This window comes from Photinus pyralis, unplaced genomic scaffold (genome assembly GCF_008802855.1).
Source record: "Photinus pyralis isolate 1611_PpyrPB1 unplaced genomic scaffold, Ppyr1.3 Ppyr1.4_LG9, whole genome shotgun sequence".
NCBI lineage: Eukaryota > Metazoa > Arthropoda > Insecta > Coleoptera > Lampyridae > Photinus > Photinus pyralis.
This window is the reverse complement of record NW_022170878.1, coordinates 2,205,289-2,341,221: the sequence shown is the minus strand read 5'-3', so window position 1 is coordinate 2,341,221 and position 135,933 is coordinate 2,205,289. Positions and strand designations below refer to the sequence as shown.

The following is a 135,933-nucleotide window of genomic DNA, read 5'->3' as shown; positions in this document are numbered from 1 at the left end:
TTAAATAATCTGTAACCAACCCTTAAACAACCCTTTATTAATAAATTTTCGTGTACTTTAGGTTTGCCACATTTTTTAAATCATTCATCCCTGCATGTAAAGCACTCTTGTATTGCGGGGGTTGTTCCTTTACGTAGTACACCGAACATTTTTGTTTTTTTGATAGATTATGTTTAAATAACCTGTAACCAACCCTTAAACAACCCTTAATTAATAAATTTCCGTCTACTTTAGGTTTTCCAAATTTTTTAAGTCATTCATCCCTGCATGTAAAGTACTCTTGTATTGGGGGGGTTGTTCCTTTACGTAGTACACCGACAATTTTTATTTTTTTGATAGATTATGTTTAAATAATCTGTAACCAACCCTTAAACAACCCTTTATTAATAAATTTTCGTGTACTTTAGGTTTGCCAAATTTTTTAAGTCATTCATACCTGCATGCAAAGCACTCTTGTATTGTGGGGGTTGTTCCTTTACGTAGTATACCGAACATTTTTGGTTTTTTGATAGATTATGTTTAAATAATCTGTAACCAACCCTTAAGCAACCCTTCATTATTAAATTTTCGTGTACTTTAGGTTTGCCAAATTTTTTAAGTCATTCATATCTGCATGTAAAGTACTCTTGTATTGCGGGGGTTGTTCCTTAACGTAGTACACCGAACATTTTTGTTTTTTTGATAGATTATGTTTCAATAATCTGTAACCAACCCTTAAACAACCCTTTAATAGTAAATTTCCGTCTGCTTCAAGTTTGCGAAATTTTTTAAGTCATTCATACCTGCAGGCAAAGCACTCTTGTATTGCGGGGGTTGTTCCTTAACGTAGTACACCGAACATTTTTGTTTTTGTGATAGATTATGTTTAAATAATCTGTAACCAACCCTTAAACAACCCTTTAATAGTAAATTTCCGTCTGCTTCAAGTTTGCGAAATTTTTTAAGTCATTCATATCTGCATGTAAAGTATTCTTGTACTGCGGGGGTTGTTCCTTAACGTAGTACACCGAACATTTTTGTTTTTTTGATAGATTATGTTTAAATAATCTGTAACCAACCCTTAAACAACCCTTTAATAGTAAATTTCCGTCTGATTAAAGTTTGCGAAATTTTTTAAGTCATTCATATCTGCATGTAAAGTATTCTTGTACTGCGGGGGTTGTTCCTTAACGTAGTACACCGAACATTTTTGTTTTTTTGATAGATTATGTTTAAATAATCTGTAACCAACCCTTAAACAACCCTTTAATAGTAAATTTCCGTCTGATTAAAGTTTGCGAAATTTTTTAAGTCATTCATATCTGCATGTAAAGTATTCTTGTACTGCGGGGGTTGTTCCTTAACGTAGTACACCGAACATTTTTGGTTTTTTGATAGATTATGTTTAAATAATCTGTAACCAACCCTTAAGCAACCCTTCATTATTAAATTTTCGTGTACTTTAGGTTTGCCAAATTTTTTAAGTCATTCATATCTGCATGTAAAGTACTCTTGTATTGCGGGGGTTGTTCCTTTACGTAGTACACCGAACATTTTTGTTTTTTTGATAGATTATGTTTAAATAATCTGTAACCAACCCTTAAACAACCCTTTAATAATAAATTTCCGTCTACTTCAAGTTTGCGAAATTTTTTAAGTCATTCATACCTGCATGCAAAGCACTCTTGTATTGCGGGGGTTGTTCCTTTACGTAGTACACCGAACATTTTTGTTTCTTTGATAGATTATGTTTAAATAATCTGTAACCAACCCTTAAACAACCCTTTATTAATAAATTTCCGTCTACTTTAGGTTTGCGAAATTTTTTAAGTCATTCATACCTGCATGTAAAGCACTCTTATATTGCGGGGGTTGTTACTTTACGTAGTACACCGAACATTTTTGTTTTTTTGATAGATTATGTTTAAATAATCTGTAACCAACCCTTAAACAACCCTTTATTAATAAATTTCGGTCTACTTTAAGTTTGCGAAATTTTTTAAGTCATTCATACCTGCATGTAAAGCACTCTTATATTGCGGGGGTTGTTCCTTTACGTAGTACACCGAACATTTTTGTTTTTTTGATAGATTATGTTTAAATAATCTGTAACCAACCCTTAAACAACCCTTTAATAGTAAATTTCCGTCTGCTTCAAGTTTGCGAAATTTTTTAAGTCATTCATACCTGCATGCAAAGCACTCTTGTATTGCGGGGGTTGTTCGGTGATTGACAGTATACAGCTAGGAATTAAGAAAACTGGTCCCGGAAGAATTTCACTTTGGAATAATGCGCCCCGTCCCCTATTTCAATAGGCGATCGTGGAGTATTCGCTTCTGGAAAACGCCCTTTCGGTACCTCGTTGCCACTAAAAAATCTCTTTCCCTAGCGCTTTTCAAAAATTGCTTCCTGAACTTGCAATAAAACTGATGGCTTCCTGGTGTTCTTAATACCTAATCGTAATCGCGTAAAACAGGAGAATGTAAAGCATAATAACAGGCAGATAGGCAACTTATATTGCATACTTATACACGAAGTAACATGGAACCCTGCACTTACTGGAACCTGACCAACGTAACGCAGCACCAGTTCAGTTAAAGGCTCGAAGGGCCAAATGTAGCGCTTACTGGAACCCACCAGTCCGAAAGCTCGAAGGACGAAAGGACCGCTACATCCCAATTCGTCCCGCCTATGCAGGTGCAGTTAAACCCCAATAAATCATCCCCTGAAACGAATATCTTTTTTAGGCAAAATGCTTGCTTCAAAAGGATCGCATATAATTCGCTATTTGTTATCGTTCTGTTCCGAATGCCATGTTACACTCGAAATTTACCCTTATTACTATATTATTGTGTCACGGCGTCAAAAACTCATACTAAAAAAGTTTGTGCCAAAAAGACTGAAGCTTCTTCTGAAGATTGAATGTTTCAAACTTTCATAATAATGATTAATATTCGCGATTACTTTTACGATGCCGACAACCGGATCAAGGCCTGCGAAAATTACGCATCATTACCCAACGTACCGTGGATATTTCGATTTTTTCCCTCCGCACATCCCAACCTTCGTATAGGCTTATATAATGACGTTAGAGGATTCTCATCGCTAATTGTAACAGATACTTACGACACTTATCCATTATTGCGCTATTGAGAAGTGCGGAGGATTACTACACAATTAACGGTCGTGCGTGTCAAATGAGCCGGATTCTTTTTTCTTCAAATGAATGTTAATTATATCGTTAATTCGAGATTACGGTTGTAGGGCTTGAAAGGTACTGCCCGAATGGAGTTTATTGTCTCGTTCGTTACGTAAATTCAGTATGTTACACAGGCCGTTTTGAAATATATATATATATAAGTTCAAAGGGCTGTAACTTTTGATCAAGTGGTCCAATCTTGGAACTGTTTGAAATTATGGATTCTACGGACCAAACTCTATAAGAAAATGTTTCCCGGTCGATCACAGACAATTTTTTTCTACGGTCTCAAAAAAAGGCAGTCAAATACTTACGAGTTTTGAAATTCCTTTGTTTGCTTGGAATTCCCGGGTCTATTCGATTTTTTTTTATTTGTTGCACTCTCCAGCAGGTTATTGATTACTCTGTTTCTTTATTTCTTTCCATTTTTACCGTCCTTTAATTATATCAGTTGTGTTTTCCATCCTTCCCCCCTCTTTCGCTAAAAAAAAATTTGATACTCTTCCTTCCGTACAATCTTCACCATGAAAGTGTTCGTTTATTCATATACACAAAGTCTTCGCGTGCTGAGGGGTGTTCCATACCCCCCCTGACCTCCGTTCTGTTTTTAACCAATCAAAGTGTCATTTTTTTAAATTATCCTAGGCGTTTTGAGGGATAACCTAGCCCCAAGGGGTTACTGGGAGAAAGGAATACCTCCAGCATATGAAGAGTATACAAATGCTATAATGCTAATAATGGTAGGGAAAAGGAAACAAACAACCCCCCCCCCTCCACTTTAGCTTTTCACCCCAAAACAGGGACCTAGCGCTCTTCAGTATTCGCCCTATATACTTCGAGAAGGGGCCTTTGACAATTATCTCCATATTTTTTCTTTCCTCTCTTTATCTCCTCGTGAGTCCTTTTCTAAGTTACATCTTCCATCCTTTCCCCTATTTCGTTCCTCTCTTCGACCTCAGCACATTTCTTTCATAATAATTTTTTCCTTGCTATCCCAAAAGAAATTTCCCTCAAGTAATGGTCCGCCCGTCTCCCCGTCCGTCCCTCGGTCTGCCCGTTCATCCTTCTGTTCGTCTTTCCGTCTGTTCCTCGTCTAGCTCGAGAACGAAAAGGGCAGCGAGTATTCTCTTACTTCTTCTCTACATTTTCTTATCCCTCCCTCTTCTATTCAACGGCCCTTTTCCTTTGCAAATTTAATTCTATTTTTTTCCTGTGATAAACACACAATTTTGATTAACAATGACAACGAAATTTATTCCGAAACAAATGAAAGAAATAGAACAAATTCCCAGAGAGAAACGAAAAACGTATGAAGCTTGTTTAGACATAATACCCCGCACTCAGTCGGTCGACAAATAAAGTAAAAAAATCTTAAATTACTTATAGATTCGCCGAAACGATTCTCGTTTTTAAAAAACGCGAAATTTTACAAACTATCGACTTTATTGAAAAGCGTACAGACAAGGAATGAAATTTAAGTCATTTTACATTAATATGAAATTACAATCTGTTGATCTTGCTTTCTCGTTTCCTGGGAAAGGTGGTGCTGATTCCGCGGTTCTTATGGGAAACGGCTACTTAACTCCTCCCTCCTTAAGCTTCGAAAATAAGGGAATGAATTTTCGAAGAGGGTTGTCTCTGGGGATGCATTTCCTCTTCTGGACCCTGGGTTTGATTTTCATGGTTGTTGATGACTTTTCTCGAACAGTTTGATTTCCAAACCGCGGAAAGTCTCGAAAGTTGTCTACGTTGCTTTATTGCGATAACTCCGGTACACAGGATACCAAGACCCACGATAGTCCAAAATAAAGAATTTTGGTGGTGTTCCGGATATTCGAGCGGCACAGGTGATAAATTGGTGGCAAGGTTCTTTAATTTATAGATTTCGGCCATATCGATTTTACTGATGTTTGGTGTTACCAAAAGTTTAAATTTATTATTTGGAGTTAACTTCAGTTCTGGTAGGATTAGGGGTTTTGCTTTTTTAATCTTCATATCGTTGAAAAACTTCTTTTCTCTGATTTGAATTTCGCATCCATCGGGAATTTTTATAAGGACTGGATCTTTGATGACTAAATTGTGGTCGGACTCGCATTTTGCTGTTAATTCTTCCGGTTTTGGTGTGAAGATTAGGACCATATCCCGGGTTATCTGTTCGGTGATAGGCTCTTGAAAGTGGACCTCTAGGGTTGGACAGTTTTGGAGTTGGACCCCATCTAGTATTTTGTTTAGGCAATCGTCCTGGTGATAGAATTCTTCAATGCAGTAATAATGGTCTTCAATTGCGGAACAAGTTTCGGTTGGGAACAGTTTCCTTGATTGCGCTTGTGCCATGTAAGGGTATTTTGGGACGAATATGGTTTGGTTCTGGATGATTGGGTAATTGTGATAAAAGGAATAGGTTTCTGATCTTAGTATCGGTACATGAATGGCAAATATTATTTTTGTATCTGAAAAGCTAACCTGTGTGCCCAAAAATTGATAATATGATAAACTATTTTTGAATTTCGGTATTTCCGATTGATCGTAAAGTGTACTCAAGTAAGTTAACATTTCTTTTAATTCAAGACCTGATAAAATGCTATTATGTAGCGCGTTAACTTTTGAAAATGTGATGGCGTCTTCCAAATTATCTAGAAACATTATTAAATTTTGACAATCGAAATTAAGGTGCAGTAAAATGCTTTGGACTCTAAGATATTCTTGTAGATTATTTATGGTTTTTTCCACCGTAGATTGGAGCTGTTTCAAGCCAAGCTGAAATATTTGTTGGTTTTTATTGAAGGAGGTGATAATCTTATTATAGTTATCGATTACGCCTTTTGAAAGTGAGATTTGCAATTTCATTTCATCTGCTAATTTATTTTGGTTTTGCGTTAAAGTAGCGATTGCATGGTCATAGCGTTCGCCATCGTCGCTATCCAAAGTGCCGAAAAGCCATCTACTTACCTTCCCGCCTGCGTTTATTAAACCTCTTCTAGTTCGAAGACGTGGATGTAAATTTTGAAATTTATTCGAGGTTATTTTTATGAGATATTCGGTTCTAGAAAGCAAATTTTCTGATAGTCCGCGATAACTTATATAACTAGTTGCATTAGACTTACTTAGATTTTCCTTAACTATACTGAAGTAACTTCCTATATTTTCTATTTGTGTAACTAAGTGTTCTAAATCTACATAATGTAAAAATGTATGTTTACTATAAACTAGCCTAGCTTTACCTAATTGAAGGGGTAGAATAGGGTTGGTTAGATAGGTAATTTGAATGTCGTTTTGGTCAGTCAGATTGGTTTGAAGTACCAGGAATAGCAGTATCGGCGCTATCTGCTCCATTCGCATCCTGTAAAAGTTGTTTACTATCAGATATGGGTTTCCTAGCGCTACTTTTATGATATGTTGTCTTATTGGTTATTAACTTATTTCCAGTTTCTCCTATTAACTGGACCCTTTTGAATTTTGGTAAATGTTTTGCCCTTGCTTTGGTTTTAATAAAAGCAATTTTCTGGTTATTAAAATTGGGTGGATCTGATCGAACTTCGTTTCTTTTGGAAATGATGCCGTGTTTAGTTTGTAAATTGATTTCTTTAATTTTTTCATATAATTTATTAGAAGTTTCTTTGTGAGATTGTACATAGCTAGAGATGATTGCATTGTCGTTAAGATCAAAGGGGTTTATTGACTTTACGTGACCGGTTATGACTTCGAAGGGTGTAAATTTTGTAACGCTGTGTATAGAATTATTATATCCCAAAACTGCTCGTTTAATTAATTGATCTGTAGACATTTCTTTATGTTCTTCTTTTAAACAACGATAAGCTTCAACTATTGATGAATGAAATCTTTCTACGGGGGAATTTGAGTTACTATTCTTTGGGGTGGTAAAATGCAATTCAATTTTGTATAACTTACAGAAATCTTCTAGGTCTTTATTCTTAAACTCTGTGCCCTGATCTGTCGTAATTTTGAGGGGTAGACCGTGATGCGTTATAAAGTTAAATAGGTTCTCCACTACTTCGGTTCCTGTAACACTTTTGAGGGGGTATGCTTGTCCATATCTCGAAAATGAATCGATAATTGTGACATATGCGTTGTAATCCATCCGAAATGTATCTAAGTGTACATGTTCAAAAGGTTTGGAAGCAGTTGGTGTTAAATTAAATTTTATTACCGGTGGTTTACGATCGTATTTATTTTTCTGACAAATTTCGCAATTATTGATATAGGATTCGATGTCCGCTGATATTTTCGGCCAGTAAAAGCGTTGCCCGAGTGATTGCTTCATTTCGTTCATGCCTCGGTGACATGTTTTGGTGGTATGATATAATCCCAATTTTTCTTGTTGGTCATTGATATTCTGTATATCTTCCAAAATGTTTACCGTGTGAATTAATTTGTATGAAGAGTTTTTGAAATATTTTTGAAGTGTAGTCGTGAAAGTATGAGCTATTTGTTCGTTTCTGAAAAATATTGCATACTGCTGTTTTGGTTTAATATATTCTTTGAAAAACTGTACAATGTGTGAGACGGGATCTGTGTACGATATTACCACTTGTAACCTATTATTATCGAATACCTTCTCTACTTTAACTTGAATCTTATCCAAATCTCCACCTGTAACTATTATTTGATTTTTATACATATTTAAGGGCCGTTCGGATATCGGCATGCCTTGGATTGGGTTTTCGGCTGACGAATGTACGGTATCAATTTCCGAATTTCCTTCTTGCTGATTATTGGGGGGTTTTATTTGAATATCTGAAATTATTTTAATTTTAGGCGAAACGTAACCAGGCGTAAGTGGTTGCAAAACTTCCATAACTTCGCTCTCATCTAAATTTGGTAGTATCTGATCCGTATTTTGCAGAAAATCTTCTATGATTTCAGCGGAGTCTCCTAGGTTGTTGAAGATGGACTCAGTTTCTAGAGCATTTAGGTCGACGGGATTTCTGGAAAGGGCATCCGCTGCCAAATTACCTTTTCCAGCTTTGTATTTAATCTCATAGTCAAATTCCTCGAGCTTGAGTCTCCAACGTACCAGGCGTGAGTTTGGCTCTTTCATTGACATTAACCACTGCAAAGGTTTGTGGTCCGTATATATGATGAATCTTCTTCCAAAAAGATAAGGTCGGTAATATTTGCAACTCCAAACGATCGCTAATAACTCCTTCTCTATGGTAGAATAGTTTACTTCGGCAGGGTTTAGGGTTCTCGATGCGTATGAAATGGGATGATTTCCTTGTGATAAAACTCCAGATATGGCATAGTTAGAGGCGTCTGTAGTTAACTCGAACGTCTTAGAAAAATCTGGATATGCTAGGACAGGTTCAGATGTTAAGATATTCTTGCATGTGTTAAAACTATCCAAGAACTCCCGGGTGTGTTCGACCTTATTATTCTTCTTCAAGCACTGCGTCATGGGTTTTGTAATTTTGGCGAAGTTTTCAATGAATTTTCTATAGTAACCTAACAATCCTAGAAAAGATTTAATTTCTCGTTGAGTTTTTGGGATTGGGTACTTTTGAATGGCTGCTATTTTCTTTTTATTGGGTCTTATTCCCTGTGGAGTAACTACGTGACCTAAAAATTCCACTTCCCTGCATAAAAATTCGCATTTATCGATTTGTATTTTTAAGTTTGCTTCTCGAAGTTTTTGGAAAACCAATTTTAGATTTTGTATATGTTCCTTTAGACTGGTACTTACCACTATAACGTCGTCCATGAATACCATGCAAATTTTATTCTGTACATCCTTTAGAACTTCATCCATCACCCTTTGAAAGGTGGACGGGGCATTTTTGAGTCCAAATGGCATTCTGTTATATTCGTAATGACCGTTTTCCACTGTGAATGCCGTTTTTTCCACCGAATCTTTGTGCATTTCTATTTGGTGAAAACCACTTGCAAGATCGAGGGTTGTGAAATACTGCGCTCTCCCAAGTTTGTCTAGTATGTCGTTGATATTTGGAATTGGGTATCTATCTGAAATTGTCTTCTCATTGACCTTCCGATAATCTACGACTATTCTCCATTTTTGCACTCCGGTTGCGTCCAATTTTTTCGGAACAATCCAAATCGGCGAAGACCACGGGCTGGAGGACGGTCTTATTATTCCCTTTTCTAACATTTCGTCGATCTGCCTGCGTACTTCTTCTTTGTGGACATACGGATAACGATATGATTTCGTGTAGACCGGTAGTTCGTCCGTTGTCTTTATTTCATGTTTAATTTTCGACGTAAACGATAATGGGTCTCCGGGCTGGTAGAAAATATCTGAATATTGTTGGCATAGTTTAATTATGTTTGACTTTTCCTCGGAGTTCATATGCTGCGTACGTATCAAATGCTGGATATTATTATTTCTAAAGTTTCCTGAGTTCATTTTATTTCTCGTAGCTGATGAGATTTCTTCGAAATTGTAGATTTCGTATAAGTTTAGGTCAAGGAGTTCCGCGGCTAACGGCTCTGTTAAGGTCGCCGACACGCTTTTATCAGTGGGGTTTTGAATTTCCACTAGCGCGAATCCGTATTCCGCATTAGATAGTGCTCGCGGTATATTTAAATCATTTAATTTTTGAGGTAGAACTATAATTTCGCCTTGCCAAATATCAACTGGCACCTTTCTCAAAATTTTTTCATTGGGGTTTAACGCAACAGAAAACTTTATTTCAAGGGGACGTCGGTATTTAAAGGGTATTTCCAAATTTTGTCCTACTAATTTTCGGTTGACTAGGTCGATATTCAACCCCATGTTTATTAGATCGGTTAAGCCTATTATACCATCAAAATACTCATGGAAATCAAAAAGGATAAAACTAATTTCGTAATTTGTGCCAAATTCAGGAAACGCCTTTATATTTGCCTGAAATCGTGTATTTTCGCTGCCTGTGGCGGTTTTAAGTATATTATTATGTTGGTAAATGCAATGAGGGTAATAAGTTTCAACAATTGACGGTCTTAGCATAGAACGAGAGCTACCTGTATCTATGAGTAATTTTACGTTAGGCTGTTTAATTTCGATATATGGTAGCATGCTGGCCGATGCAATATTAATTTCTACTAGGTCTGGTCTTCCAATAGGCCGGGACCGCGAAAATTTGCACCCTTCTTTTTGTTTTGGATGCCGGCATCGTATTCAGTTGCATCTTGATTTGTTTCGAAATTCTCTCCAGATGTGAAATTATTTTGGATGTCTGTTTCTGCGTGAAACGACCCTTCGGAATGAAATAGTTATTAAGAAAATGCGGTTGCGATTGCATTTGATCGCACTCGTTATTATGAAGCTCCTCAAAAACGAAATTGGGGTTCTGATTATTATATTGCAATGGTCGCTGTTTAGAAAACGAATTAGAATTCCTAGAAAGTCCAGACATTGCCGTAGCTTTGGGAAGTTGATGCGTGGGGGTTTGATTTGCCCTGAAGACATTTACGGGCGGACCAAATACTTCTTTATTAGTCGGAAATCTCCTAGTAGGTAATTGTCTTGGACGAATATCAATAGGTTGAGAGGGCCACGATGGTCTGACATAAGATGTCGAAAAGTTAGGTCGATTAAAATTATTATAACCGAAATTTGGATCTCTTCGGGGTGGAAACCTTTCGAAATTTGGCCTGGTTTGTAAGGGGGGATTTTGCGTTTGTCTTTGAAATGGAAAGTGCGCTGGGCTATTAGCATTTCCTACGTTACCGTACAGTCTTTCAAAATTTTCAAATTCCGAAACATAAGCCATTGCATCCTCAAGGGTATCCGGTTTTTTTAAATACATATTATTTTTAAGAGTGCCAGAACAACCTGCTATGAATGTATTCAACGCAGTTTTATCGTGGTAGTTTATATGACACAACTTTTCGGCAGTTGTTAAGGACCCATCGTTACTTATTCTTTGCACTACGCTACTTCTAAGTAATTGTAACCTGGTACCGAAATCGAGCAGGTGTTCGCCTCTGTTAGGGCGAACTCTAGTTAATTCTTGGATCAAACAGTCGAGATCTCTTCGATCTGCAAAGCATCGCATAAGGGCATTTTTTAAATCATACCAAGTACAGAGTTCTGATCGATTTCCCACCAGAATTTCAGCTTTTCCTTCTAGTTTTCCCCGTATACATTGAAAAATGTGCTTATCTAATTCATTATCGTTAAGTGAACTATACGCACTAATAAGACTTTCGCATCCGTCAATAAATTTGGTTAACGTATTGGCATCGCCATTATAAGATTTAATACTTTCTAACTTAGACTTGAAAAAACTCCAATTAATTTTATCGTTACTTGCGGTCTGCATTTTACTACTTGTACCTGCGGTATCGTTTGTACTAGTTTCGCTTAATGTGAGTACCGTATTTAATTTTTCTACTAACTCGTCAATCTTACTCATAAAGGAAATATGCAATTCCTATACTTATATTTTTAAATTATCTTGAAAAAATGTATTGGTAAATGAAATTGATTTAATTTTGTCTTCAATAGACTGATAAAGCTCTAAATATTCCTTGCGTAATCATTAACGTCTACCTATCCTAACTAAGTACCTTAAGCAGAGGGTTAGTAAGGGCGAAAGGAAATGGCACTTACGTTTTCGTGGTCTCCGTTTCCTTCCCGATTGCTTGTCTTCGATGCTTGTAGTCGATGAAAGATGAATGGATCGATTCCCTTAGGTTCGTTGGTTCTTTTAAGATTGTGTTTATGGGCTTGAAATCCCTGGTAGCGAAATTTGGTCACTCGATGGACAGTTCAAAAATCACTTCCACACAATCCTACCGACTGCGCCACTTATAGATTCGCCGAAACGATTCTCGTTTTTAAAAAACGCGAAATTTTACAAACTATCGACTTTATTGAAAAGCGTACAGACAAGGAATGAAATTTAAGTCATTTTACATTAATATGAAATTACAATCTGTTGATCTTGCTTTCTCGTTTCCTGGGAAAGGTGGTGCTGATTCCGCGGTTCTTATGGGAAACGGCTACTTAACTACCGTATTAGTTTTTAATTCTTTACATAATAAAGATGGAAAATTGGAAAAATAAAACTCGCATCTTTTTCAATAATCTGTGATGCCATGGAATTGTATAATACGTACGCCAATATCCGCCATGCCAGGGAATGTCTGCTATAAAACAAATCAAATTCTATCAAAAACTATTATATGTATTTAGAACAGCGAATTTAACATAAAGAAAGAGCAAATTACTAAAAACGGTTTCCTAATATAACAATTTACAATAAATGTTCGAATAAGTCACCATTAACTGCAAGACAGTAACCTAGTCGATCATAAAATCCATTTCGAACTGCTGCTAATTGATAACTGAATATCTTTTTGTTTTAGAAAATTCCATGGCATCGCAGATTATTGAAAAAGATGCGGGTTTTATTTTTCCAATTTTCCGTCTTTATTATGTAAAAAATTGAAAACTAATACGGTTTATAGGCGTAAAAAATTTTATTCTACAAAAAACCGTAATACGTTTTTGCTCTAAAATAATTTGGGGAGCCAATAATCGCATGTTATGAATTTTACTTTGAAATCCCTATGATGCGTGACGCAAGTCACCACCCTGTATAAACTATCTCAAATGCGTGCGAAAAAAGGCCTTTAAAACACACGTGATTTAAAGTTGCTAGGTAATGACACTTCGAGTATGACTTTTGCAACTGTCATCTGGGACTGAAATAAAAAATCCTCTTAGGTCGCTTTCTGTAAATGCAGAACCTCTTAGGTCGCTTTCTGTAAATGCAGAACATTTCTTTGGCTTGTATCTATCCTATAGTTGAAGCTTAATTTAGGATATGTTTCCAAATCTGTTCCACTTTTTAATCGCAGCGTTGTTTGAAGTTTTGAATGAATGCACCAAAAGATAGAAGATTTAAATACCTTTGACATTTCCTTCATATACGAGGTCCGGCTATTATATAACGAGACTGCGCGCGCAGAACGCGTACCAGAAGTGTAGAGGGGGAAACGGACACATCGTAGGAAACCTTGAAGTGTCACCTATTCCAGTCCAAAAAGACGTTTTTGTGCGTTGAGTAGTATTTATGCTATTTGGTTTTGAAGCCAGCGTGTTTTTTTCTCGCGTCGTACCGCAAAACTTGAACCCCGAACAAAAACTGGTGCGTCACCAGATCTGTTCAGATGTTCTTGAAAGGTTAGTGGAAGAGCCTGGATTGTTGTAAAGGTCATCACATGCGAGGAAACTTGGATTTTCCAGTATGATGTTGAAGCTCCGAGAATGAAAAACGCAAGGATGTCGAAATCCAAATTCAAAGCAATGCTCATTGTTTTCTTCAACATTAACGGCGTCGTGATGACTCAATGGGTTCCAGAGGGTCAAACTGTGAACCGAGCTTATTATTTGCAAGTCCTGGTAACACTGCGAGAGCGAGTTCGTAGGAGACGGCCGCAGCTATGGAAAGACAAGTCGTGGATTTTGCATCAAGACAACGCACCTGTTCATAACGCGCTGTCTGTAAAACGTTTTTTAACCGATAAAAGCATCGCAGTGGTTGAACATGCGCTGTATTCGCCAGATTGTGCGCCCTGCGACTTCTGCCTATTTCCCAAGATCAAGTCTGCCCTAAAAGGAACGCGTTTTGGGTCAATGGAGAAGGTGAAGCAAAAAACGACGGAGCTACTCAAAGTGCTTACAAAAGAAGACTTTCAGCACTGCTTCCAACAGTGGAAAAAACGAATTATTCGGTGTGTGCAGAGGGAAGGGGAGTATATTGAAGGGGAGCATTCGTTAGATCTGTAATGTTTATAATAAAGACCTTTTTCGTAACCAGTCTCGTTATTTAATAGCCGCACCTCGTATGCCAGCATTATCGATGCATTTAAGACTTTATTCGACTTCCTATTCATCCATGGAAACAACTTTTAATATTCTTTACAATACGCTTTACTGGATTTGGATTTTACACCTACCTACGTTTGTTTAGATTTTACAACAAGCGATTTAATGGACGGTGTATTATCTTTTTCAACAGAAATCGTTTTATTCACAAAGATGATGATTGTTATAAGCAAACGTCAAGTGACATTTTCATGGCAATCGTGAAATTACGAACACCCAGCCTACTTAATTAGACATGTATTCGAGTATAACGCTTAGACCATATAGTACATGGACTGCTATTATCCCTATGCTTTCAATACAAAATGGGTGGTCACGGATAGAGGGCACTGTAGTCGCGGGTATGTGAATCTCAGGGTAAACTAAAGCCATATGAACACCACTCGGATCGCGTAAAGAGTAGCTTTTATGGGAACCGCGTAGTACGGGAAGCTTTAAATACTCTTGATTATCTTCTATACGTCCACAAATACGGATAGGTTTGCTTTTTTGGCATATCTAGGCGATTAATTAATTGACGTTTGTTAATTTATAGGTTGACAGTCTGAAATCGTATCTAATCGGACAACTTCGGACAGACTCGTTTACCCTGAAACTCACATACCCAGGCGATGTCCTTGGCCATATTTTCGTTACAATTAGCAGTACATGTACTATATGGTCTAAGGTATAACGTCAATATGATTTTATTGTGTTTCCTATTTTTAAATTATACTGCAGGTATAATAAAAAATACTATAAGATACACGTGTATAATTGGTCTTTAAAGCGCTTGCAACGTTAAAGCCACTCCGCTTCGCGTCGTGCCATTAAACTCGTTGCGCGTGCTTTAAAGACTTAATTATACACTTGTATCTTAATATACTATTTTATTCCATGTTATGGTCTAGGTTAGGTGGGTACATCAAAATACTCACTTTTTCACAAATTTCGCTAGAAAAAAGTTGATTTTGTAGGTCGGGAACGCCATCTCTCTTTGGAAGAGGAAAATTTTCATTTATTTACACATTTCTTTGGAAATACGGGACACTTTGACTTCGTAAAAAGAAATAAAATTTTACGCCTTTTTGTGGTCGGGGTCGAGGTTTCGATCGAGGTTAAATGGGCAGAGCAAAATCGTTGTTTATTCACAAACTTCATGGGAAAAATTACAAAACACCTTTATTTCGTGGGAGAAACTAAAATGTTGAAAATCGTGCAACAAACAATGTTATTTGTACCACTTGTCATCTCACTTACCCGTCAATTGGTATTTACACCGGTACCGGTAAGTTCACCAAACTCTTTTTGTCGAAATATGCATTTGTCCATAGAAGCTTCAATTGATCGTTCGGTAAATTCAACCGAAACTTAAAATCAAGACTTCCTGATAGTTTCGTTAGCAACTTTGTAAAGTATATACTAAATATTTAACTAAAAGGAGTAACGGTAAATATGGAATTAGGTATTCTCTATTTTGTAAAGGACTCCCTAATGTCTTTGTTAATTCCAATGCCAATACCTCCATTATGTACACAAATGTCATCAATTAATTCATATAATGAATAATTATTCCTAAGGTCAATTGAAATTGTTTAATTGGTCCCACCGCTCCACAAAATCTATATATTCTTCAAGAAAATTGAACTTCATGCAAATCAGCTGGGAATATGGCACCGCAGCTGGCTGACAGTGGAAAATTGCCACTTTAAAGAAAAGGAAGTGGACTACAAGATTTATTGGAAGTGCGAATATTATCGAAAACTCAATGTCAAACACGGGGATGATATGATATTGACTGTCACGTTGGAAGCCTCCAAAATAGTGGAGAAGTTTCGCAGACTCGCAGCCAAAGTACTCAAGGTGCACCCCGTGCTATTATATCGAACGAGTTTCGTGGAAAACATGAAGGTGTAACAGGTGATTTATTAAAAACCACCAACATAAAAAGGATTTTTCATTCCTGGAGAACAGCAAATTTGATGGCCGTCTGGCGCACCGTTAAGGTATAGGTTACCATTCCCCAGTCCATTCCCCTAAAAGTAGTTCAACACGGCAGAAATGGGTCCGGACGGACGGACCAAAGAACAGACAAAACGCAAACATTAACACTTTTTTGAATTACTAACACAGGATGTCTCATTAATAATGGTCACACGCTATCTCTATGGAACTGATCATTGCACAGCTTCGGGAAAACAATGTTGTTAACAAAAGGGGCCAAGAGAAATCGCTGGAAATTATTTTCAAGTTTCTAGTTTCGCCGCTAGAGGGCGTACTTTTCATGGTAAAGTAGAAAAATGACTTTTTCTAAAATATACCCAACAAACATGCATAGCAATGTTGTATCAATTTTGCACCATATTGATGCAGCACATATTGCTCTAGCTCATAAAATATGAGGGTCGCGGGAAGGGGAACATTTCTTTAAGAAAATGAATGTAACTTCGGCTTAGGTTAACAGATTTTCACATAATAGGTTTTGTTGGAAAGAGCTCTCTTCGTGGATTTTACACGAATAGAATCTTTTTAGTAAATGTGATGAGTGGTAGAGGGCGCGATGTGACTTTAACATAAACTTTTTTTGAAAATTTCAAATGGGACGATATAATTATTACATGATATTATCAAATAAGATAAAAAGTGAGAATATCAGTGAAAACCGCATTTTGATATCTGTTTTCTAAGCAGAGATATGGCGAAAATACAAAAATTCACAAATTTTATTTGTAAGTGTGCGTTTACAATGAACGTATACGTAAATATTTCATAAAACGTAACTCGTACATATCCGTATCGTTTCAGTAAATTTACTTCGCTGTTTACAATAAACCAAAGATCATACTACAAGTAGTATGATACAATGCGATCAAAAATGAGTTGCTTTCGAGTCACCTTTGGAATTTTTGTTTCCATGTGAAATCGTACTTAACTTTAACTTCCAAAGGCGACTCGACAGCAACTCATTTTTGATCGCCCGTTATTTGACCAAAGATCATACTACAAGTAGTATGATATTTGACCGTACGTAACTTTGAAACATTTTCAACCTTTGCGACTATGCGCAAGACTTACATATCGCTTACATATACGTACATAAAAATTACGTTCATTGTAAACACCTTCGTATGTTTCTATACAGTTCAACTTTGCGAAATTTTTACGTTTTATGTATTTCTTACGTATACGTTCATTGTAAACGAACACTAATATTGATGCTCATTCAAGTTGGATTTGAAACAAATGAACACATAGCAACGGATAATTATGTCAAAGTGAATGAGGCGATGGCAGGTCAAAATTAACACTCAATCTAAGTTTTTAAATTATGAGCAACGAAAAAATTATTCAAACTTTAATTTAATTTAATAAAAGTCGTTTCTCTACTTACCCATGAGTCGTACGCCCTCTAGCGGCGAAGTTAGAAACTTTAAAATAATTTCCAGCGATATCCCTTGACCCCTTTTGTTAACAAATTTTTTTCCCGAAGCTATACAATTAACGGTTCCATAGATATGGCGCGTGACCATTATGAATGGGACACCCTGTACAGTCAGATTTTTATTTTGAATAAGGGGGACATACACCACCGATTTCTGCCCAGTACTCTGAATGTCAACGTGAAGAGATTAAAAAAAGCATCGATCGCCATCCCCCTACCACCGGTTCGGAGAGCAGTAACTACGACTCACTTAATTTGTCTGATCTTAGACTTGAAAGGTTCCACCCTGTATATACAACTTGCGACGATACATACATTTTTGAGAGTTGGCAACAATGCACATTCTATGTGGGGAAAAAGCTGCCTGCGCCATCTAAGAAGCACAAACGGGGGTTACGATGACCATTTTGTCTTGAATGGCGGCCGTGAACGCGTTGCTGCATAAATGTTTGTTGTTATTTTGTGTTATTTAATGCAGGGAGTAATTTTTACATTTCTTTATATCGTATTTGTGTTTTGTATGCCGCATTTTATATTTTTTGTGTTTGAATCTTTGTTTTTGAAATTTACTTGGTTTAACCGCAATGCAGAATGACATGTTTTATACCGTTATCCTTTTGTTTGTAATTGTTTACGTTTTTGGTGTAACGCTTGCTTAATTTATGTTTATTGATGTTGATTACTTGGTCTTGTCCCTGAAGTAACATTCATGTAAGTTTTGATCATTTTATTTTAATATGTGGAAATTACCGATTCGTTTGATGTATGTACTGACTTGTTGTTTGTTACTAACAATTTTCTCCGTGAATGAAGCAGTCACGGAGGTGGTAAAAACTGTAACCATTTGAAGTACGACACCTAATTCCGAGATTGTCTTCGACATTCAACTGTAGGCTCGAAACCCCGAAACCAGGGGCGGGTTACCCATCTTGCCGGAGCGGGATTACGCTAATCAAAGCTTTTCAGTTTAAAATCTATGTGCGATAAATGAGTGGCGGTTCAATAATTTCCACATATCTTGCTTTTAGTTAAATTTGCTTACAAGGCCATGTAATTTTCCAATTTCCTTTAAACAAAAAGGACTTTATTGCACCATAGATGAGTCATATCCTGTGTATTTCACCCTCTTTTAGAATCTTGTTACTACCTGCTTACTTGACCCATAATTCCCAAAACTTGTTTTTAACCTTTATGTTACCTCTTGAAGTTTACCTACTACTTTTTGTGATGTTATAATTTTATGTTACGCATTCACATCATTACAAACAATAAATTTTACAACCCAATTTGATATGAATTTGACGGCTGGTTTTTTTTATTGGTAAGTTCTTTTTTTTCCAAGCTTATTTCTTTTTTTATTCGGTGAACTACCATTTTCAAAGTTTATTTTTGCAATGTAATTTATTTCGACTTAAATTTCCGAGCTTTCACAATCTTAATAATTGCGATCATTATTAAACAAACTTTTCACAATTTGAGTGTTTTATTTTACGTTCCTTCCCTACTGTGCTTCAGGTCAAAGCGTTGTCTACATCTAACGTAAGGGGACCCTGCTTTAGATGTCTTATCACGTGCCACTTTTCAAATTTAAGCGGGATCTTGTTTAGTTTTGGCGGGAATAGTCATTCGGGTGGCCATTTTTAAACGTTGCCGGGTTGACTTTATTTCCGTGTTCTTGTAGTGTGAAGTTAGTGTACAGCCTGGGGGTTAAGTACACTATAGACTTATAAACAGATTAACAGGTACACAAGGACCAATAAAAGAGGAAAGAACTCCAAAGATGGACAGCCCTTGGTTCTCAAGGTACGTCGGTCGCCTAGCTGGCAGACTCCATGCTGTTGAAGCCGTGTAATCAAATTACAGCCATCAAAATGACAGTCAACTCATGCGCTGACAGGGTGGCCATGAGTCGAGGTCGTGCCTAAAATGGCGATGCTTCCTGCAGTTTCCTCAGGATAGATAATAATAATAATATATAATTTATTCCCCATAAAACAAAATCAAAACTCTACAAATAACACAAATAAAAACAGGGAAAGGGAGACTGCATTCAGTGCCGAGATGACATTGCGACATGGCGACAACGCAATCCTCAAGAGGATAGAAATAGCTCTCCAGAACATATATGTCTATATATATCGCTATATACACGATTTTTATTAACGAGAGAGTGCGAGTCGTAAGGCGTGCCTTTCTTAGGGTACTGCCACGGCGGCAAATCGGCCTGAAAACAGACATCGGGTTCCATGGTCGCGGGAGAGGGGGGGGGGCAGCTTTTACGTAGCCCTTTCCCTTTGGAGGTACCTGTTCAGAGCCAAGTCCGCAGAAGCTCCTGCGAGTTTGCCTCCTCCAAGAAGATCCGAGGTGCTCGTAGTAGGAATGAGCGAGTGTGGGGGTGGGGGGGGGGGCGCATGAGCGGAATAACGAGATTTTCAGTTGTCCCTACCTACCATTCCTATATACTATACCATACAACATATACTTCTTCTAACGCTAGAGGCTATGGAAATCTCTTATAAATCGTATCAGTATAATTACGGGGGAGGTAAGGGTGGCAATGAAAGAAATGAAGAGTGGACAGGCAGCTGGGGTGGAGTTGTTTGAATGAGATCACTATGCAACGCGGTATATGAGAGCGGGGAGTGATCTTCCTGGAATCTGAAATGATTCCACCGGCAAAGGGAGGGGGGGCATAGAAGTATGGACTAGTATGCGCTCAAACATAAGCTCTTTTTGTGTCTCCTACCTTTTTTAACGTTTGCCTACTTGGATGATATCTTACTGGAATTTTTGGGATACTGGGGCAAAGGTAGGAGGCAGAAAAATAAATTGTGTCAGATTTGCGGACAATATGGTCATTTTGGTAGAAAGTGTCCATAAGCTCAATGGAATGCCGAAGGCAGAAGGAGGCTCTATAATTAATAAAAAAGCAATCAAAGGTAATGAAGATGTGCTAAACGGAGGGAGAAAAAAGAATAAGAGGTCTTGGATTTCGGTTATGGAGGAGGGTTATCAAAATCCAAGAATGATACTGGAAATAAGGGAGAAAAGAAAGTTGTTGAACACTACACCAAAAAGAAGAAGTAATTGGATTGGGCATGTATTAAGGAAGATGTTAGAAGGAAGTTTGGAGGAAGAAAAAGAATGGCAATTATCAGCAGGTTGAAGGAAAGAGAAGCGTATGGGAAGATGAAGAAATGAGCTGCTGACAGAAAGAAGTGGAGAAGCCAAAGAGCATTGATGATTATCATCTGAAAACTTTTTTTAGTGTCTTTAAACAGATGTTTCTCCTAGAAATATTGAAGCCGTTTTAGAATCTTGGATCTCCAAGAAAGGTATTGCTGCTGTATATTCTACACTTTTTACTGGAGTGGAAAAATTCAGTGGCATCTTCATCGAGTTTTAATGACTTGAAAAGGATTTGAATTTACTTGCATATTGTGCATAAATTGGCAAAGGTGGTTATGCAATGCAATTATACCTACTTTCAATTTTTAAACGACTCACCTACATACAATAAGACTCCGATCCGTTCCACTTGTTCACAAAATTGTCTAAATACAACTGGACACTATGCTTCAATACCACGACCTCAAAACCTACTAATTACGATTATTACTACTCGAACAATATCTTAAAATCCAGTTTTTAAAAATAATCTGACGTATTTCAGTTGCAGTAATTACATGCAAAACAAGCATGCAACTCGCCTTGACCAGGCTCCGCTTAATTGCAATATTCAACTTGCACTTTCCTTGGACTGTGAGCGGTATCGATATAGGTATATGCAAATAATTAGAAAGTTACGTTTTTAAGCGACTTCGAAACGTTTACTTAATCGCTAATGTATTTCAAACATTTATCACAATATGGCGTTACAATAATTATGTTATTTACAGTTCACACAATTAAAATTTCTACGGCGTTAATTTAAGGCAGAGGATTGTGGAAGGACGGTAATCGACGATCTTGTGCCTCAAACTTCGAGTTTCTTCTTTAAAAACACTTAAAGTAGGTACCTAATTGGAATGTAACAGCGAGTCGTGATGAAGAGCGTTGTGGTGCATTTCGAACGAGAGGTCGGGATCCTTCTGGAAAAGAAGAGTAAATTAGTGCACATGAAATTGAGCGATGTCACCCACTGAAAAATTGATGAATACAAACCTCGTCTGTTAGTTCCGTAGCTGAAGCTAAGTAAAACCCTGTTATTCCAAAAAATTTCGAATCTAAGCCTGAAGGTTTAGTACTCCTGACCTTGGACCGGCTCAGTTTTGGATACCAGGAGGTAGAAGTGAACCAACGTTCGTAACTACCCGAAACCAGACTGGGATTGATCTCAGTCTGACATCGTCGAGTGCCTCTGACCACATAACGAACTGGCAAGTCACTCCAAAAGCGACCATGTCAGATCATAGTATGATTTCATTTGAAATTAACTGCAAGGGAGCCCTCCAAAAGGGTTATAAGCAACTCCAAGGTAACGGCTATTCCCCTTTAGGTACAAACATCTCCTTGGGTCCCTGAAATTGGAGTGTTGACTTGAAAGGTATTTCATAATTTTGTGCTCATTTTGTGCTGTTAATTAAAAATTTTGTGCTCATCAGCTTAATGAGCAATTCAACTTTTTCCAACTTCACGCTGGGGTGTCAATATTCTTTTATTACAATTTTATGGGGTCCGTGAAGTTGGAGTGTCGACTTGAAAGGAATTAAGTCCCATGTATCTCATAATTTTGTGCTCATTTTGTGCTAATTTGTGCTGCTAATTTAAAATTTTGTGCTCATCAGCTTAATGAGTAATTCAACTTTTTCTGATGACACTCCAACTTCACGCTGGAGTGTCAACATTGATATTTTCAAAATTTTCTTTTACTATAATTTTGTGCTCATTTTGTGCTAATTTGTGCTGCTAATTTAAAATTTTGTGCTCATCAGCTTAATGAGTAATTCAACTTTTTCTGATGACACTCCAACTTCACGCTGGAGTGTCAACATTGATATTTTCAAAATTTTCTTTTACTATAATTTTGTGCTCATTTTGTGCTAATTTGTGCTTCTAATTTAAAATTTTGTGCTCATCAGGTTAATGAGTAATTCAACTTTCTCTGACGACACTCCAACTTCACGCTTGAGTGTCAACATCGATATTTTCAAAATTTTTTTACTATAATTTTGTGCTCATTTTGTGCTAATTTGTACTGCTAATTAGCAGTCCATGTACTGTATTGTCTAAGTTGGAAACCCATAATATTCTAGACACCGAAAGAATTGTAAAGATATTCATAGAAAAAGAATATGATGGTGTAAAGATAGAAAGCTAATATTCTCCAAAAGGTTTCGCAAATACTTGCAGTTAGTAATGAACAATTAGGTACATCTCCAGGTGTAAATTTTCGAAGTAGGTTATGCAATGTCGTCTCACGTGACGTTGTCAATGTCAATTTCGCTAAGATGGCGGGTCCAGGTAAATTGTTGTTCTATGGGTAAAATTGCGATGTCATCCACGTTCTGCGTAAGAAATATCCAGGTAGAGAATAACGTAAAAGTAATCCAGAAGAGAAAATGATAAGAAGTTAAGAGAGAAGTTTGAGCGAACCTTGAGGGAAGATAAAACCCTAAAAAACGTATTAAGAAAAATGCTGAAGTATATACCTCACACTAATTACTTGCAAAGCGTATTCAATGGAGCACAGCCACAGCACATCAGAAATAGAGAAAAAACACTCAATAGAAATATGTTCACAGCCAAAACAGATTGACACAAAGTCAAGTAAAAAGTAATGGCGTATCGAGAAAAATTTGCACGCAATTAACCCAGATCCAGATCGTCTCTGAAAGGAAGAAGTATAGGACATGCGTATGTAGAAAAAAAAGAAGATCACGACCTCTAGTGGCGAACCAAAGAACTATGGTAATAACAAATATACTATAGAAATGACTGGCATCTAAACTAAACGGGTTTACAGAGGGAATACCTAGATGGGGTGAGAAATATAGAGAGGTGCAACTCGATTAATTTAGATGAGGCTTATTGCAAGATGCTTCAGTACATCGGCAATTTGGTAAAGAATAATCGATTTCCGCAGATGTAGCAGCGTTTATTTATTTATTTACTATTCCTCTCTTGTTCTGGGCCCTCAACAGGCTTACGCCCAATTACAGAGTGACCCGCATAGTGCTTTTTAGAGGTGCCTCTGCAGAGAAGGTATTAAGTTGTTTTATACTACTCCGGTATTTACCTTACGAATTAGGAAAACTGCAGAAAAACGTCATTCAGAGTAGCGGGCAGAATGCTCGCAACTGGTCTAAGGTATCTGCCACAGATGAAAAATTCACCTCAATCCAGGTTCGAACACCCGACCTCCGGAATTATAGTCCAACGCTCTTTCATTGGTTTTCAATCGGTTTGTGTTGTTGGGTGGCCTTTAAGCATCAGAGTCGCACGTCTAACACACTCACACCCCTCCCACTGTGGACTGTGGGCACGGGAAGCTTCGGGAATATGTATCGCAATTTTACATTATAGTTGCGCCTCTTTGCTATTTCTCACTCAACAATCAACGAGTAAAATTCGAAGTATATAAGGAATATAAATTTGGAATATCAATTGGTAAGAAAAGAACGCTACATACTCCTTTCCTTGTTTTATTCCTGGTTGCCGTATTTACCGCTCATCAACAAACAATCAGATATTTAAATTTGTGGTCTCTACGCTTCATGCTTCTTGCTAAACAAAACCAAAACTGGTGAATACTCAAAATGTTTCCTCCAAAATTTACCACCCCTAGAATTTGCCGCTCTAGGCGCGCAACTAGTCCGCCTTGTGGGAAATACACCCCTGGATGTAGCTCAAGGGAGAGTAATAAAAAAAAGAGAGCGAAGCCGCAAAAGGCACCTTACTGTGGACATAAAAGTTAAAAGTAAAGAGGTTTGGGCCTAAGGCGAGTAAATTGCGAGCATTTTTCATGCATTATTCGGGACTTCCATAGTCCATTGTTATGTGACCTATGTTTTTCGTTATTAGAAGCATCTATAATTAAAAATAAGGAAGTTAGTATTGGGCGGTTTGCGCATGCGCATATCTAATATGGGACGTTTGCCTTTACTAGAATGTGGTTAAATTTTCCAAAAATATCTATAAAAAAAGGATGCGGGCATTGTGCAGTCTGCGCATGCGCACACCTGATTTTTACCATATGCGATATGTTTGCCTTTACTATAAAGGTGGTGAAAATTTCAGCAAAATATATTAATAAATAAGAAAATTGATATTGCGCATGCGCACATTTATCGTCATGAGGTAACAGAGCTACCGAATTCAAGAAGAACGAACTAAATATATTGAAAACTGTAGGAGCAGTGGCGCCCTCGCATGGACGGACGGAGAAAGTGGTCATAATTGCGCCTTCCAACATAAGTTTAAAAATGCGCTAAAATCTAGGTTCTACCATTAAAAAAATAGAAAACATTTAAGAATAGTAAATCTATTAAAATAAAACAGATTGCAAGCTGTGCAAACAGATACCGCATTCACAGGCTTCATTCCGTTCTTCAGCCTGATAATTGTCATTACGACTAATTATACACGAAAATTGGGTAACCATTTTATCACAAAATTCCATTATAATTCGGATTAATGTTATAAGTTCATAAACACAAATTCAGCCCTATTTCTTTTGTACGATTTGTTTGTTTCTAATTCTTTTAGTAACTGCGTTGTAACTCAAAGTTGATTTTTTTTAATTGAAGTTACAATTTACCATGGTTTAAAAAAATTTATTGCTTTACGAGCTTTCCTAAAATGTATAATACATCATACTTATTTTCAAGAATAAGCTTTTTACAATAAATTTTGCTTATTAATACATCTTGCCTGAAAGATAATAACAAAAGTTTTTTTGTGGAAAGAGTAGCTAATTAGCTAACACTCCGCCCACTATAAAATAAAGACAATAATAAATAAATAAAAAGTTGGTTATTAAAAGGTCTAGAAACAAACGACTGACGACATTGGTTATCTACATTAAAAACTGATTGAATAATGCTAAAGCCATTTTGTTCTAGCTTCAACATTTTTCACTTTTTCTCTCTAGTGAAAAAACAAAAGACGGCAGCTTATTTCCGGCAAAGGTAATGGAATAAGCATAAAAAATAAGGACACGAGTACTAAAACCGTTTTCGTTTATCTGCGCCAATAAGAAAATTACCCATTTAATCCCATCGAAATTGGACCACACTGTACATAGTAGTACCCACAGGCAGAAAAATTTTATTATTTAGAAGTTGCTTAAAATGATCTAAAATGTCGACATTTGATGAAATTTTTGCCAAAAAAACGGCGATGGCAATATCCAACTAACTGACACTACAGTGAGTATCTTCAGAAAAATTTGAATTACTCATTAACCTGATGAGCACAAAATTTTAAATTAGCAGCACAAATTAGCACAAAATGAGCACAAAATTATAGTAAAAGAAAATTTTGAAAATATCGATGTTGACACTCAAGCGTGAAGTTGGAGTGTCATCAGAGAAAGTTGAATTACTCATTAACCTGATTAGCACAAAATTTTAAATTAGCAGCACAATTAGCACAAAATGAGCACAAAATTATAGTAAAAGAAAATTTTGAAAATATCGATGTTGACACTCAAGCGTGAAGTTGTAGTGTCATCAGAAAAAGTTGAATTACTCATTAACCTGATGAGCACAAAATTTTAAATTGGCAGCACAAATTAGCACAAAATGAGTACAAAATTATGAGATACTTGGAACTTAATTCCTTTCAAGTCGACACTCCAACTTCACGGACCTAATTTTATGCTCATTTTGTACTAATTTACAATTTTGTGCGAGTCATGGTAGAATTTCAAATTTTTTGGATGTGCCGCCAGCTTCTCACCGTAGTGTCAACATATATATTTTAAACATTTCATTTTATTCACGTGTTGTGCGAATTTTTCCTGCTAATTTAAAGTCTGGTACTCATCCCGTCAACGGATACCATCGCATTTACACCTGGACCCGCCATCTTAGCGAGATTGACACTGGCGACGTCACGTGAGACATTACATTACCTACTTCGAAAATTTACACCTGGAGATGTACCTAATTGTCCCTGTCTAACTGCAAGTATTTATGAAACCTTTTGGAGAATATTAGCTTTGTGAATCGCTTTGATATTTCTGATCCTACGTAATTTTCTTTTGTCGTTACCGATTACGATTCTTAATTAAGTTATTTGTATCACTCCGAAGAATTTGTTCATACTATCTTATTTACATTTTGAATTAAGTAAATTACATCATTGCTGTTGTATATATAAATTTAGTTATTTGTGCAGAGCAAAGTAGTTTTTCTTGAGTTAACGTTATGTTCACGCTTTTATACACTGATTTGTACGGACGATCCGTGGTTGAGTCAAAATTTTGCTTTTGCTAGTTTACCTGATTAGTATCGGAGTTAAACATTCATTATCCCTCTAGTTTGTTTGTTTGTGTTTGTATCTGTTACAGATAAGGCAGAAAAGCGCCGTGACTTTAGGAGGCAGTTTGAAGACAATATTATTATATTACGGATTATGGATAATCCGCGCGGCTCCAATATTTATTTTTTTTACTCCGGATCCGTTTAATATAGAGCCACGAAATTTCATTGAGAGCTTGTCAATAGTACATGTAATTAAATTATGGTGTTTGTAATTTTTTAATAACACTGGAAATAATGAATTTTAAGGTTTAAAGTCTTTGAAGATAAAAACAACGATAGTAAATCCGTGTTCTATCTTTACACCATCATATTTCTTTTTCTAAGAACGATATCGTTACAATTATTCCAGTGTCTTAAACTAGAATGATATGGGTTTCCAATAAGTATATAATAATTAATCTAACATTACTGACATAACTAATCTGGTATTAGTGCAGACCCTTCAAAATCGCGCATTAATTATCCGCGCAGAGTAAAATTCATGACGCGAGAAACTTTTTTGTTTTTTTTCTAGAATTGTGTCACATATTTCGAATGAATTGTGACCAAAGGACACAAAAATGTTTTTCAGACGGAATTCTTAAGAAATGGGTTATTTCCTTTTGTCAGCAGTTTTCAGGAACACTAAAACGCGCAAAAGAAATTATTATTTTTTAAATAATTATTATTAATCGATTTTCGAATGGTGTCTCTAAGATTTAAATAACCATTAAACTTACAAAACTCAATATATTATATACAGGGTTAGTCAAAAGTATGGAATATATCTGATGAATTGTACAGTAAAATATTTTACCAGGTATTTTACCTATTAATATGAAATTTGTCCGTATAAATAACGCAATAAGACATTATTTTGAAAGCAAAATAATTGAATAAATCCTGTTTGGTATCGTCGGAAAGGCGGTTTTTTTCCTCTTTACGACTACATAAAAATATTCATTTCATTAATAATTAAACAATTTAAAGTAATATAAGCAACTTCCAGAATACTAGAGCTTGAAGTTTGAGTGTCATCAGAAAAAATTAAATTACTCATTAACCTGACGAGCACAAAATTTTAAATTAGCAGCACAAATTAGCACAAAATAGGCACAAAATTATGAGATACTTGGAACTTAATTCCTTTCAAGTCGACACTCTAACTTTACGGACCCCATCTCCTTGGCGAAAAACCTAAAGAGCACCCTTTCAGCGGACACCTCTCGGGTATTTCAGACTTACAGCGCAAAGTAGATCTTCAACTCCATTGTGGAGTCATTTGAACAGGAATGTCCCCTGACTCCTGAGCACTTCCAAGACGCGCTATAACCATCACTATGGTGGTTCAGAAAACTCAATTGGGCAAAGGCAAAGAAGAGCAAAGCAACAGCTGACTGGAAAATCTATAGGGTAAACCTATCACCTAAGGCAAAGAAGGACTTAAATACCCAACCCATTTTATGTAAAATAATAATAAATAATCGATAAAGACAGGAAAGTTTACCAAGATCACCAGATACAAAATGGTGGACGAGTATATACCTGTATAAATACAATGAAAGTGGATAAGGTGCAATTGTGTGTTGTCTAATGTTTTCGGTTATTAAAGTCATTACAATGATCTGTGGTTATTAACCTATAATGAGACATTAAGCTGATTAAGTCCGCGTGACGTTGAAGTTAAGTATTTTAGCGTACGTTGAAGAAAATCCAATTGCATCACTGTTTGTAATTTAGCTAGAGAAAATGAAATTTTCCACATGTTCGTATTGAATTCGACAATTCACAGCGAATGAGTAACTGAAAAAAACACTTTCCCGCACGTCATTGCAATATTCTGCGACAAAAGTTGTGTAACCCAAAAATGCCATTAGGTTTACCAAGAAAAAGTAAGCAAGTTATTTCTAATCTTATTCCTTATTTTGAACGAGGAAGAGATAATGGTGGTCCACTTTTACCAGTCGCAAGAGGAAGAGAGGCGCGAAAACTTAGGAAAATTCAGGGGAAAATACTACTATATTAATATTAAGAATTGAACATAGGAAATTTGTATGTTCAGACTTAAAATTTAACCACTGTATGTACTAAGCCCACTGGATTAATAAGAGTGGGAAAAAATTACGGAAAAGTAACAGCGTTTTTATGAACTTAAAGGCAGCGTTTGACAGCAGGATGGGAAAATAGATAATGAGGAGAAATACAGAATCAAGGAGAGCCGGGAAGAGAGTTTAATGCCTTCCTATTTGTATAATATTTTCCAGAGTTATTCCGAAACGGTCTGGCACATTACCAAAGCTGAATCCTTTCTAGAGGATTTCTTCTAACTTTATAAAGCGTTCCAAAACGCCAAGTCCTTTCCTAAACCGTCGAAGTCTTTTCTAGAGCTTTGTAGAATTAGCTACGCAGTCATGGAGTATGGCCTAAAAAGTACTAGGAAGGATCTAAGGAGTACCTGGAAAACACAGCGGTATAAATCTCCGAGAAACACCTTCTACCACTTTTGAAAATCGTAAATGAGAGCATATTCAGACGACTCTCATATTCTTAGGATTTTCAGAGCCGTCCAAAGCGCTCCTTCCCGCTTAAAAGCTCTTCCAAAACCTTTAAGAGCTTCCGACAATGTGGCTCAGTGGTAGAGCGTGGGATACATAGCCGAAGGTCGAGTGTTCGAACTTGGGCTGAGGTGAGAATTTTTAACCTGTGTCAGAGTCTTTAAGAACAGAGGTCGATTAGTTGTCGAGAGAATCTTGAAGTCTCCAAAGATTTTAGTATTTCTTCAAGAGGTATTAAACGTCGTAAGAAAGTAAGTAAGCTCGAGCCTCCAAGAACTTACAGTCCCCACGGTGTCAAGAAATCCTCCAGAGCATTATAAATGCTGTCACAACAGTATCCGTGTTTAAGTCCTTAGCAGTTCTAATAAGCTATTCCCTTAAAATGTTCGGATCGGTATTAATCTAAAATATGGTTTCCATGAAACTCTTAAAGCTCTTTTACATCGTCGTAGAGATTTTAAGGCGTGTATTACTCTTTGAGAATGCAACCATTCTTCAGCTTCATTAGCTTCTTCAGCTTCCTCTCAGACTCCTGGATTCTTCCCAGTTTCCTTTCAGATTCTTCTCCGCTTCCTCTCAATCTTCACTCAGCTTCCCCTCAGCTTCCTCACAGCTTCATCGGCTTCATCGCCCTCTTACGTTTCATTGGCTTCTTCTGATTCTTTAGCTTCCTCTCAGCCTCCTACCAGACTTCTTTTAGCTTCAATTCAGCTTCCTCTCAGCCTACTCTCAACTTCCTCTCAGCCCCCCTCAACCTCTTTTCAGCCTCCTCTCAGCTTCCTTTTTCAGATTCTTCAGCTTCTACAGCTTCTTAAGCTTTTTCGGATTCTTCGGCTTCTTCGGCTTTTTCACCTTCGGGCTTGGATTCTCCGGATTCTTCGGATTATTCGGCTTCTTCGGTCTCTTACGTTTCATCGGTTTCTTTGGTTTCTTCGCCTTTTTCGGCTTCTTCAAATTCTTTATCTTCCTCTCAGCCTCCTACCAGCTTTCTTTCAGCTTCCACTCAGCTTCCTCTCAGCCTCCTTTCGGCCTACTCTCAACTTCGTCTCAGCCCCTTCTCAGCCTCCTCTCAGCTTCTTTTTTCAGATTCTTCAGTATCTACAGCATCTTAAACTCCTTCAACTTCTTTGGCTTCTTCGGCTTCTTCAGATTTTTCAGCTTCGGGCTTGGATTCTCCGGATACTTCGGATTCTTTGGCTTTTTCGGATTCTTCGGCTTCTTCGACTTCTTCGGCTTCTTCGGCTTCTTCGGCTTCTTCGGATTCTTCAGCTTCTTCAGTTTCGAGCTTGGATTCTCCGGATACTTCGGATTCTTCGGCTTCTCCGGCCTCTTCGGGACTTATTCGGCTTCTTTGGCTTCATCAGCTTTTTCAGCTTGGGCTCGGATTCTCCGGATTCTTTGGATCCTCCGGTTTCTTCGGCTTTTTCCGCTTCTTCAGATTGTTTAGCTTCCTCTCAGTCTCCTATCAGCCTTCTTTCAGCTTCCATTCAGCTTGCTCTCAGCCTACTTTCAGCCTACTCTCAACTTCCTCTCAGCTTCTTTTTTCAGAATCTTCAGCTTCTTAAGCTTCTTCAACTTCTTCGGATTCTTCGGCTTCTTCGGCTTCTTTAGCTTCGGGCTTGGATTCTTCGGATTCTTCGGATACTGCAGGAGTTATTACTAAAGGAAACCTTTTACCAAAACGTTACCCCGTCCTTATGTTTTCGTCCTCGTTAAAATTCTCGTGCCATAGGCCACTCCCGTTCTGCGGTCTTCCTCAGGTAGTTCCGGTCCCTGTTCTCGTTCCGATTACCGGTAATGTTAGTGAGCCCTGTTTACCTGTTCTAGGGAAGTTATCGTGCTCATACCGGTTCCTTTTCTCTTTCACATGTCCACTTTACCGTCGACGCTAGTTGTTGTTTCCGTTTTGGTTGGTTGTCCGGTTTCTGTTTCTTATATATTTCGGTTCCATATTTTTGTTCCCGCTTTCTGTGGTTTCTTGGATAGGAGCTGATCCCAATTTGTGTTTCGCTTTCCGTTCATGAATCTTCAGAAGCCATGTCCAATTTCTCTTAATCTGTTAAAAGTGTCACTTAACTTGTATATAAATTATATACATTAAAAAATGTGTCCCTGAAACGGTTTCTCAAAATCCAGTTTTATTGCAAAGCGATTCAACAATTAATATTTGTCATTGATCCGTGCGTATGTGTAGCTCGTGTTTCTGTTTCTATTGCTTTACAGCTCCGAAATTTCTAGAAAAAGTGAGTTTTATTGGCGGAGAAGGTTTAAGGTCACGAAATGGGTGTGAATTGAAAAAAAGTAGCGGAAATTAAGTTGTTGGCAAAGATCCGTGGGCGAAAGCGCGTTAAGTCTCGATAGCGTTCGCGTCGAGTGATTAATTTAAGAATGCAATTTGTATTTTCTACATTACGTCAGTTCGGTTGTATTACTTTAGATAAAAATATACACTCAACGTCTAGGTTGATACAACAAAGTACTTTGCGGCCTTTTCGGAAAAACCCGGAAGATAGCTGAAGTAGAAGAGCATTCCCCACCTGAAAATATTTGGGAGTAGGATCGCAGCAAGCCTTATACGAAACTGTCTCTGGTGACACCATCACTCCACTTGGAAAATCATTAACAAGTCATGACGCCTCCTTTATTGAAGGTCTGAAGGCACGTGATTGATTCAGATTCCGTAGAATGGAAACGTGTGGTGCATATCTTGACCTATTCCAACTAATCGGTGCGAGAAGACGATCGCCGTCTAAGATGATGTTTTAATACCGCCTTCCCAGCTGTACGAGGTCAATGTAACTTAAACGCCTATTAAAGGTCATAAATGAAAAGAAGAAATTGCAAATGGGCTTCTATAATTAGAAAATTAAATACGTACATTTCGTAATTCGCTAATAGGTGGCGCTCGAGTGGGCGGATGTGGTGGATACGGCGGAATATCCAAAACGGCCGAGACGTACGTAGCACCCGTCATACACTTGGAGCACTGCCTTCTCAACGCCGGCCGTTGACGCGATCCCCTACATCTCAAAGCGAAGCAGAGCTCGCCGCCCATCTCGGCGCACAGCGACTGCTGCGGCGCGCCCATCGAGCGCTTTTCCGTCAAAGCCGACTTCTTCGAATTGTAACAAAACTCGCAGATCGCCACAATAACGGCGAACGCCAGCCCGCACAGCAAAACCACAAAAACACCGCCGATATTATCCACCCCCAACGAATTCGCTTTCGACTCTTTACCCTTATCGTTCCGCGAGCACGTGTCGCCCGTATTCTTCCACCACTTATCGTAAAGCATTTGGATTTCGCCCTTCTCCTGCAACTCCAATATTGCGAGCGATATCTTATCTCTCCAGGGGCTTCCCATTGGCGTCGCGATTCCGTAACCCTTCGAGTCGAGTAATCCGCCGATTTGCGTTAAGTTACAGTCGCGCTGAACCGCGTAATCTAGCATCGTCGATTCCATAAGAAACGCGTAATTTCCGTCGAGGACCTTCTGTATCCCCTCCTCGTAAGTGCCTACGAATACGGACGGCTTGCGATTCTCCATGAAACGCCACATTTTCTTGTAGGTTTCTATCATCGAGTCCTGAAATGAAAGTCATTATTTAGCATTTGATTCATTTAATGAAGACATGGCAGAATAAGTTTTGGAAACAAATTAATACGAGAAACACGTTTGTGTGCCTTCCAAGTTAAAGAAAATGTTTCGTTTAGGGAAGTTCGCCCCCTAACGTATCAAACTTTGTGTTAAGTACTTCCACAATGTTTTTTGCAGCACGCGTAAAGGAATTCTTTGCTATATTTAAATTTCAATATTCCTGTCGCAAGATGCCCGCTAATCCTCCCTAATTTGTGATTTAAATACATAGGCATGTTTTATAAAAAAGATTAAAAAAATAAAAGAATTATTGCTGTCGATAACAATATGACAAGGGAAAGTCACGGTATGTATATTTTTTAAATGCAATTTAAAAATGCTGCAACGAATCCAACGTTTGCAACCGTTCCCGTCAAGATACTTTGTTGCGTCCGAAAGCTGTTGTCATTTAGGAGACGAGGGCGAATTAATATTTCAGAATTTCCGCTCCGTAAAATCATGATTGGATGATTTTGGTTTTCTATGTTCAACGAGCATTATAACTGCAAGGCCATGCAGTTTTACGCCGGTATCAGGTTAATAAGAAGCCTTTAAGCCTACCTGGGCAATTCCAATTAACAATGAGCCGAATTGGACTAACAACTTTAGAAATTTCAGTCCGGGAAATTAAGTAAGCGGAAATGCGTTGCAGAAACAACCTCCGTTTAGGTCGTGAGTGGTCGCAAAAGCAGCGTTCTTCCGTCCTGCCGTTCTACTCCTATCGCCTTTCTCTCTCTTTTCCTTTTTCCATCTCGTTCTCCATACTTACCTCACTCTGTTGATTTACTCTTCCCTCTTTATGTCCCTTTCTTGTTTATATATAATATGTCTCCTTCTATTTTTCTCGTTCCTTCTATCTTTGTATATTCCCATACCAGATGATCAATATTCTTCTCTCTCTTGTCAGCTCTAACTCATTCTTCTTATCTCGCTCGCTCTCTTGGCCTCATACGCCCATTCCTCTCTTTTGTCGTTGTGTCCATTTCGACTCGGTTTCTTTATATGTGCTCCGCCCGCTTTCTCTTCCTCTTTCTTTATTTTTCCTATAATCTTTTTCATTCCCTCTAACATTTCTCTCCTCGTTCTAGTAACATAAATCGAATTTTCTTCCGGTCCCTCATTTTATTCAATTTAGCCTTCTCTCTCTCCTTTCATCTCCCTCTAATATTTATTTCTCCTTTTTCCCAATCTTTCTTTAGAATATGGATGATCTTGTCTTTCTTGTAACACAAACTACATTTTAATTTATCCTTTTTTCTACCCCTTTCGCCCTTCTCTCTCTTCCCATTTTCCTTGCCTTGTCCATTCTAATCCGTTCTCTTTCTTCACTCGCAGTATTGACTTCCAGTTCTTTCTTCATATATATTTCATTTATAAACTTTTTCATTCAGATCTCCTTCCATCCTCATTTCCTGTGTTTTCTCATTGTATCTATCTTTGTATATTCATATACCATATGATACGCTTCCCCTTCAACTTTGTTTATTTATTTACTGTTCTGCTATTTCATCCCGATCTTGTTTTTTCCATCTTCCTCTGACATTTTTTTCCTGTATTTTTTTTTATCTCTCTATGTTTTGTATATTCCAATACCAGATAATCCAAATTCTCCTCTTTCTTGTTACATAAACTGGATCCTTTCCTATAGTCATTCTACTCTCTTTCCTCGTTGACTCCGTTGACTTCCTCTTTTTCTTTCTTTTCTTATGTACCTTCCTTCTATAATCTTCTTCATCCAGATTCCTTTTCTCTTCCATCTTCCTTTACTATGTGTATTCTCTTTTCTCGTTCTTTCTACCTTTGTATCCCAGTTCGATATTGTCCTCTCTTCTGTCACGTCTTCTACTTTCTATTTTTATTTCCCATTCTTCTATAGTTTTCTTCAACTTTTCTTTTATCTTCCTCTAATGTTTCTGCCTTGTTTTATCTCGTTCTTTCTACCCCTGTATATTTTTAAACCAGGTAATTCATATTCTCCTCTTTTTTGTCACATAAACCGCATTTCCTTTTGTTCCCTTATTCCACTTCTTTCACCTTTCCTTTTCCTCCTTTCCTGCCTCGTCTTGTCTATTCTAACTCGTTCTCTATTTTTTCCTCGATCTGTTCACCTCTTATTTCTTTGTTTATATCCCTTTTTTATGTTCTTCTATTTACCTGTAATATCTTGTTAAGGTTTTTTCGCATTCTTTCTCCTATCTTTTGTTGCTTAATCTTTGCTTCCATTCGTCTTCTCATTCTACTCTTCTCTTTTGTCCTTCTCCTCTTTCTAGTCACATAAACCGTATTTTCTTTCGTTCCTTCTTTATACTCATTTCAACCTTCTCTCACCTTCCATCTTCCTCTAATGATTCTTAATTGCTTCTTTCGTTGTGTTTATTGTGTCTATTGTATATTGTGTCTATTCTGTGTTTGTTGTTTGTTGTGTTTGTTGTGTTTATGGTGTTTGTTGTGTTTGTTGTGTTGGTTGTGTTGGTTGTGTTGGTTGTGTTGGTTGTGTTGGTTGTGTTTGTTGTGTTTGCTGTGTTTATTCTGTCTATTGTGTCTATTGTGTCTATTGTGTCTATTGTGTCTATTGTGTCTATTGTGTCTATTGTGTCTATTGTGTCTATTGTGTCTATTGTGTCTATTGTGTCTATTGTGTCTAATTGTGTCTATTGAGTCTACTGCGTCTACTGCGTCCACTGCGCCTACTGCGTCTATTGCGTCTATTGCCTCTATTGCGTCTATTGCATCTATTGCGTCTACTGCGTCTACTGCGTCTACTGAGTCTACTGTGTCTATTGCGTCTATTGCGTCTATTGCGTCTATTGCGTCTATTGCGTCTACTGCGTCTACTGCATCTACTGCGTCCACTGCGCCTACTGCGTCTATTGCGTCTATTGCCTCTATTGCGTCTATTGCGTCTATTGTGTCGATTGCGTCTACTGCGTCTATTGTGTCTATTGTGTTTAGTGTTGTCATTTTGTTTATTGGGTTTATTCTAACTCGTCCTTTTCATCTCTCTCGCTCTGACTATTCTTTGTTCGTAGCCTTTCGTTCATTTTTTTTATCGAGATCCCCAGTGTCTTCTACCGTTGTGTATACCCATACCATATGGTCCATATTCACTTCTGTGCATAAACTGCATTTCTTTTGGTCCTTTCACTCTTCTCCTTCCTCTCTCATTCTGTTGACTTCCTCTCCTTCTTTCCTTTATGTACCTTTCTTCTGTAATCTTCTTCGTCTGGATTGCTCTTACTTCCCATCTTCCTCTAATAACTCTTTTCTGTATTTTCTCGTTCTTTTTGCCTCTATATATTTGCATACCGGCTGATTCATATTCTTCTCTTTCCAGTCACATAAACCGCATGTTCTTTCGTACCCTCTTTGTACTCGTTTCAGCCTCTCTTTTCCCCTTCCATCTTCCTCTTTGCTTTCTCGTATTTTCATCGATCTTTCTGCATATCCATAGGAGATATCCATCTTCTCGGCTTGTCACATAAACTACATTTCCTTTCACCTCTCTTTCCTCTTGTCCATCCTAACTGGTTCTCCATAATATGTCCATCACCCTGTTGACTTTCTCTTCTTCCTTCTTTCCTTATTTTCCATCATTGTTTAATTTTCTTTATCTATCTTTCACTATATTTCGTTCTTGTTCTCTCTCGTTCTTGCTACCTCTGTGTATTCGAATAACAGATGATCCATTTTCTCCTCTTTCATATCACATAAACATTTCCTTTTGTTTCCTCTCTTCTCTCATTGCGTTCACCAGCTCTCCTAATTTCTCTCTCGCTGTTCGCTCCCTTTTCTTCTTTTTATTTATTTTCTGTTCTTGTATAAACTTCGTCATCCATCATCCAGATCTCTCTCCTTCCGTCTTTCTCCAGCATTTATCCCGTGTTTTGTTCTCGTTCCCTCGACATTTGTATAATCGCTTACCAGATCATCCATATTCTCGTAGTTCTTGTCAGATAAACTTTATCTCCTTTCGTCCTTCCAAGTTTGCCCTTTTTGCTCTTCTTTTTCATCCTCCCTTTTCCCTTTTTCTCCATCACCCCGTTCTGCTGGATTCGTCTTCTTTTTTTATTAGTTCATTTTTCTATAATCTTCTTCATACTTGACCGTAAGTGTTTCAGGTCAATCTTCATTGTCAGCTTCTCTCTTTTGAGTTTGTGTAATTGGCGGTCAAACTTTTCCCTTGACATTTCCTCTTCTTCCTCCTTAAACTCCCAATCTTCCTCTGTGACTGTACCTCTCAATTTTCTTTTTTTATACGTATCTTCTGCTCGTTTCGTCTCTTTTGTTCGCTCAAGCTCTTCCTCCTGTAATTTTTTTTCCATTTTTTCCATCACTGTTTTGTTCATCCATACATTCCCTATTCCACAATTCTCTTCTTTTCTACCATGTCCTTGTCTCTCGCCTGAATTTTTGCACTATTTTCATTCTTGTTTCATATACTTATTATCGTCATCCTTCGTCCCCCATTTCGATCTACTGTTACCATCAAAAGATCCCTCAGGCTTTTGTTATTGTATAACTTGTTCTTTAGGTCCTTTAAATTCGCCAAATTCTTAATTTTCCTAAACTCCTTGAAGCTCTTGAGATTTAATTTCATTTTCTTTGGAGATTTGAGTGGCTTAGAGCCTTCACACTGCCCAAATTCTTTAAATTCTTCAGAACCAACTTAAGATTCCTTTGGACTGTCCTTTTTTTTAATTCTTCATGTTCCTAAGATCTTGTAGACCCTTGAGAGTAGTTAATTTCCTTGGATTGTGGATGCCTTCCTGTGGTTTATATTCTTCAAGCTCTACAACTACTCGGGATTCTCCATATTTTTCAAATCCATAGATTTATGTTAACATTCTTTTGGGTTTTCCTATTTTTAGAATTCTCAAGATACCTGCCTGTTAATTTTCTTGAATTATTGGGACTCTTGAGTGTTTTAGATCCAAATTCAAAGCCAAAAAAAAATGGAATCGTATCAAAACATATCAATATAGCGGATCATGATCGCGCAACCGGAATTTGTTGTGGTACAGCTCATTAATTATGTAATAAAGGTATAGTTCATAGGGTAACCTAACCGTACAGTCAAAACTTACCCGAAAGAATGTCATAGTGGATCCGCTTTCCAACGTGCCGTAAGGAATGTCCGTCTGTCCGGCCAAATCTTCGGCGTTCTCAATCGGTGTAATCATTCGTTCCACGGTTAGAAACGCGGCCAAATTCGCCGTGTACGATGATATAATGATTAGCGTGAAGAACCACCAAATTCCGCCGACTATCCTCGTCGATGTGGCCTGTTGAGTACACAATTAGAATGTTCGCCTCACTTCGAGGCGACGGAAACAAAACCCAAATCTGTCAACAGTTTAAGGCTCCGACAAGTTTTAAAATAAGCACCCATTTTTGTGTAGGCTTTGTGTTGTGAGTATGTTACAAAAGGAAGAGACAGATGAGAAGACAAAAACGGGTGCTCACAAAAACATGCAGGAGTTGACAGAAACGGTTTGAGGAAAGAATGAGTGCTTATTTTACTTGAGTACCTTCGGATTGAGATCCGATCCCTGTTGCATTAACGTGCCAATCGTGAACCAAAACGAATTGGCGAACGAGAATTGGTTTTCGATAATTTCGTTTTCGTAATCGCAAGGGTGCGGGTTATGCCATTCGTATGGGGAGAATCTGGCCACCACAAACATGGTTAGTGAGACCAGCATGTAGGCGGACAGCACGTAAATCCATATGTCCATAGCCAGCGGGTTCATAAAGGAGAATAGACGCGCCTGTTGACTTGTGGGAACCTTAAATGGGGACAGAACGTTAGTGCAAGTCGAGACGTTTGGGTTTTGTTCCTGTTGCTGGCGCGCTACCTGCGGGTTTACTCCCGACGGCTGTCTTAGTAACGTTCCGGTTATAAACCAGAAGCTGTTGGATATGTCGAAGGAGTTTTTTAGGTAGGCCTCTGGACGTCTCTGGACCGTCCATTCGTAGGGTGTAAACCTCGCCAGTGTGAATAGCGTAAAGCATGCCATGAAAAACGCCCCGCCTACGAAAAGCCAGATATCGAAACCTAAAGGGCTCAGAAAGCTGAAAAATGTCGACGCCTTGCTGGTTGGCACCTACAATTACAGAAATTAATGTTAATCTTTGGGTCGAAGGTTACCGTTGAAAATCCTCAGTACGTTTTGACGCAGTAAAGAAAATATACTCTCCTCGAGAAAGTTAAAAAATAAATTCGGAGCTGCCTTTGTGATTGTGCGAGGACCCTTGAGAAATTACGTAAAAAAGTATCAGCGAAAGTTAAAGATTTATTAACAGGAAACACTTTTATAACTCGCAAGCAATTAATGTATCGCGTAGGAAAGAATTCGTCCATCTTCACTAACTCCGCTATAAATATCTGTTGAGAATCCAATGAACTGCTAAATCCACCCATTCGTGTAACGTAATATTAATGAATTCGTATCAGTTCAGTCTTTATTAAGGGCGATTTCAATTAAACGTACTAATAAATTATACAAGCGGCCTTAATAAATTTGGGGTTCGGGTAACTTAAAACGGAAAGGATTAAGACTCACCTTAAAAAGTATGCTTATTCCGAGATTCATAAACGGCTTTGTGAAATCAATTACGCTCTCCCTCGCGTAATTTATCGTCATCGATCCGACCGCCAAATCCGCTTTCTGAAATTTGTTCAAAAGTTATAAATTTCGCAACCTTAGCCTCGGTGCACATTGAGAGCGGCGCCGACTTGGCCCGTGTCGAAAAGAACGTGCACGGAGCCTTAAAGTACATAGTTTGATGGTAATAATCTGTACGAGATGAAACGTAGCTTGACGTTACGAATATGTATGAGTCGGCTATGTTTTTTGGTTATTAATGACGCGACTGCTGGCGTTTTACAAACAAAACTTTCAACTGCGAGCCAAGGACTTAAGCAGGATTATGAATAATGACGTTTCCACAAAGTTAGTTTTATGGCCACTGCGAATGCTGAGCGCCTTAGGAATAAGGTCATATTAAAAGGAAGAAAAAGACGACTTTTTAGTAAAATAAATAAAAATGAAACGGTACTCTGTTAAAAATCAGTCTTGCACGTAATATTTGAGTAATTGAGTAGTGCTGTTTTCTGGGTTGAGGTGTGCTCGATGTTGTATATTCGCGCATAAGGCAGTGTTTCGTGGTGAAACAAGAAAAACGCATTAGAGACTTTCTGGCTCTATTAAATGCACTTATTGTACGAGGAGCTTGCCTCCATTATGTATGCAGATAATAGGTTAGTGATTGGCTATTCACACAGTGCTCATCATGCGAATTCACTGAGTAAGTGAGTTAATGACAAACGTCAGTTGAATATTGAATTTTTTGCATAGTAATTAGAAATAATTTCAGAGCCAACAGGCAACTATTGCTCTTACGGAAACTTTATCAAACTCTCCGACGCTTTGTATAAAACTCAAAAGCTCAAAAAGTGAGAGGTGAACTAAGGAAGTGGCAGCTCAATGTAGAATAATGGAAAATAATTTCACCTTCAGTACTCTCCCACCTCCTTAACTAAATACACCTTCAATCCAGCAACCTTGCTTCGTATCTGTATCAACAACGGCTTAAATGTAATTTTACAAAGTACACAATCGGAGGGTTTCTACAACGTAAGCGAGTGGGCCAATAAAATAGGAAAACGCAGATCGCACAATATTTGCATTGATTTATTTCCAATTGTCACAAGGTTGAATTAAATATCCGGACATTTTTAATTGGTATCACTCCTTGTGATTAGCGTAATTAAAACTTTCCGTTCTTTCGAACGCTAGAAACTTATTAAACTTGAAGCGATAATTAAGACGTTTCGAAATAAAATTGTCGAACAGCTCCCGCAAACTAAGTTTCGAAAGGTATTATCAATTAGCGGGCGATTCGATTTCGATGGCAGTTTCGGTTACTATAATCGGCGGTGATCGGTTATCATGACATTGAGTTCTAACCAGTCTTGACGAAGAAGAATATATTACGAGTAATGTGGACTTCTGATTTTTGTTTTTTTTTGTATCTGTGGGATCAGTCGGATTTTTTAGATCTTTTAGATCCTTCGGATATTTCTAATCTTTCGGATATTTCGCAGCTTTCAAATCTTTCGCATCTTTCTGATTTTTGGATATTTTGGATCTTTTAGATCTTTTGGATATTTTGGATCTTTTGGACCTTTCGGATCTTTCGGATTTTTCGGATCTTTAGGATCTTTTGTCTTTTATCTGATTTCTGATTTTTTTTCATTTGTATCTGTGGGATCATCCGGATTTGTTAGATCTTTCTGATCTTTCAGATGTTTCTAATCTTTCGGACCTTTCGCAGCTTTCAATTCTTTCGAATCTTTCTGATTTTTGGATCTTTTGAATCTTTTGGATATTTTGGATCTTTTGGGTCAGTTGGATTTTTTTTTATGTTTTGTATGTTTAGGATCTTTAGGATCTTTTGGATCTTTTGGGTCATTTGGATTTTTTTGGATCTTTTGATCTTTAGGATTTTAGGATCTTTTAGATCTTTTGGATCTTTCGAATCTCTGATTTTTATCTTTTGGATCTTCTGGATCTTTTGGATCCTTTGGATCTTTTGGATTTTTATATGTTTTAGATCTTTTGCACCTTTTAAACATTTTGAATCTTTTGGATCTTTTGGATGATTTGGATCTTTAGGATCTATTAGATCTTTTGGATTTTTGGATCTTTTGGAACTTTTTCCTTGGATCCCTTGGATCTCTTGGATCTCTTGGATCTTTTGGATCTTTTCGTTCTTTTGGAACGTTTGGATCTTTTGGATTTTTAGGTTTTTTTTAAATCTGTTGGATTTTTTTTAATATGTTGTATCTATTTGATCTATTGAATCTTTTAAAATTTTTGAAACATGAATGTTCTGATTCTTTTAAATTTTTATAGAACGTTTAGGAATTTTTGGATTTGTGTATTTTTTGGATCGCTTGGACTTTTGAATCTCTGGATTGGATCTTTCGAATGTTTGGGATCTTTTGGATCGTTTGGACCCTTGGAACTTTACAGTTCGATTCGGAACATTTGGATTTTTGTTTCTTTTGTGTCTGTTGGATCATTTGGGTATTTGATATTTTGAAACCTTTAAAACTCTGAAATCTTATAAAACTTTTGATTGTTTTAAACTTTTTGGTGCCTTCCGAAACTTTTGATCTTTTGAATCTTTTGATCTTTTGAATCTTTGAATCTTTTGAATCTTTTGAATCTTTTGAATCTTTTGAATCTTTTGAATCTTTTGAATCTTTTGAATCTTTTGATTCTTTTGAATCTTTTGATTCTTTTGAATCTTTTGAATCTTTTGATTCTTTTGAATCTTTTGAATCTTTTGAATCTGTTGAATCTTTTGAATCTTTTGAATCTCTTGAATCTCTTGAATCTCATGAATCTCTTGAATCTCTTGAATCCCTTGAATCTCTTGAACCTCTTGAATCTCTTGGATCTCTTGAATCTCTTGAATCCCTTGAATCTCTGGAATCTGTTGAATCTTTTGAATCTTTTGAATCTTTTGAATCTTTTGAATCTTTTGAATCTTTTGAATCTTTTGAATCTTTTGAATCTTTTGAATCTTTTGAATCTTTTGAATCTTTTCAATTTTTGAATCTTTTGAATCTTTTCCATCTTATCAATCTTTTCAATCTTTTCAATCTTTTCAATCTTTTCAATCTTCAATCTTTTCAATCTTTTCAATCTTCAATCTTTTCAATCTTTCTTTTGATCTTTCGAATCTTTCGAGCCTTTCGAATGTTTCGAATCTTTCGAATCATTCGAATCATTCGAATCATTTGAATTTGAGTCTTTTAATCTCTTAATCTCTGGAATCTATTGAATCTCTGGAATCTCTGGAATCCCTTGAATCTCTTGAATCTCTGAATCTCTTGAATTTCTTGATCTCTTGAAACATTTGAATCTCTTGAATCTTTTGGATCTTTGAATCTATGGATGTTCTTGATTTTGGGTTTTGCATTTTAAGATTCTTTGGATTTTTACGATCTGGAGAATATTTTTGGGAACGTTTGGATCTTTTGGATTTTTATGTTTCTCTTGAATCTGTTGGTTTTTTAAAAATATTTTGTATCTATTTGATCTATTGAATTTTTTTAAATTTTTGAAACTTGAATGTTCTGATTCTTTTAAATTTTTATAGAACGTTTAGGAATTTTTGGATTGTTTATTTTTTGTATCGCTTGGACTTTTGAATCTCTGGATTGGATCTTTCGAATGTTTGGGATCTTTTGGATCGTTTGGACCCTTGGAACTTTTCAGTTCGATTCGGAACATTTGGATTTTTGTTTCTTTTGTGTCTGTTGGATCATTTGGGTATTTGATATTTTGAAACCTTTAAAACTCTGAAATCTTTTAAAACTTTTGATTGTTTTAAACTTTTTGGTGCCTTCCGAAACTTTTGATCTTTTGAATCTTTTAAATCTTTTGAATCTTTTGAATCTTTTGAATCTTTTGAATCTTTCAAATCTTTCGAATCTTTCGAATCTTTCGAATCTTTCGAATCTTTCTAATCTTTCGAATCTTTCTAATCTTTCGAATCTTTCGAATCTTTCGAATCTTTTGAGTCTTTTCAATTTTTGAATCTTTTGAATCTTTTGAATCTTTTCCATCTTTTCAATCTTTTCAATCTTTTCAATCTTTTCAATCTTCAATCTTTTCAATCTTTTCAATCTTTCTTTTGATCTTTCGACTCTTTCGAGCCTTTTATTCTCTTAATCTCTTGAATCTATTGAATCTCTGGAATCTCTTCAATCTCTTGAATCTCTGAATCTCTTGAATTTCTTGATCTCTTGAAACATTTGAATCTCTTGAATCTTTTGGATCTTTGAATCTATGGATGTTCTTGATTTTGGGTTTTGCATTTTAAGATTCTTTGGATTTTTACGATCTGGAGAATATTTTTGGGAACGTTTGGATCTTTTGGATTTTTATGTTTCTCTTGAATCTGTTGGTTTTTTAAAAATATTTTGTATCTATTTGATCTATTGAATTTTTTTAAATTTTTGAAACTTGAATGTTCTGATTCTTTTAAATTTTTATAGAACGTTTAGGAATTTTTGGACTTGTTTATTTTTTGTATCGCTTGGACTTTTGAATCTCTGGATTGGATCTTTCGAATGTTTGAGGTCTTTTGAATCGTTTGGACCTTTGGAACTTTACGGTTCGATTCGGAACTTTTGGATTTTTGTTTCTTTTGGGTCTGTTGGATCATTTGGGTATTTGATATTTTGAGACTTTTAAAACTCTGAAATCTTTTGAAGCTCTTAATTCTTTTAAACTTTTTGGAGCCTCTTGAATCTTTTGGATCTATTGCATTTTTTGAATCTATTTAATCCTTTGAATTTCTTGATCTGCTGGATCTTTTGAATCTTTTGGGTCTTTGGTTTTTTTGGGATCTTTTGGTTCTCTTTGGATGTTTTGGAACTTTTTGATCCTTTGGATCTTTGTTTCATTTAGATCTTTGGTTTTTTTGGATCTATTGCACCTTTTGGATATGTAGTATTTTGTATTGGTCTTCATTTTAGAATTTTTTGGATTTTTGCGATCTGGAGAATATTTTTAAAAACTTGTTGGGATCAATAGGACCACAATAAAATATGTTTAGGGTTTGTAGCCCGTAAGAGTCATCAAGGTCTTTAGGTTTTCTAGGATCTTTACGTCTTTAGCATTTTTAGGTTTTTTTTATAACCTGCTAGATTTTAGGATTGCTAAGATTTTCTACGACGAATCTGCAGATCATTGAAAATTTAAAAAAAGTACATTTTTAGGATCTTTGAGACTGCAGAATCCTCAGCGCCCGAAGTACTTTGACGATCTCTACAACCTTTAGGATCTCTTAGTTTATTAGGATTTTTAAGGTCTTAGGCTGTGTATGGTCTTTCAGATCTCTGAAACTTTTAGGATCTAGATCTTTCAAAAACGAGACGCGGTTTTTTCCGATACAGGGGCCCCCAAATTCTCAATTTTCGAACTAACGAATAATACGAAAAGCTCAATATTCTTCAAACCCACAGAATGAATGACATTGAGGAATATGAAGATCTTGAGAGGACATTTATGACTTTTCAGTCATATTTAGGATTACGACCTGTATGACCCGAGTTAAGACATTTAGGAAATTTATACTGGAATTTTTAAAATATTTAGGATATTTGGAATATTTGGAATATTTGAAATATTTAGAATATTTGAAATATTTGGAATATTTGGCATATTTGGAGTATTTGGAATATTTGGAATATTTGGAATATTTGGAATATTTGGAATATTTGGAACATTTGGAATATTTGGAATATTTGGAATATTTGGAATATTTAGAATATGCGGAATATTGGTAATATTCGGAATATATGGATTATTTGCTATATTTGGGTAATTTGTGATATTTGGGATCTTTGAGATATTTAAGATCAGTAGGATATTTCGGATATTGAAGCATCTGGCACCTTATGGATAGAATCTAATTATTTTTAGCATACCATGTCGCTTAAAATTATTATTGACTTTGAAATTGTAAAGATTTCTACTATCTTTAAGATGTTTAAATTACTATTATACTAAAAGCTTTAAAATTTATGTTATTTATAATTCTGAATAGATATTGAGGAACTTCTGCAGTACGTTTAATCTTAAGATGTATTCAAAATTCTCTACTCAAGAATCTAAAAACTACTAATGCCCCGATCACATCGCTTTGCTAAATCTCTCAATTCAAAGTTGTCAAAGACTTCATTCTCGAGGATATTCAAGATTTAAAAAAATCTCGAGATCCCGAAGTGAAGTATCGATAGTTCGATTTAAACCTCTCCTTTGCAAAATCCTGTCATGTAGTCTGCAAAGGATGAAGGCAAAGATCATTCATATACCCACCATTTCTACATACTCATGTATTTAGATGCAACCAACCCATGCGAAACGAGCCGGTTCTTGTACATTGCATACTTAGATGGTACGAATCCGTAAGATAAAACAGGTATTGCAGCTTATTGCACGAGTGCCGCCTAATTATTCCGGAAGGGGTGTTTATTTTATGAATATTCAAATAAACAGCAATCGACAGTTAATCTCTCGACGACATTAAAAAAATATTCAGCAAAATCCGTTTACAAAATACCTAACAATATTTCATAAGCGGCTAGTTGATAGACCAAAATTTCACGAATTTCCACCGATATCGGATTACACCAATTGAATGGCACGGCGAGTGCAAATATTTAATTGTTGGGAAACTGATCCTGTATGAATTAAATCGGCTTATCCACACGAACGTAATGTGTAGAGACCCGGTGGTGCGGCGCGATCAGCAACAAAGAAAAAACCGCAAAAATCGTGACGATGACGCGCGATTCATCATCAAATATGCCTTTCGTAGTGCGTTCACCACCCATAAAGCTAGACGGTACTAATCTGTGCGGACACGGTAATCGGCTTAATCCGCAATGTATTTCGACGTAAATAATTTATGCGGTGCGCCAACTAGTTTAATCAACTAAAACAAATCTCGCGCGAAATGTAAGTTTCTTTATGCAGTTAAATAAAGTATAGCACTCGAGTTTCGAGCCAAATCGCCCTCGTTTTTACGTGTGCGAGCTTCTAAGGTTTCTCTCGCAAGTCATCAGCTCTAAATTCAATATTAGCAGAAGGTCAATTGAGGTTAAATCGAGATCGATTGTCACAACATAATTAGAGCGAACGCCTAGTCTTTCACCTTAAATTGTATTTATGCAAAAGGCCCCTAACGGCGGCGTCGAGTGGAAATTAATGATAATTGTCGAATTTATCGCAGACAATGAACTGGAAAATATTCTTTGGTGAAGGCTATATAATTCGAATGATATAAAAGCTCTTCATCGTTGCGACTTATAAAGACTACGTAATTAAATTAAATTAAATTAACTCATTTTGACGCCATTTGCGAGCCGAAACTTGTGTGGATGCAAAAACTGATATCATCATCTTGGTGGAAAGCAACTCGCTTCGATTGCCCCCAATTAATTTACCTCATTTCTCTTATTCAATGGCAATAATCAAGTTGAAGAGGAGCTTTCATCTTAAGAGCATTCCGTATTAATCAACTGACACAGATTTTGCGCTAAGGTGAACTTACTAGATGTGCTTTCCGGTACATTAATAATAGGCACCATAATTAAACAGTTTCGAGTGCCGTTTCAAAGTGTTAAGGAAAGTGATTTCAGAGTGGGCTATCGAAATGAAATTTTTTGTCACGTATGTAACCATAAGGTTGCCGACTCGTTCTTTGTGTGCACTCCTGCTAGAATTTTATCTTGCAGTTTTTACTGCAGGTCAAAGTTTCAAAAATTCTCAATCGGATTTGAAGGGAATAAATCATACGGATTGACAATCTACAAATCACCGACCTTGTCCATTATACGGTTGGAACCTTCGAATCTGTACATTTTATTCAAAGGTGCATGCGGTATATTCGAAACTTTAATGGACCTAAACTCTGAGGAGGTTTAGAAGATGCAAACGATTGTTGTAAAAATTAAGAGGCCAGAAAGATAAAGGTACTGAAGGTATAGAAGGCCCGGTAGAAGCAGAAGATACTTAGTTATTAACAGCCCTTTCAAATGAGGCACGACATGACCCTGCCCGAATTAAAAATGGACAAAATGACGCAGAACCGCCATTTTGCGTGTTGGAACTGTTAATTTAAATGTCATTAAGTACTATGTTGTATTTTACTAACCCCCCACCCCCAAACATAAGGAATTCTTTTCTGCTGACCGACTGTGAGAGAGGTTAAAAACTTGTTTCACCTTTCAAGGTATTCTAATGAGATACGGAGGATGCAGGAGACAAAGGAAGATGAGGGAATACGGAAGGTAGCGAAGATATAGAACATAAGAAACAGCCTAATACGAAAAGTAAAAAAAAGTACCCAAGGTAAGTATGGCAAATAATATGGAAGATACTGAAGGGAACAACAACAAGGAAGATACGAAAGACATGAAGATATGGAATGTTAGAAGACACGGAAGATAGGAAGATACGGAAGATAAGGAAAATACGGAAGATACGGAAGATACAGAAGATAAAGAAGATACAAAAGACATAGAAGACACAGAAGATACAGAAGATGCAAAAGATATGGAAGATACGGAAGATGCGGAAGATACGAAAGACACAGAAGACACAGAAGATACAGAAGATACGGAAGATACGGAAGATACGGAATATACGGGAGGTACGCAAGATACGGAAAGATACGGAAGATAAAAAATAAAAAAGATTTAGAAGATACAAAAGATACGGAAGATACGGAAGATACGTAAGATACGGAAGATACGGGAGATACGGAAGATACAGAAGATACGGAAGATACAGAAGATTCAGAAGACATAGAAAACATAGAAGACACGGAAGATAGGAAGATACGGAAGATAAGGAAAATACGGAAGATACGGAAGATACAGAAGATAAAGAAGATACAAAAGACATAGAAGACACAGAAGATACAGAAGATGCAAAAGATATGGAAGATACGGAAGATGCGGAAGATACGAAAGACACAGAAGACACAGAAGATACAGAAGATACGGAAGATACAAAAAGAGATACAGAAGACACAGAAGGCACAAAAGACACAGAAGATACCAAAGATACGGAAAATAAAAAAGAGAAAAGAGATTTAGAAGATACAGAAGGTACGGAAGATACGGGAGATACGGAAGATACAAAAAATACGGAAGATACAGAAGATACAGAAAATAAAGAAGATAAAGAAGATAAAGAAGATAAAGAAGATAAAGAAGATAAAGAAGATAAAGAAGATAAAGAAGATAAAGAAGATAAAGAAGATAAAGAAGATAAAGAAGATAAAGAAGATACAGAAGATACAAAAGAGACAGAAGACAGAAGATACAGAAAATACAGAAGATACGGAAAATAAAAAAGGTCAAAAAGATTTAAAAGATACAGAATATACGGAAGATACGGGAGATACGAAAGATACAAAAACCAAGAAGACACAGAACAGAAAATAGTGGAGACAGGGGAGATACTGAAGATCCAGATAATATAGAAGAATATAGAAGAAGATATGAAAGTAGATAGGAAGACGAAAGACACAAAAGATACAGAAGATACCAAAGATACGGAAAATAAAGAAGATAAAAAAGATTTGGAAGATAGAGAAGATACGGAAGATACAGAAGACACAAAAGATAAAAAAGATACAAAAGAGACAGAAGACATAGAAGAGACAGAAAATACAGAAGATACGGAAAATAAAAAAGGTCAAAAAGATTTAAAAGATACAGAATATACGGAAGATACGGGAGATACGAAAGATACAAAAACCAAGAAGACACAGAACAGAAAATAGTGGAGACAGGGGAGATACTGAAGATCCAGATAATATAGAAGAATATAGAAGAAGATATGAAAGTAGATAGGAAGACGAAAGACACAAAAGATACAGAAGATACCAAAGATACGGAAAATAAAGAAGATAAAAAAGATTTGGAAGATAGAGAAGATACGGAAGATACAGAAGACACAAAAGATAAAAAAGATACAAAAGAGACAGAAGACATAGAAGAGACAGAAAATACAGAAGATACGGAAAATAAAAAAGGTAAAAAAGATTGAAAAGATACAGAATATACGGAAGATACGGAAGATACAAAAACCAAGAAGACACAGAACAGAAAATAGTGGAGATAGGGGAGATACTGAAGATCCAGATAATATAGAAGAATATAGAAGAAGATATGACAGTAGATACGGAAGACGAAAGACACAATAGATACAGAAGATACCAAAGATACGGAAAATAAAGAAGATAAAAAAGATTTGGAAGATACAGAAGATACGGAAGATACGGGAGATACGGAAGATACGGAAGATACGGAAGATACGGAAGATACAGAAGATACAGATGACACAGAAGATAAAGAAGATACAAAAGAGACAGATGACACAGAAGATACAGGAAATACAGAAGATACGGAAAATAAAAAAGGTAAAAAATATTGAAAAGATACAGAATATACGGAAGATACGGAAGATACGGGAGATACGGAAGATACGGGAGATAGGGGAGATACTGAAGTGAATATCCAGATAATATAGAAGAATATAGAAGAAGATATGAAAGTAGATACGGCGGACGAAACACACAAAAGATACAGAAGATGCCAAAGATACGGAAAATGAAAAAGATAAAAAAGATTTGGAAGATACAGAAGATACGGAAGATACGGGAGATACGGAAGATACAAAAGATACTGAATATACGGAAAATACGGAAAGATACGGAAGATAAAAAAATAAAAAAGATTTAGAAGATACAGAAGATACGGAAGATACGGAAGATACGGAAGATACGGAAGATACGGAAGATACGGAAGATACGGAAGATACGGAAGATACGGAAGATACAGAAGATTCAGAAGACATAGAAGACATAGAAGACACGGAAGATACGGAAAATACGGAAGATACGGAAGATACAGAAGATACGGAAAATAAAAAAAATTTAAATGATACAGAATATACGGAAGATACAGAAGATACAGAATATACGTAAGAAACGGAAGATACGGAAAGATACGGAAGATACGGAAGATAAAAAAATAAAAAAGATTTAGGAGGTACAGAAGATACGGAAGATACGGAAGATACAGAAGATACGGAAGATACGGAAGATACAGACGATTCAGAAGACATAGAAGACACGGAAGATACGGAAGATACGGAAAATAAAAAATATAAAAAAGATTTAGAAGATACAGAAGGTACGGAAGATACAAAAAATACGGAAGATACAGAAGATTCAGAAGACACAGAAGACACAGAAGGTACAGAAGATACGGAAGATATGGAAGATACGGGAGATACGGAAGGTACGGAAGATACAGAAGATACAGAAGATAAAGAAAATACAAAAGAGGCAGAAGACACAGAAGATACAGAAAATACAGAAGATAGGAAGATACGGGAGATACAGGAGATACAGAAGATACAGAATATATAGAAGATACAGATGATACAGAACATACAGAAGATACAGAGGATACAGAGGATACAGAGGATACAGAGGATACAGAGGATACAGAGGATACAGAGGATACAGAGGATACAGAGGATACAGAGGATACAGAGGATACAAAGGACACAGAAGACACAGAAGTCACAAGACAACGAAGACGCAGAAGACACAGGAGACACAGTAGATACAGGAGATACAGCAGATATAGGATATGCAGAGGATACCGCAGATACAGAATTGTAAAAAAGATACAGAGCACACAGAAAATGGGGAAGGTATGGAACATACGGACTACGGAGTCTAAGGGAGATTCTTGAGATAGGAAGATGGAGAAGTAAATACCGAAGATCGTGAAACACGAATTATAATATAGGACGTAAGGAAGATGGGAGGGTATGAGAAGTACAAAAAACTTGAAAAATTGGGTAGGAAGATACAGAAGAAACAAAGTGTACAAAGATAGGACAGATAGCGAGGTACAAAGGATCGGAAAGGTCCTCAAGAAACGTAATATACAAAGATTGAAAAGGTAAAGGAAGTTTAGGAAGATACAGGAGGGGCGGATGATGCCAAATATGGTGAAGAAATAGAATATAAGTATAAATAAAAAGAGGATGCGCAAGGTACAGAAAATATGGAGGATAGGGATAGGTAAAGAAGAAGAAGGATATACAAAAGATACCGAAAATACGGAAAATGCGAAAGATCCGGAAGATATGAAGGATGCTGAAGACACAGAAAACGAAGGTCATGGAGAACTTTCTGAGGATCTACCTGAAGTTTAAAGACCCGGGGTACAAAGTAGAAACACTGAGGCTTCCATGCGGCAAATATACGTTTCCAGGCTCTGGGGCCACCAGGAGCTCCCCGATCGACTGAAAAGTAGCTGCCCGGGTGGTTACTGAGGGCTCTCTGAGATATGCGGTCAACATGTTCTGCACATTTAAGAGTGCTTGACCGGACAGGATATTCCTGGCTCTTCTTCAGAAGGGCCTGGAGCCGCTGCTACATTTGTCGCGTCTCTTTAGAATCTCCCTGGCCTTACGGTGGTGTTCTTATGTTCAACCATCACCTGCGCGACATTGGGATTGTAGGAGAGCCCACGTGCAGGTTCTGTGGCGAGGCAGATGAAACTACCGAGCACGTGGTCTGGACATCACCTCCTTGGCGACAGGTATCTGGAACCGGGGAGGGTGTACAAATTTAGGTTAAAACGGGTTCTTTCCTTTATTGAAATGAACGCATTAGACCTAGTTGGGCCTTTGGTGCGCCTAAGTGCTGTCTGGGAATAAAAGGCAGATACAAAAGGTATGAAAGTTACCGAAGATACAGAAGATAGGGCGATATGGAGAAGATACGGAAGATAGAGAAAGTACAGAAAGTTGTTGCATATGCAGGAGGAGCGCAATTTATGAAGATAGGACGATACAGAACACAGAAAATACGAGGTGCGGAAATTAGGAAAGGGAGAAGAATAAATAAAATAGAATAAAATAACACAGAACAGAAACAGAAAAAATGTATATAAAAAATAAGGGAGGCATAGAAAACAATGTATTTTTATTCCGGATCTAGGTTGTGCACCTGGTAGGGTGTACACGACCTCGAAAATCTACGCAAAATAGCAGACAAAATTAGAGATTCAGAAGAAAGTCTAAAAATTGATTCGAAGGCTTAAAATGTCTCAACGGTTCTAAATGATCTAGCGAAACAGCTCTCACAGAATCTAGATCATCTTCATTACTTAGAAGAACTTGATGATCTGTTGGATCAAGAAGACCTTAAGGGCGTAGAGGACCCACAGCATTTAGACAATGTTCAAGGAAGTACTAGAGGTATTTAATTTGGACTAAAGCGCATTTAGTTTTAGAGAACTCAAAGAACACAAAACCCTCTAGAGGGCGAGCATCGTGTAGAGTTTAATGTTCTGTACAGAAACGTTAGGAACACTAGGATTGAGAAAATTGATAACGTTCATAATGGGAAAGTAATTTTTGATAACTTCGACCTTTGAGATAAATAGGGATATTGGTGATTTTATAGACTTTGAACTTTGCACGTTTAAAATTTGAATTTGAGAACACTACGAAAGCTAGACAAAGGGAATTAGGGAATTATAGATAAAGTTGTTCGTTGACATTTTTTAAACAGGAACCTAAAAGCGCAAGGTGCTAGAGAACCTACAAACGCTAAAGAACAGAGTAGAGAATGAAGAGCCATTATGCCACTGATCGGTTATGCGATCGCAAATTTCAAACAATTAGGGGGAATTAACATGCTCTATGGGGTTAGGTTGAGAGAGCATCCTGACAGTAAATCGATATTTACCACCAGGTGGAGACAACGTCGCGCGGCCGCAAGCATTAAACGAACTATCCGAAACGTGCAGATGAAGTTATCTGTATTTGAGCTTGTGCTAAAAAGTTTCAGGAGCGTGCCATGCGTACGTACACTACGGAAGTTCGGAAGAAGAAACTCGCGATATTAGCATCAGAATCCCTCGCGCATTTGTAATAGTACCAACTTTGAAAAGTCGGTTTCGCTTAATTAATATTGATTAGTATTAAGATGTCAGCCCGTTTCCGACTTCATTAGCGCCCTTGAATAAGAGACGAGAGGCACATTAACGAAGACATTCAAAGAGAATAAATTGAGAGTATCGGTTCTCCTTTGTACTTCGTTAGTACTTGGTCCCGGCTTCAAAGGAGGAAAATACTAACGCCGCGCAGCTATTAACGGCTGTGTTAAAGGCTTCAATATAACGCAGCACCTAATCTTTTTCAGCAGCACTTTGAAACTCAAACTAATTGCTCGATACGTAGACAAATGATGACTCCGCAATTGGGTTTGGACGTCTGTCAGTTTAAGCAGATTTCGTGTTGATATTCAATCTGAGATTGGAGGCATAAGGGAAGAGACAAAAGTGGAGCAATAAAACGGAACGATACTGTAGAAATTTGAACCCGTATTGATTATTTACGTCTAAATATTTTGCATTCATTGCTGCACCGTATGGGTTAGTGACGTCTAACATCGTATTGCTTTTCGTTCCAGCCGATACTCACGTCGCAGTTTCTAAACGTAGTTTTATATAGTGCCCTGAAGCATCGTAGATACGCATGTTCTCGATAAAAAGATAGCGGGAGTGTGAGTGTGAATTCCGTTTAGGGAATCAAGTAAATGTACTGTCGCCTATTACTAGAGCGGTAAAATGAATTTATCCTAGTAGCAAAATGAAGCGAACTAAATCTAAAGTTAGCACCTTATCCATAAGCTGTCGCACAATTCCATTCCATTCTCCCGTCTCCAAATCGATGACGCCGTATTTGCTATCGGGAACCAATTCAATTCGATAGTCGAATCCGACCATCGAGGCGATTTCCCTCAACAGGTCTATGCAGAATCCCTCGTATCGAGCGTTGCCCGTGAGGTTTGATTGCGGTCTAAGCATTACGTAGGGTTGCTCCTAGCGGTACAATTCGACGATTTTACACGTTTGTAAACATAAAATACGTGCAAAACTAGCAGTGAAACGTGCACGTGGGGAAGGACTGGGGGAGAAAACAAACCGTACATGCTGCATTAACTGAGCAACCATGCCGTTCCACTCGCCCGTCGTCGGATTTTTAACGCCGTACTTTCTATCGGGCACTAATTCCACGAGGTACACAAATCCGACCTCTCGTGCGACGATCTCCAAAACATCAATGCAAAAGCCGTAAAAACGATTATTGCCGCTATAATTCTTTTGCGGATGCATCATTACGTACGGCATCTCCTAAGGCAGAGTCATGCACATGCCAACTTGTTCAACTACCACTCACGAGTATCGTCGTTACAATTAGCGTTACGTTCATGGAACCGGGATCAAAGAAGGCGGCATGGTCGGAAATGTTCACCCCTGCCCCAGGGCTCCATTCGCCGACCTTAACTAAAGCGTGCTGCTTCAGTTTTAGTAAATCAAGTCGAAAGTCGATCCGTCGGCCTTCCTTAAATTCGATCGGTCCACTTAAGCCTTTGAACTCCACCTGCAACAAAAATAAAGCTTCAGTCAAGGTCACGATATCCAATTAACACTCAGCATGTTGACCGGATGTTCAATCGTAACTTTACCCCTGATTGCCAAGGAAATAAACGTTTCAATTAATAGCTTCCTGCCGAAATAGTTTAGTTCGAGTTCGACTAATGAGCGTTCAACGGATCGATCGCGGCCAAATCTCGCGTAGGCCCGAAAATAAAACCTTCCCATCGACATGGTTAATTTTATTATTATTACCCCGAGGGGTAAACTTCCAATGCGAACTCGGTAATGGAACGTAACCTGAATAATGACGTTAATTATTGTGTATTAAGCATGTCTATAACTTTATAGCGAAATTAAACTACAAAGTTATTTATTCTAGAATGTGAAATGCTCCGCCTGCTATTAATGAGATACTTTATAAACATGAGCCAGTTTTCAACAACGACTTTTCATATGTGGATCTCAGGACCTCAGGAGGTATTTTTGTGGAACTGAATAAGACGGGATAACACTCCGGAAAATGAATCATTAGGAATATTCACCTTAACTGTTCAGAAAAGTTTAAAAAATTGACTGTGTCTAGCACAGATAACAGCCGACTTTTTTTTTGCCTTTTGGTCTATTCAATCTCTTTGGGTTTTTTCCCACTTCTTCAGTTTCTTTTACCTTTTCGGTTTCGTCTGCTTTTTGGGCTTCTTTCGATTCTTCGTCTTCTTTGTCTCCTCCCACTATTAGCGCGTTTTCTTCCCCTTTGAACCCTTCAACTCCTTAAGGCTATTCGACGTTTTTGAATTCTTCAGCTTATTCCGCGTGTTCGATCCTCAGGCCTGTATTAATCATCCTTTGTTTCTCCAGCTTACTTGGCTTTCTCCCTTCGGCAATTTTGGACTCATTCTTCTGTTTCTTAGGATTCTTTCATATTGCTTCAAACTCCTTCAAATATTTTCAGGTTCCTTCTTACCCATCCCTCACATTCCTTCACGTTCCCTCACATAACATATTGTGACATTCCTTCAAACCAATTCAGATTCTTCGGATTCTTCTTAATATTATTTAGAACATTCTTCGGATTCATCTGATTTTCTACTGTTTACATCATTCTTCAGCGTTTTCACTCTTCTTTAGCTTCTTTTGCTGCTTCGTCCATTTCAGACTATTTGACTTACTCGGCATCATTGACTTCTTAGATGCCTTGGAATGTTTCAACTTTCTCAACTTCTTCTTCCTCTTTATTCTTTTTCGGCTTCTTCACTCTCTTTTACCTCTTCCTCTCTTTTTCAACCTCCTTCACCTTCTCCGCACCTCTTCAGATTCTTTACTTTACATTTTTCGCTTCTTCACTATCTTTTAGTTCTTTCACTCTCTTTTACTTCTTTCGTGTTTCATCGGCTTATTCGTTCTTCGTCAATTTATATTCGTCACTTTGGCATCCTCAGTTTTAGATCCTAGCGAGCCTTGAAAGTTTTTCAGGTTCTTCAGGTTCTGCAGGTTCTCCGGATTTTTCGAGTTCTTCGGATTCTTCGGATTTTTCACATTCTTCGTATTCTACGCATTCATCCCATTCGTCGCATTCTTAGCAGTCTTCGCGCTCTTCACGTTCTTCGCGTTCTTTGCGTTCGTCACGTTCGTCAGGTTCTTCACGTTCTTCGCGTTCTTCGCGTACTTCACGTTCTTTACATTCTTCACATTCTTCGCGTCTTTCACGTTCTTCGCATTCTTCGCATTCGTCGCATTCTTAGCATTCTTCACATTCTTCACATTCTTCACATTCTTCACATTCTTCACATTCTTCACATTCTTCACATTCTTCACATTCTTCACATTCTTCACATTCTTCACATTCTTCACATTCTTCAGATTCTTCAGATTCTTCAGATTCTTCAGATTCTTCAGATTCTTCAGATTCTTCAGATTCTTCAGATTCTTCACATTCTTCACATTCTTCACATTCTTCACATTCTTCACATTCTTCACATTCTTCACATTCTTCACATTCTTCACATTCTTCAGATTCTTCAGATTCTTCAGATTCTTCACATTCTTCACATGCTTCACATTCTTCGCATTCTTCGCATTCGTTGCATTCTTAGTATTCTTCGCATTCGTCACATTCTTCACATTCTTCACATTCTTCACATTCTTCACACTCTTCACACTCTCCACCCGCTTCACAGTCTTGACATTCTTCACATTCTTCGCGTTTTTCACGTAATTCGTATTTTTCGCATTCTTCGCGTTCTTCGCATTTTTCCCATCTTTCGCGTTCTTCGCGCTGTTCGCGCTGTTCGCGCTGTTCGCGTTCTTTGCGTTCGTTACGTTTTTCACGTTGAGCACGTTGTTCACGCTCTTCACGTTCTTCAAGCTTTCCACGCTCTTCACGCTCTTCCCATTCTTCACATTTTTCACATTCTTTACATTATTCACGTTCTCCACATTCTTCACACTCACCACGTTCTTCACGTGCTTCACATTCAACTGTCTCGCCCTTCTTCAGCTTTGCCAGATCTTTTTGCTTTTTTGTCCGTTTAAGCTCTTTATACTACTTTGGCTTCGTCGGCTTTTTCGATGCCTCCAGCCTCTTTAGTTTAAGCGACCTCTACAAGGGGTTTTCCGGGATTTTAACCTTGTTCGCTGTCAGCTTTTTGAATTTAATTTATTCAGCTTCTTTAGCTTCTAAAACTCTATCAATCCCTTCCTTCCTCTTCGGCTTCTCCGGCTTCGTCGGTTTTTGGGACTTCCTTCGCTTTTGGATTCTTCCGGTTTCCTCCGCGTGTTCCTTCTATATAACGTCTTCGACCTCTAAGGCGTACTCGTCATCCTTTGTTTCTTCGACAGTTCGTCTGGTTTTTTGACTTCTTCAGCTTTCGTGGATCCTTTCGCAACTATCACGAATTTGAACCCTTCGGCATCTTCCGCTCTTCGGATTAGTTGGATCCTTTCGCTTCACCCACCTCTTCGGCGTGATCGACTTATTAGATTTCTTGAACTTTTCAACTCTCTCAACTTCCTCACCCTCCTTTTTCTTTGTCGGCTTTTCCGCTCTCTTTCACCCCCTCCGGTCTTCAGCTTCAGCACTTAACCTTTTTCGCTTTTTCATTGTCTTTTAGCTCTCTTTTATTTCCTTCATTCTTCTTCAGTTTATTCGCTCTTCATCGACTGCTGTAAATTTTTTTTTACTACAGTTTTAGATCCTTTCGATCCTTGAGATAGCTCACGTTCTGTAGGTACTTCAGGTTCTTCAGATTCTTTTATGTTTTTCAAGATCTTCATGTTCTTCCGGTTCTTCAGATTCTTCAACTCTTATTCGGCATCTTTGGCTTCTTCAGCTCCAACTGTTCGACCTATATGACCTTCCATCACTTCGGACCTTTTTGTTTTTTTGTCCTTTTGGGCTGATTTGGTATTTTTCGGCTTCTTGGTTTTTTGGATTCTTCTGATTTTTAGCTTCATCCGCTCCTTCGAGTGCGTTCGCTTCATGCTTTGTGGCATCTTTGGAATCAACGGCTTCTTCTTCGATTTCTTCATCTGCCCAGCTTCGGATTCTTCGGTTCTTTCTGCTTTTTTTAACGGTCGACTTCTTCAACTTCTTCGAAATTTTCGTTTTCCTAAACTTCTCCGGCTTATGTGTTCTATTCGGCGTTTTCCACGTCTTCGATCTCTTCCAAAACTTTGGAACATTATGCCTATTTGGTTTCATCGGCTTCTTAAGTTTCTTCAGTTTTAGTTTCCTCACCTTGTCGCCTTTCTTAGCTTACTGGATTTTTCGGTTTCCTAGGCTTCCTCGCTCTCCTTGACTCCTTCGGCTTCTTGACCTTTTTTGCCTTCTTCGGTTTCTACATCTCCTTGGTTTCTACGGAGTCTTCGGCTTCTTCGACTTCTTATTTAGCCTTTTCTTCTCCTTATTCTTCTGCTTTTTCTTCGATTTCTTCTATTGACTTCATTGTCTTCATCGGCTTTATCGGCTGCTTCACCTTCTTCGGCTGCTTTTTCGGCGTGTTTCTACATCGGAATCTTTACTACACTTTCGCATTTTTATTTTTCTTCGTCAGTCTTACTAATTTTCTTTTACTGTTTAACTCTTCAGTTTCTTAATTCTCCTTCAGTTTTTCACTCTTTTTGATCTTAGGCTTCTCCAACTTCTTCGATTTCAGATTCATCGGCTTCTTCCTGGCTTCTTCGACCTTGCTGGGCTTTCTCTTCTTCTTTGACTTCCTCAGGTTCATGGGCTTCCTCGGTCTCTTCGGCATCCTCGGTGTCAGATCTTTTTCAGCGTCTTCTTAAGCTTCTTCTGCGGCTCCTTTGGTTTCTTGGGCTTTTTTTTGGTCCTTCGGATTTTTGAGTTCACCTTTTTTTGCTTCTTGATTACTTCGGCTTCTTGAATTTTTTCGGATGCTTCGACTTTTTCGGGTTTTTAAAATTGACTTTTTCAGTTTTTTCGGCTTTCTTTTGCTACCGGTTCTGCTGCGGTTTTGTCTCAAAACAATTGATAAGAGAAGGCTTTGTGTTAGGAAGCATAACAGGAAAGAGTTATCTTGCGTAGCCAGTGGGGCGGCCATGTATTACACGGCTATTATTTTCTCTACAACAATCATTCAATCAACTTACTGGATACTTCTGAAAGCGAGCTGTCCAACTAATTATTAGACGTGACCTAAAATTTCCACAGTCTTCCTTTTATCAAAATTTAGTTGGCTCATACCTTGTTAAATAAATATAAGTTTAATAGCCAAACAGACATTTCCCATTTTCCAATCGTTTCCAAAATTCTTCTCGGCTCTCAGGGCCATCAGAGAGAACATCCAAATCGGTCTCCTTTATACATGAAACGTATTTCAATAAATATGAATTTTATTCCCAAAGAGGTGTTTCCCATTTTCGAATGGCTTCCATTTCGAGACAATTTAAGAGAAGAACTGTTTTAAATGTCAACCAAAGGGGTCAGCCACACGTACACACATATCCACATACACACATACGTACACACTAACATTTCTTGGACTCCTGAGACTTTGAAACGCAAAGATTAGGTGAAATTTTAAAATCGATTTGGGAATGGTTGCAATAACCTCCCAATTTTTTATTGGTGAGGTTAAAATTATGCAAAGACACAATTTATCTATGAACTTAACGTGAACTTAATTAAGCCAAGTTTTGCAAACTTTTTAAATTATAAATACGTTCTTCAAACTTTTCGAACATTCATTAGTTATTAAAAGTAAGGCAAAATTTAAAAAGATCATTAAAGGTTAAAGTTTAGTTTCTTAGTTAGTATAATCTAAATGTAAATCCTTCAAGATTAACCTCGCCGCCACTTGCTCCAAGTCGGTGTTCCCCTTTTTTTAAAGTTAACACCGATTTCAATAGCAAGTTACAAACTTTCTAACGAACATCACTCAATTTGCTTTCGCGGTAATTTAATTCTAATTTTTTATCGCGTCACGTAATGTCGAAATTGGAGATTGGAAAACTTAGACGTTACCAACCCGTACGGTCTCATTATGCGTGTGAATTTTAAATTCGGATCGACGTTTTTCTTTGATTGATTAATGGCGTTGATTTTCGATCTGGCGGAGATTGTAATTTTGAGGACGTCGACGGGCGTGTTACGAATAAGAAACGGGTTTTACGGCGCGCAATTTTTACAACTCTCGGAACGGCGCTTGAATGTTGATCGAGTGCGGGGCGACGAATGCGATAGCAGACTGATATATGACTGCTCGTCTAGGCGTAACGCCGACGGCGAATGTCACTTTAATTAGTTGAGAGAGTTCAGATGAAGAATGACGCGATGGAATTTTCATGGAAATTCGTCAGTGTGAACAACAAGACAAAGGTAAATTTAGCAAGCAGTTAATCAAATTCCCTCAAATGAATGGTCGAGACGACGTCGTGACATCAAAAATCAGTTCGTCCCAAGGGATCTGAAAACTGGCGAGAATTTCACGGGAGTAGTTGTAAACACTTATTAGCTTCGCTGCCCCTTAGATCTGCATGCGGTAAATTTGTCGTGTTCCGGAATCTTGTATCCAAAGAATATCTGATCACGGAGTTAGACCACACCAGAGCTACGCTATTTAATCGTCTTGGAAAAGCTCTCCCCCAACACACACTTGCTTCCAAAGTGCTCATTACACTCCAATTTCGTCATCGGAATATTTGTACCCGGGACACTTCCCGTTGGAAAGTATACGCTCGGAAAATTCGCCACTAAAAAGCTTTCTCACAAAATATTCGCCATCGGAATATTTTCAACCGGAATATTCGCTCCTTGAAAATTTGCACTTGGTATATTACGACCAATTTACCATATAGTAGATGAGAGGCCGCTCCTGAACCAGATAGGAAAGTAGGTCAGGGAAATGCGCAAAGGGTATCCATTAGTTATCGTGCTTCATTTTTGGGGGATCAAATGACATATTCAAGGTCACAATTTTTGCCGTGTCAGATTACATTTTCAAGGTCAGGAGGTCCATGGTCCCATTTTTGTGTTGTCAAATTGCATGTTCGAGGCCATCCAAGTTCAATGGCCTCGATTGGTGTGGTATAAAATTACAATTTCAAGATCGTTGAAGGTTAATGGTCCCAATTGTGTGGTGTCAAATTACAATTGCAGGTCATCCAAGGTCAATAACCCAATTTTCAAAGTCAATGGAGCCAATATTTTGTTGTCAAATTAAATGTGCGAGGTCATTCAAATGTCAATGGTCTCGATTGGAGTGGTAATCAAATTACGTTTTCAAGGTCGTCCAATTGTGTGATGTCAAATTTCAATTTTAAATCATCCAAGGTCAATAACTCAATTCTCGAGGTCAACGGGGCCAATATTTTGTGTTGTCAAATTACTTTTTTTAGGTTATAAGAAGTCATGCCGTCCAATTACATTCTCAAAGTCATCCACGGTCAATGGTTTCATTTCTTGCAGTCTCAAATGTTCAGTTTTAGGTTTATTGGTTTTAGAAGACCTTGAGAATGTAATTACACAACAAAAAATGAGGCCACTGACTTATGATCATTGAAATATAGTTTGACACTGCAACAAGTAGGTACATTGAGCTTGAATGATCTTCTTGTAGTTAGACACTACATAGAAATCTATGAAATCTAATTTGAAATGACAAAAATATGAGTTCTTGACCTTGACCTTGAAAAATGTAATTTGAGACTGCAATACATTGGCATTATTAATCTAGGACAACCTTGAAAATGCAATTTGACGCAACAGAAAATTGGGTCATTGGCCTTGAAAATGTATTTGATGTATTTGATACCTCCAAAAACTAAATACGGTTACCTTGCCTTTATGTCCATTAACCTAGCAGAGCAAGGTCAGCATCAAACATATTGCATAATTAGGTGCTAATTAAGTGCCCTATCCCCGAATTAGATGCTTCCTATTTTTTAAATTATTACATGTTCTGCCAGGTTCATATGAACTCAGCAGAACTACCTCAAAAAACCAAGAAAATGTAAAGTGAACTAATTATGATTAGGTGCTAATTAGGTGCTAATTAAGTGCCCTCTATCCCCGAATTAGATGTTCCTTTTTTTTAAATTATTACATGTTCTGCTAGTTTCATGTGAACTCAGCTGAGCACTACCTTAAAAACCCAAAAAAATGAAAAGTGAACTAACTGTAATTAGGTGCTAATTATGTGCTAATTAGGTGCTACTTAAGTGTCTTATTCCCGAATTAAATGCTCTTTTTTTTTAAATTATGAATCTGGCAGAACGTGTAATAATTAAAAAAAAAGAGCATTTAATTTGCGGATAGGGCAGTTAATTAGCACCTAATTATAATTAGTTCACTTTTCGTTTTCTTGGTTTTTTGAGGTAGTGCTCTGATGAGTTCACATGTACCTGGCAGAACATGTAATAATTAAAAAAAAAGAGCATCTAATTCGGGAATAGGACACTTAATTAGCACCTAAGTATCACCTAATTATAGTTCACTTTTCATTTTCTTGGGTTTTAAAGGTAGTGTTCTGCCGAGTTCATATGAACCTAGCAGAACATGTAATAATTTAAAAAAAAAGGAGCATCTAATTCGGGGCACGTAATTAGCACCTAATTAGCACCTAAACATAATTAGTTCACTTTTCATTTTCTTGATTTTTTGAGGTAGTGTTCTGCTGAGTTTATATGAACCTGGCAAAACATGTAATAATTTAAAAAAAGGAGCATTTAATTCGGGAATAGGGCACTTAATTAGCACCTAATTAGCACCTAATTATGCAATATGTTTGATTGTGTTCTGCTGACCTTGCTTTCCTAGGTTCATGGACATCTTGCCTTTTGAACTTTACCTTGACATACTTTCTAAGGTCACCGCCACGTGGCCTATTTTCGAAAGTAACCGTCACGGGGCATGCCCCCCTTGATCTTCTTTTTAAACTCATACAAAGTACAAAGTCAATGGTCTCATTTTTTGTGGAGTCAAATTACATGTTCGAGGTCATCCAAGCACAACTGTTGAGGTGTTAAATTACATTTTCAAGGTCACTCGTCATTCTCTTGGTGACAAATTACAAATTCAAGGGCATCCAACGTAAATGATTAGGTTTTTGTGGTTGCAGATTACGTTTTTGTGGTCATTTAAGATCAATGAACCCATTTTTTGTGGTGTCAACTTACAATTCCAAGTTCAACCAAGGTCACTGGCCCTAATTTTTTGAAGTGTTAAATTACATTTTTAATGTTATAGGTCAACGACCTCTTTTTTAATTGCATTCTCAAAGTATCCAAGAGCAATAGACCCATTTTTTCGGTGGAAAATGTTTAAATTCAGTTTTATTGACTCGGGATGACCTTGGAAATGTAATTTGATACCACAAAAAATTGGTACATTGGCCTTGAATGGCCTCGAAAGTGGAATTTGACGCCGCAAAAAGGTGGTCACTGATCTTGTATGACCTTGAAAATGTAATTTTATACCCCAAAAAATGAAATATATGAAATAACTAAAGTTTACACTTTGAGCTTTACCTAGATCTACTTCCCAAGGTCACCGTCACGTGACAGGTAACCATGACCTAATTTCCAAGGTCAACATCAGGTGGCCAGAGACTTTGACCTGGTGTTCGACCTTGTATACGTAATGATAATTCGTACCAGAAATATTTGCCGTTGCAAAATCTTCCTCTGAACCTTGGAATATTTTCTCCAATTCGCCATCGGAATATTCGTACCAGAAGCAATTGGTGTTGGAATATTGGAAATTAAGGATTTTCTTGCGAAATAATCGCTGTTGAAAATTCGGCCGTCTAATATTCCCTATAAAAAACAGTCCATGAAATCTAATGGGACTCAAAATTTGTTATCGGAATATTCGTACTCGAAATATTCGCCCCTTGAAAACTCACACTAGAAATATTTTCACAATTACTCTATCGGGAAACTAGGACGAGGAACATTTAGCACTTACTTTAAAGCAGGCTCTTTATCAAATTCCTTTACAACTCAAATAGCCGTGTCCTGTAACTTTTCCTGGAATATTTTCAGTAGTCGATATCGAAATCCTCCCCTGAAGGACACTCTTTTCAATAAAATTCAGTGAAGGTTAACTTGGTCATCAATCGGAAAATTCGGATCGGAAAAACGTTGTTTCTACAAAAAATACCGTCAGAATATCCCCACCCGGAATATTCGCAACCGAAGGATATTCCATTCCAATTCAATAGAGGAATATTCACATTTTTCGTAAGAAAAAAAGGGCCATTGTAACTTTTAGAAGCGGAATATTCCTGGAAAGTTTCACTCTGGAATATCAGTCGAAGGATTCGTCTGGGTGGTAGTAAAATTCGCTCTTAAAATACACAGCATATTATAGTCAGGGAATATTTGCGCTCACAAAATGTTATATTTGCCCCGAGGTATATTTTCTTCTCACAACACTGGACAGCACTGGACGGTATATTCGCTCCTGAAAAGTTTCGGAATATTCAAAAACGGAATTTTTTGTCCAAAATATGCATCTCTGAGTACTGGTCAAGTTAATTTCCAGTTATTCGACCCTGAAATTTCTGCCACTTGGGTCTACATACATCCGTGCTCAAGGATATTCCGCAAAGGACAATTGATCTCTGTAAATTACGTCACGCGAATTTGGTTCTGGGAAGTAACTCTCCCCCAAAAACATTCATTTGCAATATATTAACCACGCAATAAATTTTCATCAGAATATCCACTTCGAGAAACTTCACTTCGGAGAATTTGCCTCAAGTATGACTTTCCGCGGGATATTCTCGACAATGTTTGCATTTCTCCTCAGGCTATTCGCGCCTGGAAAATGAACTCCGGGAATATTCTCATTGGGGGAATGTAAGTGCAATTTCGCTCCGCCAAACCCAAGTTGCCATTTGGGATCCTCCCTGAAGTATTCGTTGTCAGTAACATTTAATCCCTTTATGATACTAGAAAAAGGAAGCACTCAAGTATTTTGCGCCCTAAAATTGTTCCTTGGAACATTCGTTCTCCTCGGAATATTCTCTCCTTTAAAAAATCAGTGACGGTTAATCCGCCCCTCAAAATTCGCAGTCGGCATGTTCACCTCACAAGAAGTGTTCTTAAAAAAATTGCGTCAGGATATTCCCATCCAGAATATTCGCATTCGCTTTATTGGTCCTTGAATACAGGTACACTTGAATTTTTCCTAAACCTAACTCACTGTCAGAGTATTAGTCCTGGCAAAATACTGGCAAAAAAATGCGCCTTCGACTCTGGAAAAGGCTTCGGTCTAGGAATAATCGTGCTGACTAGAATGTATATTTTTCCCTAAGATTATTCGCCAATAGACAAATTCACTTCCCCTCCCCCCTGAAATTCGCTATGTATTATATCTTCTACAGTATATTCTCCTCGCTTTGAAAGGGAATGTGTGAAGAATATTCCAAGGGTTTGATTTTTCTTTCATAGGTAATAATTCTCTTGCTCAGAATGGGAATATTTTGTGTTCTTCTTCAGGAGGGGATATGTTGACGCCACTAACTTGTACGAGTTTGTGATGATTTTTTACGTTTAGACTGTAAGCATATAATTTCCGATGGCACATATTCTCAATTAAGTAAAAAAGTATTTGGGAAAGTTTTACCGAGCCTGAAAATTCCATTAGCACGTTCCCACACAATCGCCTTAATTAACCTTGAGGCAGTTTCAGACTGACTCGAGGAAATCAAACGTTAAATCACGCTGAGAGCAAGGGCTCCCATCAATAAGACTGATAGTGTTTATTGAAACCGCTATACGTGCGTCTGTAACACGGAGAGTTGGTTCGGTTTGGGATGTGTTAAATATCTAGATGTCACTAACTCGTACGGTTCCGTCCGCACGCTACATTTTAGCCGGCTGTAAATGTCGAGTAACTAACTAACTGTAAAGCAAAGCGGCGAAGTAATTATAACTGGCACACGAGCCATAATTCGTGGCATTTACGAGTTCAAATAATTCTACATCTAAATGAATTGGATGATAAAATTCGTTTCAAGAACGCTTTTATGCGCCTTTCTAGCGTCTTTGCGTAAATAAACGTTGCAAAGCGAGCTCTCTATATGAGATCATAAACCCCGAGAATGTTACTAGCTTCGCAATAAAAGCTCACACGTATTGTACGAGTAATACAATTGTTCGCATTAAATTTCCGCACATGTTGCTTTATCTAACTGGAAGATACCATGACAGCTTTCCATAACGCCACTAAAATTAATTATATGCAAATGAAAGTTGGCAAACGGAATTATGGCCAGTAATCGAGTTTTTGTCGAATTTCCCTTGAAAAGGAGGCCGTAAAGCGTAACTACGCGTAACTTAATTGTCGTACAAATGTATGAGACCGAGGCAATGGCAAATTTTTCTGTTACATAAAATCCCGCAACGCGAGTTTTCCTCTAATATGTTTTCTCCTCGAGCATTCAAAGTCTTAATGAGCTACGCAATACAATTAAGATGATGACAGCGTCTTATTTGTAATGTCTGGTATTCTCTGTTTAATGAATGTTTTTGTAGGTTAAATCGCTTTTCTTGGTTGCTTGAAGCCTTTCTCTTCGACATCCTGCGTCAACACCCAGCGCTTAATCTCCAGTTGAAGGTCTAGTGATTAATTGTGACAGCACGATCACACTCATAATTAATTTGCCACCGGAATGTGTTTCTTCTAGGAAAGAGGTTTCGAAATCTAATCGAGCGGCCCTTACCCAGCCCTTCATACGAGTCCACTTCAGCCTGCCTCTCCATCCGACCTTCTTATGTTGACCTTCTTTGCCGGAGCACTTCTGGTATTTTTAAAATAAGCACATTTATGGGAGTACGTTCGATGCAAATCAACTATTTAAATGCAAAAGGGGCCGTTGACGTTTGCGAATATAACACGAACTACTTGGGGATGTTTATGTATTCTTTATATGCAAATAGGCCTCTGATTTTGTATGATGTCGTATTGCGGTCGAGAAGGTCCGTCAGTTCTGGAAATGAGGCCAGAGGAGAAAACACGGACTAGAATGCACGGCACGACTGAAAGTCGACAGCTCGGACATTTACTTCAACCCTTAAAGGCGGTCTATCATCATCCATTCGGGGCGGAACTACCAAGCCCTAGATGAGATAGATGGTTTCGAAGTACTGTCTCCTTTAGGTGACTAATGACGTAATTCTATTTTCAGACTTATTTCAATAATGGGTAGAGCAAGTAATGGAATATTATCCTTTCTTGATCAGTATTCCCTACCAGGTCTCTTCTCGAAATGTGTAATGACTAAATTGCACTTGGTTCATAATTTAAAATCGGGGGGTCTGGGGGGTGCTAAAGCGTATTGGTTGAAAATGAAAATAACTATTGTAGACAGGGAGGACCACCAAATTTCCTTTTACTGGCGAGTACTTGTGACTGTGGGGGGAGGGGGGAGTAAAACTTTCAGTCATAAGGACTGTGTTTACACTAGAAACAAGATTTTCAAACAACTAGGAAAACGTTATATCTTTTTCTTGCACGCTTTGCTTTTCCTTTCTTTGTAAAATTTGAAACGCATAGCTTGTCATTTTTTAATAGTAGGTTAGGTTTGCAACACATCACTCCTCCCCTTTAGGCTTTCACTTTTCACTCGGATTATTTAATTTATATCGAAGTCAAGGTTTCACGAACGAAAATTGCCCACAAACAAGGTTATATCACAGGCACCATAAAACAAGGTCACTCCTTAGTTGCATTAGTTTCCTGTGAAGAAATCCCAGGGCGCGAACTTGCACCATAAAACAAGGTCACCTCTTTGTTACGAAAGCCTGAAACCAGATCGCGACATCGGTCCAAAATTCGAAACTAGATGAGAATCAAGATGAGTTTGCACTGTTATCTGACTGAGAAGAGACGATTGTAAATCGCGCTCTAACAATGCCGGAGTGGCGGGTTTAACACCGCTCTGATCCTCTCCAGTTACCTGTCCCTCCAGTAAAGCAGATGTGCCGGTTGCATTACCGCGCTCTTCCCCAGTTACCGTCCGTGAATTAAAAGCGCACGGCCGTATAGCCGTGCCGTTAATTGAGGTTACAGCTCTAGCATCCAGTTGGAACCCAACGGAAAATGCGAAAGGCGGACTCAACCTGGGGATTGGCGCACAAATACCTATGCACAAAATAGGCACAAATAGGGTATTAGGGTCATATTGGTACAAGAATGATAGTGTGCTAGCCTTAAGTTGGAACCAGGGTTGGAACCTAACGGAAAATTTTGACTTCTGAAACGAAAGGCGGACACAACTTGGGAATTGGGGCACAAAAGCACAAAATGGGCACAAAACTATAGCACTTGTGTAATATCAGTACGAGGATGCTCGTGCTCTAACATTGGGTTGATTCCTCTGAGACGAAAGGCACACACAAGTTGGGGATTAGCGCACAAATAAGCACAAAATAGGCAGAAAACTATAGTATTAATGTCATATGGATACGAGGATGATGGTGTTCTAGCATAAAGTTGGAACCTAACGGAAAGTTTTGGGTTTCTCTAAAACGAAAGGCGCGGAACTACACTATTAATGCCATATGGATACGAGGATAAAGGTGTTCTAGCATTAGGGTGGATCCTAACGGAACATGCGAATGGCGGACCGCACAAATAGGCACAAAATAGAGCACAAAACTATAGTTTTCGTGTGATATCGGTACATTGGATGATGGTGTTCTAGCATTAACTTGAAACCTAACGGAACATTTTGACTTCCTCTGAAACGAAAACCGCACACAAGTTGGAGATTGGCGCACAAATAAGCACAAAATCACCAGAAAACTATAGTATTAGTGTCATATCGGTACCAGGATAATGGTGTTCTAAGAATTAAGTTGGAACCTAGTGGAAAATGCGAATAGCGAACAAAACTTGGGGATTGACGCACAAATAAGCACACAATAGGCACAAAACTATAGTATTGGAGTGATATAGGTACGAGGATGATGGTGTTCTAGCATCAGGTTGGAACCTTACGGAAAATTTTGACTTCCTCTGAAACGAAAGGCGCACACAACTTGGGGATTAGCGCACAAAATAGGCACAAAATTATAGAGTATTAGTGTCATATAGGTACGAGGATGATGGTGTTCTAGCACCACGTTGAAACCTAACGAAAAATTTTGACTTCCTCTGAAACAAAAGGCGCATATAACCTGGGGATTGGCGCACAAATAAGCACAAAATAGGCACAAATAGGGTACTAAGGTCATGTCGTTACGAGAATGATGGTGTTCTAGCACCAAGTTGGAACCTAACGGAAAATTTTGACTTCCTCTGAAACAAAAGGCGCATATAACCTGGGGATTGGCGCACAAATAAGCACAAAATAGGCACAAATAGGGTACTAAGGTCATATCGGTACGAGAATGATGGTGTTCTAGCACCAAGTTGGAACCTAACGGAAAATTTTGACTTCCTCTGAAACGAAGGCGCACATAACCTGGGGATTGGCGCACAAATAAGCACAAAATAGGCACAAAATAGGGTACTAAGGTCATATCGTTACGAGAATGATGGTGTTCTAGCACCAAGTTGGAACCTAACGGAAAATTTTGACTTCCTCTGAAACGAAAGGCGCACACACCTTGAGGGTTGGCGCACAAATAGGTACAAAATAGGCACACAACTATTATAGTTCAGTGTCATACAGATACTAGGATCATAGTGTTGCAGCATTAAGTTGGAACCTAACGAAAAATGTTTACCTCTTCTGAAACGAAAGGTGGACACAACTGGGGAATTGGGGCACAAATAAGCACAAAATGGGCACAAAATTATAGTATTTGTGTAATATCAGTGCAAGGATGCTCGTGTTCTAGCATTAGGTTGATTTTGTCATCCTCTGAGACGGAAGGCCCACACAACTTGGGGATTAGCGCACAAATAAGCACAAAATAGGCACAAATAAGGTATTAGGGTCATATCGGTCCGAGAATGATGGTGTTCTAGCATTAATTTGGAACCAAACGGAAAATTTTGACTTCCTCTGAATCAAAAGGCGAACACACCTTGGGGGTTGGCGCACAAATAAGCACAGAATAGGCACAAAACTATAATTTTATTGTCATATCGGTACGAGAATGATGGTGTTCTAGCATTAAGTTTACACCTACGAAAAATGTTAACTTTTCTGAAACGAAAAGTGCATATAACTTGGGGATTGGTTCACAAAAACCACAAAATAGACACAAAACCATAGTATTAGTGTCACATATGTACGAGGACGATGGTGTTCTAGAACCAAGCTGGAACCTAACGGAAAATGCGAAAGGCGAGCAGAACTTGGGGATTAGCGCACAAATAAGCACCAAATACGAACAAAACTACCTGTGGATACCATCCCGGCGATGTACATCCCGGCGGCGTACAGCACCCCGGCACCGTTTTCCCGGCGACAACCCATCCCGGCGACTATTACTTTCCCGGCATCAATTATCCCGGCAATGCACATTTTCCTAACCACGTCTGTTCAGGCCCATTTTTCTTTTTTTTTGGACATAAACAATGATATACTTTAGAAGTTGTTGTCAAATTAGGTACCGAAAGTGTTTGTTATAGTCGAAATATGCAAGGAAGCTCAAATAAGCCTTCTTGTTTACACAATTGCCAGCGGCGCAAATGACGCATTTTTTAAAATTGCGTTTTACCGTTTACCTACGCAGGTATATACCATAAAACTATAAATGGCATAATTTCAACTTGATACTATAGTTCCTATTCAGATTGTATTATAGCTAGAAAGTATAAATCACACTCTATCCAGTAACAAATGAGAGAACTTAATTCCGGTGAATTGTTTCAATATAATAAACATAAATTGATTTCATATGTTTACCGCGTCTTAAATGCCGTTTGATAAAGGAACATACCAAACCGAACTTGGGACAGTTGCACTCCGGTAACTTTAGTCTAACGCCTGGCACGAGGGACACCCTACGCTTATTGGTTTGAAGTCCTCGCGCCCGGATCCTTGGCGAGTAGTAATATATAGCCGCTCCGAAATCTCACTAGATGAAAATCCTTAGAAAAGTCACTAGAATTGAGTGGTTCTGAACTGTGGTAGCGAGGTTTGCGCCTGTGCTAACGTCAAGGGGGTCGAGGTTTGCGCTCGAGATAAAGTATCGGAGGTTTGCGTCCGAGCTAAAGTAAGTCGGTTTGTGCCTGAGGGTTCTTGTCGATGGTAGTGTACGGCCGATTCTAAATCTCACTAGATGAAAATCCCCCTAGAACAGTCACTAGAATTGAGTGGTTCTGAACTGCGAGGGTTGCGCCTAAGCTAACGTCAAGGTTCTTGTCTAAAACGAATATATGACTGTTTCTAAATCACACTAGCGTTAAGAGGTTTGAGCCTGGGCTAAAGTAATTTGATCATGTTGGAGGTTTGCGCTCAGGGATAAAGTATCAGAGGTTTGCATCCAGGCTAAAGTAAGGTTTTCGCTCGAGATGAAGTGGTTTGTTTATGAACTGAAGGTGGTATATAAAGGATAGGAATGAGTGCTGTAATATTCATCTTGGTATAGAAAGAGCATCCGTTACAATGACAAAAACAGCATCAACCACAACAACAACAACATTTGTAAATGTGAGCCGAAACCGCAACAGAATTGAGGATTTACTTACGAAAATAAAGAGATTAAAATGGGACCTGGAGGTATTCGAGGTGCAACGAAAATTGAGTAAAGTGCGCTTGCACACAAGAAGTTGAAAGAGCCAACGTCTATCAAAATTAGCGCCTGAGTCGATGGTTCTTGAGGTTTGCGTCCGAGCTATTTGGGTCGGAGGTTTGTTGTCAGGTTACGGTGAAGTTTCAAGGTCGTTTAAAGCAATTTGATCGTGGTAGTTTACTTCCGGGGTAGGATAATTTGATTGGGGCCTTCAAGTAACTAGGTTTGTATCTGTGCTGCGTGAGTTCGAATGTTTTGCTTGTACGGTTCTGGACTGGGGTTTGTAAAACTAGTAAAGCTACTCTCGATAATGTAGCACCGAAATCACACTAAGTTGCTTTCGGGGTTTGCGTCCGGGCTAACAATTCTATATCCTGTATTAGATGTCAATCACCGTGCAGAAATCTATTACTGAAGATTTCAAGGTCACACTTTGGAAATATAAGGTGAGCTGCAGGGCGTTTTTTCATTCAGTCCGATAGTGCTTTCCAAACAGTTAAAAAATGGATCTTAATGCGCTCAACAATGGAACATTCTGTAAAGCATTTAAGACCGTCAAGGATATGGCAGTGGAGGAAAAGTTTAAAATTCTGAATATCGATATCATAAACACAAAGTATGGTGACCGAATAGTACTGGAAACAGAAAATTATAAATGCGTACTGCTGAGCGAGTTCCAAGAATTAATGAAGACAAACGAGGTGTTCATTACAAGTGCAGGACCGTCAGGAAAGACCACAAACTTAAAATTCATGTAAACATTAGCTATTTTTGAAAAAAGATTATGTAAATAGTGTTGTAAATAAAACCATTAGACTACAAATAATCGTGTTTCATTAAGAAAAAAAAAGCCATCTCTGGTCATCCTTTGAATTCCATCCCGCCTCTTGTGTTGAAACATTTAGTTCGCGCTGCAATCCCCCCGAAGGTGTGGGTTGCAAATATCCCTTGGATCGTTAAATGGGCTCCAACCACAACGTATCTTTGGTGCGGAAAAACGACGAAGGGCATCGAGGGAGATTCAAGTTGTTTTGCGTCCCTGTAATCAATAATTCGCCCGTTACGATAAAGTTTCAACCATGGGCTCCACCGGAGCGGTTGGTGGTGGAGGCCGTGTAGGTTCTGTAGTTCTGTCTCATTCCCTAAAAATCCAATGTGGCGCCCATAGATATACGAAAGTAGTAGTCTGTATCTAGCTTCTACATCTAGCGTGTTATGGAATTTCCGATAGCAGATTCAGACACTGGGTACGTTTACGCAGATCCCAATGGTGCACGCATTTGAACCACCCTGTAGTATCGCAACAATTTAATTTTGTGCTGTAGTTTATTGATAGCATCGAACAACACTGATCTGGCGAAATTTTCACCTTGCCACCCTAAGTTTTTCACGTTAGAAGACCGGTACTCGGTTAAATCCATCCACTCAAAACACACCGCACAAAATTTCGGGTCAGTAACTCAAAAACTTTCTGTTCGTGTGTCTTCGTGAGTTTGAGCTCGACAACTTCCCACGGAACACCCGAAATTTTGGACCACGCACTTTAGTCTCTCGTGATCACCAACCGAATGCTCTACTGCTATCTCTCCGGGACCCGTCCCGACTCTTGCAATTTTACTAAGACCGCTGACAAAATGGTGCTAATAAGTTCAAGCGCCAATTTTTTTTTCGATTCGTTTAATCCAACGAATTACGCGCGCGTTAAGGCTATCAAATTGCGTGTTTACGAACCCAGTAAATTTGGAGTTTCACGTTACTTTAGGCAAGCCGATTGGCAGTAGCAGTACAAAAGAGTGATTGTTAAACTAAACTAAGTAAATTCACAGTAGTAGTCATTTTCGAATAACTAGGTCTGAAGTTTTGGCGAGATTATGTTTACGTGAACCCTAAAAGGAAAACAATAAGGCCATGCATGCAGCCACTCCATCTTTTCTTAAGCTAAAACGGTAATGGTACACGAAAGAGGCGATTTGTGGAGTACTCGCTAATGTTGACGTGTAATACGCACCTGAACCGCACCATCTACTAAGTGCCATCAGACCAGGCCCGTTAATTAACGCCATGCTTTTAGGCAACCGCTTTAGCATAGGTGTGTATACTTAAGGAAAGCCGCAAACCACACGACGTTAACACAATAATGACTTTAAGTTCCTAAAAGGGGATTAAAGTAAACTTGCTAATGAATTGCGGAGCTGTAAGTTTTCAAGTCCATTCCGAGGACAGAAAAACAGAGATGGATTGTGCAATTTGTCTGACACCACGAGACCGCTCCCCATTACATCTCGTCGAAGTTTTCTTTCAATTTGTCAGTGGAACAAACAAGCAGCGTTCTTTTTCCGTTGATCGATCGACAAAAAATGATTGATTCATACTTATTAATTACGCTTACCGCGTTAATGTAATTGATGAGGCTCAGTCCGCCGTCCCAGGGCTGTTCGCGTTCGCACGACACGTTCGAAATTTTCAGGGAGTGCGATTGCTCGAGGGTCTGCAGTCCGACGGCGAAGACGAACACGGAGTCGTAGATCAGCGCGGCTTCCGCCTGAAACAAAATTGAAAGTCGGCAATCGCTTAATTCAGTACGCCTTCGTGGATTTATGCTTTCAACTCAACGCACAAACGTTGCGTTTAGCTTTAATTTACGACCGTAGGGTGGCGGATTACTTAGAGTAAATCGAGCTGCACTTCATCTGAAGGGCAGCGCTGACCTAGAAACAACTCGAGTCAACTGCTGGATGGCGTGTTACCAATGAGATTGGTGGAGATTCGCTGCGTGTCTAAGGAACACTAAACATACTGACCGCATTTCTCCATTCGATGCTTCCCCGGACATTAGGACTTCAGGATGACCGCCAGGGAATGTTTCGTATTTACAACTAGAGAACAATTAACAATCAAACTCGTGGCTTCTCTCAATGTAAAAGTTACTTTCAAATTTGAAAGGCACATCGCAAGTTTCGGCGTTTTAAAAAAAGGAGCAATAAAATTCTTAGGAAAACTCATGTTTCAAAAATGAATATTGGAGCTACTGGCTGTAATCGAGAATGTCTTTCGGAACGGTTTTTTTCTAGTGTGTTTAATTAGAAAAAAACTTCAATTCTAAGATTTAATAGCAATTTTTCATTAAAACTGCCCACAATTGAGTATTTTTGTATTTTGAGTGTTTGGAATGTGTTTAGTAATTTGGATATTTTGAGTATCTAGAGTATTTTGAGTATCTTGAATATCTTGAGTATCTTGAGTATCTTGAGTATCTTGAGTACCTTGAGTATTTTGACTATCTTGAGTATGTTGAGTATTTTAAGTATCTTGAGTATCTTGAGTATTTTGAGTATTTTGAGTATTTTGAGTATTTTGAGTATTTTGAGTATTTTGAGTATTTTGAGTATTTTGAGTATTTTGAGTATTTTGAGTATTTTGAGTATTTTGACTATTTTTATTTTGAGTATTTTTATTTTGAGTATTTTGTGTTGGTATTTTGACTATTTTGATATTTTTTCTAATGTGATTAATTAAAGAAAACCTCAATTCTAAGATTTTTAATTTCATTGTTTCATTAAAACTGCCCGGAATTGGGCCTTATGGGTATGTTTGAGTTTTTGTATTTAGAGTGTTTTCAGAATGTTGAGTATTTCGAGTATTTTTTGTACTTTGAGTGTTTTGAGTAATTTGAGTATTTTTAGTATGTGCGCAGTGAATGTGTTAGACACCTTAGTATCTTACACTTATTGAACGATTTATTCCTTTATCTCTTTAGACCCTTGAGTGTCTTGAGTTGTTTGAGTGTCATGAGCTGCTTCAGTATTTTTAACTCATTGAACATCTAGACTGAAAAAGTATCTCTAGTAGTTTGTGTCTATGAGTGCTTTACATCAGTTGAAGGAATGTGCCTGAAGTACCTTGACATAGTGGAGCGACCTTGACATTATTCAGCGTTTTGATTGCTTTACTGTCTTAAGTGCCTTGAACCTCTTGAGCGTCTTGAGTATTTCACTACGTTAGGTACACGCAAAACGTCTTCAGTATTTTAGACTTCTTGAGCATTTTTATCGTAAAGGGTATCTTAAGTTGTGCCTATATTGCGTATACCTTGCGTAACTTGAGTATTTTGATTGCTTTCAATGTAGTGTGTGTCTTGAGTGCCTTAAGTATGTTGCACCCCAAGTGTTATTGGTGCCTTGAGTGCCTCGAGCTTCTTGACCATCGTGACTGTTTTGACTGACTTCGATGTTCTGGGCGTTTTGAGTGTCTTGAGCAATTTAAGTTCCTTGAATGTTTTAGTTATCTCGTGTACCTTGAGCATCCTTAACGGTGCCTTAAGTGCGCTTACTACATTAAGTATCTTGATTACCTTGAGCTCATTAAACGTTTAATGTTAAGGGCTTGTTGAATGCCTCGATCGTATTGAATGTCTTGAAATCCTTCTGTTTTTTGCGCTTCATCAATGTTTTGAACGTCCGCACTATTTTGAACATAGTGACATAGACCCATTGAATGCCTGGATTTATTTGAGTACATTGAGCGCCTTAGGTGTTTTTAACGCCAGTGTCTTAAGCATATTAAGTGTTTTGAGTGTCTTGAGTATACGTCTATGTGTCTCAGTGGTAGAGCGTTGGGCTACATAGCCGAGAGGTCGGGTGTTCTAAGGTAAGAATCTTTCATCTGTGGCAGAGATGGGAATTTTCTTAGATCAGTTTCGAGCAATCTGTCGGCTCCCCCGAATTAGGTTTTCTTCATTCGTATGGTAAATACCGGAGTGTATTCAACAAACTTAAGACCTTCTGTAGGGGCACTCGGTAATTGGGCGTTAGCATGTTGAGAGCCCAGAACAAGAGAGGGCAATAACAAAGACACATGCTTTGCTAGATCATATGCCTCTCCTCTGTTACTGAGATTTATCTGAAGTTCTGAATAGCTTTGGGCATTTCTTCCGTAGGTAAATGAATGAATGAATAATTAACCCAAGTTCTGTTCATCATTCAAACAAGTCAGCGAAACGAACTAAATATTTGCAAAATCGATGACAAAGGGAAAAAATCGCACCCGGTGGGATTTGAAACAACGTTTTTTCCATAAGCAATTAACCACTCACCGATTTACGACGTATCAAACTGTGAAATTAAAGTCCTCTTTTCGTTTATTAAATTATTTTCTTACATTAATAAGAGAAGAAAATCAATCAAGCACTTAAGAAAATCAAAAAATAATCAGAATCATACATTGTAAGAAACAAAATTGTTTTGTTCATTCAGTTAAAAGGTCCTCAAGGTCCTGCTTTTATTGATTATGCTCAAACTTTTGGGTTAATCGAAAAATAATTTTACCTTGATTGTCAAATTGACTCAGTTTCTATCGTACTCTACCCAATTGCTGTCACGTTTAAGAATGCTACGTCTAATTCTCAAATTCTGTCTCTTCAATTTGAGCTATTGTGTTTTAACGACGGCTAATAGGAGCGATGTTGCAATTCAATCGTGCGTTTCGCGCGTTATCTCTGCAATCTTTGGAAGTGAATCAACTTTGTATTATGTTTTCCAAGGAGAACGTCTAGACGCCCTACCGTTCGATGTGGTTAATCCCATTGTAACCTTCAACGTTAGCAACCCTATAATACCTACTCACCGATACGAGGAGAGAGAAACAGTTCGTAATTCAATGGGACGACTTCGAAGATTATGTCTTTGACAAGATAAAGAACAGCGAGTTATGGGTTCAAACAATGGGCAGCTCTATAGTTTTAATTATTACGAAGCAGAGTAATAGGTTAATTGACAACACCACGTTCGATTCGATTAGTGAGACTGCTGAGAGCTTTGGTATTGATGGGTCGATCGTAAGATGGATCCGAGCCATGCTCGAAGGCAGAGTCATTATATCCTCAATTGGGATGACGGAGATGAGCTCATCGGTTACTAGAGGATGTCCGCAGGGTGGGGTGTTGTCTCCACTTCTGTGGTGCCTGGTACTAGACGGGCTCCTCCGCATCTTGAACGAGGGGGGAGCGTATACACAGGGATACGCGGACGATCTCGCGATCGTCATAACTGGGAAGTTTCCAAACACCGTGAAAGAGCTCATGCAGGGGGCTCTCGAACAGGTGGATAGGTGGTGCAGTAGCCATGGCCTTTCCGTTAACCCGGAAAAGACCGAGGTTGTTTCATTCACGAATAGAAGGAGAGCGGATCTTGCTGGACTCGCTCTTCGAGGACGTCAACTGGGTCTGACCAGGTCAGTGAAATACCTGGGAGTCATCATTGACTCCCTCCTGACCTGGAAAGGACACATTGAGCAAGAAGGCCACTGCATGCTTTTGGTTGTACATGGGGCTTGAACCCTCGACTGGTATACTGGTTTTACACTGCAGTGATAAGGCCAATAATACTGTATGGTGCACTTGTATGGTGGCCTGCCATGCCCAGGGTAACCTACAGGAAGCAGCTAGGAAAGGTCCAGCGACTCGCCTGTCTGGGAGTCACCGGAGCCCTAAAAACCACGCCAACCTTGGCCATGGAGGCACTTCTGGCCTAGAGCCTTTACACTTAGCTGTGGAGGCAGAGGCTCGGAAGGCTTCCATACGGCTAAACGATTGTGATGAATGGAAGGATCGAAGCAGTCTTGGGCACGGGCGGATCTGGGAGGAAACCCTCAGGACCGATCCCCTCCTCGCAAGGAGGGACGTGATCCGGGCTATCTTGCGAAGACCAAAGCGTTATAAAGTCATTCTCCCGGATAGGGAGCAGTGGCTGAACTCGGATTGCCCGTTCCTCAAACCTGAGGGGCTCGTGTGGTTTACAGACGGGTCCCAAACAGAAAGGGGAACGGGCATGGGTATATATGGTGATCGACCGAGAGCCAGCGTCAGCGTCTCCCTTGGTCAGCATAGCACCGTGTTTCAGGCAGAGATGTTAGCCATCATGACCTGTGCACAGGAAAACCTCCGTAGAGGTTACCGTAACAAGCATATATACATATGCAGCGATATTCAGGCGGCGTTGAGGGCCCTGTCGGTAGACAGGTTCCGATCAGCTACGGCGCTTGATTGCAGACGAACCCTAGATAGATTAGGTGAGTCTAATAGGGTAAGCTTGATTTGGGTGCCAGCGCACTGCGGAACAGGGGGCAACGAAAGGGCGGACAAGTTGGCTCGCGAAGGCAGTGGTGGAGTCTTTGTCGGGCCCGAGCCTACCCTAGGGATTGCTCCCTCCGTTGTTAGGGCCAGGATTAAAGATTGGTTGACCAGTCAATTCCAGGCTCAGTGGCAACAAGTAACCGGACTCCGGCAGTCCAAGGCCTTTCTAACAGGGCCCCTTGGCAAATCGGGGTCTTCTAAGCTTCTAAAACTGAATAGAAGCCAGATTAGGAAGATCACCGGTGTCCTTACGGGACACTGGATGGTCAACTATCACCTGCATAACATTGGGCTCGCGGAGGAGTCCACGTGCAGGTTCTGTGGCGAGGCAGATGAAACTACCGAGCATGTGGTCTGTCACTGTGACGCTTTGATCAGGGACAGATATCAACTCCTTGGAGACAGATACCTGGAACCGAGGAGGGTGAAGCAACTTCGGATAAACAGGGTCCTATCCTTCATTGAGAGGAACGGGCTCTGAACTCAGTTGCGAAGAAAGGGGGTAGGCACAATGGGCCTCTGATGTGCCTAAGTACTGCCGGTCGGGCTCCCCTGAGAATAGAATAGAATAGAACGGATACCTTTTCGGTTCTGGTAAATTGTAGGTGTTTTCTGGGGTAGTTTACTTCCGCCCCAGAGAGCTGCCAGAAGTGGACTTAATATTAAGTAGGGTCCGTTAACTTGCCCCCCCCCCCCCACTGAGAGATTTGATAGTCGTATTATTTTGAAATGAATGCGCTCGTTATGCGCTCATATGCGCCACCGATAATAACTCTTGCGCCATTATCGTTTTTTAGAAATCCGAAAAAACATTTGGGGGGGCCAAGTAAACGTAGCCCCCCCCCCCCAAGTACGTATTTTGTCGCTTGTAACTAGGTCACCTGATACATTAATTGATCAATTGCGCCACTTGAATTAAAGCTAGTGCCATTACGGTTAAGCCGTGACAAATTTTCAAAAAGTGGGGGGGGGCACCTTAACGTTTTTAAAAGTTACTTTTTTTAACATCTTTTCATACGAAATTGTACTCTCAGGTATGCGCTAAAGTGCTCCGTAAAAAGATATTTTTGCGCCATTCTTGTTTTTTGATTATCCTTAAATATATTTGGGAGGGGCTAAGTGAACGGAACCCCCCATAACGCATTTTGCTACCGGTATTTGTGCCACTTGATACATCTGGTTATGCGCTCAATTGCGCCATTTGAATTAAAGCTAGCGACATTACGGTTAAGCCATTAAAAATTTTTAAAAAGTGGAGGTTAACTTAGCGTTTTCAAAAGTTACGTTTTTAACATGTTTTTTTGCCCTACCTTGTACCTTTCACCATGCGCTCAAATGCGCCGTAAGCAGACATGTTTGCGGACCCCTTTGCAGTATACACTGTGTCCAAGATATACACATCCGAAACTATATTAAAGGGCTATTATGATGCTTTCAAGATAACCAGATTCTCTTTACTTCCGAAACTTGCGAAAATACCTATCGGACACATTTTTCATTTTGCAGGAACTTTGTTTGTAAAGTTGATGATGATTTCTCTGAAACGAGACGTTGTATTGAAAATCTCTCAACGGTGTCTTGTAGAGCTCAAAAAGTGGCCACGAGAAAGTGTTTTTTACTTTTTATTTCTGTTCAAATAACATAAAAAAATTTAAAACGATATCGGCGCAAATTTCGGTTTTTCTCGTATATCTTCGAAAGTAATCGGCTTTTTCTGGTGTACTTTAAAGTGTGATAATAACTCTTTCATTGCACAACTTTTCGCTAATTTGACGTCGTCGTATCTTTTTTGGTTTCCAAAATTCCCATGATAGACATCTTTATCTTGGACACTGTGTCTCTTGGGGAGCTTTAGTTAAAATGGCAGATATCGACATGTGGGCATCAAAAGAACTGAAATTTCACGTAGAATCCGAAAATGCAATAAAAAATAGGGGTTGCCATTTAAAATGTTACTGAAATGTCTAGCCACTTCCGGCATTTCCGGAAGTGCGGCCATTTTGTAAATATTTTACATCGATTCGGCCTTCAGAGTAACTCCTAAGTACACATTTTTAAAAACCTACCTATTTTACTTTCCCAGAAACGTTCAACTAAAGCTCCCCAAAAAACACCCTGTATAGTGTTTCTGAAACACTATAATGGCGCAAAGATTTTTGTTTACGACGCATTTTCGCACTCCACGATGTAGTAGAAAAACATGTTAAAAAACGTAACTTTTGAAAACGTTGTTAGCCTCTCCACTTTTTAAAAAAATTTTATGGCTTAACCGTAATGGCGCTAGCTTTAATTCAAGTGGCGCAATTGAGCGCATAACCAAATGTATCAGGTGACCTAGTTACAAGGGACAAAATACGTACTGGGGGGGGGGGCTACGTTCACTTGCCCCCCCCCCCTCAAATGTTTTTTCGGATTTCTAAAAATCGATAATGGCGCAAGAGTTATTATCGGTGGCGCATATGAGCGCATAACGAGCGCATTCATTTTAAAATAATACGACTATCAAATCTAACAGTGGGGTGGGCCAAGTTAACGGACCCTATTAAGTAGGAATAGAGGATTTCCTGTGTGATATTTACATGACTTTTGACATGACAACATAAAATTGGTCACTGGGGCTTGGTCTATTTGGTCCATCTGCATGTATTAAACGGACCCACGCAGCACAGATACAAACCTAGTTACTTGAAGGTCCCGATCAAATTATCCTACCCCGGAGGTAAACCACCACGATCAAATTGCCTTAAACGACCTTGAAACTTCACCGTAACTTGACAACAAACCTCCGACCCAAATAGTTCGGACGCAAACCTCAAGAACCCTCGACTCAGGCGCAAACCAAATTAGTTTAGCTCGGACGCAAACCTCCGATACTTTATCTCGAGCACAAACCTCGACTCCTTGACCTTGACGTTAGCACACGCTCAAACCTCGCTAGCGCAGTTCAGAACCACTCAATCCTAGTGACTTTTCTAGGAGGATTTTAGTGTGATTTAGAATCACCCGTACACTACCATCGACAAGGACCCTCAGGCGCAAACCGAATTACTTTAGCTCGGACGCAAACCACCGATACTTTATCTCGGGCACAAACCTCGACCCCTTGACCTTGACGTTAGGACAGGCGCATGCCTCGCTACCGCAGTTCAGAACCACTCAATTCTAGTGACTTTTCTAGGGGGATTTTTCATCTAGTGAGATTTAGAATCGGCCGTACACTACCATCGACAAGAACCCTCAGGCACAAACCGACTTAATTTAGCTCGGACGCAAACCTCCGATACTTTATCTCGAGCGCAAACTACGACCCCCTTGACCTTGACGTTAGCACAGGCGCAAACCTCGCTACCACAGTTCAGAACCACTCAATTCTAGTGATTTTTCTAGGGATTTTCATCTAGTGAGATTTAGAATCTGCCATATATTACTAAAGACGTGCATTAAAAATAATTGGCAATTTGAGATACAGAAGCTGTTGTAGAGACAAATTTGTCGAATATGATATTTTAACTCTTACTCGTGTGTAACTAGGTAACTTTAAATCTAAGAAGATTGCCTATGAATAAATAAAAAATGCTGTTGTTAGTTATCTAAAGATTAAACCTTTTTATCCTTTTAAGGAATTTTTACTTGCCAATATTTTGCTTAAGGGTTGTACTGTATTTTAACTTGAATTGTTATTAATATATCTAAAATTCACTTTTAGTAAATTAATTATGCACGAGTTTAGTAAACGCATTATGTTAAAGACATTGATCCAGTTTTTACCATGAGGGCTTGATAAACAAACAAACAAATAAATAAATAAATAAATAAATAAATAAATAAATAAATAAATAAATAAATAAATAAATAAATAAATAAATAAATAAATAAATAAATAAATAAATAAATAATTAAGTTAACTAATTAATTAATTTAATAAATCAGTAAATAAAGCAACCCGCAATATCCGAATGTCTTAAATATAACATTGGTCACCGTGCACATCCTAAGTATCTTGAGCACTTTGAACATTTTGAGCACCATAAGTATCTTGGGCACCTTCAGCTTTTTAACACCTTGAGCACTTTGATCAAATCGTGCTATCATGAGCACCTGTCTCATTGAGCTCTGGAGTATCGTGAGTAGCTTAAGCATCTCGAGCAGCTTCAGAAGCCTAAGCACTTTCCGTTTCGTTTTTCTTTCGTGTCCGTTCCGTTTTCATTCTGTTTCTGATCCGTTTCCGGTCAATTTCCGTTCCCATTTCGATTCCGCTCCGTTCCGCTTCATTTCCGTTTTCGTTTCGGTTCCGTTCCGTTTCCGTTCCATTTCCGTTCCGTTCCGTTTATGCTCAGTTCCCGTCACCGTTCCGTGTATGTTCAGTTCCCGTCACGTTATCGTCTCCGTTCCGTTCCAGTTCCATATTCTGATCCTCACAATCGCTCTCTTTTCCACTCTCGCTGACAACTGCCAATAAAACGTTTTCCAGTGATAGCCAATTTCTGTTTTAAAATACATCCGGACTGTACAGAATTAGAGATCTTAAAAAATCGGTTCTGGGGAGAATTGGGTCGGCTTTACTTGACTGTTCCGTTTAAAATCACCGCGCTATCATAATAAAAAATGAACGCCTCGTAAAATTTTGAGCTGCCACAGATTTTTCATAAAAAAGAAAGCGAGCAGCTAATACACGATCGCTTTATCGTCATAAACTACGGTTTTGGACGCGTCGACTTTTGAAGAATTTTGGTTTCGGCCGTAATAAAAACATCCGGCCTTATCTCACTTCGGTGCAGATGGCAAGAGGAAATCATGCAATTTTCTCGACGATCATTGAACGCTCCGTAAAATAAGACACGTAAAAGCGTAATGAAGTTGAAACTACCGTCTGTATTTTCTGATATTGCCGTTCGACATATATCGTGTTACAGGGGTTCCAGTTCACTTCCTTAGGGCTGATGAGAGGAAAGGTAAATTACCACGTTCTCGCTGCGTCGTCGAGCAGTTTCTGACTGAAGGTATACTGATTTCGCTCGGAAAAGAAACTACTGAAAAGAAAACAACTGCCTCACAAACTTAATTAAGCGTAGGCCTGGAGGAATTCCAACAACTCCAATCCTTTACTGTCAACGTAAAGTTGTCAGAGTTCTGAGAGATTTGTTTATGCGTTCATGTTTTTTTCTAAATCCTACGAGAAATTATTAACAAAGAGGGCTACGAACTTCTGGGAGAATCTGTTTTAAAATTCTATTTTAAGTTGAATGAAGCTGAAACCTCCCGGGAAGTTATCTACAGGTTTACAAAAAAAAATGCGAAAAGCTTGGAGTGGCGATAATAAAAGATACACGCTGCCCACACGGTTATATAAATACGTGACTCGGAATTGAAATTTACCGGGCCATTCTTAATTAATCCCATTAAATTTAACGTACAGTCTACAGTTCAAACCTTCCGGATTTTATTTTTGTATCACTTCAGAGGGAAGTATATAAAGTTTGTTGGAAGAGATAAAGTAAATGGAGAGAAGCAAAGCAAGTTAGCTAACAATAATATGAAAGCTTTAAATTTTGAAACTTGGACCAGTGGCAAACGTTCGAATAGCTTCAAACTGCATAAGACATCGCTGCTCCGTATCGATTCATTACGTCGCGGTTTTGTGACATCAACCCTTCACCGCGATCACACATTGCGCTTTCTGTTAAAACTTTTTTTTTGTATGTGTGTTTATACAGCTTAATTTTACTTGTGCGATAATAGCACTGTAAATAATTTAAGGACTGTCGCTCTACTGAATACTGCGTTACCTCGGCAAGGCCATAGAAGCATGGGTTGCTAAGAAAGAATTAAGAAACGCAAATTGTAAAGCGTAGTCATTTTGCACTCACGGTTTGTGTACCCTGGTATTTATTATCCACGTTCTAAAAATTTGAAAAGCTTCTAAAAAAATGTAAGCAGGCGTTCAAATATGAAATCCTGACATATTTAAAATTCTTTGATTCTGAAAGTATTTAAGATGCTTAATACTTTTCGCCGAAAACGTTAGAATGAAATTTTCTGCTAAGAAATTCTGAAATAAGTTGTTTATTTTAATTTAAACTTGTTTATCACCAAAATTGTAAGGTAGTTTCAAAATTCTACTGTAATGCACCAGAATCTGTTTTGTTTAATTTACTGGTCTTGAAACGAATTGATTTATAATAGTTAAATATTATTAGTCACTCACCTATACACAACTTATAACAGCGGGAACTATTTATTACTTTGGTATCAAAATTGGAACTGTCCTAAAACGCAGATATATTAAACTCGAGCGGACCCGAGTGGTCGCGAGTCTCGAATGTTCTAGAACAAAACACATAATATTTCCCGGAAAGCTTGCGTCACATCCGTCTGTGTTATGAATACGTGCAGAGAGCGGTCGTCGGATTTCAGTTTCCGTAAAATGACAGAAGAACTTGAGCAGTGATTTTGCATCAAATGTTGCTTGGCGATGCCCAACGCAAGATTCAGCAAGCTCGCCCAGAAACGGCCGTTAAGGAGTAAACTCCCGTCATCCCTGAGGTCAAAAAAGCACAAAGGAGTACTACCAGGAAGTTCTTCGCCGCCGCTTTCGTGATGGTGTGCCACACAAACGACCGGATTTGTGGGCAGCTCCATCACGATAACGTACCCGCCGATTCTCCGCATTTAGTTCAGGATTTTTCTGAATACATTTCTGTGGTTCGTCATGTCCTCGACATGGCTCTGTGTGACCTTTGGCCAATTCCCAAGCTGAAAATGCTGCTAAAAAGAACTCAATTCGAGTCACGAGGGCGCACCATGCAGAATACGACGGCATGGCTGAGTGGAATTCCAAAAACTGAGTTCTAAAAATGGCGTAAGGGCTGAGAGAAGTATGGGGCTTTTTTTCTCACAATCCAAATATACTGTCATTTAAAAATATACTTACGCCATCTATATATTTCCTTTGCAAACCCGTTTCGGTAAGACGTAAGTTATTTCTATGGTCGATTTGTTCTTGCCTTAGTTTTTATTTTCGCCGCTAGAGGCCATCCGAGTGTTACAGGTTTCATTTACGATAGTTCTTTGTTTCGCCGCCAGAGGCCGTGCGGATGTTTTCCGTCAAACTTCTAATTTTATCCTTTCTTTAATTTGGTGTTACGTACAGTTGCATTTTTTTCGCACATAGAAAATCTGGCATCCACGGTGGTTACGTGCAAATTATTTTTCACGATACGCCATTACTTGACTTATTGACTACCTGGATAAGGCCTTTCGATATTCGACATCACCATATTTCTTTGAAGTGTTTATATCTATTTCTGATGTGGCTGCTTAGTGACGTGTGCGTCGTAAAATAGTTTTCTCAAAGTTAACCTCGCGTTTATGCCTTCATGCACCGATTTGTACATGTGATTCGTTCGAGACAAAATTTTACTCGTGCTAGTGTAGTCATTCAAATTATTGATTCGTATTGAGTATCAATTACGGTTTTAGTATACGGTTTACCTTAGTGTCAGACGTTAGACATTGTTATTACAATATTCATGTGCCGCGCTATTCACTATCTCTTTTGTTTTTTGTTTGTATTTCTGACTGTTACAGATAAGGCAGAAAAGTACACATCTGAGCTCAAAAGTTATAACCAGAGTCCAATGGTAATATTTTTCGGCGTTTGATTGCATATTGGTACGTGAACGAAACGGGCACGGAACGGGAACGGAACGGGAAGGGGAACGCAACGGGAACGGAACGGGAACGGAACTGGAACTGAACAGGTACGGCACGGGGACGGATTGTAAACGGACACAAAACTTGAACGGAAAGCAAAAGTTTTGACTAATCCATTATTTTCTTAGCATTTGCAAACTTCTGAATTATGAAAAATATACATAAACGAAAAACAGCTCAAGATTTTAAATTTACTCAAAGTACTTAAGGTGGTTAAGATGCTCAAGCTACTCCAGATGCTCAAGGTGTTTCAGATGCTTAATGAACTGGAACAGAACGGGAACGGTACTAGAACGAAATGGGAAAAGAATGGGAACGGGAACGGAACGGGAACGGAACGGGAACGGAACGGGAACGGGAACGGAAGGGAACAGAACGGGAACGGAACGGGAACGGAACGATAACGGAACGGGAACGGTACGGGAACAGAACGGGAACTGAATTTTCTCAAAGTTAACGTCACGTTTATGCTTTCATGCACCCATTTGTACAGGTGATTCGTTGTCGAGTCAAAATTTTGCTCTTCTAGTGTAATCATTCAAATTATTGATTCGTATTGAGTATTAATTACGGTTTTAGTATACGGTTTACCCTAGTGTCAGACGTTGCTATCACAATATCTCTTTGCCGCGTTATTCACTATCACTTTTGTGTTTTTTGTTTGTATTTCAGTCTGTTACAGATCAGACAGAAAAGTACCTTTTTGACCTCAAAAGGTCGTTATTAAACTGGAACGGAAAGCAAAAGTTTTGATTAATCCATTATTTTCTTAGCATTTGCAAACTTCTGAATTATGAATAATAAACGTGTTGAAGCCTGTTTGAAACGGAACTGGAAAGGGAACGGAACGGGAACAGAACGGAAACGGAACTGGAACGGAATGGAAACGGGAACGGAACGGAAACGGAACGGAAACGGAACGGAAACGGAACGGAAACGGAACGGAAACGGAACGGAAATGGAACGGAAACGGAACGGAACGGAAACGGAAACGGAACGGGAACGGAACGGAAACGGAACGGAAACGGAACGGAAACGAAACGGAACGAGAACGGAACGGGAACGGAACGATAACGGAACGGGAACGATACGGGAACTGAACGGGAACGGAACGAGAACGGAACGGGAACGGAACGAGAACGGAACGGGGACGGAACGGGAATGGAACGGGAATGGAACGGGAGCGGAAAAAAAATTGTTCATACTGATGTATATACAGTTTTAATTAATTTCTATATGATATACTTTGTTGTATAGAAAGTTAGTGACGTGTGTATCGTAAAAGGGTTTTCTTAAAGTTAACGTTGCATTTATGCTTTCATGCACCGATTTGTACAGGAGATTCGTTGTCGAGGTAAAATTTTGCTCTTGCTAGTGTAGTCATTCAAATTATTGATTCGTATTAAGTATTACTAGTGTCAGACGTTAGACATTGCTATCACAATATTTATGTGCCGCGCTATTCACTATCCTTTTTTTTTGTATTTCTGTCTGTTACAGATAAGGCAGGAAAGTACTTTTCTGAGCTCAAAAGGCCGTTATAACCAGAGTTCAAGGGTAATATTTTTTGGCGTTTGATTACATATCGGGAACAGAACGGAAGAGTACGGAACGGACACGGGAACGAAAGGGAACAGAACGGGCACGGAACGGGAACGGAACGATAACGGAACGATAACGAAACAAGAACGGAACCATAACGGAATGAGAGCGAAAAGTGAACGCAATCGAAACGGCACAGAAACGGAAATGAAACGGAAACGGAACGGAAACATAACGGAAACGGCATGAAAACGCAAACGGGAACGGAAGGGAACAAACGGCCACGGAACGGAAACTGAACACGAATGGAACGGGAACGGAACGTGAACGGAACACGAATGAACCGGGAATGGAATGGGAATGGAACGGAACGGAACGGGAGTGAAACGGGAACGGAACGTGAATGGAACGGGAACGCTAACGGAACGGGAACGGAAAGAATTTGTTCATAATTTACAGAATTCATTTGATCAATGTTGTAAAGAAATTTAGTTATGTGTGCATTTTTGTCTGTTACAGCTAAGGCAGAAATGTGACTTTTTGAGCTCAAAAGGTCGTTATAACCAGAGTTTAAGGGTAATATTTTTATTTTCGGCAACTCCCTTATATAACGTTTGGTTACATATTGGTTTCAGATACATTTTACTTAGGTATTTATTTGATATTTGATAGTCATTTAAAAATTATAACCACGTTATTTTCTCCGGAAGCCTGTTTAGAACGGAACGGTAATGGAACGAGAATGTAACGGGAACGGGAACGGAAAGCAAAAGTTTTGATTAATCAATTATTTTCTTAGCAAGATTTGTAATTTATTTAAAGCACTTAAAGTGGTTAATATGCTCAAGATCTTCAAGGTGCCCCAGGCGCCTAAGAGGCTCAAAATGCTTCAGAACTGTCGTCTGTAGACTGGTAGCTGTAGAGTGTAGTTTATAGATTGTTGTCTGTGGACTGTTGTCTGCAATTTGTGGACTGTCAAATTTCAATAAAGGGACTGGATCAAATGCGCCCTGTAAATATTTAACTGTAAGTTGGGCAAAAGTGTATTGACGTGAAACAAGGAATTCTTGACGTTGCTTGACAGCACCCTGCATACTTTTGAAAAGCAATCAACGAGCACAAAGCGAATTTCCGTAGAACCAAAACAATGTTGAACAAAAAAAAGTCCAGTTACTGACGTTACCTCGTACATCTCCATTACAAACTTACTTGATCAACCGACGCCGACCGTTTTCTGGGTTTCTTGCCCTTAGGGAACCGACCTTTTGTCGAAGACAAAACGTTAGAAATTCGGACGAACTTTATGGTTAGGTAAATAACCGACAGCTATTCTACTGCCACGAAATGTAAATTTCGCAAGTAAGCAAGCGTGATATAAATAAAAATTTGCCGTTTTCGCTCCGACATATTTATTACGCTGCGGCAGCTAGCGAAACTGGGACGGTGCCCCGATCCCACAAAATATATTCGAATCACCGGACGCCCGATGCTTCCCCGACCGGGAGAAACCTGGCGATTTCGTCTCGACTCGATGAGCACATAAGGTTTGAATATGGAATGGGTTGGCGAAGGGAGAAATCAAAGAAATATAATATCGAAACGCGTTTTATGTTTAACAAGGGCGAAGGGCGCCACAAAAGGGAAGCGGTAAAACTGAGCACCCTAACGGCTTAGAAATGCTACGCAAACTTTTCTTTAAACTCTTGATATAGGATTGTGCTCGCTGTCAAAGTGGGACATGGGATTGTTTGGAATAAAAAGGCGATTACGCATACGCTTTGATTCACTCTCACAATCGTGATCCTTAAGAAACCTCTGAAGATTTTCATTTGCACAAACTAACCAAATTTACCAGTGTGAAATTGACATCTCAAACGCTTAACAAGACTGAGCGGCTAGCGGCAGCGGAGAATTTAATTAAATATAAAATAAATAAACCACTTCATGGCGACGTCATTCTAACGTAACCTTTCAATTTACTTATTTCTTTATAGGGTTATAACCTTCATAAATAAAATAACTCTGAAGACCTGGTATTCTCGGGAAAATTGCCTGCAGAACTCAAAAGATAAGTAATTAACCCATCTACTCACAACAAAATCGCTATTAACTGTCCGATGGGATGAATCAACCCTAGTACAGAAAAATTAATTTCATACTCAACTTTCTCATAGTAATTTACTTACAACATGAAACAAATTCGCTAAATTTAAACATATGATCTGAGGAATCTGAGGAATCTGAAGGATCTGAGGAATCTAAATCTGAAGAATCTGAAGAATCTGAAGGATCTAAAGAATCTGAAGGATCTAAAGGATCTGAAGAATGTGAAGAATCTGAAGAATCTGAAGAATCTGAAGAATCTGAAGAATCTGAAGAATCTGAAGAATCTGAAGAATCTGAAGAATCTGAAGAATCTGAAGAATCTGAAGAATCTGAAGAATCTGAAGAATCTGAAGAATCTGAAGAATCTGAAGAATCTGAAGAATCTGAAGAATCTGAAGAATCTGAAGAATCTGAAGAATCTGAAGAATCTGAAGAATCTGAAGAATCTGAAGAATCTGAAGAATCTGAAGAATCTGAAGAATCTGAAGAATCTGAAGAATCTGAAGAATCTGAAGAATCTGAAGAATCTGAAGAATCTGAAGAATCTGAAGAATCTGAAGAATTCTGAAGAAGAATCTGAAGAATCTGAAGAATCTGAAGAATCTGAAGAATCTGAAGAATCTGAAGAATCTGAAGAATCTGAAGAATCTGAAGAATCTGAAGGATCTGAAGAATCTGAAGAATCTGAAGAATCTGAAGAATCTGAAGAATCTGAAGAATCTGAAGAATCTGAAGAATCTGAAGAATCTGAAGAATCTGAAGAATCTGAAGAATCTGAAGAATCTGAAGAATCTGAAGAATCTGAAGAATCTGAAGAATCTGAAGAATCTGGAAGAAGAATCTGAAGAATCCGAAGAATCTGAAGAATTTGAAGAATCTGAAGAATCTGAAGAATCTGAAGAATCTGAAGAATCTGAAGAATCTGAAGAATCTGAAGAATCTGAAGAATCTGAAGAATCTGAAGAATCTGAAGAATCTGAAGAATCTGAAGAATCTGAAGAATCTGAAGAATCTGAAGAATCTGAAGAATCTGAAGAATCTGAAGAATCTGAAGAATCTGAAGAATCTGAAGAATCTGAAGAATCTGAAGGATCTGAAGAATCTGAAGAATCTGAAGAATCTGAAGAATCTGAAGAATCTGAAGAATCTGAAGAATCTGAAGAATCTGAAGAATCTGAAGAATCTCAAGAATCTGAATCTGAAGGATTTGAAGAATCTGAAGAACTTGTAAAATCTGAAGAATTTGAAGAAACTGAAAAATCTGAAAAATCTGGCGAATCTGACGCATGTGAGAAAACTGAATGTGGAAAGAAGAATTTGATGCCAGGAAAAGTTACAATGGACTGTAATTAGGTGAAAAAATGGATATGACTCAGGCGAATTTATTTAACCAACACACAAACTTTATTGTTTTTGAAAGTTGAAGACTTCTCTTTTCGTCAACACTTGCATTACAATACTGATATCGTAGCGCTTTACAAATTGATTAAGTATTTATTTGATAAAAATGTCGTTTCTCAACAGAAGAATTTGAAGAACTTGAAGTACACGAGGGCAAAAGAGGAGGAGAAATCGAGGGCAAGAGGACAAGGACGACAGAACAACGACGTCTAGACGAAGACGAAAACGCCAATGAGAGGACCAAACAAGAACGAAAGACAAATCGAAAATGTAGAATCGAGAGAAGCAGTTGAGAGGACAAGAGGAAAGGCGAGTACGTGAGAAAACAAGAAGAGAACTAGACGAGAAAATAAACCAAACACGAGGAGTACAACAGTATTGTACAATGACGAAGACGGAAAAACGTGAAAGTTTGAACGAAAAAAATTATCAGTTATAGCTCGAGCGCCATTTGTAAGGTTTTGCTTGCGGTATTCCGTTCGGGGGCTCAAGCCGGCTGCGCACGTGCGTTTTATTTCCCTCGTGGTAAGTGGAGGAGTAGTGGCAGTTCGGGGTTGCGTCTAATTGGTTGTACTTAATTAATTAGGTACACCCTGGAAGGATGGGAATTGACGATGCATTCCCGTTGCCTTATTTTAGGTACCCCTACACAAGGGTGTGTAACACGGAGTCTGGTCTTCTTTGGAAAGGAATGTCCCGCTGCCTTTATGGTTTCCTGGCATACACCCTTAAAAGGATCCTTCCGATCGATTCAAACAACCTCCCATTAAGGAGCCAGTTTATTTTCTCAGAAACCACAGAGGAAGGTGAAAACTGTGTTTGAATCAGGACGACCGACCTGAGCACAAACGCAAGAGATCAATGCAGACAAAAATGTTTTTTTGTGTCCGAACCCCCCTCCGCCTTTTTCTCTCTGTTCTCACTGATCCTTTTTCTTTGGTAGTCCATCTGTATTCTTTATTTTCAACAGTTAACTGTGGATGTAAGAAACCCCCCTTTTCTCTTCCTCTTTCGGCGTCCTCTTTAATTTCTCTCTGTACCCCTCTTTCTTCACACGTCGATTCGTCATCTGTGTATGTCCCGCTCCCCTTTAACTTTTCCGTTCCACTCACAAACTCGCTCTTCCTTTCCCATGCTAGTTTCGCATTTACTACCTTATTTCCCATTACTTCAAAAGTTCTCGCTCCCTTTTCATTTGCCTCTACTTGTAGGTTTTCTTATAGCGATTTCTCCGGTCGTTATTTTCCTTTTTCTACCACTACTCCCTACCGTTATGTTGTTCTTTATTTTTCCTCTTTCTTTTCTCTCATTTTCTCCTTCAAGTTTTTTATTCTTCATTTTCCTTATCCCATTGCTCTTCCCTTATCTTCAAATTTCACACCATGCGTACGTAAGCTGTGTTGCCTATCCTCCCGTCATGTCAACTCTTAGCTTTGCGATACCTAGAGCCTTTATATAAATAAACGATTGGTCGATGTACAAACTGCAACAACCAGGGAAAAGTTACGAAATTAATTATACGGTTTAATTCTGCACACACGTAATGCATGCGTTTTGAGTATCTTCCATAAGCGAACATTTTTGCCTTCTTCCCCCAACCCCTTTACACTAGACAAGCTCTACAACAGGAATTCGTGGTATTTTTTTCTTTCATAAAAGAACATTCGAATATCCGGAGAGACAATTAATTGAATCCTAGCACAGAGAAATTAAACTAAACATTCGCTCGTTTCTATTAAAATAAAACCGCTTATATTTAAATCAAGATTAGTGCCCAAAGCGGATTCCATAACAAATTCAAAAACAAGTCTACAAAGCACGTTTTATTGTCTATATACAATATACATAACGATAATATAATTTTTGAGCCATTGCGTAATTAAAGTGTAACGTCGAACGCAACGCGGGTGGAAAACTGAACCCAGAACTTTCACCCTTCGTGGGAGGCACCCCGGAAAATCTGCGAAATATGCAGTTTTCAGCGTGACCCATTTGTAATCACGCCGACAGTAACATGCAGTCGTAATGTTTCTGTCACATCCAGTGTAATTAATATAAAGTTACGGTTGCTACGTAAAAAAAACCTTACCTTTATGAACGAGGAATTTAATTTCGGCGTGTTCGGGGTGGGTTGAAATTTCGCCATCCCCCTCAGTATCTCCTTTATGTGCAGATCTTCGGTGTCGACGACTCGAAACGACGTCATGTTGACGAAGTTGTACTGAAAGTCTTCGAGATCGAAAGTTTCCAGGTCGAACGTCGTGAAAATGTAATGGTATTTGTAGTCGTTCATCTGAAGTTGCAAAATCTGCAACAAGAGGGACAAAGTTAGGGCATCAATTTCGAGCACGTTTCGTATTAGGTAAAGGTTCCGGTTAGCGCTGAAAGCCTTGTTTTCGATTTTTCCGGTAGTCCATCGTTCGTTCTCGCATCCGGCGGGCAGTACGAGATGGAAATAATAAAACTTACCCCCTTGAGAAAGTGTTGCATGTTCGACGGTTTCGTGTCGATGACTAAATTATGTATGTCCTTGTTCTTGATCTCCTTTAGAACCGCACGGTAGGATTCGGGATCGGCCTGACGGAGATGTATCTCCAAGTCCGTGTTGTGGGGGGATCTAACGAGCTCTCGGAGTTTTATAAGCCCTGAAACAAGTAAAAGCTAATAGATTGCGTCGTAAGGAAACTTCAAGTGAAAGGAAACTGTTTGAAGGCACGTTCCGCCTCGCATTTGGCCATATTTAGCTGGATCGAAAAGATACAGCTTAAATGAAAAAAGTAAAATAAACATTTTGCATGGAGCTATAAGACAGACTCATTGCAAAGAATTTTTTACGCAATTTCGCATCAAAAGCTCAATGTCAGCAGTAAATTCGCGTCAAAGTACATTGTAAAAATAACTCCCTACCAAAAACTGTTGATATGGTGGAGGAACCTCCACCAAATTTTCCAACAAATCCATTTAGACGAAATGTTGACTCAAACTCAATCGAAAACATTACGTATAGTAGGCCGCACAAAATACCTCACAACCATATACCTACCCCTTAGGAAACCCGGATCTTTGAGACCTTCGAGACCTTCGAGATCTTCGGGACCTTCGAGACCTTGGAAACCTTTGAGACATTGGAGACCTTTGAGGACTTTGAGAGCATTGAGATTTTTCTTTGAGATTTTTCTTTGATTCTTTGAGATCGCGATATTTGAGATCGAGATCTTTGAGATCTTGAGATCTTTAAAACCTTTGAGAACTTTGAGACCTTTGAGACATTGGAGACCTTTGAGAACTTTGATATCATTGAGACTTTTCTTTGAGATTTTTCTTCGAAACCTTTATTTGATTCTTTGAGATCGAGATCTTTGATATCTTGAGATCTTGAGATCTTTGGGATCTTTGAGATCTTTGAAATCTTTGAGAACTTTGAGAACTTTGACAACTTTGAGATCTTTGAAATCTTTGAGATCTTTGAGATCTTTGAGATCTTTGAGATCCTTGAGATATTTTGAGATCTTTGAGATCTTTAGATCTTTGAGATCTTTTAGATCTTTTAGATCTTTGAAATCTTTGAGATCTGTGATATCTTTGAGATCTTTGAGATCTTGGAGGCCATTGAGATCTTGGAGACCATTGAGACCGTTGAGATCTTTCTTTGAGATCTTTGTTTGAAATCTTTCTTTGAGATCACTTACACATCTTCCAACCGTTTGAACGTTTAGTTTTAAAAAATGTAGAAAATTTTCCTCTTTGTATTTCTTGTATTCCTAGGATTCCTTATATTCCATGGTTTCCTTGGACGGATTCCTTGTATTATTTGAATTCTTTGGAATCCTTGAAGTCTTTGTTTTTTTTTGGAACCTTTGGATCCTTTGAATTCTTTGAAACCATTTAAATCGATCACACCTTTGGTATCTATGAGATCTTTGCGATCTTTGAAATCTTGGAGATTTTTGTGATCTTGTTGTGTAGGATATGCTTGGAACCCTTCGGATTTGATATTTTTACGTTTTTTGATATTTTTGAGGCCTTTGGAATTTCAGATGTATGAGAACTTTGGGGTTTTTGGAATTTTTGAGATATTTGAAATCTTTAAAATTGCATGAATCCTCACAATCATTACTACTTCTACGATCTCTAGAATCAAAAATCATCCAAAATCGCCCCAAAATCGACAGCAACTTCAGAGGGACCCTAAAATTTAGAATCCTGAACAACGAGAGAATGCCTAGAACTCCTATAACTCATACAATCCCTAGAATCCTTATTAGGATACGTGAGATTCTTAGAAGTCACACAATCCCCTAAAAATAATAGAACTCTCTACGGCCCTAGAATGTGAATAGTCCCCAGAATTCCTATAATAGCTGGCATCCCTAGAATCCCAGATTCCATAGAATTTTGCAATTTTTAAACACGTCAGAACCCCAGAATGCCTTGGTTTAAAACCACTTGGTATCATTAGAACCCCTCAGCAGTTTTGGAACTTTTACGACCTTAGAAGCATTAGGATCCACAGGATTAGGACCAGTGGAATTGTTCAGATCCTTCAAAATCTTGGAATTTTTCCGATCTTTAACACTTTCTTTAGGCTCTCAAGGCTATCTCGTCAGGATTGCTGGGAGCCTTCAGCATTTCCAAGATCCTCATCTTTGAGACCTATGAGACTTTAGGATCTTTACGACTTTTGGATCTTTACAGTAGTTAAGATCATTAAGACCCTTATGATCTGTAGGATTTTTGAGTTTTTAGAATATTTAAATTGTTCAGATTCTTTAAAATCTTTAGGATCTTTAGGATCTCTAGGAGCTTTAGGATATTTAGGATCTCTAGGGATCTTTAGGATATTTAGGGATCTGTAGTATCTTTAGTATCTTTAGTATCTTTAGTATCTTTAGTATCTTTAGTATCTTTAGTATCTTTAGTATCTTTAGTATCTTTAGTATCTTTAGTATCTTTAGTATCTTTAGTATCTTTAGTATCTTTAGTATCTTTAGTATCTTTAGTATCTTTAGTATCTTTAGTATCTTTAGTATCTTTAGTATCTTTAGTATCTTTAGTATCTTTATCTTTAGCATCTTTAGCATCTTTAGCATCTTTATCTTTAGTATCTTTAGTATCTTTAGTATCTTTAGTATCTTTAGTATCTTTAATATCTGTAGTATCTTTAGTATCTTTAATATCTGTAGTATCTTTAGTATCTTTAGTATCTTTAGTATCTTTAGTATCTTTAGTATCTTTAGTATCTTTAGTATCTTTAGTATCTTTAGTATCTTTAGTATCTTTTGTATCTTTAGTATCTTTAGTATCTTTAGTATCTTTAGTATCTTTAGTATCTTTAGTATCTTTAGTATCTTTAGTATCTTTAGTATCTTTAGTATCTTTAGTATCTTTAGTATCTTTAATATCTGTAGTATCTTTAGTATCTTTAATATCTGTAGTATCTTTAGTATCTTTAGTATCTTTAGTATCTTTAGTATCTTTAGTATCTTTAGTATCTTTAGTATCTTTAGTATCTTTAGTATCTTTAGTATCTTTAGTATCTTTAGTATCTTTAATATCTGTAGTATCTTTAGTATCTTTAATATCTGTAGTATCTTTAGTATCTTTAGTATCTTTAGTATCTTTAGTATCTTTAGTATCTTTAGTATCTTTAGTATCTTTAGTATCTTTAGTATCTTTAGTATCTTTAGTATCTTTAATATCTGTAGTATCTTTAGTATCTTTAATATCTGTAGTATCTTTAGTATCTTTAGTATCTTTAGTATCTTTAGTATCTTTAGTATCTTTAGTATCTTTAGTATCTTTAGTATCTTTAGTATCTTTAGCATTTTTAGCATCTTTAGTATCTTTAGCATCTTTAGCATCTTTAGTATCTTTAGTATCTTTAGTATCTTTAGTATCTTTAGTATCTTTAGCATCTTTAGTATCTTTAGGATCTCTAGGATCTTTAGGATCTTTATGACGTGTCTAAAAAACCCCATTCGTTCAAGTATCTAGAAAAATCTTAAATATCTTGAATGCCTAAAATATTCCAAATATCCAGAATACTAGAATTCTAGAATAATATCTCGAATCAACAGTTTTGTGCAGATTTACTAGGTAGTTTTTCAAAATCGTTGGTTAACCATACCACCTTTAACGCCCGTTATCTCGTCAATTTGTGTCATTGTCAAGTTTACATATTCAAAATATTGGTTTGGCGTCATCATCCTAGATAATTACCCTTGCTGATAGGAAAACTTCCACTAACCTCCACTTCCACTTGCTCTTTCTCGAAATTATCGCACTCAACCGCAGTTCAATTTCGTATGAAAACTTTTTAACCGTCTTCCTAGCTTAAATCTGCATTGATCTCAAGGTAGAACGTTATGACTTGGGTAATATGAGACGGTTTTCTCTAGATAGAGCTAGAATCCCGTGTATCATGAAAATTAATTGCATCTCCTCATGTGCGCTTAATTAATTCTTATTAGAAACCGTGATGAGAATCAAATTACTGTTCGACGTCTTTCTGAAAAGGAAAGTACCTGAATCTGTTGAACGTTGAGAGTCTCTACCTCATTGTGTATGTAGGTGGCAGGTCGAGGGATAACGCACTTTTTTTTATGTTGTAAAAACTCGCACTGCTATTCGGTTTCACAAAAATAAAAGTCGAATAATGCCGCGCTTTGCGCAGTTTTGTTACATGCTACCTAATTTTTCTTGCGACTGTAGCACTTCATTTGGATCTTTGCGATCTTTACGATCTTTACGTTCTTCACCATCCTTACGATCCATACGATCTTTGCAATCCTTATACTCTTTACGGTCTTTCCGATCTTTACGCTCTTTACGCTCTTTACGATCCATACGATCTTTACGATTCATACGATCTTTACGATCCATACGATCTTTACGATCCATACGGTCTTTACGATCCATACGATCTTTACGATCCATACGATCTTTACGATCCATACGATCTTTACGATCTTTACACTCTATACGATCTTTCCGATCTTTACGATCTTTACGATCTTTACGATCTTTACGATCTTTACGATCTTTACGATCTTTACAATCTTTACGATCTTTACGATCTTTTGATCTTTACGATCTTTACGATCTTTACGATCTTTACGATCTTTACACTCTATACGATCTTTCCGATCTTTACGATCTTTACGATCTTTACGATCTTTACGATCTTTACGATCTTTACGATAGGAGACGAGGTGCTCGAGGTAAAGGTAATGTTGCCACTATAACCAGATGCCAATTCCCTAGACTCCCAGACTTTTTCCTCCTTCTACGCGGATTCAAAAATATACTTATGAAACAATTCTCGTCCCAACAATCCCCATTCTATAACGCAAATTTTACAAAATAATTAAACAAATTAAAATTCTGGGATGATTCAACATTTATTGATTCTAGATATATAACACAAATCGCGACCACTGAAGACTATTCCGCTATTGGTTTCACAGGTTTCGATATATTCTCTTGTATTGTTTTGTCAACACACATGGAAAGTTGATACGTTTTGTCGCATTCGTCCAGATTCAAATCTTGAAGTTTAACGCACACGATGATTTGATCGATTGTAAGGACGCCACCGAAATGTTTCGTCACAAAGTCTACGTCAAGGGTACCATCAGCTTTCGCGAAACCTGCCTTCTCGCTTGTACATTTAAGAAAGCACTTAAAGCACGGAGAAGGAATGGGAAGATATGTTTTATTTCTCATCCAAAGGTCAACCTCATAGGGATCGGCGTTCGTGGCACTAATGCATTCGTTTACGAACGGCTCGATGTCCTTATTCCGTTCTGCATGGTTGTCTTCAATAGCTTCGATCTGCGTTTAAATACATTTTAGGTAGGGACATGCAATTTTGGTTTTACCATCGAAACTGGAAACGCCGCCGCCGTCAAGATGAACACAGTTGCGCAAATTTTCTTCATCACTTTCTCTTACGATTTACCCAACTCTCCGTAATGGAAGAATTTAAGTTAACGTGTAATAGTGAGTTTTATCTTGTTGATCTCGGACTTGCTATGATAATGAATATAATTTATGAAAAGTGAAAAATGTGATACCGTACAATAAATTAATGCGTTTCGAAATGTGTTTGTGTGAACTCCAAAGCCTCCACTTGGTCATTTCACTGAGACTCAGCCATTCTTTACTTTTCAACATTTGTCCGGCATTTTAGTTACGAGTGCACCTTAGTTAAGCACATTAAGCAGTGCAAGGTGAAATCCATTTTGTTAATTTGTGCAATTTTTTTAGATTTTTGAATTTCCTATTTTTGATGGTGTTAATTTTAATCTCAAGTCAAGAAATATTTTTATGGAACTTTACGTCCACCTTTAATTGCTATTGTCCAGATACTTATCCCCATTCTGCGTCAATTTCGTTAGTGAAGTTACGCAAAAGCAACGTTACCAGATCATCAGGCTAACCAGTATCTCAGCGCGTAGGATTTTGGCTCATTGAGTAAACTGAAACTAAATGATTGAAGATTGGCTAATTCCTCTTTAAGGAACAATTCAAACGCGTTGAGTACACTGCTTTCCTTCAGAAGCAGTTGTGCAGAGTGAGTCAACGATTCCGCGGAGTAACTTAATGCCTTGAAGATAAGATTTTTCGATAGAATGCTTTTGTATTACGATATGGTTGAATATTCTCCACATTTTAAAAATATTTGGAATTATACAGGGTGCGCTCACAAAGTAGGGCGCGAAAATGGTGCATTTTTTAAATAGAACCCCCTGCATTTGAATGCACTTTGGAAATTCTACGTGTAATTGTACGCCTTTTTTTATTAATGGTTAATATCCGAAACACTAGTAGTTTTAAAGAATATTTCCCTCATATGTCATAAATGCCATATGAGGTGTGCAATTATCGCTCAATTACAGCGATAATTGCACTGTAGAAAGCGAAAGAGCCCTGCGATAATTGCACTGTCCATATCCATGGCAACTGGCAACTCCTTTGGACAATTTCACAATACACCGACAATGTATAAGTAGGTAACGTCAATTTGACAAGTAATGCTTGTTCGGGAAATATTCCTCTAAATTACACTCGTGCATCAAAATAAACCTGATAATTTTTTATTCAAGCATGTTGTCAGTAAAAAACTGCATTCGGTCATTTTCATATTTTGTTAAAAGAGCCCTCCACCTTCGGTGTCGGGCTCTTTCGCCAAAATATTAAAATAAACTCATGCAGTTTTTAGACAACATGCTTTCAAAAAAATTATCGGTAATTTTGATGCACTTGTGCAATTACCTACGATAATTCGATTTTTAAGAAAAAATGGGTATTTGCAAGCGTCAGTATAATATATTGTCAAAATTATTACTTAAATGTTGATTCCAGGTTTTATATATTTTATCCTGGGTTAAGTACAAGTCAAATAAATACGTATACTAAGAAACATTAAAAAAATAGCTTACAGGGTGTTTTTTTGGTAGGTCCAAAGTTGCAAAACTTCATATTAAAAAATCTCTCTTTTTTTAATGGAACACCCTGTACATTTTGCTGTCATCTTTTAACTCCTCCAAAAACCTTTAACTTTTGATAATAATGTCCTCTATCTCTGATAGCTTTCGAAATATCTTGGTTTTCCTGGTTTTTTATATTCTAATCTTAAGTAAGTTATATGTAATTTACATAACAACGAGGTAGCCATGCAAAAAAAAGGCAATTTTTATCTGCCTCGTCCAAAGCTAAAATCATATTTATTAATTCATTTTTCGGATAATTCATGTAAGTTTAAAAACTGGAGAATAAATTGGATAGCAAAAACGTAAACAAATATCCTGGTGTTCCTAGTTTTTATATTTTAATCTGAAATAAGTTCTAATTTACATAATAACGAGGTGAATATGAAAAAAAGAATGAAACTAATGTCACTGACTCGATGACATTAGCAGTTAAATTAAATTTGATTCAGCCAAATGTTTTTACTTATTCTCCAGTTTTTGGACTCAAAATGAATTGTTTGAAAAATAAATCAATCGATATGATTTTCGTTTTGGACGAGATTGATAAAAATTGCCTTTTTTATGCATGACCACCTCACAATTATGTAAATTCAGATGTAAATTACATATAACTTATTTTAAATTAGGATATAAAAACCAGGAAAACCAAGATACTTCGAAAACTATCAGAGATAGGTATAGGAAATTATTATCAAAAGGTTTTCCGACGAGCTAAAAGATGACAGAAAAATATACAGGGTGTTTCATTTAAAAAAAGTGAGATCTTTTAATATGAAGTTTTGCAACATTGGATCTGCCAAAAAACCACCCTGTAAGCTATTTTTTTAATGTTTCATAGTAGATGTATTTATTTAACTTTTACTTAACCCAGGATAAAAGATATAAAACCTGGAATCAAAATTTAAGTAATAATTTTGACAATATATTGACACTTGTAAATGCCCAATTTTTTTAACAAATCAAATTATCTTTAAAACTACTAGTTTTTCGGATATTAACCATATAATAAAATAGACGTACAATTACACTTAGAATTCAAAATGCATTCAAAAATGTACCATTTGGGCGCCCTATTTTGTGGGTGCACCCGGTATAATTCCAAATATTTTTAAAATGTGGAGAATATTCAACCATATCATAATACAAGAGCGCTCTATCGAAAAATCTTATCTTCAAGGCATTAAGTTACTCCGCGGAATCGTTGACTCACCCTGTACATAGTTGGCGTGGACAACTTGAATTTGGTTACAAGTAGAATCAGGAATTAAACAATTAATTGATTACGGAGGCATGTAAGAGGGGTTTGCGGTTTTCTCGTCTTTTTCATCTATAATGGATCATTGCAAACTGAAATACAATAATTTCAAGATGGCGCCGCTTCCGCAAATACCGGAAGTGGTGCCATCTTGTTTTTTTAAATAGAAATATACTATTCTCTGTTTTTTATCCGTTTTTTAAAGAATATGCTATTGTTTGCGTTTTGTGCGCCCGACCGCCAATCCGGACTCACTTCGGCGGTTTCGGTCTACTTTTAATATGTATACCTTGAAAGGTGTATCAGACGGTCATCAAATTTCGATGTCTTAAAATGGCGTTGAATTCAGAATAATCTAGCGCATTTAGAAAAAATACGATGTTTCTACTAAAAAAACCACTTCCGTTATTTACGGAAGTAGCGCCATCTTGAAATTATTTTTTTTCAATTCGCAGTATTCGATTATGGCTGAAAATTTCAAATCTCTATTTCAACTGCAAGCTGTAACGAACAGACTACGGAGATCACCCTGTATAAATAAAATGAAAAACAACTATAAGTTAATTAGATTAAAAACGTTTAGGTGCCCGGTACCTCTTAGATACCATAAATTAATAAAAATATATTTACTGCGGGGGTATTTTTTTGGCCCCACTCGATAAATCGTCGCAAACCTCCCTTTTCACCATAAGGGGAGAAACTAGCCCATATTCCATTAATTTATCAGTACTTGCCGAACTGTCATATAACGGACTAAATTTATGTGTACAAAGGAAAATAAGTTATTGAATAAGACGCTTAGAATTGCACAGCCTGCGTATGCGCCCACCTGAACTTTTTTATTTATGGAGATAATATTTCATTGATATATGCCTCTAGTAAAGAAAAACAGAGCATATAGCTATGACCTTTTGGGAAGCACTGATCAATTCATGGGAAATTCGCTGCAGATACTCGCCTTAGGGCGAAAACCTTTTCATTTGTTTTATTTGAGGCTTCATAGAAATTCCTTAACAATTAAGAAGGTTGAGTGTGTGCATGCGCAGAACAGGCAAAATTCAATTTTGCCATCAATTTACTTCATTCAAGGAACTTCCACTCAAATCTATTGTAAACAAGGGAGTTAAGTATGTAAAGGGTGGTCCAAGTTGTACACTTTCCTATGGAAACGCCTTTTATTTTAAGAGATAGAAAAAAATGGACCTATCTCTAATCGTTTGGTCGCTAGGGGGCGTTTCTCGAATTTAGTTGATTCTTATTATTAAATCTTTCTTAGAGCGCTTTTCTATGTAGAATCCATCGTGATACACAGTTTTTATACAGGGCAGTCGGCTGTTCTTATACGACCCTAAACTACATTTTTTAATATGGACCATCCTATATATTTTGGAGGTTTTGAAGGGTGCAAAATTGCTTAAATTTTGATTTTCTCTTTAAAATTGAGCTCCTGACACCTAGGTCTATTCTTTTCTCTTAAAATAAAGGGTGTATTCATAAGAAAGTGTCCAATTTGGACCACCCTGTACATGTCCACTTCAATTTTTGACATATGCACTTTGAATGTTCTTTTATTCCAAGGACCTACTGTAAACATTTAGGAAAAAGTCGCATCTATGTGCGCGGTAATTTTTTACGTGCGCCTTCAATGGTCCGGGTCCGGGTTTTACTCACACCCTGTACTTCTATCGTCAATACGATTGATGAATTTCATGCGAAGCTCCAAATCGACAAATCCATTCCCTCACAAAAATGACCGCGACGGCCCGATTCTTGGTTCTTGGCTTAGGCCTCCGCCCATTGGCTAAAGTAGTTCATCACAACCATAATGTACTTGTTTCCTCCATTAGCTTCTGGGAATGCTCCATCATTCAAATATTGTATTGTTACATGGGATTTGGCGTCGCTGCGGCACCATTCTGCTACATCATCTTGGAGAGTGGCCCAGTAAAATCTTTCCCGCCCTTCTTCTAGGGGTCTGTTAACTCCCAAGTGCCTACTGGCTGTCCCCTCAACACTTCTGTGACTTCTTTTCTAGGAACCAAGAGCTTGAGCTCTCTAATAATAGAATCTCATTGCGCCCAACTATATTTGAGAGACGGTGTTTTACAGGCAACCTGGTTCAATGAAGACCAATCCTCGACTGCTTTCCATTCCACGAACAATTTTAAGTCGGGATCTTCCTGTTGTTCTTTAGGTCTCGTACGTCTACCACCTGAGTTGTTTGGACCAACCCGTCTTTCTCCTCGATTCGTCGACAATGCCTACAATTTTTTGGGTAGGGTCTTCTTGAAAGAGCATCAGAAATTCCATTACGAATTCCTGCACGCACGACGTTCGATGTCAAGGTCGCACTCCTGCAGGTGCGCTATCCATTTTTCTACCTGATGCTCGGTATTCTTGAGTTGCAGTAGCAATTTCAGGGCGGCATTTATTTATTTATTTTTGATTTATTTATTTATTTATTTATTGATTTTTTAATTAATTTTAATTGCGAATATCCTTGATCGAGCAATATTATCTAAAGTGTCTATAATTCTCGGTAACGGATAGCTGTCTTAGTCACGTTCTTGAACTTACGATAATCCACACAAACTCTGGTGGGGCCGTCTTTCTTCTTCAAGGACTTTTTGATTCCTCAATCACATTTTCCCCCTTCATACCATCAATAAAGACGCTCTGAGATCCGGCACCGAGCGATGCGAATAGGAATTTGACCGATTCTGCTTAGTTTTCCGATGAATCAGTAGTTTCTAGGACTTTTTGCATGCGCTCTTCAAATGCCCCAGTTCCGCGCAGTTCCAACATCGAGAGCGGCTCTTTCCACGTTTTTCTAGATGTTGTAACTTTTAATTAATTGTGGTCTGGAAATCGGGCTCCTCCGTCGCGGTCCGAACTTTTGCGTGTGATTGGTGCATTGTTGGCTTCGTGGCTTTAATTTTAATTTTAATTTACGCTTGCAGCATTGACTTCGGACGAGACCATCTCATTTTGATTCCGGGTTTTATATCTTTTATCCTGGGTTAAGTAAAGGTTAAATAAACACATCTACTATGAAACATTAAAAATATAGCTTACAGGGTGTTTTTTTTGGTAGGTCAAAAGTTGCAAAACTTCATATTAAAAATCTCACTTTTTTTTAAATGGAACACCCTGTATATTTTTCTGCCATCATTTAGCTCCTCCAAAAACCTTCAACTGTTGATAATAATGTCCTACACCTATCTCTGATAGTTTTCGAAATATCTTGGTTTTCTTGGGTTTTATATTTTAATCTTAAATAAGTTATATGTACATTTACATAATAGGGAAGTAGCCATGCAAAAAAGGCAATTTTTATCTATCTCGTCCAAAACGGCAATCATATCGATTAATTTATTTTTCAAACAATTTACTTTAAGTCCAAAAACTGGAGAATAAGTAAAAGCATTTGACTACAAAGCAAATTTAGTTTACCTCCTAATGTCATCCAGTCAGTGATATTAGTTTCATTTTTTTTCATATTCACCTCGTTATTATATAAATTAGAACTTATTTCAGATTAAAATATAAAAAGTAGAAAAACCAAGATATTTGTTTGTTTTTACTATCAAATTTGTTCTCCAGTTTTTACAGACTTAAATGAATTATTAGAAAAGTGAATTAATAAATTTGATTTTAGCTTTGAACGAGGCAGATAAAAATTGCCTTTTTTGCATGGCTACCTATTATGTAAATTACATATAACCCAAGAAAACCAAGATATTTCGAAAACTATCAGAGATAGATGTAGGACATTATTATCAACAGTTGAAGGTTTTTGGAGGAGCTAAATGATGACAGAAAAATATACAGGGTGTTCCATTTAAAAAAAGTGAAATTTTTAATATGAAGTTTTGCAACGACCTACCAAAAAAAACACCCTGTAAGCTATATTTTTAATGTTTCATAGTAGATGTATTTATTTAACCTTTACTTAACCCAGGATAAAAGATATAAAACCCGGAATCAAAATTTAAGTAATAATTTTGACAATACACTGACGCTTGCAAGTGCCCAATTTTTCTTAAAAAACGAATTATCTTTCAAACTACTAGCTTATCGGATATTAACCATATAATTAAGAAGACGTACAATTACACGTAGAATTAAAAAATGCATTCAAATACAGAGGGTGCTACTTAAAAAAATGTACCATTTTGAAGCCCTACTTTGTGGGCGCACCCTGTATAATTCCAAATATTTTTGAAATGTGGAGAATATTCAACCATATCATAATACAAAAGCACTCTATCGAAAAATCTTATCTTCAAGGCATTGTTACTCCGCGCAATCGTTGCCTCATCATGTACAGGAGGTTCGCAGATCCGCTTAGTGAAGCCACTAACTCCAAAGCCTGTTATCTTGTGGTTCAGTTATTTGCTTTTGCTCCCATGGGACACTTCCATCACAATTGGGGGTATCTAAGCGCAATCCTGGTCTGGCAGGTACCAACGGACATGTTTCCTAATTTTCATTTCGAGTTTAAAACGGTTAAAATAGGCGAAGGAAGAACATTTATTGATTCTAAAATATCTAACACAAATCGAGTCCACGAACAACTACTCCCCTATTGGACTTGACGTATTCTTGTATATAAATTCGTCAATACATTTGGAAAATTGATACGTCTTGTCGCAAGGGTCCAGATTCTTATCTTGTAGTTCCATGCACGCAAAAACTTGATCGATCGAAATGGAGCCACCGAAGTGTTTTGTTGCAAAGTCTAAGTCAGGGGTACCATCAGCATTTGTGAAAGGTACCTTTGAGCTTACGCATTTCAGAAAGCACTTAAAGCACGACGAAGGAGATGGAAGATATGTCCTGTATTTCATCCAAAGGTCAACCTCGTCGGGATCTGCGTTCGTGGCACAAATGCATTCGCTTACGAACGGCTGAAAATCTTTACTCTCTGTTCCAGCATTTCCTTCCACAACTTCATTCTACGGTTAAAAACATTGTAGGTAGAGATATACAATTTTGTTTTACCATCAACACTAGAAACACCACAACGAAGAACACATTTGCGCAATTTTTCTCCATGTGAAATGTATAACTGGCCTCCTTTTTCGATTAAACCAAAATCTAAATGTAATGGTGGAATCGTTTCGGGCAAAAAAACAACTTTTATTTGCTAAGATAATGACTATCATTTAAGTTAAATACATGATACTGTAAAGTAAACTGTGTTTCGAAATGGTGTAAAAAAGAGGTTAAGACCCGAGAGGTTTGACTCCATTCTTAGTGCCTCGGTGCCAGGAGGAATTTTATTCAAAATTGCATCAGAGGTGAGTAGCCCCTCTAAATATAAAAGCCATCACTTGCTCATGTCTCCGATAAACATTGTTTTTGATATTAAAAATGATATATGAAAAATTGAAACCGTTCCCCCCCACCCCCTCTTGCTTCTTCGAGAGCAGGAAAACTACCAAAAGTTTACCGACGATCAAGCATGCACCCCCAAAATAGAAATACACACCTTACTGAATTCCCCTCACAGCCTAGGAGACTCAGACATACGTTCTCATTCGTTACCAATGCACTTGACAGACAGACCCCTCACTCCTTGCAGGAGGCCCTCCACGTTCGGTCGGTAATAGGTGAAAACTAGCTACGAATAAACAAAACAGAAAAAATTGGAGCAGGTTGAAGGGAGCTCTCTTTATCTCTCTCTTACTATAACTGAAGTGAAAGACTAAAAATACAAACATTAGGTAAATGGATCGAAAAGTGCCTTCACTCCCACTACAAAGTCCAAATTATAGTAGATAGGCAGTGTCCCTTCCAAATGAACAACCCGATAAGCAAAACAACTGACCGTGAACAAGTGGTGGAAAGGAAGGTTTCGTACATGCCATGCATGACCGGTTTTTCCCTGTGAGCATCTTCTAACTCATAGCAGAGGTAGGTTACGTTTTACCATAAAAGGGCCTAGATATTTGGGGGCTAACTTGGCGGAATAACTACGAGTCGCATTGGACATAGTTAAGTTATGGGCGTTCGCGCCGCGTACAGGAGAGAGCAAGACAAATTTGCTAAAATAATCGCAGATAACTAAGAGACCGTAGGAAAGGTCCAACGAAAGCCAGACGGCTCATGAACCGTGGGATGTGAGCCCAGAAAACCAGCGGGTTGCATTTGTTCGGATTTATGTTGAGCGACTACAGTACGAGAATCCAAGCACTTTAAGTCATATAAAGTTTCGGCCAATAATAACCAAAAGAACACCCCTACACGACCGGAAGTAACAATATGATGACATTCAGTCCCAATTGATTTGCGGAAATCCGTAGGCACGACTAGCTTCTAATTATCGTGTTCTCTGAAATGAAGTGAAGATCTTGATAAAGCAGAAAAATCGGGACAGTTCAAGACAGGTGCAGTACCCAAAAAAGTTCCACAAAGGCATTTTCGTATTCCGGTGTCCAGTCAAAGTGTACAGACTGTTTAAGCAAGCAGGTGAATTGAACAACGACAGTTGAAAATCTTCGATACCAACTGCACGTTCCGAAGAAACCTCTAAAGGTCTCACCCCCGAAAATTAGTAGGTGTGGCCTGTACTTTGGTATGATTGAGATGCAACCGGAAAGTATCGACTACATACCCCAAATACTTGAGTTCGACACGGCAGGAATGGCACTTGTCTATATTAAGCGATTGAAGACCTCGGGCAGGATTCGAATGTGCATATCCAAGGTTTTAGTTACGACGATTACATCGTCCAGATAGAAGTGGCTGGGACATTGGTTAGCCCAAAGGGCATTCGACAAAATTTATACAGACCTCGCGCAGGCACTGTAAATGCAGAATAGACACGAGAGGATTCTGACACTAACACTTGCCAATAAGCAGACCTGATATCGACCAAACTCTTTCGGTAATCGACATGCCATCTCGTGTTGGTACTAAGTAAACAGGTGAAGACCATCCACTCTTAGATGGTTCAATCCTGATCCAACACAATCCTTTGGTAGAAGTAAAGGTGTTGGATTCTAAGTTTCCGATTTTAAGAGTTCTGGGATCATGATTCAACTTTGAAGCCAACAGTTTTGATCGCGCAAAGAGCGTGAAAAAGCTTTTAAGACATATGGAATAAGATTCGCCAACAAATATGATTCCCTCAGGGAGTTCAAGAGCTTTTATTTGAGGCCTGGGGTCTTTAAAGTTCTTTAAAAGCTTTTCAAAACGTATGAGGTATGTATCCTGAGACTTTACGAAATATTATTAATTAAAACCTTTTAGTAGTCTTCGTAGTCGCATGCATTCTCGATTTTTAAGGAATTTAAAACTCTGTCACATGGCTTTAGGTCTTTATTTGAACAAGTTTTATAAGCAAAACTCCAAGCCCTTCTGAGAGAATCTTCCTAAGCCTTCTAAGGGTTGTCTTTAAGGGTGTTTAGACGCAACTAAAATCGTTTAATATCTTTACAATACTTTTTCTCTAAGAGTTTCCAGTGGATTTTGGCCATCAGAGTCTTTAATCGGCCTTTAGGAGCTTTTGAAGATTGAACCTTTAAGCTCTTTGCAATACTTAAAGGTCTCTGGTTGCATTTAAGGATCTTTAAGCGGCCGCCATTTTCTAAGAGCTCCCAAAGTCGTCCAAGGATTTATAACATGCTTCTAACGGCTTTTAGAACCATTAAAAGCCTTTAAGAACCTCCATGACTCCTAAAATGTCCTCAAGAGTCTTCAGCGGTCTTCTAGAAGCTTCCTTTATTTGAAAGCTGAGCCCCTAAGAACCGAATTTTAATCTATCCTCGCGCAATCTTGACATTTCAAGTAATTGAGGAACGAAAGCCCATTAAAAATGACACATATTTCGTTGACCGCAAACAACCAGTGAAATTCTTTACACCATTACGACCAAAATTCGTTTGAGAAAACAATTCATCTAAACCTAAATGATCTCGTGACACAGGGGCCATCAAAGGATCTTCAGAGAGACATAGAGCCTTTAAAAGCCCTTTAAATATTGCTGAAAGTGTTTTAGAACGGGTCTTGGGCCTTTGTAAACATCCCCTGACACATTTTATCTATCCTACGGATCTCAAAGCGCCGCAAAAACTTTTCAAGATTTTCAAGGATCTTAAGAGCGTTCGTAACCGGTTTACCCTACGTGCCGGCAGCCTTCGAATGTAGGCCACGGTGACGCTCAAAGGACACTCACCTCCGCTCTCCTTTGGCAGTGACCTTGGAAAGTACGTCAAAGCAAAGTTGAAAGATCTCTGGTCGTCCTCATTTTTTGTGGTCTCATAATTCAATTTCAAGGTCATCAAAGATCAATGGCCCTTTTTTTGTAGTCCCATTTTATTTTAAAGGTAATTGAACGCGAAACGAACCCAACAGTATTCGCCGTAGGGTTGAGTGATGCAGATACGGTGCGAGGTCGGGATCAAACCCAGGTTCCCCAGTACACATAACGTTTTCCCTTGATGTTGTTAAAAACTCCCATTGGTTGGGATTGAACGCAATTCTGATCGTGTCATTTGATTTCGAAGCCGATTTTCAGAGTTATCATTAATTTTGTTTAAATAACATATTATATTTATATATTTATATTTACTCTCTTTTAATTGTAATTGTAATGTTACATTACGCGTTAAAAAATTAGATTTGAACATCTGAAACATTTCCGTAGTTACTGTTAAAGTTTATCTTCGGTCTGCGATAAGAACAGTTATCGCTGCGTAAGCTAATTAAATTTTAAGATAAGGACGTGTTTTGGCCAGGTGTAATTTGATTTCTTGAAGACGCCCATTATTTTTTTAAGGAAGGAGAAACGGAATTTAGATTTAAATAAGGAACCGTACCTTAAACTAGTCCTTTTCTGATCAAGCGCTTGTTTAATCGAGACTCGTTTTGGTGGAAGAGTTTTTTGGACGTTAAAACGCAGGTGCGTTTAAGCGTACTTGTTTTAAAACGAAATTAGTATTGATAGAGGTCGGTTTGAGCGGAAGTACGAAAAAATTTAATCGGCGTGCCCTGATGAGCGTTTGTCGCTTAAGATTATGGTCTTCAAGTTATTAGTTAAAGGGAGTTTGTTCTCCATGAAAGCGTCAATACTACAATAGTAATTACAACGAAGTCTGTCGTTTAAATCGAAGTTTGAGTGCAATGGAAGGAGTTAAGTGTCTGTTTGTTTGAAAGTCGCAGTTATGATCGAAGATTATTGACACTTTGGGCTAATTAGGATGTTCTTTAATTAAACGTCTATCGATCGCTTGTAGGGTGGTATGCGTTATTCTGGCCCTAAGTGCCTGTTTTTCTTTCAGCCCGATTGTTTTATGTCAACTAAATTTGTTTCATCTGTAAATGATTGGTTGTGTGATTAATCGAGTCAAAAATTGTCTTGGATACTCATGTTAAATCTTTCTATTTCCTACCCGCGACGTGACAGAGGCTGGACGTGCCCTAGAAAAATTATAATTTTTTTCATGGTGCACTAAATTGACTAAACAGATAATTGATAGAGATACAGAATGGTTCCCCTGTACCGTTTCTTCAAAACGTACCGATTTTTGGGTTTTAATTTTAGTCATTCTCGAGCGTTGTTAAAAATACAGAAGCAATCCAATAAGTTGATTAATGAAGAGTTTTACAGACCCGTAAAATGCTTGATAGACTAAAAGACTTTTAATTAATTAGAAATTGGTTGATGACCACTTGTCTAACATTCTTCAGAGTTTGTGGAAATTTTCGAATTTAATTTTATACACTTCCTGCTGTGTAGATTTAATTTCGACTTAAAATGGTGATCGGTTGTGTATGCACTATTTCTGCAATCAGTTCTAGCAATCTTTCTAATTAGTTACTTATGTAATAGTCTTATATAATCAATTAGATAATAAAATCAAAGATGCCGATAAAATTATGCGAATCAATCCGCCAACCAATTCCATAAAGGCAAGAATCGCTTGACCATGCCCACGAATTGGCCCGATTCTCAGAATTTTAATTAAATCGAGTGTCAGAATTAAATAATTAATTAAAATCAAAGTCTTATTCCAGATAAATAATTAAATTCAATTAAACCGGCGAAACCGCCAACCAGAGCGTCGATTAAAGTCAAAACCTCAATCAAATTAAAAACCGCGAAATTATATCCAATTGGACGAATTAATTAACGACAAAAATCCAAGATGGCCGGGAAAGTGCCACAGTTCGTCTGATGCTGCCTTCGTCACCCATTTTTACCGCTTTGCTCAAATCGTTAATGCGATATGGAGACCTTAGCCTAAACTACATCAGGCAGATGTTTTATCTGGCTTCTGTAACTGCAGTAATGATGGGCCACCCTGTATGTCTACCGAATTTTTTTTAGGTATGGTCATTGGTTGGGATTGAACGCAATTCTGATCGTCTCATTTGATTTCGAAGTCGATTTTTTTTTAATTGCCTTTATTTTATAGTGGGCGGAGTGTTAGCAATTTGCTATTCTTCCCACTCAACCCACTATACAATCACAAACAGCCATGCCTTACCTGGGATTCGAACCCAGGACCCTTGTAGCCAAAGTTAGAGCTTCTAATGTAAGCTCATCTGAGTTACGCAGGTCGGCAGAGTTATCAGTTGTTAATTTTGTTTAAATAACTTATTTACTCTCTTTTCGTAATTGTAACGTTACATTACGCGGTCAAAAAATTAGATTTGAACATCTGCAACATTTGCGTGGTTACTGTAAAAGTTTATCTACGGTCTGCGATAAGAACAGTAATCGCTGCGTACGCTAATTAAATTTTAAGATAAGGACGCGTCCTGGCCGTTTCAGAAACACGGGTGTAGTTTGATTTCTCGAAGACGCGCATTCTTTTGTTAAGGAAGGAGGAACGGAAATTAGATTTAAATAAGGAACCGCACCTTAAACTAGGCCTTTTCAGATCAAGCGCTTGTTTAATCGAGACTCGTTTTGGTGGAAGGGGCAAATCCACCTATTTGGACCTTGAAACGCAGGTGTGTTTGAGCTTACTTGTTTTAGAAGGAAATTAGTATTAATAGATTGAAGTGTTTCAAAGGTAGGTTTAAGGTCGTTTACGAAAAAATCGGCGTGCCCTGATGAGCGTTTGTCGCTTAAGATAAGGTTTTCAAGTTATCAATTAAAGGGAGTTTATCCTTAATCGAAGGGTCAATACTACAATAGTAATTACAACGAAGTCTGTCGTTTAAATCGAAGTTTGAGTGCAATCGAAGAAGTGAAATTCTGAAGTATCACCCTTTTATTGTCTGTTTGTGCGTCTGTTTGTTTGAAAGTCGCAATTATGATCGATGATTTTGGATTATTGACACCTTGAGCTAATTAGGATGCTCTTTAATTAATCGTTTATCGATCGCTTGTAGGGTGGTGTGCGTTATTCTGGCCCTAAGTGCCTGTTTTTCTTTCAGCCCGATTGTTTTATGCCAAATAAATTTGTTTCATCTGTAAATGATTGCTGTGTGACTAATGTTAAATTTTCCTATTTTCTACACGCGACGTGACGCAGGATGGGCGTGCCCTAGAAAAAATATAATTCTTGCTTCTAGAAGGTTTTGCCAACAGCTGTGCTTAATTGAGCCAGGTAGACAGGTTCGTGGCTTAGTGACCATTTGCAATTGCATATGCGTCCAACGTACTGGGGCACACAGCATCTTTATTTGGCGCCCAACGTGGAGCACATACCTAAAATTTCACTTTCTGTCAGCGTAGTTGATACTAGATTGAGCATTCGAAAAACAAAGTAGCTTCTACTACTCATGTAAAATACGTGAGCGAGTGCTTTGTTGGGTTCACCTACACTATCTTAAAAGGGTTCATGCTGCACTAAATTGACTAAACAGATAATTGATAGAGATGGTGCCCCTGTACCATTTTTTCAAAACTTGTAGCCATTCTTGGGTTTTAATTTTAGTCATTCTCGAGCGTTGTTAAAAATACAGAAGTAATCGAATAAGTTTACTAATGAAGAGTTTTACAAACCCGTAAAATGATTGATATTGTAACGTGATTTATAAATTCGGGCTCGATTTATATCAATATTTATTAAACAAAACTAAAACACTATAAAAACTGTACAATTTATATCGACTATTTATCTTACACACTTCGCAATTTATATCAGAGTTTCGTTTCGTCCGTACTCGATCTCGTTCGGTAGTAAAACTGACTGCGATGTTCGGTCCGCAACCATTTATACACGCAAGCAATGTAAGTCCAGAACATTCGCGTAATTACCGGAATATTCCTATACAAATCCCACTATTGCGCGCGTAGAAAATTCCAGAGCGCCAAAGGCGACGTCATGTCTGGAGCGTTTCCGTTACAATATACTGAAAGACTTTTAATTAATTAGAAATTTGTTGATGACCACTTGTCTAACATTTTTCAGAGCTTGTAGAAATTTTCGAGTTTAATTTTATACAGTTCCGGGGGTTACAAAAGATTTTATTTAAACTTAAAATTATGATAGGTCGTGTTTGCTCCATTTTTGGAACCAGTCCCGGTAGCCTTGCTAATTATGTACTTATGTATTAGTCTTCATTAAAACGCTAAATGAAGGGCGCCGATCAAATTACGTGAATAAATCCGCTGACAAATTCCATAAAGGCAAGAATCGATTGGCCACGCCCACAAATTGGTCCGATTCGCAAAATTTTAATTAAATCGAATGCCAGAATTAATTAATTGATTCAAATCTAGGTCTATTTCAAAGAAATAGTTAAATGAGTTCAATTAAACCTGCGAAACCGCCAACCAGAGAGCGGGACCGCCGATTAAAGTCAAAACCGCAATCAAATTAAAAACCGCGAAATTTTTTTTCAATTGGACCAATTAATTAACGACAAAAATCCAGCAAAGTGCCACAGTTCGTCTGGTGCTGCCTTTGTCACCCATTTTTACCGCTTTTCCCAAAGATCTTATGCTTATATTCATTTTTCCGTTCGTCCGTTTCTTGAACTGCCACATAATGGAGAGTGCTATTGACCTGAAAAGTTGGTATCAAATAACGTATAATAATGTGTATTGTGAACACAATATCGCTCGTCTCCACATTTATCCACGTCTTCAGTTACTATTGACTGGAAATCAAATCTGCGTAATAAATTATCTCGAACATATCAATATAGCGAGATATGGAAAACTCGCCTTGCCGATTTTCCAAGATTAAATTTGTAGATACTTGATGTATATGCATAATATGCCGCCATACAGTAAATAATATGCACCTTAGAATATTTTCAGCTGCTTTTGTCGCTCTCTAAATTTGATTTTGATTACCAGGTTTCAACAGGCGCAAGTTTGGTTAATCAGTCGAGAACGAATGGGGGTCATGTCTAGGCTCCCTTGTATTGTGTGTGTAGTAGTCAGTTTGGTGTAGCGGTTTAAGACTCGGACTTTACTTTACAGGTTGTGAGTTCGAATCCACAACTTTTCAGTTTTTAGTGGTATAGAACATCTCCTGACTACCATGCTTTTTGTCTTGTTTACACCAGAAAACTTTACAACTATAAATGGCACAATTTCAGATTGTATTATATTTAGAAAGGAAAAATCACACTGTATTTCAATATAATAAACATGAATTTACTGCATATGTTTACCGTGTCTTAAATGTTTTCCATCCCCCCGGCCGCAAAGTTCAAAATGCCCATAGCTAGGTTTAGATCGCCGGGGTAACCGAAGCCGGGGAGTAAATGGTCGCCGGGATGGCTTGTCGCCGGGAGATCGGTGCCGAGATGGTCATCGCCGGGATGACCGTGACCGTTGTTGGACTAGGTCAAAAATCTTACTTTCTGTACAGTTACCATAGGAATTACGAAGTAAGTAAAATGTAGTAACTCTTTATCTAACCACCTATAATATGTCGTCATTGTATACGTCTCTTAAATATTTACATAGTTTTACTGATACGGTTGCGAGCTCAAAAGGTTTGCCAGGGGACTGTCGACTGCAAGATAAGTATGTCCTACGCTATGGAGAAAGTTTGCGTTATTACTTTTTTCATTGTGTGCTCTTTAACCTTTCTGGTAAGAATTTATCGTAACGATTTACTGAAGATTAATTAATTCCACTCCAGATCGAAGGCGCCGATGAGGACACCGACCGGAACAAGGACATCGAACAGTACGTGGAGGAATGTATTTGTGAATCAGGCGCTGATCCCAGCGATGCCTATGCGTGGTTGAGGAACAGAACTTATTCCAAATCTCCGTGTTTTAGGTGCTTCCTTTTTTGTGTGGGAATAAAAATAGGTGTGTGGAGAACCGACGGTACGGTCGACCTTGATGGTGCATCGGAGCATTTTGGGTCTTCGATTAGTAGAGAGCAAGTCGCCGCTTGTGAGGCATTGCAAGAAAATAACCTCGATTTTTGCGATAAGAATTACCAAGTCTCGACGTGTTTCGACAAAGTGATTGAGGAGAATGCTTTAAACCCAAAAAAACCGATAGCGGAGTAGTTTTACGACAAGTGAAAACAGACTTTGAGATTTTTTGGATACATATACTTGATTGACTTAAGTAAATTGAATGAATAATTTGAATTAATACATTTCTTTTCGAATTCTTTGTTCATTTCCCGAAAGGCGCCACACGAACGATAATAGTGGGTTTAAACAATCATTATTATTGGTTCACTATCATTAGATCATTCTGAAATGGTCAATAGAAAAAAAGGTCTATTGTGCGTCACTAACCAACGACACCATACCTTTGCTCCTATTGGCTATCCCTTAATGATCTGATGATAGTGAACTAATGATAATGTTGTATATGTTACGCACAAATATCGAAAACGCTGAATGAGCGAAAATATCGCACATAACGCGATATGGCCGCAGATAAATGACCAAACATCGAAATTAAACTATTTTTCCGTGTTATGGTCGTTAACTTATGAAGCGGCCACAACGCGTTTGCTCGTTTGAAGAATTACCATGATACATTGGATTACTTATTAAATGACAATATATTTAAAAAAATATAATGCATTTTGAAAATAGCGTCATGTAGACGTTATTTGTGATTTTATTTACACTTCCGGCATTTGCTACAAAGGAAAATTCCAATATTAACCTAAATTAGTGGTGTGGGAGACTCCGTATCCTCAATCAACTTCCGAAAATTCCAACGGATCAACTACACGCCTGTCACAATTCTTGGACACGAGAAGGAAAATCTGACATGAAAACTCTATCCGAATTACACAATGGATTCGAATAAACACACAATTAATTGATTGACAATAACAAAACAAACACTCCAAATATTTACGGTAGAGATGAATAACACACGAAGTTGACTAAAATATTTTATGAAACAGATAATAATCTTTGCACTTCAAAATAATATAAATTCAAAGTGGCAAGTGAAAATTTGCACAGTAGCTTTATGAACTAGGCTCCCCTGGTCTACTCGTTTTGCATTAGAGCATAAGCGCAGCGATAAAAACGACTCGGAACATCAGTCGCACGAGGATACGCTTGGTGTTATAAACAATTCTAAAACGAACAACAAATACGGAAATTCAAATTCAAATAAAATTACCTTTAGGTAATCCCCCGATTTAAACTTAATAAATTGAAATTTTGTCATATACAGGATGCCCCGTCATAATTTTTTGTCTTTAGACCGAAATAACGTCTACATGATATTTTTTAAATATGTTGTCATTTAATAAATAATTCAATGCATTATGGTCATCCTTCAAACGAGCAAACGCGTTGTGGAAGCTTCTAAAATGACCACAACACATTCTCTCTCTCTCTCGCATTCGTTTTTATCGCCGGTGACTAATCTCTTATGGCGCCTCGATATCTATCTGGGTTTCTAGAATATTTGCGACATTATTTTTACAACGTTTCAGAGTGTGATGTGCAACTGGGTTTGGAGTCTTTTGATTTTTGTAGTACCAGACAAAAGGGAAGGATTAATAACAGAAGGTGACTTGAGGTAGACACAGGGCACTTCGCCGCCGGTTTTGTTTGGTTCAAAGCATTCTCCTGTATTAGTTTGTTGAAACGGGTTGACTTTGCTTTTCCAGTTAAATGACTTCTTGTCGCTCGAGACCTTATCAGTAAAAAAAATAAGTAAATAACGGTGCTTGTTACTATTTGAGAAGCGCACACAAAGGAAAGTAACCCAAAACAATATTTACGGTGACATATTTAAACTTTCCTCCAATCCTCTAAATAAAAAGCATTTCAGGTGTGGAAAACGATATCGCTTGCAAGAACTTAGCAGTCAAACTTTATGCGATTTTGTTTACAGAACAATACCGAAATATCAAGCTAATTGCAACAGAGATGCGCGGATCCTCTGTACTCTTCGACGTATTGGCAATCAGCAATGATCTCTAAACCAACTGCTCTAAGTATCATCTGTTAAGGGCAAAAGAGATCACGTTCCAAAATTTGTGACCGCTTGCATCAAAGCTGTTCTCGGAAACAAAACCTTTTTCGTGGAAGTGGCTCTCTTGTTTTTTAGTAAATTGATTGAGTAAGCGATGGAAGTAATAACTTTTGTTATATGTCACATCAGAGGATAAAAGAGCCACTATAAGGCCCCTAGCGACTATTTAGGGTTTGTGAAGCTCTTGGGGCTATGACTCCTAAGTGCCTTTACAGGCTGAACATTTCTTAAAAATTTATAATCCTATTGTGTGTCAGAACCCTAAATTGTAATTTGAATTTCCCCTCTATCAAATATATGTAGATCCAGGTATGCGCACAAGGTGATATGATACCGTCACGTTGTTTACTTCAATGTGAACAATTTTATAGTGCACATTGTTCATTAAATAAAAATAATTGAAATGTAAATTTCTATCATTGACAGGTTATGAGCCGCAATGTTTTCACTGCTACTTAATTAAATACTGAAAACAATGTCTACGAATATGAGCAATCAATTATTAATAACCGAGAAGTTGGAGGGCTCCTCAAACTATAATAATTGGAGTTTTTCCATGAAATTACTTCTTATTCATGAAGGATTGTGGGAACACGTCACCAAAGAAGATGTGAAACCTGATGAGAGGGCAGCAAATGAACGTGCCATGGCAAAGATTGGGCTACTTGTTAAATCTTCTCTGTACCCATATATCCAACCTTGCAATAATGCCAAGGAAGCTTGGGATGTCCTGGCTACCACGTTTGGTAGTACCGGCCTCATCTCACGTCTCAGTGTGTTGCGTCAGCTATTTCGTATAACACTGGAGGGTCGCACTCTTGATGAGTATGTAGCACTAGTTCTATCGCTCACGCTACAGCTATCTGCAATGGGCAAACCACTTGACGATGAATTCGTAGCAGTCATTCTACTAAATGGTTTAACTGAAGAATTTGATCCAATGGTAATGGCTCTCGAAAGTTCTTCTGCAAAAATCACTACCGACATAGTGAAGAACAAGCTACTACAAGAAGCGTCTCGCCGCAGTGCATCTAATCTTGAAAGCCCGGATGGTACGGCATTTTCCACGCGATATGACCAACGCCGCTGTGATATCTGCCACCGTACGAGCCACAGCACTCAGCAACACCGAGGCAAGCGAAAAGGGAAGAAGAATACAGCACAAGCCACGTCAGGGACGTCGTCTGTGCCAGCCAGTTCCTCTCCGCGGTATAATCACCCCAACCAGACCAACCAGTCCAATCAGAAGAAGAAGTCGGCCAACAAAGTCGGCAATAGTAACACGCACGTGAGCTTCTTTACTGTTATGGCTGCTAATGTTACTACTACTGATTTTATCTTTGATACTGGCGCTAACATTCATGTTGTATCTAACAAACATTTATTTACAAATTTTGAATCTCGTACTATGCTAAACATTACTTTGCCTAATAATGAAACAGTCAAATGTCCTGGTAAGGGTGATGTCACTATTCCCATGGGTCCTAATTCCTAAGTCACGGTCATGATGCAATATTTTGCTCCTAGTTTCTCAGCTAATCTCATTTCGGTTAGTCAACTTGTAGCAAAAGGACACACTGCCACGTTCACAAGTGATGGCTGCCAGATTCATTCACCAGAACGTATTGTAGTCGCCACCGCCACTCTTAGAGATGGAATCTACGTACTGGATCGTCCTTCTACTAAGCACATGTTACGTCAGGCTACAAATGAGCAGCAATCACAACCTACTGAGACTATACATGCTATTTCAAAGCCTCAGCAGTCAAATGCTCGTGCCAATGCTGTCCAACATTCTCATGATATTTGGCATTCACGCCTAGCTCACTCAATCATCGTAGTATGAGAGATTGCTACGCAACGGTCTCGCTACAGGAGTTAAACTACCCTAATACTCCACACGACCCTTGTATTCCTTGTATTGAGGGAAAGCAAAAGAGAGTACCTATACATCGCGAGAAAGGTACTAGGGCAACAGAATTACTCGAACTTGTACACACTGATATTGCTATTGTGAATGTAAGTTCACTCAACGGCGCGACGAGCGGAATCCTGTTTGTCGATGATTATAGCCGAAAAAACCTTCATTTATTTTATGAAGAAGAAGTCAGAAGCTTTTGCTAAATTCTGCGAATTTCAGGCTGTGATAGATTAAGTAAGTGACAAGGGGAGAACCGGCAACAAGGCAGAGAGAGTCGGACGGAGACGCAAGTACATGCGTTCAGTTAATAAAGTTATGTTAAACAAACATGTCGTTTCCTTTTGTTTTAACATATAACACATGGCGCAGTCGGAAGTAAATTTGGTGGTTTTATTATTCGTATTGTCAGGGCACTCTGGTTAAACATTTTGGGGCTTATTAAGCTACCTACTCTACTGTTATCTCGCTTGATGAGAAAATGGCGGTCTCGTGCAACGTACCAGCAAAACTAGTTTTGGAAGGAAATCTAAGTGAAAATTGGAGAAGATTTGCCCAGTCATTCGACATATACCTCTTGGCTAGTGGACTTGATACACAACCTGATAAGCGCAAAATTGCAGTCTTACTAAACTTAATTGGTGACGAAGCTTTGGAAGTTTACAACACGATCAAAGGTAATACTACAAATAATGAACTTAAAGATGTTTTAGCCAAACTAGAGGAATATTGCAACCCTAAGAAAAATGTCTTGCATTCACGCTTTATATTCAATCAACGTAATCAAAAGGAAGGCGAGCAATTTAATTCGTTCTATACTGATGTCAAGTTACTAATTGGAGCCTGCGAATATAGTGATGCCGACGAAATACTTCGGGACAAACTTGTTTTCGGGTCAACCAATCAAGATGCAAAAACTAAATTAATCAAAGAAGGGAACCCCAAGCTAGATGAGGTGGTAAAATCTCTAAGATTGGCAGACATCACGGATATACAAGTTCAAAATATCTTATCAACACAACCTAATGTCCACTCTACCGTTACGAAACAAACAAGACCGAAAGCAAGGCCAAGTTTTATCAAAAAGACTGACATTTGTGATAAGTGTGGTCTCACTCATTTTAGTGTAGGAAATTGTCCCGCGACCAATAAGACATGTGCAAAATGCCAAAAAAGGAACCATTTTGCAAAAATGTGCCGATCAACGCGAGGATCAACGCAAACCCCTACGTACTCTCGCAAGCAAGTTCATGAGAACATCCTAGAGGACGACGAGGAGAATTACTTTTGTGGCTCCATTATTCAAGCCAACGTAGATTCTGTGGCGTGGATGGAAACTGTCAACATTGAAAATAAAATGGACGTCATGTTCAAGCTGGATCCAGGTGCGGATGTTAACATCATACCAGTTCCCATATATAAGAAGTTGAAGAAAATGTCGCCATCAATAAGACTACAGGGTTGTACAGCACGTCTAGAAAGTTGGAACGGTTTCAAAACTAATGTTGAAGGAATCGTATCTTTAAAAATACAAATAGGTAAAAATTCAAGTTATGAACGTTTTTATGTCGCAGGTCAGGAACAGTCCATTCCAATTCTCAGCAGAGACACTTGTGTGAAGTTTAAGTTAGTTAAGCGGCACCATGTGAATGAAGCCAAGGTGCATATGTTAAAGGACGATTTTGTTAGTGAGTATAAAGACTTGTTTGAAGGTATAGGTAAAATAAATAAACCATATACTATTAAGCTTAAGGAAGGTAGTATTCCTACTTCAAAGCCACCACATCGTGTGCCGATCAAAATTCAACCACAGTTAGAAGCTGAATTACAAAAATTAGTAAGTCTAGATATAATAAGTAAAGTTGATAATCCAACCGCATGGGTAAATAGGTTAGTAGTAGTAGAAAAACCGACTGGTGATATACGCATTTGTTTAGATCCCCGTGAGCTAAATGAAGCAATTGTTAAAGACTATTATGGAATACCAACCCTAGGGGAATTATCATGTAAAATTAAGGATGCCAATTTATTTTGTGTATTAGATCTAAAAGATTCCTTTTGGCATATACCATTAGATGATTGTAGTTCCAATTATTGTACATTTTCCACTATGTATGGCATGTATAAATTTAAAAGGTTACCCTTTGGCTTAAATATTGCCTCAGAAGTGTTTCAAAAGTATTTAACTGAAATATTTGGTGACATTAGTGGTGTGTTCATATATATTGATGACATTTTAATATTTGGGCAATCCAAAACAGACGTTTGTGCTACACTAAATACAGTTTTTGAAAGAGCTAGTAAATTTAATATAAAATTTAACCTAAATAAATTTAAGTATATGTTGCATGAAGTCAAATACTTAGGTCACATATTCAGCAAGGGCACTGTGCGACCTGATGTCGAAGTAATCAAAGGTATTTGTGATTATGATATGCCGACTAATAAGATTGAGCTTCAGCGATTTCTGGGTGTAGTTAACTACTTAAGAGCTTTTATTCCTGACCTAGCAGAAATAACAGCTCCTTTAAGAGAGTTGTTAAAGAAAAACATAATATTTACGTGGCTAGATTTACATACTGAAACTGTCAACAAATTAAAAATGATAATTACCAAACAGCCTGTATTACAAAACTTTGATCACAACAAACCTGTAGTTATACAAACAGACGCTAGTAAAAATGGTATAGGATGTGTACTCCTACAGGAAAACAAACCCGTTTACTACGCATCAAAAGCTTTATCTCAAATAGAAATAAATTATGGGCAAATTGAGAAGGAATTTCTTGCCATATTGTTCGCTTGCAAAAAATTCCATAACTTCATATATGGAAGAAAAACCACTGTTTACACAGATCACTTGCCACTTATTTCTTTAATGAGAAAAGAGATAATCAAAATTCCCTCCACAAGACTTCAGAGGATTAGATTAAAACTCACAATTTATGACATTGATGTCAAATTCTTGCCCGGATGCAAAATGCATGTAGCTGATGCTCTTAGCAGAGCTTGCTCAAAGTCGGAGCGATGTGAAACTGATTCGTCGTTAGCCGATGTTGTCCATTCTGTTAATATTTCAAACGATTTGAAGTCTAAATTTCAGGAGCAAACAAGAAATGATTCAATTCTGGCACACTTGGCAAATTATTTCCAAAATGGTTGGCCTAATTGTAAAAGCAAAGTACACGATAGTGCAAAATTTTGGTACAACTTTAAGCAGGATATTTCTGTCCAAGATTCAATTGTATATAAAGATAATAAACTAGTTGTTCCGCTAGCATTAAAGCCGGAAATACTGGCAAAGCTTCATGAAAGTCACTTAGGCATGACAAAGACCAAGGGTCGGGCCAAAAACTTGTTTTATTGGCGCAACATGAACTCAGACATTGAAGAGTATATAACCAATTGTAAGACTTGTCAAAAGTTCTCCAAAAACAATGTTAAAGAACCAATGTTGCTAAAAAGTCAACCAGATCTTCCGTTCCAGATAGTAGCTTGTGACATTTTGAATTATGGCAACAAGGATTATTTAGTATTGATAGACACATTTTCTAAATGGATAGAACTTGTACGACTATCATCAAAAACTGCCGATTCAATAATTAAAGTACTGAAAAGCATATTTTCTACGCATGGTATACCTTCCAAGTTGTATGCTGATAATATGCCTTTCAACTCGAGACAGTTCAGACAATTTAGTCAAGACTGGTCATTTGAATTGACATTCTCCAGCCCATACTATCATCAAAGTAATGGGCTCGCAGAAAGAGGTGTGGGCATTTGTAGGGCAATGTTAAACAAATGTGACGATATCCAGGGTGATATATTTAATATAATGCTGGAATATCGTAACACTCCAGTCTTAGGGACACCATACTCACCAGCGCAATTACTGTTTAGTAGATTATGTAGGACTAAATTGCCAATTACCAATGAGTCATTGGCTCCCAAAGTAGTTTCTCAATTTCGTGACGAATTGCTTAAGAACTCTCTTACGAAGAAAGCTTACTATGACCGAACCGCTAGGACTCAAACTCACAATTTCGTGCCAGGTCAAAAGGTGTTGTATAAAGAGAATGATAAAAGTAAGACGTGGTGTCGTGGAGAAATTGTGAACTTAGGTGACAATCCTAGATCGTTTAAAATTAAAGACCAAAATGGTCGAATTAAACTTCGAAATACATGGTTCCTCAAACCATTACATTCTAGTAATAATTTGAGAACTCAGCAACAGATTATACCAATTACATTTTCTGATAAACCAAAGTTCTGGTCTAACACATCGAAGTTGATAGAGATAGGAGAAGGTGAACAATTAATTGCAGAAAGTAGGGATGAGGTAAATGAGCAGAGCACAATAAGACCAATTAGACAAGTAAGACCACCGATGTACTTACGCAATTATGTTTGTAAATGACTGTAAACAATTGTTTGTAATATTTTATTTATGTAATCTGTAATTGTTATGTAATTATTATGATAAGGGAGATGTGATAGATTAAGTAAGTGACAAGGGGAGAACCGGCAACAAGGCAGAGAGAGTCGGACGGAGACGCAAGTACATGCGTTCAGTTAATAAAGTTATGTTAAACAAACATGTCGTTTCCTTTTGTTTTAACATATAACACAAGGCATTCGTCGAGAACCAAACCGGAAAGCGGATCAAAACTCTTCGCTCCGACAATGGGGCTGAGTACTTCGCCCATGACTTCCAGGATTATCTGAAACAGCATGGAATCAAGCATCAATCCAGTGTGAAGTATCATCCAGAACAGAATGGAGTCGCCGAGGCATGTTGTCGTTTAATTTTTACAAAGGCACGCTGCATGTTGCTTCATGCAAATCTACCAAATGCCTATTGGGCGGAAGCCGCCAGCACGGCTGTGTATATTAAGAACCGCAGTCCGTCGGGAGCTGTTCCGAACAATACACCAGAGGGCGTATGGTCTGATACTGTTGTAGATTTATCTCATCTCCGTGTATTCGGATGCCTTGCTTATGAGAGGAAGGATATTAATCGGAAGAAGCTAGAATCCCGATCACAGAAATTGATTTTCGTCGGATATTCTGAGACACAGAAGGGAGGTTATCGCTTAATTGACCCCATCGTCCTAAATCGTTAACTGTAGGCAGAAATGTCGTATTTCTGGAAGACCACTTCTTTCACGCCATTCCAGAGACCGCACCAGTCAACGAAGATCGCAAGAGTCTCGTGTGTGTTCCTCTGACGTCGCCGCCTACCGTTCAGACGCGAAAGGGGGGACATCAAGCTCAGCCCACGCAGACACAGCTGCAGTCACCTGAGCATCGCCCGAGCAACAGTCGAGCAGTTACGCTGCCTGTACGTTCAGAAGCGTCATCAGAATTCGAGGACAACACCGAGGACGAGCAAGAATCGCCCGTCACAATTGCCCTAAGGAAAGCACGTTCTTCAGATAGTCCACTAATCGACTCAAGTGAGTACCTGCCATCTGATGAAGATTCAGAAGACTCAGATGTAGCTGACAAAGATTCTCCTTACAAAACCAGAGGCAACGTCAACCTAGTGACTGAAAGCATCGTGATGGCCTCTATGCTGAATGAGAATGAACCAACCACAGTGAGGAACGCACTCAACCGCCGAGATAGACATCAATGGTATGAATCCATGAAAGCAGAAATCAACGCAATGAATGAAAATGAAGTGTGGAGTCTTGTGGAAAAGCCCAAGGATCAGCAAGTTCTTGGATGTAGATGGGTGTTTAAAATAAAAAGACACTCAGATGGTACCATTGAGAGGTACAAATCACGGCTAGTAGCGCAAGGCTATAATCAGGATACGACATCAATGGAAACCTACTCCCCCGTGATGCGATATAGTACACTCAAACTATTATTCGCTTTGGCCATTGAAAATAATCTGAGCCTGAGTCACTGGGATGTCACCTGTGCTTTCCTACACGGGGAACTGGAATCGCCTGTCTACATGCGGCAACCCGAAACTTTCGAATACGGAACCGATCGAGTGCTTAAATTGCACAAAGCTCTCTACGGTTTGAAGAACGCAGGGCGTCGGTGGTACCAGAAACTTACAGATTTTCTCCTATCAGTAGATTTTAAATCCTCTGATATTGACCCCTGTGTGTTTACTCTTAAGAAAGGAAATAGCTTAGTAGTAATTGGAATTTGGGTTGATGACCTTGTTGTATTAAGTAATGACCAACTTCTTGAAAAATTTGTCAGAATTGAAATAACTAATAAGTTCAAGACAAAGGATCTTGGAAGTGTCAGTCACATTTTAGGTCTAAACGTACAACGGGAAAACAATCAACTTAAAGTAGACCAAGCTCACTACATCCATTCCCTACTTGAAAAATTTCAAATGCAAGACTGCAAGAACATCGCTACACCAATGGAATGTGGCATCAAATTTGAAGAAACCACACTTGATAAGGTTGCTAATGTACCTTACAGACAACTCATTGGATCGCTCATCTGGCTCGCGACATGTACTCGACCAGATATTTCGTTCGCAGTCAACAAGCTTGCAGCCTATAGCAGCAAACCATCCGAAACCCACTGGAAACACGCCAAACGCATCCTGAGATACCTCAAATCTACTATTAACTTGGGACTTATCTTCAGCAAGTCTAAAGACGGCATAATTACAGGCTACGTTGATAGTGACTGGGGTGGTGACTGCTCAGACCGCAAGTCAACTACAGGATTCGTCTTGATGCTCGCCAACACTTCCATTGCTTGGGAATCAAGAAAACAGAAGACTGTGGCATTGTCATCATGTGAAGCCGAATATATGGCAATGGCAGAGATGTCAAAGGAGTGCAAATTTCTTGCCTCTCTCTATGCTTCAATCGTAGGCCAAGTCCCCGTAGTTAAAGTATTCACAGACAGTCAGTCTGCCCTAAAGCTGTCTACCAATCCTATTGTTACCAATCGTTCCAAGCACATTGACATAAAGCTTCATTTTGTGAGAGATTGTATACTGAGTGACTTGTACAAATTGGATTATGTACCCTCAGACCAAAATATTGCTGATATTCTTACCAAATCTCTTCCCTCACACGCACATCTTAAATTGTCATCTGGTTTAGGCTTACACAAATGTATTGTGGTGAATGATGATATGATCAGCTTGGATTCGATCTAGATCTGACCACTGTTGAACACGTTAAGATTTTGTGCATTTTTATTATTATTATTTTTTTTTTGCTTAACTGATCGGTGATTAAAATTAAGAGGGGGTGTCAGAACCCTAAATTGTAATTTGAATTTCCCCTCTATCAAATATATGTAGATCCAGGTATGCGCACAAGGTTATATGATACCGTCACGTTGTTTACTTCAATGTGAACAATTTAATAGTGCACATTGTTCATTAAATAAAAATAATTGAAATGTAAATTTCTATCATTGACATTGTGGCCCTTTGAAAACCTTTTGCAAAGGCAAAGATTAATAAATGCTCATAATGGGCAGATCCTAGGATTTTGAATCACGTTTAAACCCTTAAAGGTACTAAAAAGCATATTACGAGGTTGAAAAGCTCTCAAACACTTAGAAGAGGACCTAAAAGCTCCACCTTTGAAGAGAGGGAAACATTTCGAGGGCTCTAAAGGTTACTGCCATGTTCTTGCGCGAATCCTGTATACTTTTGAAGCTTTTTGACTATTTTCGACTCCTGATGGTTTCTGCTTAAAGACCTTTAAACAAATCAAGATTTTCAAAAACTTAAAATTCATTGAGATTACTGGCGACATTCACAAAATCTAGAACTTAAAGTTTCCGTTTTTAAGGATTTTTAACACACTAACCGTGTAATAACCCTTTGAGACCATAGACTATCCATAACAGTTGCTTATCTATTAGATCTTAAAAACGCATGTTTTTGAATAATCTTGCAGCTCTCAAAGGCCCATTAAGCAGCTTCACATTTGGTAGATTACTAGCGACCTTTGAAGACGCCTAACAGTTTTTAGAGATGTTCTCAAACAATGTAAACAGATTTTTGGAGATTCCCAACGACTCTTAGAGATCTTTTGAGACTACCGACTTTAAAAATCTTTTAACCTTTTATTGATTTTTATAGGATCTATAACACTAAAGTCTCGTAAAACATTGCGGAGGATAGCGGAAACCCTGTAAGGGTATAGATACGGGTTCCTAACTTCAGAGATTATTAAGGGCTCAGCAAAGCTCTCTAAGGGTCTTAAAATTATTGGGTTATTTGTGCTCCCAGATTCCTTTTTGCCAGTTCATCAAAATTTTTGCTCCCTCTTTTGAAAATCGGCACAATTACCCCTCCTTTCCTTTTTTCGGGTAAACTCCCTCCTATCCATGCCTTCTTTACTGGAATTTTCATCCTTTCCGTGACCTTACCTGTGGCGAAAATCCAAACCTGTGTTTTTTCAGTTGTTGCTCGACCTTTTCTCTTGTTAGCTCAGCTCCTCCAACCTACCTCTTCATCACTTTCTCATCCTTCTTTCTTTCGTAAACCGTATCGAGTTACCCTTCGTTTTACAACCATAGCTGAAACCGTAAGTTAGAACGCATGGAATTTTAATTGTCATCATTCTCTGGCGATTGAATTCATAATTTGGGAATTCCGAAATAATTAATTGGACGGATGTCACCTGTAACTCTTATATTGAGGATATAATTTGCGATTTTCCTCTTTATCTCGAGTACCGCCATTTGCATTTCGTGTACTTAAAGTGTTCCTTTATTTAGGTTTCGGCTGATATAAGTGTATGGCAATTCCCTTCGACAGTAAGATTATTGTATGTAAATAGGTTATAATTAGGTCATCATAGAAGAGAGGTTACCTTTGATTTTTGTTAGGGTGTTAATTGTCAGTCCTAGTTTAAGCACCAGTTCAATTTTAAGCACCAGTTTAATTTCCGGATACATTTCACTTTACCTACAATTGGTGTTCGACATACGAGTTTGGTAACCTTGGATTAAATTCATCGATACCTGCGAGAGCCGACACCTTTGGTATATCTTTCCACCTGTTAATAACGAGCGGTCTTTTTGCTGCGAAATGAATCAACGGATTATGAAGGAGATTAAGATCCTCAATAATGAGACATTTTCCGTAACTCTTTGGGGTCTTAGTTAATAACTATTTTCTCGCTTTAATGTTATATGATATTACATTTGTTAGCACCAGTACCTATTTAGTATCTTTACCATCTCGGTTAAGTTATGATCGTGACCGTGTTATGACCGCCACTTCCTTCTGAAAAGGTTGGCCATTTAAGTACCGTACCTGGTATAGAAGCAGATTACGAGTAGAGCGAGGCCCTTCAAGCATTAATCAACTAATTATAATACCGAGCGAGAACTGAGCTCACTTCTTGGCGTCGACATCTAACTTAAATTAAATTTCCTCGCCACAACAGCTAGGATGTATTCGTCGCTTTCAGCCGCTACACTGAAAATGGTTGTATATCGCCCTACTGTATCGTGAATTCGTTATGCAAACTTAAACCCTGGCGTGCGTAATGTGTGTTGCCCATCCTTACCACGCGTCGGTATCGGCTTCCACAAAGTCCTCTAATAAAAAGTCAATTTTTTATGGCATCTGCAATACTAAAACCACGTCAAACAACCTGAAGGATCTTGGAGACTCTCGACTGGTACATGCTAGAGTTCCTATTTTTAGAGAGTACTAAGGCTTGAAATTGTTGAGGTGACAGCCGTCTAACCTAAATCATAACGTGTAAGTACTGCTGCAGGGATGACACTCCTTCGACTCAATTCTTCACGGAGTGGGGTGAATTGCTGGAATTGGTCAGGAAAATGGGCATATTGCTTGCAACTGCTATAGGCCGTTAAGGAAACACTCGCTCGTGATTGTGGGAAGTGTGCTCATAGGTCGGAAAACGTTCAAGAGGGGTGGTAGAGAATTCCCGATCAATCTTACTTGTGATAGGGCTCAAGCTGTAGATTTTGGAATTGCTCGACCGCACGGACTATCAGGAAAGAAACAAGGAACTAGGTATGTAAGCTGTTTGAAGACGTTGCATTTAGATTATAGAAGGCGGCTCTTCACAATAAGCGCTATTATGATTTGAGACGTCGTTCTGTTACCTACACTGTTGGAGATAAGGTTTACCGTAAGAATTTCCCTTCGAAATAATTTTCGGCAAAATTAGCACCCAACTATGTCGGACCATTTGTCGTAATTAACTTGTGTACGTTTATGTACAGGGTGTACCATTACGTAGGGGTCTCGAGAATCATAGGCCGTTGGTAAAAAGTGAGAGGGGGGAGGAGATATTGCATGATTGGCGGGATTGCCTCATTACTAACTGTGATATTGAGTGTCAGTATCAAAACATCATGCGATCCAGCTACGTAGATCTGATTAAAATGTCAATTGCAACCCGGAGGATATTGGCCACTACGAATTTTGGATTTTCTCACCTAGATATTCAACTTTTCTTATCTCCTCATTTTCGTTTAATAAAAAAAATGTACCTAACGTTAGATATAATATAAGCGACAGTTACAAAAAAAATACTTAATGGAGCTACTCGAAGACTACTCCGCTATTAGCACTGTTTGGTTTAAAGCATTCTCTGAAATAGTTTTATCGATGCAGACTGAAATTTGGTACGTTATGTCCCAAACGTCCAAATTAGCCTTTTGTTGCTCCTCGCATGCGGCGATTTGCTCCCTACTAATGAGAGGAGCAAAATGTTTCATTGCACTGTCATAGTTGACTGTACTGTCACTATTCGACACACCTGACTTTATACCTATACAATTAGTGAAGCATTTAAAGCACGACGAACTGGTGTGTAGTTTACCAGTTCTCGTCTCATGTTTGTTTTTTACTCTCCAAATTTAAAATAAATTTCTAAGCTAATCGCTTTTTTTAATTGTATTAGCGATAGATCTGGAGTAATGTATGTTACAATAAAAGTAATCAACATTCAACCCGGGACCACGCTCTAGCTTATATTTATACTTTCCGCCCTAAAGTCTGTGTACCATAAAAGATAAGTACATATTAGGTAGTTGTTATTGCTTGAGGAACGTAACTAAAGCGAATTCGTATACCGCAATATTTGCTATGATAATGCACTAAGATAAAAAAGGGAGGCCACAAATCATACAATTAAGTCAACGTTTGTATTTTTATTGCAAAATCTGGTTTATTTTTTTTATTATTCGTTTCGTAACCAAAGACGGACTGCTTTTAAACATTTTAGAATGTTGGGGGAGTCTTAAAACGTGAATAGGGAATGAAAATTTAAGCTTAGGTGAGGTGATCCTCTGTAGTGTTCTGCGTATTGACCAGTGGGCATCTTTAAACAATTAACAGGAGTAATCTAATCAGAGCAGAATAGGTTTTAAAGACGGTGTTGGGGCCGTTCGCTCAGTAGAGCACCCCCAGGAGTTCTGGAGCACCAAAAGCTGCGGGTGCGCTACAACCGTATGGACAAGTCGCTTCGGCAAGGCTGAAGGTGGCTATTGTTTCGGTATCACACGTGGAGGTGGACATCATTGAGCCTATGTCAAAAAAAAAGTCGACGAGGACATGATGGATCCTTCCGTCGGTTGGTAGGGATTTCAGAGTTAGTATCCGTGTCCCTAAAGATCGGCGAAGATGTCGACAAGCACCTGACTCGTGTAACTGGCTTCAAAATCAGAGGAGAAGGGGACCTTTTAGCAGACCACATTGCGACCTGTTTGTTTGTCGTCGTATTGATATACAAAAGACAAGAACCCTAGAGTCGGAAAAGAGGCCTGGCCAGGTAGAAGACCATCTATGTGATGCTTACTGTACAATTGAACAGGATTTTACAGAAAAATGGCCGCTTGTTATCAGCAGGTGGAAAGATATGTCAAATGTGTTGGAGCTCGCAGGTATCGGTGAATTTAATCCAAGGTCTTCAAACTCGTATGTCGAACAAGAACTGTAGGTACAGTAAAACGTATCCAGAATTTAAACTGCTACTAACAATTAAAACCCTAAAAGAGATCAAAAGAAACCCCTCTTCTTCGATAAATAGAAATTTACGTAACTCATAGAACCGACGTACATAATTTAAATTTGAGATTTAGGGGTTTAATAAGTCCGCCACTCCATCAAACAGCTTTATTTCAAAGATGCTTTAGTTACATCTACAAGAGTTATAACCCACTCCCTCTAAATCTCAAATCACTTTCTTTAAAACAGTTTAAGAGGAACTGCAAGATGTTCATACAACAAAAGCAAGCACAGTAGCCAGGTGATGTTGCAATTGTTATCTGAAGTTCAAATGTGGTTTCTTTTTTTTCTCTTCTTCTTTTGTTAAGATCATCTGTAGTATAGTTACTTTCTTTTTCTTTCCGTAAGTAGGTAGTATAGTTACGTTGTTTTTTTTGTTTTTTTTTTGTTTTTTTTTAAAATGGTATCATCATTTAAACTTTCAATTTTGGGTTGAGTGGAAGAGCAGGGAGTAATAATTTTTATTACAATCTGAACTCCGCCCTTTGAGTAGTGAGTAGTTGGTAATAAAAACAAATTTTTTTTTCGTGTAAGGTGTAGCTCAATAAAGGCATTATTATTATGGTCGGTGTTTCTTGTGAGAACTCAGGTCTAGCCTGGTTAACTAATCGCACGGATTAAAATCAAGTAACGATTAGTGTCTGTGTCTGGTGAAGTTATGTAGGGTTCTAAAGAAAAAAAAAAAAAAAAATATTCACACACTCGCATTGGAAATCTACGGATAGTATGTAATTCATACTTACCAACATAGCTATTAATGGCCACAATAGTCAACGCTATCAGGAAAGAAGAAAACAAAACAAAAATATCATTATAATAATTCCTGTAATTTTATTAAATAGAGTTTATTGTGTAAGTGTTTCTTTGGCTTTGCGTTTGGGTTGAATACGAGTGGGTTGTGATAACGTGGTGTGTTTATGTGAAGAAGGAGTTTTGTGTTTTTTAATTGTATTTATGGTGTTTCTTTGTTCCTGAGGTCGTATTTGTGAGGTTGTTTGGGTTTTTGGTGGAGATATTGCAGTATTTTGTGAGCCTGTGGTGCTGTTAAGGTTTTTGCGCTTCGGTTGTATACGAGTGGGTTGTGACAATGTGGTGTGTTTCTGTGAAGAAGGAGTTATGTGTTTTTTAAGTGTGCTAGGGCGTGTAACTTTATTGGGTGGACCTGTCTTTGTAGTGCATGTTGCGTTACTTGTATTTATGGTGTTTCTTTGTTCTTGACGTTGTATTTGTGTGGTTGCTTGGGTTTTTGGTGGAGATATTACAGTATGTTGTGAGCATGTAGTTCTGTTAAGGTTTTCACGCTTCGGTTGAATCCGAGTTGGTTGTGATAATGTGGTGTGTTTCTGTGAAGAAGGAGTTTTGTGTTTTTTAATTGTGCTAGGACGTGTAACTTTATTGGGCGGACCTGTCTTTGTAGTGCAAGTTGCGTTACTTGTATTTGTGGTGTTTCTTTGTTCTTGAGGTTGTATTTGTGTGGTTGCTTGGGTTTTTGGTGGAGATATTGCAGTATTTTGTGAGCTGTGGTGCTGTTAAGGTTTTTGCGCTTCGGTTGTATACGAGTGGGTTGTTTCTGAGAAGAAGGAGTATTGCGTTTTTTAACTGTGCTAGGACGTGTAACTTTATTGGGTGGACCTGTCTTTGTAGTGCATGTTGCGTTACTTGTATTTATGGTGTTTCTTTGTTCTTGAGGTTGTATTTGTGTGGTTGCTTGGGTTTTTGGTGGAGATATTACAGTATGTTGTGTACCGTGTTGTGAGCGAGTAGTACTGTTGTTTACATGTATACGTTATCATTTGTGTATGTAGTATCTTGTGTTATGTTTAGAAATTTACGAACAATATGGCATGTGTTGATAATGACTGCTTTTTGTAAATGTTTGCATGTGTTTTTGTCTAAACCTAATAGTTGTAAATTGTTGTGTATTGTCTTTGGCATAACTCCAGTAGCACCACGGTGTAAGAATAATACCGTGAGTAGCACTAAGAATAATGGGAACTATAACAGTAGATTTCATTCTCCATTGCGTCTTAAGCTCGATAGCTATATCGTGTATTTGCGGTGTTTTTCTGCATGTGTTAAGTTGTTAGTGTTGGGGATGGCAATATCTATTATAATACAAATGGATTTTTGTGTTTTATCTATAAATGTAATGTCTGGTCTATTATTGTGGATAGTTTTGTATGTGAGTAGTGTCCTGTCCCAATATAATTTGTGTGTGTTGTTTTCAAGTATGGTCTGTGGCGTATATTCGTAGTATGGTGTCGTATCTGTTAAGAGATTGTGTTCAAGTGCTAATTTTTGATGTATGATTTTAGCTACCTGATCGTGTCGATGTTTGTATTCTGTTTGTGCAAGTCGTGTGCATGCCGATATTATATGTATGTTGGATTGTTTCTGATGTTTGTGAACAGAGTCGACAAGAATCGTTTGTCACTGTTTTGTCTTTATGTATGTGTTTTTTATAGTTGCGTGTATTAATGACCTGGTCTTGTATTGCTAACATGAAACCCTCAGTCTCCGGGAAGATATCACATTCAGACAACCAAGTGTGCGTTGCTATAGAATCAACACAATCCTGACTAACCTCTTGCGGAAATCGTCCATGTAACGGCTTTTGGTTCCATGTCTGTATGTTATTTGTGA

At 38.1% G+C, this 135,933-nt stretch overlaps 5 protein-coding genes across 10 annotated transcripts; 2 read left to right on the top strand and 3 right to left on the bottom strand.

Moving 5' to 3' along the window:
• Positions 1 to 21,259: 21,259 nt before the first annotated feature.
• On the bottom strand, positions 21,260 to 94,867 carry LOC116181088 (glutamate receptor ionotropic, kainate 2-like). Of its 6 annotated transcripts, none has more exons than XM_031501350.1 (11): positions 94,697 to 94,867; positions 94,317 to 94,535; positions 74,726 to 74,878; positions 54,983 to 55,186; positions 54,733 to 54,936; positions 54,421 to 54,624; positions 39,674 to 39,778; positions 38,966 to 39,214; positions 38,195 to 38,392; positions 32,352 to 33,059; positions 21,260 to 21,542 (listed from the first exon to the last, which is right to left on the bottom strand). In XM_031501350.1, exons 1-11 carry the CDS (start codon positions 94,715 to 94,717, stop codon positions 21,471 to 21,473), a joined length of 2,337 nt encoding a protein of 778 aa, XP_031357210.1. In that variant the 5' UTR covers positions 94,718 to 94,867; the 3' UTR covers positions 21,260 to 21,470. The 6 variants fall into 6 exon arrangements, with proteins under 6 accessions (XP_031357210.1, XP_031357209.1, XP_031357207.1 ...); XM_031501349.1 differs by lacking the exon at positions 38,966 to 39,214 and adding an exon at positions 38,639 to 38,896; XM_031501347.1 differs by lacking the exon at positions 38,966 to 39,214 and adding an exon at positions 38,639 to 38,896 and having other exon boundaries at positions 21,260 to 21,539; positions 94,697 to 94,859.
• A 4,803-nt stretch (positions 94,868 to 99,670) lies between these two features.
• Positions 99,671 to 100,226, bottom strand: LOC116180681 (general odorant-binding protein 57c-like). The gene is made up of 2 exons (XM_031500792.1): positions 100,108 to 100,226; positions 99,671 to 100,060 (listed from the first exon to the last, which is right to left on the bottom strand). Exons 1-2 carry the CDS (start codon positions 100,165 to 100,167, stop codon positions 99,671 to 99,673), a joined length of 450 nt encoding a protein of 149 aa, XP_031356652.1. The 5' UTR covers positions 100,168 to 100,226.
• A 7,273-nt stretch (positions 100,227 to 107,499) lies between these two features.
• On the bottom strand, positions 107,500 to 108,097 carry LOC116180229. Its single transcript, XM_031500118.1, has 2 exons — positions 107,981 to 108,097; positions 107,500 to 107,934 (listed from the first exon to the last, which is right to left on the bottom strand). Exons 1-2 carry the CDS (start codon positions 108,032 to 108,034, stop codon positions 107,554 to 107,556), a joined length of 435 nt encoding a protein of 144 aa, XP_031355978.1. The 5' UTR covers positions 108,035 to 108,097; the 3' UTR covers positions 107,500 to 107,553.
• An 8,778-nt stretch (positions 108,098 to 116,875) lies between these two features.
• Positions 116,876 to 117,435, top strand: LOC116180214. The gene is made up of 2 exons (XM_031500097.1): positions 116,876 to 116,989; positions 117,040 to 117,435. The coding sequence occupies exons 1-2, from the start codon at positions 116,924 to 116,926 to the stop codon at positions 117,418 to 117,420; spliced, it is 447 nt and encodes a 148-aa protein (XP_031355957.1). The 5' UTR covers positions 116,876 to 116,923; the 3' UTR covers positions 117,421 to 117,435.
• Positions 117,436 to 121,520: 4,085 nt separating this feature from the next.
• LOC116180463 lies at positions 121,521 to 123,158 on the top strand. Its single transcript, XM_031500459.1, has 2 exons — positions 121,521 to 122,977; positions 123,037 to 123,158. The coding sequence occupies exons 1-2, from the start codon at positions 121,771 to 121,773 to the stop codon at positions 123,039 to 123,041; spliced, it is 1,212 nt and encodes a 403-aa protein (XP_031356319.1). The 5' UTR covers positions 121,521 to 121,770; the 3' UTR covers positions 123,042 to 123,158.
• The last annotated feature ends 12,775 nt before the right edge of the window (positions 123,159 to 135,933 follow it).

What these genes read in the sequence shown, in the direction of transcription:
- LOC116181088 (XM_031501349.1), bottom strand. Translation starts at nt 94,717, where the DNA reads ATGCAACACTTTCTCAAGGGG. An exon ending in TGCAACACTTTCTCAAGGGG is followed by an intron (nt 94,536 to 94,696) that starts GTAAGTTTTATT and finishes CTCTTGTTGCAG; the next exon opens with ATTTTGCAACTTCAGATGAA. An exon ending in TCATCAATTACATTAACGCG is followed by an intron (nt 55,187 to 74,725) that starts GTAAGCGTAATT and finishes TTTTTGTTGCAG; the next exon opens with GTGGAGTTCAAAGGCTTAAG.
- LOC116180681 (XM_031500792.1), bottom strand. Translation starts at nt 100,167, where the DNA reads ATGAAGAAAATTTGCGCAACTGTGTTCATCTTGACGGCGGCGGCGTTT. An exon ending in CGGCGTTTCCAGTTTCGATG is followed by an intron (nt 100,061 to 100,107) that starts GTAAAACCAAAA and finishes ATTTAAACGCAG; the next exon opens with ATCGAAGCTATTGAAGACAA.
- LOC116180229 (XM_031500118.1), bottom strand. Translation starts at nt 108,034, where the DNA reads ATGGAGAAAAATTGCGCAAATGTGTTCTTCGTTGTGGTGTTTCTAGTG. An exon ending in TGGTGTTTCTAGTGTTGATG is followed by an intron (nt 107,935 to 107,980) that starts GTAAAACAAAAT and finishes TTTTAACCGTAG; the next exon opens with AATGAAGTTGTGGAAGGAAA.
- LOC116180214 (XM_031500097.1), top strand. Translation starts at nt 116,924, where the DNA reads ATGTCCTACGCTATGGAGAAAGTTTGCGTTATTACTTTTTTCATTGTG. An exon ending in TGTGCTCTTTAACCTTTCTG is followed by an intron (nt 116,990 to 117,039) that starts GTAAGAATTTAT and finishes ATTCCACTCCAG; the next exon opens with ATCGAAGGCGCCGATGAGGA.
- LOC116180463 (XM_031500459.1), top strand. Translation starts at nt 121,771, where the DNA reads ATGGCGGTCTCGTGCAACGTACCAGCAAAACTAGTTTTGGAAGGAAAT.